Source organism: Lathamus discolor, chromosome W (genome assembly GCF_037157495.1).
Source record: "Lathamus discolor isolate bLatDis1 chromosome W, bLatDis1.hap1, whole genome shotgun sequence".
Lineage (NCBI taxonomy): Eukaryota > Metazoa > Chordata > Aves > Psittaciformes > Psittacidae > Lathamus > Lathamus discolor.
In genome coordinates this window covers 17,732,536-17,876,714 of record NC_088908.1, presented here as the reverse complement: position 1 = coordinate 17,876,714, position 144,179 = coordinate 17,732,536, and positions in this window count along the sequence as shown.

The following is a 144,179-nucleotide window of genomic DNA, read 5'->3' as shown; positions in this document are numbered from 1 at the left end:
GACGAAGGGCCAGCAGGGAAACTCCTGCAGGGCATCTTCAGCACACAGTGAGCTTTGCAACTCTGCAAAACACATTGCTGTAACTCCTCCTTCTCCTGCCTGGAAGACCAATTGATTCCAACATCTCTGTGCCCACTCTCTGCTGAGCAGCATCAGAGAGAGTAGAGCAGGAATGTTTAGACTGGGCTAAAACAGCAGAAGAGCCTTGCAAAAAAGCTCCTCCTGATCATGTTTAGCACACAGTGAGCTTTAAACTGTGACACAAACATTGCTGTCACTCTTCACTCTTTCTCCTAAAAGACCATTTCAATCCAAGAACTCCGTTGCCAGCACTCTGCTGAGCAGCAGAGTGAGCAGGAATGTCTGCAATCTGTAAGGCAGTGGAAGAGACAGGCCTGAAGGCTGCTCTTGTGCTTCTTCAACACACTGAGCTTTACAACTGTGACACACACACTGTTGTCACTCCTCATTGTAGCTCCTAAGAGTGCATTTGAATCCAGCGTTTCTGGTCTCCACTCTCGTTTCCAGTGCAGCAGAGGCAGGTGAGCACGAGCGCTTGGAATCCGCTCCCAGTTCCGAAGGGCAGGGAGGGAAAGTCCTTGCAGATTATCTTCAGCGCACAGCGAGCTTTGCAACTCTGAAACACACATTGCTGTCACTCCTCACTTCATCTCCTAATAATCCGTTTGAATCCATGGTCTCTCCCGCCCTCTCTCGTTTGAACAGCAGCAGTGACAGGTGAACACGATCTCTTGGCCTCTGCTCCCACAGCCGAAGAGCCCGGAGTGAAAGCTCCGGCAGGGCATCTTCAGCACGCAGTCAGCTTTGCAACTGTGACACATATATTGCTCTCGCTCCGCACTTTCCTACCTCAAAGTCCAATTGAATCCAAAACTCTGTGCCCTTTCTCTGCTGGGCAGAAGCAGAGTAGAGCAGGAACCTTTAGCCAATGCTAAAAGAGCAGAAGAGACAGTCCAGAAAGTTCCCACTGATCATCTTCAGCGCACAGCGAGCTTTGCAACTCTGCAACACACATTGCTGTCACTCCTCCCTTTTTGCCTGAAAGACCAGCTGAATCCACCATCTCTGTGCCCGCTCTCTGCTGAGCAGCAACAGAGATAGTAGAGCAGGAATTTTTAGACCTGCCTAAAACAGCAGAAGAGCCTTGAAAAAAATCTCCTGCTTGATCATGTTTTGCACACAGTGAGCTTTAAACTGTGACACAAACATTGCTGTCACTCCTCACTTTATCTCCTAAAAGTGCATTTGAATCCAAAGTTTCTGGTGCGCTCTCTCGTTTGGAGAGGAGTTGTGACAGGGGAGGAGCAGCGCTTGGACTCTAATCCCACAGACGAAGGGCCAGCAGGGAAACTCCTGCAGGGCATCTTCAGCACACAATGAGCTTTGCAACTCTGCAAAACACATTGCTGTAACTCCTCCTTTTCCTGCCTGGAAGACCTATTGATTCCAACATCTCTGTGCCCACTCTCTGCTGAGCAGCATCAGAGAGAGTAGAGCAGGAATGTTTAGACTGGGCTAAAACAGCAGAAGAGCCTTGCAAAAAAGCTCCTCCTGATCATGTTTAGCACACAGTGAGCTTTAAACTGTGACACAAACATTGCTGTCACTCTTCACTCTTTCTCCTAAAAGACCATTTCAATCCAAGAACTCCGTTGCCAGCACTCTGCTGAGCAGCAGAGTGAGCAGGAATGTCTGCAATCTGTAAGGCAGTGGAAGAGACAGGCCTGAAGGCTGCTCTTGTGCTTCTTCAGCACACTGAGCTTTACAACTGTGACACACACACTGTTGTCACTCCTCATTGTAGCTCCTAAAAGTGCATTTGAATCCAGCGTTTCTGGTCTCCACTCTCGTTTCAAGAGCAGAAGAGGCAGGTGAGCACGAGCGCTTGGAATCCGCTCCCAGTTCCGAAGGGCAGGGAGGGAAAGTCCTTGCAGATCATCTTCAGCGCACAGTGAGCTTTGCAACTCTGAAACACACATTGCTGTCACTCCTCACTTCATCTCCTAATAATCCGTTTGAATCCATGGTCTCTCCCGCCCTCTCTCGTTTGAACAGCAGCAGTGACAGGTGAACACGATCTCTTGGCCTCTGCTCCCACAGCCGAAGAGCCCGGAGTGAAAGCTCCGGCAGGGCATCTTCAGCACGCAGTCAGCTTTGCAACTGTGACACATATATTGCTCTCGCTCCGCACTTTCCTACCTCAAAGTCCAATTGAATCCAAAACTCTGTGCCCTTTCTCTGCTGGGCAGAAGCAGAGTAGATCAGGAACCTTTAGCCAATGCTAAAAGAGCAGAAGAGACAGTCCAGAAAGTTCCCACTGATCATCTTCAGCGCACAGCGAGCTTTGCAACTCTGCAACACACATTGCTGTCACTCCTCCCTTTTTGCCTGAAAGACCAGCTGAATCCACCATCTCTGTGCCCGCTCTCTGCTGAGCAGCAACAGAGATAGTAGAGCAGGAATTTTTAGACCTGCCTAAAACAGCAGAAGAGCCTTGAAAAAAATCTCCTGCTTGATCATGTTTTGCACACAGTGAGCTTTAAACTGTGACACAAACATTGCTGTCACTCCTCACTTTATCTCCTAAAAGTGCATTTGAATCCAAAGTTTCTGGAGCGCTCTCTCGTTTCGAGAGGAGTTGTGACAGGGGAGGAGCAGCGCTTGGACTCTAATACCACAGACGAAGGGCCAGCAGGGAAACTCCTGCAGGGCATCTTCAGCACACAGTGAGCTTTGCAACTCTGCAAAACACATTGCTGTAACTCCTCCTTCTCCTGCCTGGAAGACCAATTGATTCCAACATCTCTGTGCCCACTCTCTGCTGAGCAGCATCAGAGAGAGTAGAGCAGGAATGTTTAGACTGGGCTAAAACAGCAGAAGAGCCTTGCAAAATAGCTCCTCCTGATCATGTTTAGCACACAGTGAGCTTTAAACTGTGACACAAACATTGCTGTCACTCTTCACTCTTTCTCCTAAAAGACCATTTCAATCCAAGAACTCCGTTGCCAGCACTCTGCTGAGCAGCAGAGTGAGCAGGAATGTCTGCAATCTGTAAGGCAGTGGAAGAGACAGGCTGAAGGCTGCTCTTGTGCTTCTTCAACACACTGAGCTTTACAACTTTGACACACACACTGTTGTCACTCCTCATTGTAGCTCCTAAAAGTGCATTTGAATCCAGCGTTTCTGGTCTCCACTCTCGTTTCCAGTGCAGCAGAGGCAGGTGAGCACGAGCGCTTGGAATCCGCTCCCAGTTCCGAAGGGCAGGGAGGGAAAGTCCTTGCAGATCATCTTCAGCGCACAGTGAGCTTTGCAACTCTGAAACACACATTGCTGTCACTCCTCACTTTATCTCCTAAAAGTGCATTTCAAGCCAACGTTTCTGGTGCGCTCTCTCGCTTCGAGAGCAGTTGTGACAGGGGAGGACGAGCGCTTGGATTCTAATTTCACAGCCGAAGGGCCAGCATGGAAACTACTGCTGGGCATCTTCAGCACACATTGTGATTCGCAACTCTGAAACACATATTGCTGTCACCTCTCACTTTCCTACCTGAAAGTCCAATTGAATAATACATCTCCTGTGCTTGCTCTTTGTGAGCAGTAGCAGAATATAGCACTTACGTTTGGACTCTGCTGAAACAGCAGAAGAGACAGTCCAGAAAGTTCCCACTGATCATCTTCAGCACACAGTGAGCTTTGCAACTCTGCAACACACATTGCTGTCACTCCCCCCTTTCCTGCCTGAAAGACCAACTGAATCCACCATCTCTGTGCCCGCTCTCTGCTGAGCAACAACAGAGAGAGCAGAGCAGGAATGTTTGGACTGGGCTAAAACAGCAGAAGAGCCTTGCAAAAAATCTCCTGCTTGATCATGTTTTGCACTCAGTGAGCTTTAAACTGTGACACAAACATTGCTGTCACTCCTCACTTTATCTCCTAAAAGTGCATTTGAATCCAAAGTTTATGGTGCGCTCTCTCGTTTCGAGAGCAGATGTCACAGGGGAGGACGAGTGTTTGGACTCTAATTTCACAGACGAATTGCCAGCATGGAAACTCCTGCAGGGCATCTTCAGCACCCAGTGAGCTTTGCAACTCTGAAACACAAATAGCTGTCACCTCTCACTTTCCTACCTCGAAGTCCAATTGAATCCTACATCTCCTGTGCTTGCTCTTTGTGAGCAGTAGCAGAATATAGCACTTACGTTTGGACTCTGAAGAAACAGCAGAAGAGACAGTCCAGAAAGTTCCCACTGATCATCTTCAGCGAACAGCGAGCTTTGCAACTCTGCAACACACATTGCTGTCACTTCTTTTCCTGCCTGAAAGACCAATTGATTCCAACATCTCTGTGCCCACTCTCTGCTGAGCAGCAACAGAGAGAGTAGAGCAGTAATGTTTAGCCTGGGCTAAAACAGCAGAAGAGCCTTGCAAAAAATCTCCTGCTTGATCATGTTTTGCACACAGTGAGCTTTAAACTGTGACACAAACATTGCTGTCACTCCTCACTTTATCTCCTAAAAGTGCATTTGAATCCAAAGTTTCTGGTACGCACTCTCGTTTGGAGAGGAGTTGTGACAGGGGAGGAGCAGCGCTTGGACTCTAATCCCACAGACGAAGGGCCAGCAGGGAAACTCCTGCAGGGCATCTTCAGCACATAGTGAGCTTTGCAACTCTGCAAAACACATTGCTGTAACTCCTCCTTTTCCTGCCTGAAAGACCAATTGATTCCAACATCTCTGTGCCCACTCTCTGCTGAGCAGCAACAGAGAGAGTAGAGCAGGAATGTTTAGACTGGGCTAAAACAGCAGAAGAGCCTTGCAAAAAAGCTCCTCCTGATCATGTTTAGCACACAGTGAGCTTTAAACTGTGACACAAACATTGCTGTCACTCTTCACTCTTTCTCCTAAAAGACCATTTCAATCCAAGAACTCCGTTGCCAGCACTCTGCTGAGCAGCAGAGTGAGCAGGAATGTCTGCAATCTGTAAGGCAGTGGAAGAGACAGGCCTGAAGGCTGCTCTTGTGCTTCTTCAACACACTGAGCTTTACAACTGTGACACACACACTGTTGTCACTCCTCATTGTAGCTCCTAAAAGTGCATTTGAATCCAGCGTTTCTGGTCTCCACTCTCGTTTCAAGAGCAGCAGAGGAAGGTGAGCACGAGCGCTTGGAATCCGCTCCCAGTTCCGAAGGGCAGGGAGGGAAAGTCCTTGCAGATCATCTTCAGCGCACAGTGAGCTTTGCAACTCTGAAACACACATTGCTGTCACTCCTCACTTTATCTCCTAAAAGTGCATTTCAAGCCAACGTTTCTGGTGCGCTCTCTCGCTTCGAGAGCAGTTGTGACAGGGGAGGACGAGCGCTTGGATTCTAATTTCACAGCCGAAGGGCCAGCATGGAAACTACTGCTGGGCATCTTCAGCACACATTGTGATTCGCAACTCTGAAACACATATTGCTGTCACCTCTCACTTTCCTACCTGAAAGTCCAATTGAATAATACATCTCCTGTGCTTGCTCTTTGTGAGCAGTAGCAGAATATAGCACTTACGTTTGGACTCTGCTGAAACAGCAGAAGAGACAGTCCAGAAAGTTCCCACTGATCATCTTCAGCACACAGTGAGCTTTGCAACTCTGCAACACACATTGCTGTCACTCCCCCCTTTCCTGCCTGAAAGACCAACTGAATCCACCATCTCTGTGCCCGCTCTCTGCTGAGCAACAACAGAGAGAGCAGAGCAGGAATGTTTGGACTGGGCTAAAACAGCAGAAGAGCCTTGCAAAAAATCTCCTGCTTGATCATGTTTTGCACTCAGTGAGCTTTAAACTGTGACACAAACATTGCTGTCACTCCTCACTTTATCTCCTAAAAGTGCATTTGAATCCAAAGTTTATGGTGCGCTCTCTCGTTTCGAGAGCAGATGTCACAGGGGAGGACGAGTGTTTGGACTCTAATTTCACAGACGAATTGCCAGCATGGAAACTCCTGCAGGGCATCTTCAGCACCCAGTGAGCTTTGCAACTCTGAAACACAAATAGCTGTCACCTCTCACTTTCCTACCTCGAAGTCCAATTGAATCCTACATCTCCTGTGCTTGCTCTTTGTGAGCAGTAGCAGAATATAGCACTTACGTTTGGACTCTGAAGAAACAGCAGAAGAGACAGTCCAGAAAGTTCCCACTGATCATCTTCAGCGAACAGCGAGCTTTGCAACTCTGCAACACACATTGCTGTCACTTCTTTTCCTGCCTGAAAGACCAATTGATTCCAACATCTCTGTGCCCACTCTCTGCTGAGCAGCAACAGAGAGTTGAGCAGGAATATTTAGCCTGGGCTAAAACAGCAGAAGAGCCTTGCAAAAAATCTCCTGCTTGATCATGTTTTGCACACAGTGAGCTTTAAACTGTGACACAAACATTGCTGTCACTCCTCACTTTATCTCCTAAAAGTGCATTTGAATCCAAAGTTTCTGGTGCGCTCTCACGTTTCGAGAGGAGTTGTGACAGGGGAGGAGCAGCGCTTGGACTCTAATCCCACAGACGAAGGGCCAGCAGGGAAACTCCTGCAGGGCATCTTCAGCACACAGTGAGCTTTGCAACTCTGCAAAACACATTGCTGTAACTCCTCCTTTTCCTGCCTGGAAGACCTATTGATTCCAACATCTCTGTGCCCACTCTCTGCTGAGCAGCAACAGAGAGAGTAGAGCAGGAATGTTTAGACTGGGCTAAAACAGCAGAAGAGCCTTGCAAAAAAGCTCCTCCTGATCATGTTTAGCACACAGTGAGCTTTAAACTGTGACACAAACATTGCTGTCACTCTTCACTCTTTCTCCTAAAAGACCATTTCAATCCAAGAACTCCGTTGCCAGCACTCTGCTGAGCAGCAGAGTGAGCAGGAATGTCTGCAATCTGTAAGGCAGTGGAAGAGACAGGCCTGAAGGCTGCTCTTGTGCTTCTTCAACACACTGAGCTTTACAACTGTGACACACACACTGTTGTCACTCCTCATTGTAGCTCCTAAAAGTGCATTTGAATCCAGCGTTTCTGGTCTCCACTCTCGTTTCAAGAGCAGCAGAGGAAGGTGAGCACGAGCGCTTGGAATCCGCTCCCAGTTCCGAAGGGCAGGGAGGGAAAGTCCTTGCAGATCATCTTCAGCGCACAGTGAGCTTTGCAACTCTGAAACACACATTGCTGTCACTCCTCACTTTATCTCCTAAAAGTGCATTTCAAGCCAACGTTTCTGGTGCGCTCTCTCGCTTCGAGAGCAGTTGTGACAGGGGAGGACGAGCGCTTGGATTCTAATTTCACAGCCGAAGGGCCAGCATGGAAACTACTGCTGGGCATCTTCAGCACACATTGTGATTCGCAACTCTGAAACACATATTGCTGTCACCTCTCACTTTCCTACCTCAAAGTCCAATTGAATCCTACATCTCCTGTGCTTGCTCTTTGTGAGCAGTAGCAGAATATAGCACTTACGTTTGGACTCTGGTGAAACAGCAGAAGAGACAGTCCAGAAAGTTCCCACTGATCATCTTCAGCACACAGTGAGCTTTGCAACTCTGCAACACACATTGCTGTCTCTTCTTTTCCTGCCTGAAAGACCAATTGATTCCAACATCTCTGTGCCCACTCTCTGCTGAGCAGCAACAGAGAGTTGAGCTGGAATATTTAGCCTGGGCTAAAACAGCAGAAGAGCCTTGCAAAAAATCTCCTGCTTGATCATGTTTTGCACACAGTGAGCTTTAAACTGTGACACAAACATTGCTGTCACTCCTCACTTTATCTCCTAAAAGTGCATTTGAATCCAAAGTTTCTGGTACGCACTCTCGTTTGGAGAGGAGTTGTGACAGGGGAGGAGCAGCGCTTGGATTCTAATCCCACAGACGAAGGGCCAGCAGGGAAACTCCTGCAGGGCATCTTCAGCACACAGTGAGCTTTGCAACTCTGCAAAACACATTGCTGTAACTCCTCCTTCTCCTGCCTGGAAGACCAATTGATTCCAACATCTCTGTGCCCACTCTCTGCTGAGCAGCATCAGAGAGAGTAGAGCAGGAATGTTTAGACTGGGCTAAAACAGCAGAAGAGCCTTGCAAAAAAGCTCCTCCTGATCATGTTTAGCACACAGTGAGCTTTAAACTGTGACACAAACATTGCTGTCACTCTTCACTCTTTCTCCTAAAAGACCATTTCAATCCGAGAACTCCGTTGCCAGCACTCTGCTGAGCAGCAGAGTGAGCAGGAATGTCTGCAATCTGTAAGGCAGTGGAAGAGACAGGCTGAAGGCTGCTCTTGTGCTTCTTCAACACACTGAGCTTTACAACTTTGACACACACACTGTTGTCACTCCTCATTGTAGCTCCTAAAAGTGCATTTGTGTAGAGAGCTTAACAACTGAATGGCTAAGTAACAAAGGGCATGATACTGTGCAGCTGGTGGAAATGTAGGCCCCCAGGGCACAGCAATCTCGTGGTTAATGTTTACCCTGATTTGCTTAAGAAACAGGATATGCATCTTGCTGAGATAAGAGCAAGGGTATCTTGCTGGAATAGCACAATGGTCTTGCTTGGGCAAGTTGGGACATGTCGAGACATGTTGAAACAAGAAGTGGTCACAGTTACCTGGAGACCCCTGCATCGACACAGGCTGACCAATGATTTTGCTGTATCTTATCAGACAATGTAACTAACCCTGCAAGCTATAAAAGTGGATGTGTCTTGCTAAATAAACGAGGCTTGCTGACCATGAGAGCATGAGGCTTGTCTCCCGCGACTCCAACAACATCTTGCTAAATAAACGAGACTTGCTGACCATGAGAGCATGAGGCTTGTCTCCCGCGACTCCAACAACTGGCGCCCGAACAGGGACACTTCCCTTTGCCTGAAGGAGTTGCGTTGGGTGCAGGTCTCGATTTAAAGACGGCTTCTGCAGAACGGGAGTGCTACATCGGTGGGCTGCTCGTCTCCTGCTTTGTCCCAGAGTGCTGCATCGGCAGGCTCTGCTGCTACGCGCTGCCGACGCCTGGAGGGTGCAACGGATCCGGTAAATATGGACAGGCAAGCGGCGTATGATCTTTTTACTGCCTTCCTCCGTCGTCGGGGGGTAAAAGGCTTAGATTTTGATAAGGACCTCCCTGCCCTTCTTTCCCATGCTCGGTCCCTCGGTATTTTTAGTGACCCCCACTCTATTCACCAATTATCGGAATGGCGCCGCTACGGCGATAAATTATGGGACCTTACGATAGACGATGATAAAATTGCTAAAAAATTATCCAAATTATGGCGCTTGATACATAACGAACTCTTGATGGTACAGGCAGAGAAACGTGCGGCCGAAAGTGCCCGTCTGGCACAAAATCAAAATCGTCACTATGATCCTTCTGCCCCTAATCCGCCGACCGTTTCGACAGTCGAGATACCCCCCCCCCCCCCTCCCCCCTCGGATACCCCCCCCCCCCTCCTCCTCCCCCTCTTCCCTCTCCCCCGTCTGCCTCTATTATGGAAAACGGACCATCTGAGTCTCCTCCAAACTCCCTTCCTTTGTCTCCTAATGCCACGGAGCCGTTCCCCGGAGCCCTTTCGGACCTCGCGGAGGCTATGGCAAGTCAGAGACGGGAAGTTTGGGCTGCTCTGGCACGCCACGGAGTCGAAAACGGAGACAGGGTCCTTGCCGACGCGGCACAAGACCATGTTGCTACTTCTATGGCCTTTCCTGTTATTTTCCACCCTCGACCAGGCGGCGGTCATAGGGTAGATATCACTCAAATGGATTGGAAAATATTGGCACAACTCCGAGCTACAGTCTCTCAATTCGGGGTTACTAGTGAACCGGCCAAGCAGATGCTTGATTACTTATTTAATTCAATGATTCTCCTGCCTGTAGACATCAAGGGTATCGCTCGTTTAATTTATACCCCTCATCAGAAACTTACATTTGATGCAAGATGGGGGGAGGAAGCGGCTGCTTCAGTAGCATTACCTCGTGCCCAAGGAGACCCCCTTTTTGGAATTACAATGAATGAATTACTAGGAAACGGTGATTATACTCGAACAGATGCCCAGGCTGGTATAGGAGTAGAAAAATTAAGAGAGGTCATGCGGGTGGCAAAAAGGGCAATGGACAAAATTCGGGAGCCGGGGGGGCCCCCTATGTATATGAACATTAAACAAGGCCGAGAGGAACCCCTTGGGTCATTCATTGACAAATTGATGCAAGCCCTTTCTAAAGCTGGTGTTGCGGAGCACATGCAGGACGCACTCCTAAAGCAGTGTGTTATACAAAATGGTAATCAAGTCACACGCTCCCTTATCGCTACTGCTCCTGGCAACTGGGTAATTCAAGACCTCTTAGATAAAGCAAATACTCTCCCCTTAAGCAGTCAAATTTTTGTAGTGGAAGCCCTTAACAAAATTGGTGAAGGCCTTAACGCCCAGTCTAAAGTTCAAAGCCAAGTTTTGGCAGCCCTTGCACCTCTTCAGGCGGCAGTTGCGCAGACTCGCCCAGCAGCTCCAGCCACCCGAATGAAGTGTTTTCGATGCGGAAAATTAGGCCACATTCGTCGCGACTGTCAGGCCCCTGGTGTTTGGACCCAAGTGGATCCCTGCTCGCTGGACTCGAGCTGCTCAATCGAATGGACAGCCCAGAACTCCGTCGTCGTCATCGTCTGCAGCTGATCCTTCGTCCGTTGCTGGAACCACTTGAAAGACATTTTGGGATTCGCTTTTCCTATTCGACTCAAGAAGAGGCAGAACTCCATTTGTTTTGGGAACTTATGAGAACATTTGATCGGATTTTGTCTCCTACTCGTTATTGTTTAGCGTGTTTACAAGATTATCATAGGGCTTGGATCAAAATTAAGTGTGGAAATTGTCACCAAAAGGTTTGGGTGTCCCAAAGCCAATTACAGGCACATGGTGCTTGTGTAAACTGTACCTGGAATCCCCATCATAATTACAATCCTTATAGAGCACTGCTGGCGGAGGCAGGTATAACTCCTCCCATAAATCTACCCTTAACGTATCTATTAGTCGAGAATCGGGAAGATCTGGAACAACGATATTTGAAATATCGGGTTCAGGAGATTCTCTCCCAGATTCAAACCACACTAGCCACAGTGCCTCTAGAGATTAAGTGCGGTAAAGATGTGGGTATTCCGCTTTTGTGGCAAGTTAAACCTGAAGATTGGGATCGTGCTTGTCGCCGTTTCCGGCCTCAACACAGGAGCTTGGGACACTCTAAACAAAATAGAGGAACGAAAAAACATGTGGGTCACTTGGGCTGAAAAAGTTAACCAAAGTAGTTTATGCCTTGCTCTTGCTAAAGCTTCTGACCCCTTTAGAACCTGTTTGATAGGCGTCCCAGCCAATTTTACCTTTCAGCTCAATATAAGAAAAAATGTCTCTGAAATCCAAGAATTTCACCTGCTTGGTTCTGCGCCTGCACAATATTGTTTTCACTTTGACTCTTGGAAGGACCCTTTTGGGCTTCCACATAACACAGTAAATGTTTCCTCAAATAGGCCTGGCTTGTTACCCTAATAGAAAAAATTGTTTTGGTGGTGGTTGTAATATTATTAGCAGTATTGCTTTTGCCGTGTATTATGCAGTGTTTACAAAAAATGATATCGAACGCTTTTAATCATAAAATGGCTATGCTTGCTGTTAAAGAAAACAGGGGAAGTGTAGAGAGCTTAACAACTGAATGGCTAAGTAACAAAGGGCATGATACCGTGCAGCTGGTGGAAATGTAGGCCCCCAGGGCACAGCAATCTCGTGGTTAATGTTTACCCTGATTTGCTTAAGAAACAGGATATGCATCTTGCTGAGATAAGAGCAAGGGTATCTTGCTGGAATAGCACAATGGTCTTGCTTGGGCAAGTTGGGACATGTCGAGACATGTTGAAACAAGAAGTGGTCACAGTTACCTGGAGACCCCTGCATCCACACAGGCTGACCAATGATTTTGCTGTATCTTATCAGACAATGTAACTAACCCTGCAAGCTATAAAAGTGGATGTGTCTAGCTAAATAAACGAGGCTTGCTGACCATGAGAGCATGAGGCTTGTCTCCCGCGACTCCAACACATTTGAATCCAGCGTTTCTGGTCCCCACTCTCGTTTCAAGAGCAGCAGAGGTAGGTGAGCACGAGCGCTTGGAATCCGCTCCCAGTTCCGAAGGGCAGGGAGGGAAAGTCCTTGCAGATCATCTTCAGCGCACAGTGAGCTTTGCAACTCTGAAACACACATTGCTGTCACTCCTCACTTCATCTCCTAATAATCCGTTTGAATCCATGGTCTCTCCCGCCCTCTCTCGTTTGAACAGCAGCAGTGACAGGTGAACACGATCTCTTGGCCTCTGCTCCCACAGCCGAAGAGCCCGGAGTGAAAGCTCCGGCAGGGCATCTTCAGCACGCAGTCAGCTTTGCAACTGTGACACATATATTGCTCTCGCTCCGCACTTTCCTACCTCAAAGTCCAATTGAATCCAAAATATCTGTGCCCTTTCTCTGCTGGGCAGAAGCAGAGTAGAGCAGGAACCTTTAGCCAATGCTAAAAGAGCAGAAGAGACAGTCCAGAAAGTTCCCACTGATCATCTTCAGCGCACAGCGAGCTTTGCAACTCTGCAACACACATTGCTGTCACTCCTCCCTTTTTGCCTGAAAGACCAGCTGAATCCACCATCTCTGTGCCCGCTCTCTGCTGAGCAGCAACAGAGAGAGTAGAGCAGGAATTTTTAGACCTGCCTAAAACAGCAGAAGAGCCTTGAAAAAAATCTCCTGCTTGATCATGTTTTGCACACAGTGAGCTTTAAACTGTGACACAAACATTGCTGTCACTCCTCACTTTATCTCCTAAAAGGGCATTTGAATCCAAAGTTTCTGGTACGCACTCTCGTTTGGAGAGGAGTTGTGACAGGGGAGGAGCAGCGCTTGGACTCTAATCCCACAGACGAAGGGCCAGCAGGGAAACTCCTGCAGGGCATCTTCAGCGCACAGTGAGCTTTGCAACTCTGCAAAACACATTGCTGTAACTCCTCCTTTTCCTGCCTGGAAGACCTATTGATTCCAACATCTCTGTGCCCACTCTCTGCTGAGCAGCAACAGAGCGAGTAGAGCAGGAATGTTTAGACTGGGCTAAAACAGCAGAAGAGCCTTGCAAAAAAGCTCCTCCTGATCATGTTTAGCACACAGTGAGCTTTAAACTGTGACACAAACATTGCTGTCACTCTTCACTCTTTCTCCTAAAAGACCATTTCAATCCGAGAACTCCGTTGCCAGCACTCTGCTGAGCAGCAGAGTGAGCAGGAATGTCTGCAATCTGTAAGGCAGTGGAAGAGACAGGCCTGAAGGCTGCTCTTGTGCTTCTTCAACACACTGAGCTTTACAACTTTGACACACACACTGTTGTCACTCCTCATTGTAGCTCCTAAAAGTGCATTTGAATCCAGCGTTTCTGGTCTCCACTCTCGTTTCCAGTGCAGCAGAGGCAGGTGAGCACGAGCGCTTGGAATCCGCTCCCAGTTCCGAAGGGCAGGGAGGGAAAGTCCTTGCAGATTATCTTCAGCGCACAGTGAGCTTTGCAACTCTGAAACACACATTGCTGTCACTTCTCACTTTATCTCCTAAAAGTGCATTTCAAGCCAACGTTTCTGGTGCGCTCTCTCGCTTCGAGAGCAGTTGTGACAGGGGAGGACGAGCGCTTGGATTCTAATTTCACAGCCGAAGGGCCAGCATGGAAACTACTGCTGGGCATCTTCAGCACACATTGAGATTCACAACTCTGAAACACATATTGCTGTCGCCTCTCACTTTCCTACCTGAAAGTCCAATTGAATAATACATCTCCTGTGCTTGCTCTTTGTGAGCAGTAGCAGAATATAGCACTTACGTTTGGACTCTGCTGAAACAGCAGAAGAGACAGTCCAGAAAGTTCCCACTGATCATCTTCAGCACACAGTGAGCTTTGCAACTCTGCAACACACATTGCTGTCTCTTCTTTTCCTGCCTGAAAGACCAATTGATTCCAACACCTCTGTGCCCGCTCTCTGCTGAGCAGCAACAGAGAGAGTAGAGCAGGAATGTTTAGCCTGGGCTAAAACAGCAGAAGAGCCTTGCAAAAAATCTCCTGCTTGATCATGTTTTGCACACAGTGAGTTTTGAAGCTGTGACACAAACATTGCTGTCACTCCTCACTTTATCTCCTAAAAGTGCATTTGAATCCAAAGTTTCTGGTGCGCTCTCACGTTTGGAGAGGAGTTGTGACAGGGGAGGAGCAGCGCTTGGACTCTAATCCCACAGACGAAGGGCCAGCAGGGAAACTCCTGCAGGGCATCTTCAGCACACAGTGAGCTTTACAATTCTGCAACACACATTGCTGTAACTCCTTTTCCTGCCTGAAAGACCAATTGATTCCAACATCTCTGTGCCCACTCTCTGCTGAGCAGCAACAGAGAGAGTAGAGCAGGAATGTTTAGACTGGGCTAAAACAGCAGAAGAGCCTTGCAAAAAAGCTCCTCCTGATCATGTTTAGCACACAGTGAGCTTTAAACTGTGACACAAACATTGCTGTCACTCTTCACTCTTTCTCCTAAAAGACCATTTCAATCCAAGAACTCCGTTGCCAGCACTCTGCTGAGCAGCAGAGTGAGCAGGAATGTCTGCAATCTGTAAGGCAGTGGAAGAGACAGGCTGAAGGCTGCTCTTGTGCTTCTTCAGCACACTGAGCTTTACAACTGTGACACACACACTGTTGTCACTCCTCATTGTAGCTCCTAAAAGTGCATTTGAATCCAGCGTTTCTGGTCTCCACTCTCGTTTCAAGAGCAGCAGAGGAAGGTGAGCACGAGCGCTTGGAATCCGCTCCCAGTTCCGAAGGGCAGGGAGGGAAAGTCCTTGCAGATCATCTTCAGCGCACAGTGAGCTTTGCAACTCTGAAACACACATTGCTGTCACTCCTCACTTCATCTCCTAATAATCCGTTTGAATCCATGGTCTCTCCCGCCCTCTCTCGTTTGAACAGCAGCAGTGACAGGTGAACACGATCTCTTGGCCTCTGCTCCCACAGCCGAAGAGCCCGGAGTGAAAGCTCCGGCAGGGCATCTTCAGCACGCAGTCAGCTTTGCAACTGTGACACATATATTGCTCTCGCTCCGCACTTTCCTACCTCAAAGTCCAATTGAATCCAAAATCTCTGTGCCCTTTCTCTGCTGGGCAGAAGCAGAGAGAGTAGAGCAGGAACCTTTAGCCAATGCTAAAAGAGCAGAAGAGACAGTCCAGAAAGTTCCCACTGATCATCTTCAGCGCACAGCGAGCTTTGCAACTCTGCAACACACATTGCTGTCACTCCTCCCTTTTTGCCTGAAAGACCAGCTGAATCCACCATCTCTGTGCCCGCTCTCTGCTGAGCAGCAACAGAGAGAGTAGAGCAGGAATTTTTAGACCTGCCTAAAACAGCAGAAGAGCCTTGAAAAAAATCTCCTGCTTGATCATGTTTTGCACACAGTGAGCTTTAAACTGTGACACAAACATTGCTGTCACTCCTCACTTTATCTCCTAAAAGTGCATTTGAATCCAAAGTTTCTGGTGCGCTCTCTCGTTTGGAGAGGAGTTGTGACAGGGGAGGAGCAGCGCTTGGACTCTAATCCCACAGACGAAGGGCCAGCAGGGAAACTCCTGCAGGGCATCTTCAGCACACAGTGAGCTTTACAATTCTGCAACACACATTGCTGTCACTCCTCCTTTTCTTGCCTGAAAGACCAATTGATTCCAACATCTCTGTGCCCACTCTCTGCTGAGCAGCAACAGAGAGAGTAGAGCAGGAATGTTTAGACTGGGCTAAAACAGCAGAAGAGCCTTGCAAAAAAGCTCCTCCTGATCATGTTTAGCACACAGTGAGCTTTAAACTGTGACACAAACATTGCTGTCACTCTTCACTCTTTCTCCTAAAAGACCATTTCAATCCAAGAACTCCGTTGCCAGCACTCTGCTGATCAGCAGAGTGAGCAGGGATGTCTGCAATCTGTAAGGCAGTGGAAGAGACAGGCCTGAAGGCTGCTCTTGTGCTTCTTCAACACACTGAGCTTTACAACTGTGACACACACACTGTTGTCACTCCTCATTGTAGCTCCTAAAAGTGCATTTGAATCCAGCGTTTCTGGTCTCCACTCTCGTTTCCAGTGCAGCAGAGGCAGGTGAGCACGAGCGCTTGGAATCCGCTCCCAGTTCCGAAGGGCAGGGAGGGAAAGTCCTTGCAGATCATCTTCAGCGCACAGTGAGCTTTGCAACTCTGAAACACACATTGCTGTCACTCCTCACTTTATCTCCTAAAAGTGCATTTCAAGCCAACGTTTCTGGTGCGCTCTCTCGCTTCGAGAGCAGTTGTGACAGGGGAGGACGAGCGCTTGGATTCTAATTTCACAGCCGAAGGGCCAGCATGGACACTACTGCTGGGCATCTTCAGCACACATTGAGATTCGCAACTCTGAAACACATATTGCTGTCACCTCTCACTTTCCTACCTGAAAGTCCAATTGAATAATACATCTCCTGTGCTTGCTCTTTGTGAGCAGTAGCAGAATATAGCACTTACGTTTGGACTCTGCTGAAACAGCAGAAGAGACAGTCCAGAAAGTTCCCACTGATCATCTTCAGCACACAGTGAGCTTTGCAACTCTGCAACACACATTCCTGTCTCTTCTTTTCCTGCCTGAAAGACCAGCTGAATCCACCATCTCTGTGCCCGCTCTCTGCTGAGCAGCAACAGAGAGAGTAGAGCAGGAATGTTTAGCCTGGGCTAAAACAGCAGAAGAGCCTTGCAAAAAATCTCCTGCTTGATCATGTTTTGCACACAGTGAGCTTTAAACTGTGACACAAACATTGCTGTCACTCCTCACTTTATCTCCTAAAAGTGCATTTGAATCCAAAGTCTCTGGTGCGCTCTCTCGTTTGGAGAGGAGTTGTGACAGGGGAGGAGCAGCGCTTGGACTCTAATCCCACAGACGAAGGGCCAGCAGGGAAACTCCTGCAGGGCATCTTCAGCGCACACTGAGCTTTACAATTCTGAAACACACATTGCTGTCACTCCTCCTTTTCTTGCCTGAAAGACCAATTGATTCCCACATCACTGTGCCCACTCTCTGCTGAGCAGCAACAGAGAGAGTAGAGCAGGAATGTTTAGACTGGGCTAAAACAGCAGAAGAGCCTTGCAAAAAAGCTCCTCCTGATCATGTTTAGCACACAGTGAGCTTTAAACTGTGACACAAACATTGCTGTCACTCTTCACTCTTTCTCCTAAAAGACCATTTCAATCCAAGAACTCCGTTGCCAGCACTCTGCTGATCAGCAGAGTGAGCAGGGATGTCTGCAATCTGTAAGGCAGTGGAAGAGACAGGCCTGAAGGCTGCTCTTGTGCTTCTTCAACACACTGAGCTTTACAACTGTGACACACACACTGTTGTCACTCCTCATTGTAGCTCCTAAAAGTGCATTTGAATCCAGCGTTTCTGGTCTCCACTCTCGTTTCCAGTGCAGCAGAGGCAGGTGAGCACGAGCGCTTGGAATCCGCTCCCAGTTCCGAAGGGCAGGGAGGGAAAGTCCTTGCAGATCATCTTCAGCGCACAGTGAGCTTTGCAAATCTGAAACACACATTGCTGTCACTCCTCACTTCATCTCCTAATAATCCGTTTGAATCCATGGTCTCTCCCGCCCTCTCTCGTTTGAACAGCAGCAGTGACAGGTGAACACGATCTCTTGGCCTCTGCTCCCACAGCCGAAGAGCCCGGAGTGAAAGCTCCGGCAGGGCATCTTCAGCACGCAGTCAGCTTTGCAACTGTGACACATATATTGCTCTCGCTCCGCACTTTCCTACCTCAAAGTCCAATTGAATCCAAAATCTCTGTGCCCTTTCTCTGCTGGGCAGAAGCAGAGAGAGTAGAGCAGGAACCTTTAGCCAATGCTAAAAGAGCAGAAGAGACAGTCCAGAAAGTTCCCACTGATCATCTTCAGCGCACAGCGAGCTTTGCAACTCTGCAACACACATTGCTGTCACTCCTCCCTTTTTGCCTGAAAGACCAGCTGAATTCACCATCTCTGTGCCCGCTCTCTGCTGAGCAGCAACAGAGAGAGTAGAGCAGGAATTTTTAGACCTGCCTAAAACAGCAGAAGAGCCTTGAAAAAAATCTCCTGCTTGATCATGTTTTGCACACAGTGAGCTTTAAACTGTGACACAAACATTGCTGTCACTCCTCACTTTATCTCCTAAAAGTGCATTTGAATCCAAAGTTTCTGGTGCGCTCTCTCGTTTGGAGAGGAGTTGTGACAGGGGAGGAGCAGCGCTTGGACTCTAATCCCACAGACGAAGGGCCAGCAGGGAAACTCCTGCAGGGCATCTTCAGCACACAGTGAGCTTTACAATTCTGCAACACACATTGCTGTCACTCCTCCTTTTCCTGCCTGAAAGTCCAATTGATTCCCACATCACTGTGCCCACTCTCTGCTGAGCAGCAACAGAGAGAGTAGAGCAGGAATGTTTAGACTGGGCTAAAACAGCAGAAGAGCCTTGCAAAAAAGCTCCTCCTGATCATGTTTAGCACACAGTGAGCTTTAAACTGTGACACAAACATTGCTGTCACTCTTCACTCTTTCTCCTAAAAGACCATTTCAATCCAAGAACTCCGTTGCCAGCACTCTGCTGAGCAGCAGAGTGAGCAGGAATGTCTGCAATCTGTAAGGCAGTGGAAGAGACAGGCCTGAAGGCTGCTCTTGTGCTTCTTCAACACACTGAGCTTTACAACTGTGACACACACACTGTTGTCACTCCTCATTGTAGCTCCTAAAAGTGCATTTGAATCCAGCGTTTCTGGTCTCCACTCTCGTTTCAAGAGCAGCAGAGGAAGGTGAGCACGAGCGCTTGGAATCCGCTCCCAGTTCCGAAGGGCAGGGAGGGAAAGTCCTGGCAGATCATCTTCAGCGCACAGTGAGCTTTGCAACTCTGAAACACACATTGCTGTCACTCCTCACTTCATCTCCTAATAATCCGTTTGAATCCATGGTCTCTCCCGCCCTCTCTCGTTTGAACAGCAGCAGTGACAGGTGAACACGATCTCTTGGCCTCTGCTCCCACAGCCGAAGAGCCCGGAGTGAAAGCTCCGGCAGGGCATCTTCAGCACGCAGTCAGCTTTGCAACTGTGACACATATATTGCTCTCGCTCCGCACTTTCCTACCTCAAAGTCCAATTGAATCCAAAATCTCTGTGCCCTTTCTCTGCTGGGCAGAAGCAGAGAGAGTAGAGCAGGAACCTTTAGCCAATGCTAAAAGAGCAGAAGAGACAGTCCAGAAAGTTCCCACTGATCATCTTCAGCGCACAGCGAGCTTTGCAACTCTGCAACACACATTGCTGTCACTCCTCCCTTTTTGCCTGAAAGACCAGCTGAATCCACCATCTCTGTGCCCACTCTCTGCTGAGCAGCAACAGAGAGAGTAGAGCAGGAATTTTTAGACCTGCCTAAAACAGCAGAAGAGCCTTGAAAAAAATCTCCTGCTTGATCATGTTTTGCACACAGTGATCTTTAAACTGTGACACAAACATTGCTGTCCCTCCTCACTTTATCTCCTAAAAGTGCATTTGAATCCAACGTTTCTGGTGCGCTCTCTCGTTTCGAGAGGACTTGTGACAGGTGTGGACGAGCGCTTGGACTCTAATCCCACAGCCGAAGGGCCAGCATGGAAACTCCTGCTGGGCATCTTCAGCACACATTGAGATTCGCAACTCTGAAACACACATTGCTGTCACCTCTCACTTTCCTACCTGAAAGTCCAATTGAATAATACATCTCCTGTGCTTGCTCTTTGTGAGCAGTAGCAGAATATAGCACTTACGTTTGCACTCTGCTGAAACAGCAGAAGAGACAGTCCAGAAAGTTCCCACTGATCATCTTCAGCACACAGTGAGCTTTGCAACTCTGCAACACACATTGCTGTCACTTCTTTTCCTGCCTGAAAGACCAATTGATTCCAACATCTCTGTGCCCACTCTCTGCTGAGCAGCAACAGAGAGAGTAGAGCAGGAATGTTTAGCCTGGGCTAAAACAGCAGAAGAGCCTTGAAAAAAAGCTCCTGCTAATCATGTTTAGCACACAGTGATCTTTAAACTGTGACACAAACATTGCTGTTACTCCTCACTTTATCTCCTAAAAGTGCATTTCAAGCCAACGTTTCTGGTGCGCTCTCTCGTTTCGAGAGGACTTGTGACAGGGGTGGACGAGCGCTTGGATTCTAATTTCACAGCCGAAGGGCCAGCATGGAAACTCCTGCTGGGCATCTTCAGCACACATCGAGATTCGCAACTCTGAAACACATATAGCTGTCACCTCTCACTTTCCTACCTGAAAGTCCAATTGTATTATACATCTCCTGTGCTTGCTCTTTGTGAGCAGTAGCAGAATATAGCACTTACGTTTGGACTCTGCTGAAACAGCAGAAGAGACAGTCCAGAAAGTTCCCACTGATCATCTTCAGCACACAGTGAGCTTTGCAACTCTGCCACACACATTGCTGTCACTTCTTTTCCTGCCTGAAAGACCAATTGATTCCAACATCTCTGTGCCCACTCTCTGCTGAGCAGCAACAGAGAGAGTAGAGCAGGAATGTTTAGCCTGGGCTAAAACAGCAGAAGAGCCTTGCAAAAAATCTCCTGCTTGATCATGTTCCAGCATGATCAGCATCCATCACATCACAAGACCGGTCTGACAACCTCATCCACTCATTACATGTGTCACAAAATTGTCATTTTTGCATTAAATATTAGCTCATTTTTAACACTGCAATTGCATCAGCATTTTCACATGGGGTCAGTTGTAAAACCTGGCTCAAGGTTTTCTTCAAAATGGTTAAGTGTTATTTTGGGGGTGGGGAAAGTTTGTACACAATGAAAAAAACAGCTCTATGCAAGCTTCAAATAAGACTTTTCTTGTCCTGCAGACTAAAATTTTTGGAGTTTAAAATACTGCCATTTCTTGGAATAGCACCTGGAATAAGGTTTAACCACCTGAACAAGCTTTACTTGAAAAAAAAAGGCAGTTTATTAGTTCTGTTCTTCAGAGGAATATAAGTCCTGTATTATCAGCATCAGGGATTATTTAAAAATGGGGAAAGCAAATTAAAATCTAATTCTGTTCTTACCATTTCCTGACCTCTTGCACTTTTCCTATCCTGGAGTGCAAGATGTTGCAAAAGACTGGAGTGATGGGACATACAATGGGATGGGGTCTCCACACCAGGTGGGGAACATGCCTTCAAGTGGCTTCACTGCCTCTGACAACAGACTTGCAGCTTCCATTTCTGCTTGTTTTCACTTCCTTGTCTGCACATGCTGGGGAGGAATCTGGGAGTTCCCAGAGCCAGAGAAAAAGGGTTTTCATTTTTCCCCCCCTCACCTCAAATTAGCCTTTGCATGAATTACAACTTTTTTCATTGCATTTTATAAAATACTTTCCATAAAATAGAAGAGAAAATCCAAGCTCTTGTTATTTAAATATAGCCATTGAGCATAAGGAAAACCGAGCACTACGAAGGGACCAAGCTCAAGATCGGAGCGTCCCAATAAGTAGGAAGTCAAGTAAGGGATCTAGGAGACCGGCGTGGTTAAACAAGGAGCTGCTGGGCAAACTCAAGTGGAAAAGGAGAATCTATGGATTATGGAAGGAGGGGCTGGCCGCTTGGGAGGAATATAGGACAGTTGTTAGAGGATGTAGGGAGGCAATTAGGACAGCTAAGGCCTCCTTGGAACTCAATCTTGCTAGTCGGGTTAAAGACAATAGAAAGGGCTTCTTCAAATACATAGCAAATAAAACTAACACAAGAGGCAATATAGGCCCACTGCTGAACGAAGTGGGTACCCTGGAGACAGAGGATATAAAGAAGGCAGAGGTGCTGAATGCCTTCTTTGCCTCTGTCTTTACTCCTGCAGACTCTCCCCGAGGGCCCCGGATTTCTATAGCCCCAGAAGGAGTCAGGACAAAGGAGGAGTTTGCTTTGGTAGATGAGGATTGGGTTAGGGATCAGCTATGCAATCTGGACATCTGTAAATCGATGGGTCCGGATGGAATGCACCCACGGGTGCTGAGGGAGCTGGCGGAGGTCATTGCTAGGCCACTTTCCATCATCTTTGGTAAGTCGTGGGAAACGGGCGAGGTGCCTGAGGATTGGCGGATGGCAAAGGTCACACCAATCTATAAGAAGGGCAAGAAGGAGGACCCGGGTAATTATAGACCGGTCAGCCTTACCTCCATCCCTGGAAAGGTGATGGAACAACTTATTCTTGACTCCATCACTAGGCATATCAAGGATGAGGGGGTCATTAAGAACAGCCAACATGGTTTTATGAGGGGGAAGTCATGTATGACCAACCTTATAGCCTTCTATGAGGAAGTGACTAGGTGGAGGGATGATGGTAGAGCGGTAGATGTAGTTTTTCTTGATTTCAGTAAGGCATTTGATACTGTCTCCCACAGCATCCTCATAGATAAGCTAAGGAAGTGTGGGCTTGACGATCAAGTAGTGAGGTGGATCGAGAACTGGTTGAAAGGAAGAAGGCAGAGAGTTGTGGTCAATGGCGCAGAATCTAGCTGGAGGTCTGTGACTAGTGGAGTTCCTCAGGGGTCGGTGCTGGGACCGGTGCTGTTTAATATTTTCATCAATGACCTGGATGAGGGAACTGAGTGCACCCTCAGCAAGTTTGCTGATGACACAAAACTGGGAGGAGTGGCTGACACACCAGAGGACTGTGCTGCCATTCAGCGAGACCTGGACAGGCTGGAGAGTTGGGCGGGGAGAAACTGGATGAAATTTAACAAGGGCAAGTGTAGAGTCTTGCATCTGGGGAAGAACAACCCCATGTACCAGTACAGGTTGGGGGTTGACCTGCTGGAAAGTAGTGAAGGGGAAAGGGACCTGGGGGTCCTGGTGGATAGGAGGATGACCATGAGCCAGCAATGTGCTCTTGTGGCCAAGAAGGCAAATGGCATCTTAGGGTGCATTAGAAAGGGAGTGGTTAGTAGGTCAAGAGAGGTTCTCCTCCCCCTCTACTCAGCCTTGGTGAGGCCGCATCTGGAATATTGCGTCCAGTTCTGGGCCCCTCTGTTCAAGAAGGACAGGGAATTGCTTGAAGGAGTCCAGCGCAGAGCCACAAAGATGATTAAGGGAGTGGAACATCTCCCTTATGAGGAGAGGCTGAGGGAGCTGGGTCTCTTTAGCTTGGAGAAGAGGAGACTGAGGGGTGACCTCATCAATGTTTACAAATATGTATAGGGTAGGTGTCAGGATGATGGAGCTAGGCTTTTTTCAGTGATATCCAGTGATAGGACAAGGGGCAATGGGTGTAAACTGGAGCATAGGAAGTTCCACGTTAACATCAGGAAGAACTTCTTTACTGTAAGAGTGACAGAGCACTGGAACAGGTTGCCCAGGGGGGTTGTGGAGTCTCCTACACTGGAGATATTCAAGGCCCGCCTGGACAAGTTCCTGTGTGATGTACTGTAGGTTACCCTGCTCTTGCAGGGGGGTTGGACTAGATGATCTTTTTAGGTCCCTTCCAACCCTTGGGATTCTGTGATTCTGTGATTCTGTGACTTGGCAAATTAACTCATTCCTATAAGACCTGTCGTTATCAGACACAGCATCATTAAATATAAGAAGCCTAACACCAAACTTTAGCAGGAGAATAATTAATACCCAGCTCCTGGCACACTTTCCCTGGTGCTTCTGTTTTACCCTGTACTTTCTGATATGGCCAAATCATGCAAATTACAACCATTCATAAACTTGTTGTGGTTTAAGCCCAGGCTGTAACTCAGAACCATGCAGCCGCACGCTCACTCCCCCACTTTTTCCTCCCCTTGCTCCCAGACAGATGGGGAGGAGAATTGAAAGAATGTGATTCCCACGGGTTGAGATAAGAACAGTCCAGTAACTAAGGTATAATACAAGGTTACCTTAACGCTTGCTGTGTAATGCCAGCCCAGTTTCATTATCAATGATTCTAATGTATTGCAAGTCATTACCATGAAGTACAGTGAAACAAGAACCTTAGCCCAAGGCCCACCAGGTGATAAACACTAAATCAGCAAATACTGGCTGCAAGTAAGGTATGACATGCTGAAACTCTGATATCAAGAGCAAAAACTCTGAGAGCAAATAAATCAACATTGTGATGAGTGACACAATACTAAAAGTACTGAATGACCAGCTGAATCCACCATCTCTGTGCCCACTCTCTGCTGAGCAGCAACAGAGAGAGTATAGCAGGAATGTTTAGACTGGGCTAAAACAGCAGAAGAGCCTTGCAAAAAAGCTCCTGCTTGATCATGTTTTGCACACAGTGAGCTTTAAACTGTGACACAAACATTGCTGTCACTCCTCACTTTATCTCCTAAAAGTGCATTTGAAACCATCGTTTCTGGTGCGCTCTCTCGTTTCGAGAGGAGTTGTGACAGGGGAGGACGAGCGCTTGGACTCTAATCCCACAGCCGAAGGGCCAGCAGGGAAACTCCTGATGGGCATCTTCAGCACACAGTGAGCTTTGCAACTCGGAAACACACATTGCTGTCACCTCTCACTTTCCTACCTGAAAGTCCAATTGAATCCTACATCTCCTGTGCTTTGCTCCTTGTGAGCAGTAGCTGAATATAGCACTTACGTTTCACATTGCGGGTAGTGTGTGACATGGCGTGGGAACTGCTTCAAAGAAGCAAAGGAGCCAAGGAGGATTTGCGGATAGAGATAATAAAGGAATACACTGAGGCAGATAAATTAACACACCCAAAACAAGAAAAACAAGAAACCTGTAGGAGGAAATTTAATAAAAAGGAGATTTTATGTTGACAATCTTCCTTAAAGCAAAATTAAACCAGCAATAAACTTGACCCCTTAAGAGTGGAAGTTCTTCTGTTGTTTTGGTTTTTTTATAAAATAAGAAGTTGCTAATATTTCATCTGCTGTACAAAAGCTGTGAAATAAAGAGGACTTTTCAGAATGTGCTAGCCCATCCTGAGTTTGCTGGAGACGTATTTAAGGTGTCAGAGATCAGTGGCACAGGTTTTATAGAAGAGTGACTTTGTAGATCTTCAGCAAAAGCATGCAGCCCTGATTACCAGACTTTGAAATATAACAGAGGGATTTTTGTACAGATACCTTTAAGTGGATTTTTTCCTAAGTATTTACTGAATTTGCAAGCTTTGATCTTATCTCAGAATTCCATCCCCTGCACTAGGGATTGTTGGCACAGGGTATGATGGTGATTAAAAGATCTCTCTGCATCACGTGGGGCAAAGTAAATAAGAAATGACAGTGCCTCTTGCCCGAGACTCGTTCCTAACTTGGCTAACTTGTCCTTCAGACACTGTACTGGGGCCACAGTTAAATTTCCCTGATGTTGTCATGAAGAGATCTGCCAGCATCTTGTCCCTGAAAGTCTGCTCAGTCAAGATTTACTGGATCAAAATTTTGCCTGTTGCATTATTTGATTTAAATATATGGTTTGGAGAGATGTCCTGGATCTGGGTTAGCCGGAAGAACATTCAGCATAATCCATTTACCCACCGTGAGCACCAGGAGCCATGGCAGTGGCGTTGGCCATCAAAGAGCCAAGTGGCAGCCAGTTCGGATGTAGCTGACGAAGCAGGGAGCAGGGGAAGGTTATCAGGGTGACGGACAGTGCCTCAGAGAGTGGAAACAGGCAGGATGACAAGTTATTTGAGAAAAAGTAGTCTTTCTTTGTATTTAGAGCTCTTTACAACACTTCCTTTTGGAAATGATTCCCTGCCTGCCCTTTTCAGCCAGGGCTTTAAGCACTGAAATGACAAATCTCGAGGAACCTGTCCAGCTCTCCCAGAAAATCCGTGAGTTGCAATCACTTGTCACTGTGTTCTTCAGAGTTAGACCTCATTGCCAGCAGTGGCAGAGACATGCACAGGTTACAGAAGAAGCCTTGGTGGGTCAGGATGCATTTGTCCATTGCTGCCACTTGAGCAGAGCATTAGAACTTCTTTATAGGTACTCTATGCATTGTACCAGGGTCTTTGCACAATTTAAAGCAAAGTTTGAACAGATTATCATCCACGGCCCCTCCAGACCTTTGAAAACGATTTTGTGCCTGGAACGGCATCAAGTTTTGAATCTTGTCGCCTCTAGAGCAGTCAACAGTATTACCACAAAAATAAGTAATCAAAATAAAAGAACAGAGATTTGTGCACACTAAATGCCATAAACAAATTTCCAGGATGTGGCAAACACATTTCAAATTAAATACAATAAACAAATTTCTAGGCTGTGGCAATCTACATGCGCAAAACCTAGAAGCATAACTACACATTGGGAACATGAGTGCTTTCTCCTCTTTGGACTAGATTTCTGGATCGCTTGGTCAATGTTTCCAAGAGACAGGTTTCTGTAAGGTCTTATCTGCTCTAACTTGCCCAGGAAAAGCACGGGCTCCACGACAAGACGTAAGCAGCATATTATGACCTTGCAAAGGAACTATGACCAGGATTGTTCAGTGCTTGTCCTGGTTTTGAGCAGCAGCAGTCATTTTTCTCCTTCTTAGGAGCTAGTACAGTGCTGTGTTTTGATCTTTTGGCCTTGGAGCAGTGGTGATAACGCCGATGTTTTCAGTTGCTGCTCGAATGTTTGGTCTGGCCAAGGACTTTCTGAGCCTCATGCTCTGCCAGGGAGGAGGGGAGGCTGGGAGGAAGCAGAGACAGGACACCTGACCCAAGCTAGCCAAAGAGGTATTCCATACCACAGCACGTCATGCCCAGGATGTAACTTGGAGTTACCCGGAAGGGTGGGGACGGCAGGGTTGGAGGAGGTATCGGTCGGTGCTTGGCTGGGGGGAGTGGGGTGAGTTATTGGTCGGCTGGTGTTGAGGTGTTGTATTCTTTCCTCTTGTTATTTCCTTTAGCACCATTATTACTGGTGGTAGCAGCAGTGATTTGTGTTATACCTTAGTTACTGAACTGTTCTTATCTCAACCCGTGGGAGTTGCATTCTTTTCGATTCTCCTCTCCGTCCCTCCAGGAGCAGGGGGAGGGCAAGAAGTGGGGGGAGTGAGTGGACGAGGTTTGTGGTTGGGTTTAAACCACGACAGTTCTTTTTGGCGCCCAACGTGGGGCACAAAGGGTTGAGATAACGACGGAGATGATCAGATTAATAGTCGTCACAGTGCTGATTTATTGGCTCTCAAAGTTGTTTCTCTTGCTCTCAGCGCTTCAGAATGTAGTACATTACATAGAGCCGGTATTCCCTGTGTTCGTGTTTATCAAGTGTGGGGCTTGGGCTAAGGTTTTTGTTTCACTGTACTTTATGGCAATGGCTTGTAATACGGGTGGGCTCCAGCAGCAGGGAGAGATGGACGTGGCCGTGGACTTGTACCTGGCCGTCCCGCTGCTCTTCACCGTCCTGGCCCTTGTCCTCGCCTCCGTCTTCGTGAGGCTGCGGGGAGCTGAGGGGGAGCGGCCCCGGGAGCCGGCGGCGGCCGAAGCGGCCCGGGAGAGCGGCCCCGGGGACCAGGCGGCGGCGGGAGCGGGGCCGGAGCCCGGGAGGAAGGCGGCTGCTGAGCAGCGGGAGGAGGCGGCCGAGGAGCCGAGCCCCGCGGAGGAGCCGAGCCCAGCGGAGGAGCCCAGCCCCGCAGCGGCCGAGAGCGTCCCCCGGCAGCCGCCCGCCGAGCCCCAGGAGGATGCAGGAGCCCAGGCAGCATTTCCCAGCACGGCAGAGGAGGAAGAGCTGCACCCGGGAAAAGAGAAGCTGGTGGTGGGAGAGCCGGCAAGCACGGCAGCTACACCAGCCCCAGGGACAAGTACAGCAGCATCGTTGGAGAGTTCTGAAGGGTTTGAATGGCCTGTGGGTACCCTTGGGACCTGCCTGCTGATTGTGATGGGGATCAGCATGTTGGCACACACACAGAGGGTGTTCTACCCACGGCCATTTTGTCTGATCTCAGAAGTCAAGCAGAGTCGGGTTTGCTTCTTGTCTGGGGTTAGACAACAATATGGGAGGAACAAGAGATATTCCCCAAGGCTGGACAGCCATGAGTGGCAGAGTGTGTGGGACAGTATGAGCGAGTATCTGGTCCACTGGGCCCCTCCAGTGCTTTGGAAGCGTCGGAGATGGAAGGCGGCTCTATGGAGTCCCCAGCAACAAGCTGCAGAAACTGCTGAAGGGGACAGTGAATTATTTCGAGCCTGGTGGGCCATGACACTTCAGGCCATCAGGGCAGAGATGCAACATAGAGATGGACTCATGATCGAGGGGTGGACTTAGCAATGGGCACTATTGCCCAGGTTATTCACGAGTGTGAACACTGCACACAGCCTCTCCTGCTCTGAGAGACTGTAACAAGAGATGGAGCCTGACATCATGGACCGAATGGACTCAGCAGCTTTATAGGTCCATGCACTAAGAAATGATGTTTTTCTCTGTGTATATGTAGATGTATATATATATGTAAGAGTGATGGCATATTGAAGATGTGGGATCTGAGCATGACATGAATGGTATGGAATAAGGGGTGGATAATGTCCTGGTTTTGAGCAGCAGCAGTCATTTTTCTCCTTCTTAGGAGCTAGTACAGTGCTGTGTTTTGATCTTTTGGCCTTGGAGCAGTGGTGATAACGCCGATGTTTTCAGTTGCTGCTCGAATGTTTGGTCTGGCCAAGGACTTTCTGAGCCTCATGCTCTGCCAGGGAGGAGGGGAGGCTGGGAGGAAGCAGAGACAGGACACCTGACCCAAGCTAGCCAAAGAGGTATTCCATACCACAGCACGTCATGCCCAGGATGTAACTTGGAGTTACCCGGAAGGGTGGGGACGGCAGGGTTGGAGGAGGTATCGGTCGGTGCTTGGCTGGGGGGAGTGGGGTGAGTTATTGGTCGGCTGGTGTTGAGGTGTTGTATTCTTTCCTCTTGTTATTTCCTTTAGCACCATTATTACTGGTGGTAGCAGCAGTGATTTGTGTTATACCTTAGTTACTGAACTGTTCTTATCTCAACCCGTGGGAGTTGCATTCTTTTCGATTCTCCTCTCCGTCCCTCCAGGAGCAGGGGGAGGGCAAGAAGTGGGGGGAGTGAGTGGACGAGGTTTGTGGTTGGGTTTAAACCACGACAGTTCTTCAAATGGAATCAGCCAGTCCCAGGAAAAGTGGGTCTCTGGGACATTACAGTGATGTGCTCCATCCTTTGGATTAGTACGAAGCTCCAGCCTTCATCTATGCAGTGCTGAGTTACTGGAGATGCCAGCCTATTGCTCTGCTTGTGTGCCTTTACAATCTTGATATCAATATAATAGCACCGGTGTAAAACTGTAGGGAAGCAGCATGGGGTAAGTTTGTGATATAAAGCTACAACTCCCGGTCACTGTCTTTCCAAGGGAATTGATTCTGAGAAAACTCCAGGAACAAACTGGCAATACCGTCCAAGTTGATTTTCCCTTCCTCTGTCAGGATTTTCCCATTAAAAGCAAATAAATTTTGTCTTTCTTTGGCAAGTGGTAAGCAAAAGAAAGCGTAACTTATATCAAATACGGCAAACCATTTCTGATTCTTATGCAATTTGGTCAAAAATCTCACTAATTAACTGGTACTGTGTGAACATTTTCTGAAATTTTGTGGATTACTCTGAGACCTTGAATCTGTCTGCAACTTTTCCGATCATTATTCTCTACTGTCCAGATAGGAGTGTTACATTCCAATTCACATTCAATAAATAATCTATATTTTAAAATTTATCAAAGATTTTTTGTTTCCTTTTGATCTTCTAATTTTGAGGGATATTGTTTTATTCTAATTGGGCAGGTACCCCCTTTACTTTAACAGATAAAGCAGTTTTCGCCTTACCTGGAACTTCAGGTGCCCATAGTCCCAGATATAACTGATTAAAGATTTCTTCTGTTTCAGGGAGGTCATCCTGTTAGCTTTAATGCTGAATTAAAGATAAACTCAAAACTGCAATTATTTGATTGTTTTTAACTCTAAATTCCATTTTGCCTTCTTTAAATTTTGCTTCTCGACCTAATAAAGATTTTCGAGAGTATGGCGTGCCTAAAAATTTGCGCACTCGTATTTGTTTTCCCAATTTGTACTTTAAAGGTTTCAGAAAGAATGCCTCCCTTTTCTTTTCTTTTTTTTTCTCTCTTTTTCTTGGTGGCCAGTAGCTCCCACGTGTGTAATTCATTCTTTTCTTTCCGGTTTAATAGCAAATAAGTTGCTCCTGTATCCATTAAATTCAACTTTATTTCCTCTAGTCCTTTATCTTAATTTAATCAGTGGATCTCCTAGTGTAGATTCCCCAGGTCCCGTTCAGTCTAGTTCCAATTCAGTCACTGGAGCTCCCCATGTCCCTTCCTCCAGGGCAGCCTCACTTCCAAAGTTCAAACTCTCCATACCAAGAATACCAATCCAGTTCCTCAGAAGAGCACTCTCTTCCACCTCCGTCCGCCATTCCTCCTCCACCAGTTTCAATGCAAGTGCCACATCTTGCATCTGGGGAAGAACAACCCCATGTACCAGTACAGGTTGGGGGGTGACCTGCTGGAAAGTAGTGAAGGGGAAAGGGACCGGGGGTCCTGGTGGATAGGAGGATGACCATGAGCCAGCAATGTGCTCTTGTGGCCAAGAAGGCAAATGGCATCTTAGGGTGCATTAGAAAGGGAGTGGTTAGTAGGTCAAGAGAGGTTCTCCTCCCCCTCTACTCAGCCTTGGTGAGGCCGCATCTGGAATATTGCGTCCAGTTCTGGGCCCCTCTGTTCAAGAAGGACAGGGAATTGCTTGAAGGAGTCCAGCGCAGAGCCACAAAGATGATTAAGGGAGTGGAACATCTCCCTTATGAGGAGAGGCTGAGGGAGCTGGGTCTCTTTAGCTTGCAAAAGAGGAGACTGAGGGGTGACCTCATCAATGTTTACAAATATGTAAAGGGTAGGTGTCAGGATGATGGAGCTAGGCTTTTTTCAGTGATATCCAGTGATAGGACAAGGGGCAATGGGTGTAAACTGGAACATAGGAAGTTCCACGTTAACATCAGGAAGAACTTCTTTACTGTAAGAGTGACAGAGCACTGGAACAGGTTGCCCAGGGGGGTTGTGGAGTCTCCTACACTGGAGATATTCAAGGCCCGCCTGGACAAGTTCCTGTGTGATGTACTGTAGGTTACCCTGCTCTTGCAGGGGGGTTGGACTAGATGATCTTTTTAGGTCTCTTCCAACCCTTGGGATTCTGTGATTCTGTGATTCTGTGATCCGTGGCTATAGCACGGCTGAGCTTTTTTTCTACCTGTTCCCAATTCCTATACTCACTTCATGCTTCCTCCTTCACTCCGGTTCACATTTATTCAGCAAAACCTCAGTCATAGAATCATAGAATAGTTATGGTTGGGAAGGACCTCAAGATCATCTAGTTCCAACCCCCCCGGCATGGGCAGGGTCACCTCACACTAAACCATCCCACACAAGGCCTCATCCAACCTGGCCTTGAACACTGCCAGGGATGGAGCAAATTTTTTTTTTTTTTTTTTTTTGCACACTACTGGAATCTATACTGTGGGTTTTAAATACTAAGAGGTGGGAAGAAAAATGTAGTGGCTCTGTTCTTCCCCAAATAAGTGATGGCAAATGACTGTACAATGAGCTCCTGAGCTTGTATGTGCAGAGAGGAATTTAGCCTTGCAGAAAAGCTCCTGCTGATCATGTTTAGCTCACAGTGAGCTTTAAACTGCGACACAAACATTGCTGTCACTCCTCACTTTATCTCCTAAAAGTGCATTTGAAACCATCGTTTCTGGTGCGCTCATTCATTTCGAGGGGAATTGTGACAGGGGAGGACGAGCTCTTGGACTCTAATCCCAAAGGTGAAAGGCCAGCAGGGAAAATCCTGCTGGGCATCTTCAGCACACAGTGAGCTTTGCAACTCTGAAACACACATTGCTGTCACCTCTCGCTTTCCTACCTGAAAGTCTAATTGAATCCTACATCTCCTGTTCTTGGTTTGTGAGCAGTAGCAGAATATAGCACTTACGTTTGGACTCTGCTGAAACAGCAGAAGAGACAGTCCAGAAAGTTCCCACTGATCATCAGCGCACAGCGAGCTTTGCAACTCTGCAACACACACTGCTGTCACTCCTCCCTTTCCTGCCTGAAAGACGAACTGATTCCACCATCTCTGTGCCCGCTCTCTGCTTAGCAGCAACAGAGAGAGTATAGCAGGAATGTTTAGACAGGGCTATAACAGCAGAAGAGCCTTGCAAAAAAGCTCCTGCTGATCATGTTTAGCACACAGTGAGTTTTGAAGCTGTGACACAAACATTGCTGTCACTCCTCACTTTATCTCCTAAAAGTGCATTTGAAACCATCGTTTCTGCTGCGCTCTCTCGTTTCGAGTGGAGTTGTGACAGGGGAGGACGAGCGCTTGGACTCTAATCCCACAGCCGAAGGGCCAGCAGGGAAACTCCTGCTGGGCATCTTCAGCACACAGTGAGCTTTGCAACTCTGAAACACATATTGCTGTCACCTCTCACTTTCCTACCTGAAAGTCCAATTGAATCCTACATCTCCTGTGCTTGCTCCTTGTGAGCAGTAGCAGAATATAGCCCATACGTTTGCACTCTGCTGAAACAGCAGAAGAGAAAGTTTAGAAAGTTCCCACTGATCATCTTCAGAACACAGAGAGCTTTGCAACTCTGCAACACACATTGCTGTCCCTCCTCCTTTTCCTGCCTGAAAGACCAAAAGATTCCACCATCTCTATGCCTGCTCTCTGCTGAGCAGCAACAGGGAGAGAAGAGCAATAATGTTTAGACTGGGCTAAAACAGCAGAAGAGCCTTGCAAAAAAGCTCCTGCTGATCATGTTTAGCACACAGTGAGCTTTGAGGCTGTGACACAAACATTACTGTCACTCCTCACTTTATCTCCTAAAAGTGCATTTGAGTCCAACGTTTTTGGTGCCCTCTCTCGTTTCAAGAGCAGATGTGACAGGGGAGGACGAGCGCTTGGACTCTAATCCCACAGCCGAAGGGCTAGCAGGGAGTCTCCTGCTGGGCATCTTCAGCACACAGTGAGCTTTGCAACTCTGAAACACACATTGCTGTCACCTCTCACTTTCCTACCTGAAAGTCCAATTGAATCCTTCTTCTCCTGTGCTTGCTCTTTGTGAGCAGTAGCAGAATATAGCACTTACGTTCAGATTCTGCTGAAACAGCAGAAGAGACAGTCCAGAAAGTTCCCACAGATCATCTTCAGCGCACAGCGAGCTTTGCAGCTCTGCAGCACACATTGCTGTCACTCCTCCCTTTCCTGCCTGAAAGACCAATTGATTCCACCATCTCTGTGCCCGCACTCTATTGAGCAGCAACAGGGAGAGTATAGCAGGAATGTTTAGACTAGGCTAAAACAGCAGAAGAGCCTTGCAAAAAAGCTCCAGCTTTTCATGTTTGGCGCACAGTGAGCTTTACACTGCGAAACAAACATTGCTGCCACTCACTTTATCTCCTAAAAGTGCATTTGACTCCATCTTTTCGGGTGCGCACTCTTGTTTCCAGAGGAGTTGTGACAGGGGAGGACGAGCGCGTGGACTCTAATCCCACAGCCGAAGGGCGTGCAGGGAAAGTCCTGCTGGGCATCTTCAGCACACAGTGAGCTTTGCAACTCGGAAACACACATTGCTGTCACCTCTGACTTTCCTAGTTGAAAGTCCAATTGAATCCTACATCTCCTGTGCTTGCTCCTTGTGAGCAGTAGCAGAATATAGCCCATACGTTTGCACTCTGCTGAAACAGCAGAAGAGACAGTCCTGAAAGTTCCCACTGATCATCTTCAGCGCACAGCGAGCTTTGCAACTGTGCAACACACATTGCTGTCACTCCTCCCTTTCCTGCCTGAAAGACCAACTGAATCCACCATCTCTGTGCCCGCTCTCTGCTGAGCAGCAACAGGGAGAGTATAGCAGGAATGTTTAGACTGGGCTAAAACAGCAGAAGAGCCTTGCAAAAAAGCTCCTGCTTTTCATGTTTAGCGCACATTGATCATTAAACTGCGACACAAACATTGCTGTCACTCACTTTATCTCCTAAAAGTGCATTTGACTCCATCGTTTCTGGTGCGCACTCTTGTTTCCAGAGGAGTTGTGACAGGGGAGGACGAGCGCTTGGACTCTAATCCCACAGCCGAAGGGCGTGCAGGGAAAGTCCTGCTGGGCATCTTCAGCACACAGTGAGCTTTGCAGCTCTGAAACACATATAGCTGTCACCTCTCCCTTTCCTAGTTGAAAGTCCAATTGAATCCTACATCTCTTGTGCTGCAATTTGTGAGCTGTAGCAGAATATAGCCCATACGTTTGCACTCAGCTGAAACAGCAGAAGAGAAAGTTTAGAAAGTTCCCACTGATCATCTTCAGAACACAGAGAGCTTTGCAACTCTGCAACACACATTGCTGTCACTCCTCCTTTTCCTTCCTGAAAGACCAAAAGATTCCACCATCTCTGTGCCTGCTCTCTGCTGAGCAGCAACACGGAGAGTATAGCAGGAATGTTTAGAATGGGCTAAAACAGCAGAAGAGCCTTGCAAAAAAGCTCCTGCTGATCATGTTTAGCACACAGTGAGCTTTGAGGCTGTGACACAAACATTGCTGTCACTCCTCACTTTATCTCCTAAAAGTGCATTTGAGTCCAACGTTTTTGGTGCCCTCTCTCGTTTCAAGAGCAGATGTGACAGGGGAGGACGAGCGCGTGGACTCTAATCCCACAGCCGAAGGGCCAGCAGGGAAACTCCTGATGGGCATCTTCAGCACACAGGGATCTTTGCAACCCTGAACACATATAGCTGTCACCTCTCACTTTCCGACCTGAAAGTCCAATTGAATCCTACTTCTCCTGTGCTTTTCTCCTTGTGAGCAGTAGCAGAATATAGCCCATACGTTTGCACTCTGCTGAAACAGCAGAAGAGACAGTCCTGAAAGTTCCCACTGATCATCATCAACGCACAGCGAGCTTTGCAACTCTGCAACACACATTGCTGTCACTCCTCCCTTTCCTGCCTGAATGACCAACTGAATCCACCATCTCTGTGCCCGCCCTCTGCTGAGCAGCTACAGGGAGAGTATAGCAGGAATGTTTAGACTGTGCAAAAACAGCAGAAGAGCCTTGCAAAAAAGCTCCTGCTGATCATGATTAGCACACAGTGAGCTTTGAAGCTGTGACACAAACAATGCTGTCACTCCTCACTTTATCTCCTAAAAGTGCATTTGAAACCATCGTTTCTGCTGCGCTCTCTCGTTTCGAGTGGAGTTGTGACAGGGGAGGACGAGCGCTTGGACTCTAATCCCACAGCCGAAGGGCGTGCAGGGAAACTCCTGCTGGCCATATTCAGCACACAGTGATCTTTGCAACCCTGAACACATATAGCTGTCACCTCTCCCTTTCCTACCTGAAAGTCCAATTGAATCCTACATCTCTTGTGCTGCAATTTGTGAGCTGTAGCAGAATATAGCCCATACGTTTGCACTCAGCTGAAACAGCAGAAGAGAAAGTTTAGAAAGTTCCCACTGATCATCTTCAGAACACAGAGAGCTTTGCAACTCTGCAACACACATTGCTGTCACTCCTCCTTTTCCTTCCTGAAAGACCAAAAGATTCCACCATCTCTGTGCCTGCTCTCTGCTGAGCAGCAACACGGAGAGTATAGCAGGAATGTTTAGAATGGGCTAAAACAGCAGAAGAGCCTTGCAAAAAAGCTCCTGCTGATCATGATTAGCACACAGTGAGCTTTGAAGCTGTGACACAAACAATGCTGTCACTCCTCACTTTATCTCCTAAAAGTGCATTTGAAACCATCGTTTCTGCTGCGCTCTCTCGTTTCGAGAGGAGTTGTGACAGGGGAGGACGAGCGCTTGGACTCTAATCCCACAGCCGAAGGGCGTGCAGGGAAACTCCTGCTGGCCATCTTCAGCACACAGTGATCTTTGCAAGCCTGAACACATTTAGCTGTCACCTCTCCCTTTCCTACCTGAAAGTCCAATTGAATCCTACATCTCCTGTGCTGCAATTTGTGAGCTGTAGCAGAATATAGCCCATACGTTTGCACTCTGCTGAAACAGCAGAAGAGAAAGTTTAGAAAGTTCCCACTGATCATCTTCAGAACACAGAGAGCTTTCCAAGTCTGCAACACACATTGCTGTCACTCCTCCTTTTCCTTCCTGAAAGACCAAAAGATTCCACCATCTCTGTGCCTGCTCTCTGCTGAGCAGCAACAGAGAGAGTAGAGCAGGAATGTTTAGACTGGGCTAAAACAGCAGAAGAGCCTTGCAAAAAAGCTCCTGCTGATCATGTTTAGCACACAGTGAGCTTTGAGGCTGTGACACAAACATTGCTGTCACTCCTCACTTTATCTCCTAAAAGTGCATTTGAGTCCAACGTTTTTGGTGCCCTCTCTCGTTTCAAGAGCAGATGTGACAGGGGAGGACGAGCGCTTGGACTCTAATCCCACAGCCGAAGGGCCAGCAGGGAAACTCCTGATGGGCATCTTCAGCACACATTGAGCTTTGCTACTCTGAAACACACATTGCTGTCACCTCTCACTTTCCTACCTGAAAGTCCAATTGAATCCTACATCTCCTGTGCTTTGCTCCTTGTAAGCAGTAGCTGAATATAGCACTTACGTTTGGACTCTGCTGAAACAGCAGAAGAGACAGTCCAGAAATTTCCCATTGCTCATCTTCAGTGCACAGCGAGCTTTGCAACACTGCAACACACATTGCTGTCACACCTCCCTTTCCTGCCTGAAAGACCAACTGAAACCACCATCTCTGTGCCAGCTCTCTGCTGAGCAGCAACAGGGAGAGTATAGCAGGAATGTTTAGACTGGGCTAAAACAGCAGAAGAGCCTTGCAAAAAAGCTCCTGCTGATCATGTTTAGCGCACAGTGAGCATTGAAGCTGTGACACAAACATTGCTGTCACTCCTCACTTTATCTTCTATAAGTGCATTTGAAACCATCGTTTCTTGTGCGCTCTCTCGTATCGAGAGGAGTTGTGACAGGGGAGGACGAGCGCGTGGACTCTAATCCCACAGCCGAAGGGCGAGCAGGGAAACTCCTGCTGGGCATCTTCAGCACACAGTGAGCTTTGCAACTCTGAAATATATATTGATGTCACCTCTCACTTTCCTACCGGAAAGTCCAGTTGAATCCCACATCTCCTGTTCTTGCTTTGTGAGCAGTAGCAGAATATAGCACTTACGTTTGGACTCTGCTGAAACAGCAGAAGAGACAGTCCAGAAAGATCCCACTGATCATCTTCAGCTCACAGCGAGCTTTGCAACTCTGCAGCACACATTGCTGTCACTCCTCCCTTTCCTGCCTGAAAGACGAACTGATTCCACCATCTCTGTGCCCGCTCTCTGCTGAGCAGCAGCAGAGAGAGTAGAGCAGGAATGTTTAGACTGGGCTAAAACCGCAGAAGAGCCTTGCAAAAAAGCTCCTGCTGATCATGTTTAGCACACAGTGAGCTTTGAAGCTGTGACAAAAACACTGCTGTCTCTCCTCACTTTATCTCCTAAAAGTGCATTTGAGTCCAACGTTTTTGGTGCCCTCTCTCGTTTCAAGACCAGATGTGACAGGGAAGGACGAGGGCTTGGACTCTAATCCGACAGCCGAAGGGCCAGCAGGGGAATTCCTGCTGGGCATCCTCAGCACACATTGAGCTTTGCTACTCTGAAACACACATTGCTGTCACCTCTAACTTTCCTACCTGAATGTCCAATTGAATCCTACATCACCTGTGCTTGCTCTTAGTGAGCAGTAGCAGAATATAGCACTTACGTTTGGACTCTGCTGAAACAGCAGAAGAGACAGTCCTGAAAGTTCCCACTGATCATCTTCAGCGCACAGCGAGCTTTGCAACTCTGCAACACGCATTGCTTTCACTCCTACCTTTTCTGCCTGAAAGACCAACTGAATCCACATTCTCTGTGCTCGCTCTCTGCTGAGCAGCAACAGAGAGAGTATAGCAGGAATGTTTAGACTGGGCTAAAACAGCAGAAGAGCCTTGCAAAAAAGCTCCTGCTGATCATGTTTAGCACACAGTGAGCTTTGAAGCTGTGACACAAACATTGCAGTCACTCCTCACTTTATTTCCTAAAAGTGCATTTGAGTCCAACGTTTTTGTTGCCCTCTCTCGTTTAAAGAGCAGATGTGACAGGGGAGGACGAGCGCTTGGACTCTAATCCCACAGCCGAAGGGCCAGCAGGGAAACTCCTGCTGGGCATCCTCAGCACACAGTGAGCTTTGCAACTCTGAAACACGCATTGCTGTCACCTCTCACTTTCCTACCTGAAAGTCCAATTGAATCCTACTTCTCCTGTGCTTTGGTCCTTATGAGCAGTAGCAGAATATAGCCCATACGTTTGCACTCTGCTGAAACAGCAGAAGAGACAGTCCTGAAAGTTCCCACTGATCATCTTCAGCGCACAGCGAGCTTTGCAACTCTGCAACACACATTGCTGTCACTCCTCCTTTTCCTTCCTGAAAGACCAAAAGATTCCACCATCTCTGTGCCTGCTCTCTGCTGAGCAGCAACACGGAGAGTATAGCAGGAATGTTTAGAATGGGCTAAAACAGCAGAAGAGCCTTGCAAAAAAGCTCCTGCTGATCATGATTAGCACACAGTGAGCTTTGAAGCTGTGACACAAACAATGCTGTCACTCCTCACTTTATCTCCTAAAAGTGCATTTGAAACCATCGTTTCTGCTGCGCTCTCTCGTTTCGAGAGGAGTTGTGACAGGGGAGGACGAGCGCTTGGACTCTAATCCCACAGCCGAAGGGCGTGCAGGGAAACTCCTGCTGGCCATCTTCAGCACACAGTGATCTTTGCAACCCTGAACACATTTAGCTGTCACCTCTCCCTTTCCTACCTGAAAGTCCAATTGAATCCTACATCTCCTGTGCTGCAATTTGTGAGCTGTAGCAGAATATAGCCCATACGTTTGCACTCTGCTGAAACAGCAGAAGAGAAAGTTTAGAAAGTTCCCACTGATCATCTTCAGAACACAGAGAGCTTTCCAAGTCTGCAACACACATTGCTGTCACTCCTCCTTTTCCTTCCTGAAAGACCAAAAGATTCCACCATCTCTGTGCCTGCTCTCTGCTGAGCAGCAACAGAGAGAGTAGAGCAGGAATGTTTAGACTGGGCTAAAACAGCAGAAGAGCCTTGCAAAAAAGCTCCTGCTGATCATGTTTAGCACACAGTGAGCTTTGAGGCTGTGACACAAACATTGCTGTCACTCCTCACTTTATCTCCTAAAAGTGCATTTGAGTCCAACGTTTTTGGTGCCCTCTCTCGTTTCAAGAGCAGATGTGACAGGGGAGGACGAGCGCTTGGACTCTAATCCCACAGCCGAAGGGCCAGCAGGGAAACTCCTGATGGGCATCTTCAGCACACATTGAGCTTTGCTACTCTGAAACACACATTGCTGTCACCTCTCACTTTCCTACCTGAAAGTCCAATTGAATCCTACATCTCCTGTGCTTTGCTCCTTGTAAGCAGTAGCTGAATATAGCACTTACGTTTGGACTCTGCTGAAACAGCAGAAGAGACAGTCCAGAAATTTCCCATTGCTCATCTTCAGTGCACAGCGAGCTTTGCAACACTGCAACACACATTGCTGTCACACCTCCCTTTCCTGCCTGAAAGACCAACTGAAACCACCATCTCTGTGCCAGCTCTCTGCTGAGCAGCAACAGGGAGAGTATAGCAGGAATGTTTAGACTGGGCTAAAACAGCAGAAGAGCCTTGCAAAAAAGCTCCTGCTGATCATGTTTAGCGCACAGTGAGCATTGAAGCTGTGACACAAACATTGCTGTCACTCCTCACTTTATCTTCTATAAGTGCATTTGAAACCATCGTTTCTTGTGCGCTCTCTCGTATCGAGAGGAGTTGTGACAGGGGAGGACGAGCGCGTGGACTCTAATCCCACAGCCGAAGGGCGAGCAGGGAAACTCCTGCTGGGCATCTTCAGCACACAGTGAGCTTTGCAACTCTGAAATATATATTGATGTCACCTCTCACTTTCCTACCGGAAAGTCCAGTTGAATCCCACATCTCCTGTTCTTGCTTTGTGAGCAGTAGCAGAATATAGCACTTACGTTTGGACTCTGCTGAAACAGCAGAAGAGACAGTCCAGAAAGATCCCACTGATCATCTTCAGCTCACAGCGAGCTTTGCAACTCTGCAGCACACATTGCTGTCACTCCTCCCTTTCCTGCCTGAAAGACGAACTGATTCCACCATCTCTGTGCCCGCTCTCTGCTGAGCAGCAGCAGAGAGAGTAGAGCAGGAATGTTTAGACTGGGCTAAAACCGCAGAAGAGCCTTGCAAAAAAGCTCCTGCTGATCATGTTTAGCACACAGTGAGCTTTGAAGCTGTGACAAAAACACTGCTGTCTCTCCTCACTTTATCTCCTAAAAGTGCATTTGAGTCCAACGTTTTTGGTGCCCTCTCTCGTTTCAAGACCAGATGTGACAGGGAAGGACGAGGGCTTGGACTCTAATCCGACAGCCGAAGGGCCAGCAGGGGAATTCCTGCTGGGCATCCTCAGCACACATTGAGCTTTGCTACTCTGAAACACACATTGCTGTCACCTCTAACTTTCCTACCTGAATGTCCAATTGAATCCTACATCACCTGTGCTTGCTCTTAGTGAGCAGTAGCAGAATATAGCACTTACGTTTGGACTCTGCTGAAACAGCAGAAGAGACAGTCCTGAAAGTTCCCACTGATCATCTTCAGCGCACAGCGAGCTTTGCAACTCTGCAACACGCATTGCTTTCACTCCTACCTTTTCTGCCTGAAAGACCAACTGAATCCACATTCTCTGTGCTCGCTCTCTGCTGAGCAGCAACAGAGAGAGTATAGCAGGAATGTTTAGACTGGGCTAAAACAGCAGAAGAGCCTTGCAAAAAAGCTCCTGCTGATCATGTTTAGCACACAGTGAGCTTTGAAGCTGTGACACAAACATTGCAGTCACTCCTCACTTTATTTCCTAAAAGTGCATTTGAGTCCAACGTTTTTGTTGCCCTCTCTCGTTTAAAGAGCAGATGTGACAGGGGAGGACGAGCGCTTGGACTCTAATCCCACAGCCGAAGGGCCAGCAGGGAAACTCCTGCTGGGCATCCTCAGCACACAGTGAGCTTTGCAACTCTGAAACACGCATTGCTGTCACCTCTCACTTTCCTACCTGAAAGTCCAATTGAATCCTACTTCTCCTGTGCTTTGGTCCTTATGAGCAGTAGCAGAATATAGCCCATACGTTTGCACTCTGCTGAAACAGCAGAAGAGACAGTCCAGAAAGTTCCCACTGATCATCTTCAGCGCACAGCGAGCTTTGCAACTCTGCAACACACATTGCTGTCACTCCTCCCTTTCCTGCCTGAATGACCAACTGATTCCACCATCTCTGTGTCCGCTCTCTGCTGAGCATCAACAGAGAGAGTATAGCTGGAATGTTTAGACTGGGCTAAAACAGCAGAAGAGCCTTGCAAAAAAGCTCCTGCTGATCATGTTTAGCACACAGTGAGTTTTGAAGCTGTGACACAAACATTGCTGTCACTCCTCACTTTATCTCCTGAAAGTGCATTTGAAACCATCGTTTCTGGTGCGCTCTCTCGTTTCGGGAGGAGTTGTGACAGGGGAGGACGAGCGCTTGGACTCTAATCCCACAGCCAAAGGGCGTGCAGGGAAAATCCTGCTGGGCATCTTCAGCACACATTGAGCTTTGCAACTCGGAAACACACATTGCTGTCACCTCTCACTTTCCTACCTGAAAGTCCAATTGAATCCTACATCTCCTGTGCTTGCTCCTTGTGAGCAGTAGCAGAATATAGCACTAACGTTCAGATTCTGCTGAAACAGCAGAAGAGACAGTCCAGAAAGTTAACATTGATCATCTTCAGCGCACAGCGAGCTTTGCAGCTCTGCAGCACACATTGCTGTCACTCCTCCCTTTCCTGCCTGAAAGACCAATTGATTCCACCATCTCTGTGCCCGCACTCTATTGAGCAGCAACAGGGAGAGTATAGCAGGAATGTTTAGACTGGGCTAAAACAGCAGAAGAGCCTTGCAAAAAAGCTCCAGCTTTTCATGTTTAGCGCACAGTGAGCTTTAAACTGCGACACAAACATTGCTGCCACTCACTTTATCTCCGAAAAGTGCATTTGAATCTATCGTTTCTGGGGCGCTCTCTCGTTTCGAGTGGAGTTGTGACAGGGGAGGAAGAGCGCTTGGACTCTAATCCCACAGCCGAAGGGCGTGCAGGGAAGCTCCTGCTGGCCATCTTCAGCACACAGTGATCTTTGCAACCCTGAACACATATAGCTGTCACCTCTCCCTTTCCTACCTGAAAGTCCAATTGAATCCTACATCTCCTGTGCTGCAATTTGTGAGCAGTAGCAGAATATAGCCCATAAGTTTGCACTCTGCTGAAACAGCAGAAGAGACAGTCCTGAAAGTTCCCACTGATCATCTTCAGCGCACAGCGAGCTTTGCAACTCTGCAGCACACATTGCTGTCACTCCTCCCTTTCCTGCCTGAAAGACCAACTGAATCCACCATCTCTGTGCCCGCTCTCTGCTGAGCAGCAACAGGGAGAGTATAGCAGGAATGTTTAGCCTAGGCTAAAACAGCAGAAGAGCCTTGCAAAAAAGCTCCTGCTGATCATGATTAGCACACAGTGAGCTTTGAAACTGTGACACAAGCATTGCTGTCACTCCTCACTTTATCTCCTAAAAGTGCATTTGAAACCATCGTTTCTGGTGCGCTCTCTCGTTTCGAGAGGAGTTGTGACAGGGGAGGACGAGCGCTTGGACTCTAATCCCACAGCCGAAGGGCCAGCAGGGAAACTCCTGCTGGGCATCTTCAGCACACATTGAGCTTTGCTACTCTGAAACTCACATTGCTGTCACCTCTCACTTTCCTACCTGAAAGTCCAATTGAATCCTACATCTCCTGTGCTTTGCTCCTTGTAAGCAGTAGCTGAATATAGCACTTACGTTTGGACTCTGCTGAAACAGCAGAAGAGACAGTCCTGAAAGTTCCTACTGATCATCTTCAGCGCACAGCGAGCTTTGCAACACTGCAACACACATTGCTGTCACACCTCCCTTTCCTGCCTGAAAGACCAACTGAAACCACCATCTCTGTGCCAGCTCTCTGCTGAGCAGCAACAGGGAGAGTATAGCAGGAATGTTTAGACTGGGGTAAAACAGCAGAAGAGCCTTGCAAAAAAGCTCCTGCTGATCATGTTTAGCACACAGTGAGCTTTAAACTGTGCCACAGAATCACAGAATCACAGAATCCCAAGGGTTGGAAGGGACCTAAAATGATCATCTAGTCCAACCCCCCTGCAAGAGCAGGGTAACCTACAGTACATCACACAGGAACTTGTCCAGGCGGGCCTTGAATATCTCCAGTGTAGGAGACTCCACAACCCCCCTGGGCAACCTGTTCCAGTGCTCTGTCACTCTTACAGTAAAGAAGTTCTTCCTGATGTTAACGTGGAACTTCCTATGTTCCAGTTTACACCCATTGCCCCTTGTCCTATCACTGGATATCACTGAAAAAAGCCTAGCTCCATCATCCTGACACCTACCCTTTACATATTTGTAAACACTGATGAGGTCACCCCTCAGTCTCCTCTTTTGCAAGCTAAAGAGACCCAGCTCCCTCAGCCTCTCCTCATAAGGGAGATGTTCCACTCCCTTAATCATCTTTGTGGCTCTGCGCTGGACTCCTTCAAGCAATTCCCTGTCCTTCTTGAACAGAGGGGCCCAGAACTGGACGCAATATTCCAGATGCGGCCTCACCAAGGCTGAGTAGAGGGGGAGGAGAACCTCTCTTGACCTACTAACCACTCCCTTTCTAATGCACCCTAAGATGCCATTTGCCTTCTTGGCCACAAGAGCACATTGCTGGCTCATGGTCATCCTCCTATCCACCAGGACCCCCAGGTCCCTTTCCCCTTCACTACTTTCCAGCAGGTCAACCCCCAACCTGTACTGGTACATGGGGTTGTTCTTCCCCAGATGCAAGACTCTACACTTGCCCTTGTTAAATTTCATCAAGTTTCTCCCCGCCCAACTCTCCAGCCTGTCCAGGTCTCGCTGAATGGCAGCACAGTCCTCTGGTGTGTCAGCCACTCCTCCCAGTTTTGTGTCATCAGCAAACTTGCTGAGGGTGCACTCAGTTCCCTCATCCAGGTCATTGATGAAAATATTAAACAGCACCGGTCCCAGCACCGACCCCTGAGGAACTCCACTAGTCACAGACCTCCAGCTAGATTCTGCGCCATTGACCACAACTCTCTGCCTTCTTCCTTTCAACCAGTTCTCGATCCACCTCACTACTTGATCGTCAAGCCCACACTTCCTTAGCTTATCTATGAGGATGCTGTGGGAGACAGTATCAAATGCCTTACTGAAATCAAGAAAAACTACATCTACCGCTCTACCATCATCCCTCCACCTAGTCACTTCCTCATAGAAGGCTATAAGGTTGGTCATACATGACTTCCCCCTCATAAAACCATGTTGGCTGTTCTTAATGACCCCCTCATCCTTGATATGCCTAGTGATGGAGTCAAGAATAAGTTGTTCCATCATCTTTCCAGGGATGGAGGTAAGGCTGACCGGTCTATAATTACCCGGGTCCTCCTTCTTGCCCTTCTTATAGATTGGTGTGACCTTTGCCATCCGCCAATCCTCAGGCACCTCGCCCATTTCCCACGACTTACCAAAGATGATGGAAAGTGGCCTAGCAATGACCTCCGCCAGCTCCCTCAGCACCCGTGGGTGCATTCCATCCGGACCCATCGATTTACAGATGTCCAGTTTGCATAGCTGATCCCTAACCCAATCCTCATCTACCAAAGCAAACTCCTCCTTTGTCCTGACTCCTTCTGGGGCTATAGAAATCCGGGGCCCTCGGGGAGAGTCTGCAGGAGTAAAGACAGAGGCAAAGAAGGCATTCAGCACCTCTGCCTTCTTTATATCCTCTGTCTCCAGGGTACCCACTTCGTTCAGCAATGGGCCTATATTGCCTCTTGTTTTAGTTTTATTTGCTATGTATTTGAAGAAGCCCTTTCTATTGTCTTTAACCCGACTAGCAAGATTGAGTTCCAAGGAGGCCTTAGCTGTCCTAATTGCCTCCCTACATCCTCTAACAACTGTCCTATATTCCTCCCAAGCGGCCAGCCCCTCCTTCCATAATCCATAGATTCTCCTTTTCCACTTGAGTTTGCCCAGCAGCTCCTTGTTTAACCACGCCGGTCTCCTAGATCCCTTACTTGACTTCCTACTCATTGGGACGCTCCGATCCTGAGCTTGGAAGAAGCGGTCCTTGAATGCTAACCAACTATCTTGAGCCCCTTTACCGCCTAGTACACTTTCCCATGAGACTTCCCTTAGCAGTTGACTGAAGAGGCCAAAGTTGGCCCTTCGGAAATCCAGAACTGTGGCTTTGCTAGGTATTCTATTCCTCCCACACAGGATCCTAAACTCCACCATCTCATGGTCACTGCAGCCAAGGCTGCCATTGACCGTCACCACTTCGACCAAACCCTCCTTGTTGGCGAGTACTAAATCTAGCAGCGCTGCTCCCCTAGTTGGTACGTCCACCATTTGCATTAAGAAATTATCATCAATGCACTCGAGGAACCTCCTAGACTGTGAATGACTGGCTGTGTGAGTCTTCCAGCAAATATCGGGGTAATTAAAGTCCCCCACGACGACTAAGGCATGTAGTCGCGAGGCTACTTCCAGTTGCCTGTAGAAAGCCTCATCAACTCCTTCGTCCTGATCAGGAGGTCTGTAATAGACCCCCACAACTGTATCACCCGTGCCAGTCAGCCCCTTGATTCGTACCCACAGACATTCCACTTGCTCCTCATCCGACCCCGGACAGAACTCAATACATTCTAGTTGCTCTCTCACGTAAAGAGCAACTCCACCACCTCGCTTCGCTGACCTATCTTTCCTAAAAAGGACATAGCCATCCATGACCACATTCCAGTCATGTGAACTGTCCCACCATGTCTCTGTAATCGCCACTAGATCATAACCTTTAGCCCGCACACAGACTTCTAACTCCTCCTGTTTATTCCCCATGCTGCGTGCATTGGTGTACAGGCATTTCAGGGAGCCAGTCCTAGTACCCTTTTTCCCCTGCGGGACAGGGTCTAAAGAGCTATCCTTTCCCACAAGTGAAACAAGAGATTGATAGTCCTCCTTAGCCCGCCATCCTTCAATCCCTAGCATGTTCCTCTTGGGCTTGTCCCCAACAGGCCCAGTTAAATCCCCTCCCCACTTCATAACTAGTTTAAAGCCCTGTCAATAAGCCCTGCTAACTCCTGCCCCAAAACCCTTTTTCTTCTCTGGGACTGGTGTATCCCGCCTGTCACCAGCAAACCAGGTGTCCCATACAGCAGCCCGTGACAGAAAAACCCAAACCCCTGCCTTTGGCACCAGTCACGTAGCCATACATTAACCTGCAGAGTCTTCTTATATATCCCTTCACCCTCGCTTGCAACAGGTATGGAGGCAAACACCACTTGCGCTCCAGACCCTTTAACCAGCCTTCCCAGGGCCCTGTAGTCTCTCTTCATTGCCCTTACGTTCCTCGTAATAATTTCGTCACTGCCAACCTGAAAAACCAGCAGTGGGTAGTAGTCAGACGGCTGCACCAGTTCAGAGAGCTTCTTTTTAACATCTCTAATCCGAGCCCCAGGCAGGCAGCAGACCTCCCTGTGGGGTGGATCCGGTCGACAAATGGGCCCTTCTGTTCCCCTCAGAAGGGAGTCACCCACCACAATTACTCTTTTTTCTTCTTGGTTGGGGAAGTTCTGAGGCATGGGGGTGAGTGACACAAACATTGCTGTCACTCAATTTATCTCCTAAAAGTGCATTTGACTCCATCGTTTCTGGTGCGCACTCTTGTTTCCAGAGGAGTTGTGACAGGGGAGGACGAGCGCGTGGACTCTAATCCCACAGCCGAAGGGCCATCAGGGAAACTCCTGCTGGGCATCTTCAGCACACAGTGAGCTTTGCAACTCTGAAACACACATTGCTGTCACCTCTCACTTTCCTACCTGAAAGTCCAATTGAATCCTACATCTCCTGTGCTTGCTCCTTGTGAGCAGTAGCAGAATATAGCACTTACGTTTGGACTCTGCTGAAACAGCAGAAGAGACAGTCCAGAAAGTTCCCACTGATCATCAGCGCACAGCGAGCTTTGCAACTCTGCAACACACATTGCTGTCACTCCTCCCTTTCCTGCCTGAAAGACGAACTGATTCCACCATCTCTGTGCCCGCTCTCTGCTTAGCAGCAACAGAGAGAGTATAGCAGGAATGTTTAGACAGGGCTATAACAGCAGAAGAGCCTTGCAAAAAAGCTCCTGCTGATCATGTTTAGCACACAGTGAGTTTTGAAGCTGTGACACAAACATAGCTGTCACTCCTCACTTTATCTCCTAAAAGTGCATTTGAGTCCAACGTTTCTGGTGCGCTCTGTCGTTTCGAGAGGAGTTGCGACAGGGGAAGACGAGCGCTTGGACTCTAATCCCACAGCCGAAGGGCGTGCAGGGAAACTCCTGCTGGCCATCTTCAGCACACAGTGATCTTTGCAACCCTGAACACATATAGCTGTCACCTCTCACTTTCCTACCTGAAAGTCCAATTGAATCCTACTTCTCCTGTGCTTTGCTCCTTGTGAGCAGTAGCAGAATATAGCCCATACGTTTGCACTCTGCTGAAACAGCAGAAGAGACAGTCCTGAAAGTTCCCACTGATCATCTTCAGCGCACAGCGAGCTTTGCAACTCTGCAGCACACATTGCTGTCACTCCTCCCTTTCCTGCCTGAAAGACCAACTGATTCCACCATCACTGAGCCCGCACTCTATTGAGCAGCAACAGGGAGAGTATAGCAGGAATGTTTAGACTGGGCTAAAACAGCAGAAGAGCCTTGCAAAAAAGCTCCTGCTTTTCATGTTTAGCGCACATTGATCATTAAACTGCGACACAAACATTGCTGTCATTCACTTTATCTCCTAAAAGTGCATTTGAAACCATCGTTTCTGGTGCGCTCTCTCGTTTCGAGTGGAGTTGTGACAGGGGAGGACGAGCGCTTGGACTCTAATCCCACAGCCGAAGGGCGTGCAGGGAAACTCCTGCTGGGCATCTTCAGCACACAGTGAGCTTTGCAGCTCTGAAACACATATAGCTGTCACCTCTCACTATCCTACCTGAAAGTCCAATTGAATACTACATCTCCTGTTCTTGCTCCTTGTGAGCAGTAGCAGAATATAGCACTTACGCTTGGACTCTGCTGAAACAGCAGAAGAGACAGTCCAGAAAGTTCCCACTGATCATCAGCGCACAGCGAGCTTTGCAACTCTGCAACACACATTGCTGTCACTCCTCCCTTTCCTGCCTGAAAGACGAACTGATTCCACCATCTCTGTGCCCGCTCTCTGCTTAGCAGCAACAGAGAGAGTATAGCAGGAATGTTTAGACAGGGCTATAACAGCAGAAGAGCCTTGCAAAAAAGCTCCTGCTGATCATGTTTAGCACACAGTGAGTTTTGAAGCTGTGACAAAAACATAGCTGTCACTCCTCACTTTATCTCCTAAAAGTGCATTTGAGTCCAACGTTTCTGGTGCGCTCTGTCGTTTCGAGAGGAGTTGCGACAGGGGAGGACGAGCGCTTGGACTCTAATCCCACAGCAGAAGGGCGAGCAGGGAAACTCCTGCTGGGCATCTTCAGCACACAGTGATCTTTGCAACCCTGAACACATATAGCTGTCACCTCTCCCTTTCCTACGTGAAAGTCCAATTGAATCCTACATCTCCTGTGCTGCAATTTGTGAGCAGTAGCAGAATATAGCCCATACGTTTGCACTCTGCTGAAACAGCAGAAGAGAAAGTTTAGAAAGTTCCCACTGATCATCTTCAGAACACAGAGAGCTTTGCAACTCTGCAACACACATTGCTGTCACTCCTCCTTTTCCTGCCTGAAAGACCAAAAGATTCCACCATCTCTGTGCCTGCTCTCTGCTGAGCAGCAACAGGGAGAGAAGAGCAATAATGTTTAGACTGGGCTAAAACAGCAGAAGAGCCTTGCAAAAAAGCTCCTGCTGATCATGTTTAGCACACAGTGAGCTTTGAGGCTGTGACACAAACATTGCTGTCACTCCTCACTTTATCTCCTAAAAGTGCATTTGAGTCCAACGTTTTTGGTGCCCTCTCTCGTTTCAAGAGCAGATGTGACAGGGGAGGACGAGCGCTTGGACTCTAATCCCACAGCCGAAGGGCCAGCAGGGAAACTCCTGATGGGCATCTTCAGCACACAGTGAGCTTTGCAACTCGGAAACACACATTGCTGTCACCTCTCACTTTCCTACCTGAAAGTCCAATTGAATCCTACTTCTCCTGTGCTTTGGTCCTTATGAGCAGTAGCAGAATATAGCCCATACGTTTGCACTCTGCTGAAACAGCAGAAGAGACAGTCCTGAAAGTTCCCACTGATCATCTTCAGCGCACAGCGAGCTTTGCAACTCTGCAACACACATTGCTGTCACTCCTCCCTTTCCTGCCTGAATGACCAACTGATTCCACCATCTCTGTGTCCGCTCTCTGCTGAGCATCAACAGAGAGAGTATAGCTGGAATGTTTAGACTGGGCTAAAACAGCAGAAGAGCCTTGCAAAAAAGCTCCTGCTGATCATGTTTAGCACACAGTGAGTTTTGAAGCTGTGACACAAACATTGCTGTCACTCCTCACTTTATCTCCTGAAAGTGCATTTGAAACCATCGTTTCTGGTGCGCTCTCTCGTTTCGGGAGGAGTTGTGACAGGGGAGGACGAGCGCTTGGACTCTAATCCCACAGCCAAAGGGCGTGCAGGGAAAATCCTGCTGGGCATCTTCAGCACACATTGAGCTTTGCAACTCGGAAACACACATTGCTGTCACCTCTCACTTTCCTACCTGAAAGTCCAATTGAATCCTACATCTCCTGTGCTTGCTCCTTGTGAGCAGTAGCAGAATATAGCACTAACGTTCAGATTCTGCTGAAACAGCAGAAGAGACAGTCCAGAAAGTTAACATTGATCATCTTCAGCGCACAGCGAGCTTTGCAGCTCTGCAGCACACATTGCTGTCACTCCTCCCTTTCCTGCCTGAAAGACCAATTGATTCCACCATCTCTGTGCCCGCACTCTATTGAGCAGCAACAGGGAGAGTATAGCAGGAATGTTTAGACTGGGCTAAAACAGCAGAAGAGCCTTGCAAAAAAGCTCCAGCTTTTCATGTTTAGCGCACAGTGAGCTTTAAACTGCGACACAAACATTGCTGCCACTCACTTTATCTCCGAAAAGTGCATTTGAATCTATCGTTTCTGGGGCGCTCTCTCGTTTCGAGTGGAGTTGTGACAGGGGAGGAAGAGCGCTTGGACTCTAATCCCACAGCCGAAGGGCGTGCAGGGAAGCTCCTGCTGGCCATCTTCAGCACACAGTGATCTTTGCAACCCTGAACACATATAGCTGTCACCTCTCCCTTTCCTACCTGAAAGTCCAATTGAATCCTACATCTCCTGTGCTGCAATTTGTGAGCAGTAGCAGAATATAGCCCATAAGTTTGCACTCTGCTGAAACAGCAGAAGAGACAGTCCTGAAAGTTCCCACTGATCATCTTCAGCGCACAGCGAGCTTTGCAACTCTGCAGCACACATTGCTGTCACTCCTCCCTTTCCTGCCTGAAAGACCAACTGAATCCACCATCTCTGTGCCCGCTCTCTGCTGAGCAGCAACAGGGAGAGTATAGCAGGAATGTTTAGCCTAGGCTAAAACAGCAGAAGAGCCTTGCAAAAAAGCTCCTGCTGATCATGATTAGCACACAGTGAGCTTTGAAACTGTGACACAAGCATTGCTGTCACTCCTCACTTTATCTCCTAAAAGTGCATTTGAAACCATCGTTTCTGGTGCGCTCTCTCGTTTCGAGAGGAGTTGTGACAGGGGAGGACGAGCGCTTGGACTCTAATCCCACAGCCGAAGGGCCAGCAGGGAAACTCCTGCTGGGCATCTTCAGCACACATTGAGCTTTGCTACTCTGAAACTCACATTGCTGTCACCTCTCACTTTCCTACCTGAAAGTCCAATTGAATCCTACATCTCCTGTGCTTTGCTCCTTGTAAGCAGTAGCTGAATATAGCACTTACGTTTGGACTCTGCTGAAACAGCAGAAGAGACAGTCCTGAAAGTTCCTACTGATCATCTTCAGCGCACAGCGAGCTTTGCAACACTGCAACACACATTGCTGTCACACCTCCCTTTCCTGCCTGAAAGACCAACTGAAACCACCATCTCTGTGCCAGCTCTCTGCTGAGCAGCAACAGGGAGAGTATAGCAGGAATGTTTAGACTGGGGTAAAACAGCAGAAGAGCCTTGCAAAAAAGCTCCTGCTGATCATGTTTAGCACACAGTGAGCTTTAAACTGTGCCACAGAATCACAGAATCACAGAATCCCAAGGGTTGGAAGGGACCTAAAATGATCATCTAGTCCAACCCCCCTGCAAGAGCAGGGTAACCTACAGTACATCACACAGGAACTTGTCCAGGCGGGCCTTGAATATCTCCAGTGTAGGAGACTCCACAACCCCCCTGGGCAACCTGTTCCAGTGCTCTGTCACTCTTACAGTAAAGAAGTTCTTCCTGATGTTAACGTGGAACTTCCTATGTTCCAGTTTACACCCATTGCCCCTTGTCCTATCACTGGATATCACTGAAAAAAGCCTAGCTCCATCATCCTGACACCTACCCTTTACATATTTGTAAACACTGATGAGGTCACCCCTCAGTCTCCTCTTTTGCAAGCTAAAGAGACCCAGCTCCCTCAGCCTCTCCTCATAAGGGAGATGTTCCACTCCCTTAATCATCTTTGTGGCTCTGCGCTGGACTCCTTCAAGCAATTCCCTGTCCTTCTTGAACAGAGGGGCCCAGAACTGGACGCAATATTCCAGATGCGGCCTCACCAAGGCTGAGTAGAGGGGGAGGAGAACCTCTCTTGACCTACTAACCACTCCCTTTCTAATGCACCCTAAGATGCCATTTGCCTTCTTGGCCACAAGAGCACATTGCTGGCTCATGGTCATCCTCCTATCCACCAGGACCCCCAGGTCCCTTTCCCCTTCACTACTTTCCAGCAGGTCAACCCCCAACCTGTACTGGTACATGGGGTTGTTCTTCCCCAGATGCAAGACTCTACACTTGCCCTTGTTAAATTTCATCAAGTTTCTCCCCGCCCAACTCTCCAGCCTGTCCAGGTCTCGCTGAATGGCAGCACAGTCCTCTGGTGTGTCAGCCACTCCTCCCAGTTTTGTGTCATCAGCAAACTTGCTGAGGGTGCACTCAGTTCCCTCATCCAGGTCATTGATGAAAATATTAAACAGCACCGGTCCCAGCACCGACCCCTGAGGAACTCCACTAGTCACAGACCTCCAGCTAGATTCTGCGCCATTGACCACAACTCTCTGCCTTCTTCCTTTCAACCAGTTCTCGATCCACCTCACTACTTGATCGTCAAGCCCACACTTCCTTAGCTTATCTATGAGGATGCTGTGGGAGACAGTATCAAATGCCTTACTGAAATCAAGAAAAACTACATCTACCGCTCTACCATCATCCCTCCACCTAGTCACTTCCTCATAGAAGGCTATAAGGTTGGTCATACATGACTTCCCCCTCATAAAACCATGTTGGCTGTTCTTAATGACCCCCTCATCCTTGATATGCCTAGTGATGGAGTCAAGAATAAGTTGTTCCATCATCTTTCCAGGGATGGAGGTAAGGCTGACCGGTCTATAATTACCCGGGTCCTCCTTCTTGCCCTTCTTATAGATTGGTGTGACCTTTGCCATCCGCCAATCCTCAGGCACCTCGCCCATTTCCCACGACTTACCAAAGATGATGGAAAGTGGCCTAGCAATGACCTCCGCCAGCTCCCTCAGCACCCGTGGGTGCATTCCATCCGGACCCATCGATTTACAGATGTCCAGTTTGCATAGCTGATCCCTAACCCAATCCTCATCTACCAAAGCAAACTCCTCCTTTGTCCTGACTCCTTCTGGGGCTATAGAAATCCGGGGCCCTCGGGGAGAGTCTGCAGGAGTAAAGACAGAGGCAAAGAAGGCATTCAGCACCTCTGCCTTCTTTATATCCTCTGTCTCCAGGGTACCCACTTCGTTCAGCAATGGGCCTATATTGCCTCTTGTTTTAGTTTTATTTGCTATGTATTTGAAGAAGCCCTTTCTATTGTCTTTAACCCGACTAGCAAGATTGAGTTCCAAGGAGGCCTTAGCTGTCCTAATTGCCTCCCTACATCCTCTAACAACTGTCCTATATTCCTCCCAAGCGGCCAGCCCCTCCTTCCATAATCCATAGATTCTCCTTTTCCACTTGAGTTTGCCCAGCAGCTCCTTGTTTAACCACGCCGGTCTCCTAGATCCCTTACTTGACTTCCTACTCATTGGGACGCTCCGATCCTGAGCTTGGAAGAAGCGGTCCTTGAATGCTAACCAACTATCTTGAGCCCCTTTACCGCCTAGTACACTTTCCCATGAGACTTCCCTTAGCAGTTGACTGAAGAGGCCAAAGTTGGCCCTTCGGAAATCCAGAACTGTGGCTTTGCTAGGTATTCTATTCCTCCCACACAGGATCCTAAACTCCACCATCTCATGGTCACTGCAGCCAAGGCTGCCATTGACCGTCACCACTTCGACCAAACCCTCCTTGTTGGCGAGTACTAAATCTAGCAGCGCTGCTCCCCTAGTTGGTACGTCCACCATTTGCATTAAGAAATTATCATCAATGCACTCGAGGAACCTCCTAGACTGTGAATGACTGGCTGTGTGAGTCTTCCAGCAAATATCGGGGTAATTAAAGTCCCCCACGACGACTAAGGCATGTAGTCGCGAGGCTACTTCCAGTTGCCTGTAGAAAGCCTCATCAACTCCTTCGTCCTGATCAGGAGGTCTGTAATAGACCCCCACAACTGTATCACCCGTGCCAGTCAGCCCCTTGATTCGTACCCACAGACATTCCACTTGCTCCTCATCCGACCCCGGACAGAACTCAATACATTCTAGTTGCTCTCTCACGTAAAGAGCAACTCCACCACCTCGCTTCGCTGACCTATCTTTCCTAAAAAGGACATAGCCATCCATGACCACATTCCAGTCATGTGAACTGTCCCACCATGTCTCTGTAATCGCCACTAGATCATAACCTTTAGCCCGCACACAGACTTCTAACTCCTCCTGTTTATTCCCCATGCTGCGTGCATTGGTGTACAGGCATTTCAGGGAGCCAGTCCTAGTACCCTTTTTCCCCTGCGGGACAGGGTCTAAAGAGCTATCCTTTCCCACAAGTGAAACAAGAGATTGATAGTCCTCCTTAGCCCGCCATCCTTCAATCCCTAGCATGTTCCTCTTGGGCTTGTCCCCAACAGGCCCAGTTAAATCCCCTCCCCACTTCATAACTAGTTTAAAGCCCTGTCAATAAGCCCTGCTAACTCCTGCCCCAAAACCCTTTTTCTTCTCTGGGACTGGTGTATCCCGCCTGTCACCAGCAAACCAGGTGTCCCATACAGCAGCCCGTGACAGAAAAACCCAAACCCCTGCCTTTGGCACCAGTCACGTAGCCATACATTAACCTGCAGAGTCTTCTTATATATCCCTTCACCCTCGCTTGCAACAGGTATGGAGGCAAACACCACTTGCGCTCCAGACCCTTTAACCAGCCTTCCCAGGGCCCTGTAGTCTCTCTTCATTGCCCTTACGTTCCTCGTAATAATTTCGTCACTGCCAACCTGAAAAACCAGCAGTGGGTAGTAGTCAGACGGCTGCACCAGTTCAGAGAGCTTCTTTTTAACATCTCTAATCCGAGCCCCAGGCAGGCAGCAGACCTCCCTGTGGGGTGGATCCGGTCGACAAATGGGCCCTTCTGTTCCCCTCAGAAGGGAGTCACCCACCACAATTACTCTTTTTTCTTCTTGGTTGGGGAAGTTCTGAGGCATGGGGGTGAGTGACACAAACATTGCTGTCACTCAATTTATCTCCTAAAAGTGCATTTGACTCCATCGTTTCTGGTGCGCACTCTTGTTTCCAGAGGAGTTGTGACAGGGGAGGACGAGCGCGTGGACTCTAATCCCACAGCCGAAGGGCCATCAGGGAAACTCCTGCTGGGCATCTTCAGCACACAGTGAGCTTTGCAACTCTGAAACACACATTGCTGTCACCTCTCACTTTCCTACCTGAAAGTCCAATTGAATCCTACATCTCCTGTGCTTGCTCCTTGTGAGCAGTAGCAGAATATAGCACTTACGTTTGGACTCTGCTGAAACAGCAGAAGAGACAGTCCAGAAAGTTCCCACTGATCATCAGCGCACAGCGAGCTTTGCAACTCTGCAACACACATTGCTGTCACTCCTCCCTTTCCTGCCTGAAAGACGAACTGATTCCACCATCTCTGTGCCCGCTCTCTGCTTAGCAGCAACAGAGAGAGTATAGCAGGAATGTTTAGACAGGGCTATAACAGCAGAAGAGCCTTGCAAAAAAGCTCCTGCTGATCATGTTTAGCACACAGTGAGTTTTGAAGCTGTGACACAAACATAGCTGTCACTCCTCACTTTATCTCCTAAAAGTGCATTTGAGTCCAACGTTTCTGGTGCGCTCTGTCGTTTCGAGAGGAGTTGCGACAGGGGAAGACGAGCGCTTGGACTCTAATCCCACAGCCGAAGGGCGTGCAGGGAAACTCCTGCTGGCCATCTTCAGCACACAGTGATCTTTGCAACCCTGAACACATATAGCTGTCACCTCTCACTTTCCTACCTGAAAGTCCAATTGAATCCTACTTCTCCTGTGCTTTGCTCCTTGTGAGCAGTAGCAGAATATAGCCCATACGTTTGCACTCTGCTGAAACAGCAGAAGAGACAGTCCTGAAAGTTCCCACTGATCATCTTCAGCGCACAGCGAGCTTTGCAACTCTGCAGCACACATTGCTGTCACTCCTCCCTTTCCTGCCTGAAAGACCAACTGATTCCACCATCACTGAGCCCGCACTCTATTGAGCAGCAACAGGGAGAGTATAGCAGGAATGTTTAGACTGGGCTAAAACAGCAGAAGAGCCTTGCAAAAAAGCTCCTGCTTTTCATGTTTAGCGCACATTGATCATTAAACTGCGACACAAACATTGCTGTCATTCACTTTATCTCCTAAAAGTGCATTTGAAACCATCGTTTCTGGTGCGCTCTCTCGTTTCGAGAGGAGTTGTGACAGGGGAGGACGAGCGCTTGGACTCTAATCCCACAGCTGAAGGGCGTGCAGGGAAACTCCTGCTGGGCATCTTCAGCACACAGTGAGCTTTGCAGCTCTGAAACACATATAGCTGTCACCTCTCACTATCCTACCTGAAAGTCCAATTGAATACTACATCTCCTGTTCTTGCTCCTTGTGAGCAGTAGCAGAATATAGCACTTACGCTTGGACTCTGCTGAAACAGCAGAAGAGACAGTCCAGAAAGTTCCCACTGATCATCAGCGCACAGCGAGCTTTGCAACTCTGCAACACACATTGCTGTCACTCCTCCCTTTCCTGCCTGAAAGACGAACTGATTCCACCATCTCGGTGCCCGCTCTCTGCTTAGCAGCAACAGAGAGAGTATAGCAGGAATGTTTAGACAGGGCTATAACAGCAGAAGAGCCTTGCAAAAAAGCTCCTGCTGATCATGATTAGCACACAGTGAGTTTTGAAGCTGTGACAAAAACATAGCTGTCACTCCTCACTTTATCTCCTAAAAGTGCATTTGAGTCCAACGTTTCTGGTGCGCTCTGTCGTTTCGAGAGGAGTTGCGACAGGGGAGGACGAGCGCTTGGACTCTAATCCCACAGCAGAAGGGCGAGCAGGGAAACTCCTGCTGGGCATCTTCAGCACACAGTGATCTTTGCAACCCTGAACACATATAGCTGTCACCTCTCCCTTTCCTACGTGAAAGTCCAATTGAATCCTACATCTCCTGTGCTGCAATTTGTGAGCAGTAGCAGAATATAGCCCATACGTTTGCACTCTGCTGAAACAGCAGAAGAGAAAGTTTAGAAAGTTCCCACTGATCATCTTCAGAACACAGAGAGCTTTGCAACTCTGCAACACACATTGCTGTCACTCCTCCTTTTCCTGCCTGAAAGACCAAAAGATTCCACCATCTCTGTGCCTGCTCTCTGCTGAGCAGCAACAGGGAGAGAAGAGCAATAATGTTTAGACTGGGCTAAAACAGCAGAAGAGCCTTGCAAAAAAGCTCCTGCTGATCATGTTTAGCACACAGTGAGCTTTGAGGCTGTGACACAAACATTGCTGTCACTCCTCACTTTATCTCCTAAAAGTGCATTTGAGTCCAACGTTTTTGGTGCCCTCTCTCGTTTCAAGAGCAGATGTGACAGGGGAGGACGAGCGCTTGGACTCTAATCCCACAGCCGAAGGGCCAGCAGGGAAACTCCTGATGGGCATCTTCAGCACACAGTGAGCTTTGCAACTCGGAAACACACATTGCTGTCACCTCTCACTTTCCTACATGAAAGTCCAATTGAATCCTACTTCTCCTGTGCTTTGCTCCTTGTGAGCAGTAGCAGAATATAGCCCATACGTTTGCACTCTGCTGAAACAGCAGAAGAGACAGTCCTGAAAGTTCCCACTGATCATCTTCAGCGCACAGCGAGCTTTGCAACTCTGCAACACACATTGCTGTCACTCCTCCCTTTCCTACCTGAAAGACCAACTGATTCCACCATCTCTGTGTCCGCTCTCTGCTGAGCATCAACAGAGAGAGTATAGCTGGAATGTTTAGACTGGGCTAAAACAGCAGAAGAGCCATGCAAAAAAGCTCCTGCTGATCATGTTTAGCACACAGTGAGTTTTGAAGCTGTGACACAAACATTGCTGTCACTCCTCACTTTATCTCCTAAAAGTGCATTTGAAACCATCGTTTCCGGTGCGCTCTCTCGTTTCGAGAGGAGTTGTGACAGGGGAGGACGAGCGCTTGGACTCTAATCCCACAGCCGAAGGGCCATCAGGGAAACTCCTGCTGGGCATCTTCAGCACACATTGAGCTTTGCTACTCTGAAACACACATTGCTGTCACCTCTCACTTTCCTACCTGAAAGTCCAATTGAATCCTACATCTCCTGTGCTTGCTCCTTGTGAGCAGTAGCAGAATATAGCACTTACGTTCAGATTCTGCTGAAACAGCAGAAGAGACAGTCCAGAAAGTTAACACTGATCATCTTCAGCGCACAGCGAGCTTTGCAGCTCTGCAGCACACATTGCTGTCACTCCTCCCTTTCCTGCCTGAAAGACCAATTGATTCCACCATCTCTGTGCCCGCTCTCTGCTTAGCAGCAACAGGGAGAGTATAGCAGGAATGTTTAGACTGGGCTAAAACAGCAGAAGAGCCTTACAAAAAAGCTCCAGCTTTTCATGTTTAGCGCACAGTGAGCTTTAAACTGTGACACAAACATTGCTGCCACTCATTTTATCTCCTAAAAGTGCATTTGAATCTATCGTTTCTGGTGCGCTCTCTCGTTTCGAGAGGAGTTGTGACAGGGGAGGACGAGCGCTTGGACTCTAATCCCACAGCCGAAGAGCCAGCAGGGAAAGTCCTGCTGGGCATCTTCAGCACACAGTGAGCTTTGCAACTCTGAAACACGCATTGCTGTCACCTCTCACTTTCCTAGTTGAAAGTCCAATTGAATCATACATCTCCTGTGCTTGCTCCTTGTGAGCAGTAGCAGAATATAGCACTTACGTTTGGACTCTGCTGAAACAGCAGAAGAGACAGTCCTGAAAGTTCCCACTGATCATCTTCAGCGCACAGAGAGCTTTGCAACTCTGCAACACACATTGCTGTCACTCCTCCCTTTCCTGCCTGAATGACCAACTGAATCCACCATCTCTGTGCCCGCTCTCTGCTGAGCAGCAACAGGGAGAGTATAACAGGAATGTTTAGACAGGGCTATAACAGCAGAAGAGCCTTGCAAAAAAGCTCCTGCTGATCATGATTAGCACACAGTGAGCTTTGAAGCTGTGACACAAACATTGCTGTCACTCCTCACTTTATCTCCTAAAAGTGCATTTGAAACCTTCGTTTCTGCTGCGCTCTCTCGTTTCGAGTGGAGTTGTGACAGGGGAGGACGAGCGCTTGGACTCTAATCCCACAGCCGAAGGGCGTGCAGGGAAACTCTTGCTGGCCATCTTCAGCACACAGTGATCTTTGCAACCCTGAAAACATATAGCTGTCACCTCTCCCTTTCCTACCTGAAAGTCCAATTGAATCCTACATCTCCTGTGCTGCAATTTGTGAGCAGTAGCAGAATATAGCCCATACGTTTGCAGTCTGCTGAAACAGCAGAAGAGACAGTCCTGAAAGTTCCCACTGATCCTGTTCAGCGCACAGCGAGCTTTGTAACTCTGCAGCACATATTGCTGTCACTCCTCCCTTTCCTGCCTGAAAGACCAACTGAATCCACCATCTCTGTGCCCGCTCTCTGCTGAGAGCAACAGGGAGAGTATAGCAGGAATGTTCAGACTGGGCTAAAACAGCAGAAGAGCCTTGCAAAAAAGCTCCTGCTGATCATGATTAGCACACAGTGAGATTGGAAACTGTGACACAAGCATTGCTGTCACTCCTCACTTTATCTCCTAAAAGTGCATTTGAGTCCAACGTTTCTGGTGCGCTCTGTCGTTTCGAGAGGAGTTGCGACAGGGGAGGACGAGCGCTTGGACTCTAATCCCACAGCCGAAGGGCGTTCAGGGAAACTCCTGCTGGCCATCTTCAGCACACAGTGATCTTTGCAACCCTGAACACATATAGCTGTCACCTCTCCCTTTCCTACCTGAAAGTCCAATTGAATCCTACATCTCCTGTGCTGCAATTTGTGAGCAGTAGCAGAATATAGCCCATACGTTTGCACTCTGCTGAAACAGCAAAAGAGAAAGTTTAGAAAGTTCCCACTGATCATCTTCAGAACACAGAGAGCTTTGCAACTCTGCAACACACATTGCTGTCACTCCTCCTTTTCCTGCCTGAAAGACCAAAAGATTCCACCATCTCTGTGCCTGCTCTCTGCTGAGCAGCAACAGGGAGAGAAGAGCAATAATGTTTAGACTGGGCTAAAACAGCAGAAGAGCCTTGCAAAAAAGCTCCTGCTGATCATGTTTAGCACACAGTGAGCTTTGAGGCTGTGACACAAACATTGCTGTCAATCCTCACTTTATCTCCTAAAAGTGCATTTGAGTCCAACGTTTTTGGTGCCCTCTCTCGTTTCAAGAGCAGATGTGACAGGGGAGGACGAGCGCTTGGACTCTAATCCCACAGCCGAAGGGCCAGCAGGGAAACTCCTGATGGGCATCTTCAGCACACAGTGAGCTTTGCAACTCGGAAACACACATTGCTGTCACCTCTCACTTTCCTACCTGAAAGTCCAGTTGAATCCTACATCTCCTGTGCTTTGCTCCTTGTAAGCAGTAGCTGAATATAGCACTTACGTTTGGACACTGCTGAAACAGCAGAAGAGACAGTCCAGAAATTTCGCATTGCTCATCTTCAGTGCACAGCGAGCTTTGCAACTCTGCAACACACATTGCTGTCACTCCTCCCTTTCCTGCCTGAAAGACCAACTGAAACCACCATCTCTGTGCCAGCTCTCTGCTGAGCAGCAACAGGGAGAGTATAGCAGGAATGTTTAGACTGTGCTAAAACAGCAGAAGAGCATTGCAAAAAAGCTCCTGCTGATCATGTTTAGCACACAGTGAGCTTTAAACTGTGACACAAACATTGCTGTCACTCACTTTATCTCCTAGAAGTGCCTTTGACTCCATATTTTCTGGTGCGCACTCTTGTTTCCAGAGGAGTTGTGACAGGGGAGGACGAGCGCGTGGACTCTAATCCCACAGCCGAAGGGCCATCAGGGAAACTCCTGCTGGGCCTCTTCAGCACACAGTGAGCTTTGCAACTCTGAAACACACATGGCTGTCACCTCTCACTTTCCTACCTGAAAGTCCAATTGAATCCTACATCTCCTGTGCTTGCTCCTTGTGAGCAGTAGCAGAATATAGCACTTACGTTTGGAATCTGCTAAAACAGCAGAAGAGACAGTCCTGAAAGTTCCCACTGATCATCTTCAGCACACAGCGAGCTTTGCAACTCTGCAGCACACATTGCTGTCACTCCTCCCTTTCCGGCCTGAAAGACCAACTGATTCCACCATCTCTGAGCCCGCACTCTATTGAGCAGCAACAGGGAGAGTATAGCAGGAATGTTTAGACTGGGCTAAAACAGCAGAAGAGCCTTGCAAAAAAGCTCCTGCTTTTCATGTTTAGCGCACAGTGAGCATTTAAAAGCGACACAAACATTGCTGTCATTCACTTTATCTCCTAAAAGTGCATTTGAATCTATCGTTTCTGGTGCGCTCTCTCGTTTCGAGAGGAGTTGTGACAGGGGAGGACGAGCGCTTGGACTCTAATCCCACAGCCGAAGGGCCAGCAGGGAAACTCCTGCTGGGCATCTTCAGCACACAGTGAGCTTTGCTACTCTGAAACACACATTGCTGTCACCTCTCACTTTCCTATCTGAAAGTCCAATTGAATCCCACATCTCCTGTTCTTGCTTTGTGAGCAGTAGCAGAACATAGCACTTACGTTTGGACTCTGCTGAAACAGCAGAAGAGGCAGTCCAGAAAGATCCCACTGATCATCTTCAGCTCACAGCGAGCTTTGCAACTCTGCAACACACATTGCTGTCAGTCCTCCCTTTCCTGCCTGAAAGACGAACTGATTCCACCATCTCTGTGTCCGCTCTCTGCTGAGCAGCAACAGAGAGAGTAGAGCAGGAATGTTTAGACTGGGCTACAACCGCAGAAGAGCCTAGCAAAAAAGCTCCTGCTGATCATGTTTAGCACACAGTGAGCTTTGAAGCTGTGACAAAAACACTGCTGTCTCTCCTCACTTTATCTCCTAAAAGTGCATTTGAGTCCAACGTTTTTCGTGCCCTCTCTCGTTTCAAGACCAGATGTGACAGGGAAGGACGAGGGCTTGGACTCTAATCCGACAGCCGAAGGGCCAGCAGGGGAATTCCTGCTGGACATCCTCAGCACACATTGAGCTTTGCTACTCTGAAACACACATTGCTGTCACCTCTAACTTTCCTACCTGAATGTCCAATTGAATCCTCCATCACCTGTGCTTGCCCTTAGTGAGCAGTAGCAGAATATAGCACTTTACGTTTGGACTCTGCTATAACAGCAGAATCACAGAATCACAGAATCCCAAGGGTTGGAAGGGACCTAAAAAGGTCATCTAGTCCAACCCCCCTGCAAGAGCAGGGTAACCTACAGTACATCACACAGGAACTTGTCCAGGCGGGCCTTGAATATCTCCAGTGTAGGAGACTCCACAACCCCCCTGGGCAACCTGTTCCAGTGCTCTGTCACTCTTACAGTAAAGAAGTTCTTCCTGATGTTAACGTGGAACTTCCTATGTTCCAGTTTACACCCATTGCCCCTTGTCCTATCACTGGATATCACTGAAAAAAGCCTAGCTCCATCATCCTGACACCTACCCTTCACATATTTGTAAACATTGATGAGGTCACCCCTCAGTCTCCTCTTTTGCAAGCTAAAGAGACCCAGCTCCCTCAGCCTCTCCTCATAAGGGAGATGTTCCACTCCCTTAATCATCTTTGTGGCTCTGCGCTGGACTCCTTCAAGCAATTCCCTGTCCTTCTTGAACAGAGGGGCCCAGAACTGGACGCAATATTCCAGAAGAGACAGTCCAGAAAGTTCCCACTGATCATCTTCAGCGCACAGCGAGCTTTGCAACTCTGAAACACACATTGCTGTCACCTCTCACTTTCCTACCTGAAAGTCCAATTGAATCCTACATCACCTGTGCTTGCTCTTAGTGAGCAGTAGCAGAATATAGCACTTTACGTTTGGACTCTGCTATAACAGCAGAAGAGACAGACCAGAAAGTTCCCACTGATCATCTTCAGCGCACAGTGAGCTTTGCAACTCTGCAACACACATTGCTTTCACTCCTACCTTTTCTGCCTGAAAGACCAACTGATTCCACATTCTCTGTGCCCGCTCTCTGCTGAGCAGCAACAGAGAGAGTATAGCAGGAATGTTTAGACTGGGCTAAAACAGCAGAAGAGCCTTGCAAAAAAGCTCCTGCTGATCATGTTTAGCACACAGTGAGCTTTGAAGCTGTGACACAAACATTGCTGTCACTCCTCACTTTATCTCCTAAAAGTGCATTTGATTCCAACGTTTTTGGTGCCCTCTCTCGTTTCAAGAGCAGATGTGACAGGGGAGGACGAGCGCTTGGACTCTAATCCCACAGCCGAAGGGCGTGCAGGGAAACTCCTGCTGGCCATCTTCAGCACACAGTGAGCTTTGCAACTCTGAAACACATATTGCTGTCACCTCTCACTTTCCTACCTGAAAGTCCAATTGAAACCTACATCACCTGTGCTTGCTCTTAGTGAGCAGTAGCAGAATATAGCCCATACGTTTGCACTCTGCTGAAACAGCAGAAGAGACAGTCCTGAAAGTTCCCACTGATCATCTTCAGCGCACAGCGAGCTTTGCAACTCTGCAACACACATTGCTGTCAGTCCTAACTTTCCTGCCTGAAAGACCAACTGATTCCACCATCTCTGAGCCCGCACTCTATTGAGCAGCAACAGGGAGAGTATAGCAGGAATGTTTAGACTGGGCTAAAACAGCTGAAGAGCCATGCAAAAAAGCTCCTGCTTTTCATGTTTAGCGCACAGTGAGCATTAAACTGCGACACAAACATTGCTGTCATTCACTTTATCTCCTAAAAGTGCATTTGACTCCATCGTTTCTGGTGCGCTCTCTCGTTTCGAGAGGAGTTCTGACAGGGGAGGACGAGTGCTTGGACTCTAATCCCACAGCCGAAGGGCGTGCAGGGAAAATCCTGCTGGGCATCTTCAGCACACAGTGAGCTTTGCAAATCTGAAACACATATAGCTGTCACCTCTCACATTCCTACCTGAAAGTCCAATTGAATCCTACTTCTCCTGTGCTTTGCTCCTTGTGAGCAGTAGCAGAATATAGCACTTAAGTTTGCACTCTGCTGAAACAGCAGAAGAGACAGTCCTGAAAGTTCCCACTGATCATCTTCAGCGCACAGCGAGCTTTGCAACTCTGAAACACACATTGCTGTCACCTCACACTTCCCTACCTGAAAGTGCAATTGAATCCTACTTCTCCTGTGCTTTGCTCCTTGTGAGCAGTAGCCGAATATAGCCCATACGTTTGCACTCTGCTGAAACAGCAGAAGAGACAGTCCTTAAAGTTCCCACTGATCATCTTCAGCGCACAGCGAGCTTTGCAACTCTGCAACACACATTGCTGTCACTCCTCCCTTTTTGCCTGAAAGACCAGCTGAATCGACCATCTCTGTGCCCGCTCTCTGCTGAGCAGCAACAGAGAGAGTAGAGCAGGAATTTTTAGACCTGCCTAAAACAGCAGAAGAGCCTTGAAAAAAATCTCCTGCTTGATCATGTTTTGCACACAGTGAGCTTTAAACTGTGACACAAACATTGCTGTCACTCCTCACTTTATCTCCTAAAAGTGCATTTGAATCCGAAGTTTCTGGTACGCACTCTCGTTTGGAGAGGAGTTGTGACAGGGGAGGAGCAGCGCTTGGACTCTAATCCCACAGATGAAGGGCCAGCAGGGAAACTCCTGCAGGGCATCTTCAGCACACAGTGAGCTTTGCAACTCTGCAAAACACATTGCTGTCACTCCTCCTTTTCCTGCCTGGAAGACCAATTGATTCCAACATCTCTGTGCCCACTCTCTGCTGAGCAGCAACAGAGAGAAGGAATGTTTAGACTGGGCTAAAACAGCAGAAGAGCCTTGCAAAAAAGCTCCTCCTGATCATGTTTAGCACACAGTGAGCTTTAAACTGTGACACAAACATTGCTGTCACTCTTCACTCTTTCTCCTAAAAGACCATTTCAATCCCAGAACTCCGTTGCCAGCACTCTGCTGAGCAGCAGAGTGAGCAGGGATGTCTGCAATCTGTAAGGCAGTGGAAGAGACAGGCCTGAAGGCTGCTCTTGTGCTTCTTCAACACACTGAGCTTTACAACTTTGACACACACACTGTTGTCACTCCTCATTGTAGCTCCTAAAAGTGCATTTGAATCCAGCGTTTCTGGTCTCCACTCTCGTTTCCAGTGCAGCAGAGGCAGGTGAGCACGAGCGCTTGGAATCCGCTCCCAGTTCCGAAGGGCAGGGAGGGAAAGTCCTTGCAGATCATCTTCAGCGCACAGTGAGCTTTGCAACTCTGAAACACACATTGCTGTCACTCCTCACTTTATCTCCTAAAAGTCCATTTCAAGCCAACGTTTCTGGTGCGCTCTCTTGCTTCGAGAGCAGTTGTGACAGGGGAGGACGAGCGCTTGGATTCTAATTTCACCGCCGAAGGGCCAGCATGGAAACTACTGCTGGGCATCTTCAGCACACATTGAGATTCACAACTCTGAAACACATATTGCTGTCACCTCTCACTTTCCTACCTGAAAGTCCAATTGAATAATACATCTCCTGTGCTTGCTCTTTGTGAGCAGTAGCAGAATATAGCACTTACGTTTGGACTCTGCTGAAACAGCAGAAGAGACAGTCCAGAAAGTTCCCACTGATCATCTTCAGCACACAGTGAGCTTTGCAACTCTGCAACACACATTGCTGTCTCTTCTTTTCCTGCCTGAAAGACCAATTGATTCCAACACCTCTGTGCCCGCTCTCTGCTGAGCAGCAACAGAGAGAGTAGAGCAGGAATTTTTAGCCTGGGCTAAAACAGCAGAAGAGCCTTGCAAAAAATCTCCTGCTTGATCATGTTTTGCACACAGTGAGCTTTAAACTGTGACACAAACATTGATGTCACTCCTCACTTTATCTCCTAAAAGTGCATTTGAATCCAAAGTTTCTGGTGCGCCCTCACGTTTCGAGAGGAGTTGTGACAGGGGAGGAGCAGCGCTTGGACTCTAATCCCACAGACGAAGGGCCAGCAGGGAAACTCCTGCAGGGCATCTTCAGCACACAGTGAGCTTTGCAATTCTGCAACACACATTGCTGTAACTCCTTTTCCTGCCTGGAAGACCAATTGATTCCAACATCTCAGTGCCCACTCTCTGCTGAGCAGCAACAGAGAGAGTAGAGCAGGAATGTTTAGACTGGGCTAAAACAGCAGAAGAGCCTTGCAAAAAAGCTCCTCCTGATCATGTTTAGCACACAGTGAGCTTTAAACTGTGACACAAACATTGCTGTCACTCTTCACTCTTTCTCCTAAAACACCATTTCAATCCAAGAACTCCGTTGCCAGCACTCTGCTGAGCAGCAGAGTGAGCAGGAATGTCTGCAATCTGTAAGGCAGTGGAAGAGACAGGCCTGAAGGCTGCTCTTGTGCTTCTTCAACACACTGAGCTTTACAACTGTGACACACACACTGTTGTCACTCCTCATTGTAGCTCCTAAAAGTGCATTTGAATCCAGCATTTCTGGTCTCCACTCTCGTTTCAAGAGCAGCAGAGGAAGGTGAGCACGAGCGCTTGGAATCCGCTCCCAGTTCCGAAGGGCAGGGAGGGAAAGTCCTTGCAGATCATCTTCAGCGCACAGTGAGCTTTGCAACTCTGAAACACACATTGCTGTCACTCCTCACTTCATCTCCTAATAATCCGTTTGAATCCATGGTCTCTCCCGCCCTCTCTCGTTTGAACAGCAGCAGTGACAGGTGAACACGATCTCTTGGCCTCTGCTCCCACAGCCGAAGAGCCCGGAGTGAAAGCTCCGGCAGGGCATCTTCAGCACGCAGTCAGCTTTGCAACTGTGACACATATATTGCTCTCGCTCCGCACTTTCCTACCTCAAAGTCCAATTGAATCCAAAATCTCTGTGCCCTTTCTCTGCTGGGCAGAAGCAGAGAGAGTAGAGCAGGAACCTTTAGCCAATGCTAAAAGAGCAGAAGAGACAGTCCAGAAAGTTCCCACTGATCATCTTCAGCGCACAGCGAGCTTTGCAACTCTGCAACACACATTGCTGTCACTCCTCCCTTTTTGCCTGAAAGACCAGCTGAATCGACCATCTCTGTGCCCGCTCTCTGCTGAGCAGCAACAGAGAGAGTAGAGCAGGAATTTTTAGACCTGCCTAAAACAGCAGAAGAGCCTTGAAAAAAATCTCCTGCTTGATCATGTTTTGCACACAGTGAGCTTTAAACTGTGACACAAACATTGCTGTCACTCCTCACTTTATCTCCTAAAAGTGCATTTGAATCCGAAGTTTCTGGTACGCACTCTCGTTTGGAGAGGAGTTGTGACAGGGGAGGAGCAGCGCTTGGACTCTAATCCCACAGATGAAGGGCCAGCAGGGAAACTCCTGCAGGGTATCTTCAGCACACAGTGAGCTTTGCAACTCAGCAACACGCATTGCTGTCACTCCTCCCTTTCCTGCCTGAAAGAAAGACCAACTGAATCCACCATCTCTGTGCCCGCTCTCTACTGAGCAGCAACAGAGAGAGTAGAGCAGGAATGTTTAGCCTGGGCTAAAACAGCAGAAGAGCATTGCAAAAAAAGCTCCTGCTAATCATGTTTAGCACACAGTGATCTTTAAACTGTGACACAAACATTGCTGTCACTCCTCACTTTATCTCCTAAAAGTGCATTTGAAGCCAACGTTTCTGGTGCGCTCTCTCGTTTCACAGAATCACAGAATCACAGAATCCCAAGGGTTGGAAGGGACCTCAAAAGATCATCTAGTCCAACCCCCCTGCAAGAGCAGGGTAACCTACAGTACATCACACAGGAACTTGTCCAGGCGGGCCTTGAATATCTCCAGTGTAGGAGACTCCACAACCCCCCTGGGCAACCTGTTCCAGTGCTCTGTCACTCTTACAGTAAAGAAGTTCTTCCTGATGTTAACGTGGAACTTCCTATGTTCCAGTTTACACCCATTGCCCCTTGTCCTATCACTGGATATCACTGAAAAAAGCCTAGCTCCATCATCCTGACACCTACCCTTTACATATTTGTAAACATTGATGAGGTCACCCCTCAGTCTCCTCTTTTGCAAGCTAAAGAGACCCAGCTCCCTCAGCCTCTCCTCATAAGGGAGATGTTCCACTCCCTTAATCATCTTTGTGGCTCTGCGCTGGACTCCTTCAAGCAATTCCCTGTCCTTCTTGAACAGAGGGGCCCAGAACTGGACGCAATATTCCAGATGTGGCCTCACCAAGGCTGAGTAGAGGGGGAGGAGAACCTCTCTTGACCTACTAACCACTCCCTTTCTAATGCACCCTAAGATGCCATTTGCCTTCTTGGCCACAAGAGCACATTGCTGGCTCATGGTCATCCTCCTATCCACCAGGACCCCCAGGTCCCTTTCCCCTTCACTACTTTCCAGCAGGTCAACCCCCAACCTGTACTGGTACATGGGGTTGTTCTTCCCCAGATGCAAGACTCTACACTTGCCCTTGTTAAATTTCATCAAGTTTCTCCCCGCCCAACTCTCCAGCCTGTCCAGGTCTCGCTGAATGGCAGCACAGTCCTCTGGTGTGTCAGGCACTCCTCCCAGTTTTGTGTCATCAGTTTCGAGAGGAGTTGTGACAGGGGAGGAGCAGCGCTTGGACTCTAATCCCACAGACGAAGGGCCAGCAGGGAAACTCCTGCTGGGCATCTTCAGCACACAGTGAGCTTTGCAATTCTGCAACACACATTGCTGTCACTCCTCCTTTTCCTGCCTGAAAGACCAATTGATTCCAACATCTCTGCGCCCCCTCTCTGCTGAGCAGCAACAGAGAGAAGGAATGTTTAGACTGGGCTAAAACAGCAGAAGAGCCTTGCAAAAAAGCTCCTCCTGATCATGTTTAGCACACAGTGAGCTTTAAACTGTGACACAAACATTGCTGTCACTCTTCACTCTTTCTCCTAAAAGACCATTTCAATCCCAGAACTCCGTTGCCAGCACTCTGCTGAGCAGCAGAGTGAGCAGGAATGTCTGCAATCTGTAAGGCAGTGGAAGAGACAGGCCTGAAGGCTGCTCTTGTGCTTCTTCAACACACTGAGCTTTACAACTTTGACACACACACTGTTGTCACTCCTCATTGTAGCTCCTAAAAGTGCATTTGAATCCAGCGTTTCTGGTCTCCACTCTCGTTTCAAGAGCAGCAGAGGAAGGTGAGCACGAGCGCTTGGAATCCGCTCCCAGTTCCGAAGGGCAGGGAGGGAAAGTCCTTGCAGATCATCTTCAGCGCACAGTGAGCTTTGCAACTCTGAAACACACATTGCTGTCACTCCTCACTTCATCTCCTAATAATCCGTTTGAATCCATGGTCTCTCCCGCCCTCTCTCGTTTGAACAGCAGCAGTGACAGGTGAACACGATCTCTTGGCCTCTGCTCCCACAGCCGAAGAGCCCGGAGTGAAAGCTCCGGCAGGGCATCTTCAGCACGCGGTCAGCTTTGCAACTGTGACACATATATTGCTCTCGCTCCGCACTTTCCTACCTCAAAGTCCAATTGAATCCAAAATCTCTGTGCCCTTTATCTGCTGGGCAGAAGCAGAGAGAGTAGAGCAGGTACCTTTAGCCAATGCTAAAAGAGCAGAAGAGACAGTCCAGAAAGTTCCCACTGATCATCTTCAGCGCACAGCGAGCTTTGCAACTCTGCAACACACATTGCTGTCACTCCTCCCTTTTTGCCTGAAAGACCAATTGATTCCAACATCTCTGTGCCCACTCTCTGCTGAGCAGCAACAGAGAGAGTAGAGCAGGAATGTTTAGCCTGGGCTAAAACAGCAGAAGAGCCTTGCAAAATAGCTCCTGCTAATCATGTTTAGCACACAGTGAGCTTTGAAACTGTGACACAAACATTGCTGTCACTCCTCACTTTATCTCCTAAAAGTGCATTTGAATCCAAAGTCTCTGGTGCTCTCTCTCGTTTCGAGAGGAGTTGTGACAGGGGAGGAGGAGCGCTTGGACTCTAATCCAGCAGACGAAGGGCCAGCAGGGAAACTCCTGCAGGGCATCTTCAGCACACAGTGAGCTTTGCAACTCTGCAACACACATTGCTGTCACTCCTCCCTTTCCTGCCTGGAAGACCAATTGATTCCAACATCTCTGTGCCCACTCTCTGCTGAGCAGCAACAGAGAGAGTAGAGCAGGAATGTTTAGACTGGGCTAAAACAGCAGAAGAGCATTGCAAAAAAAGCTCCTCCTGATCATGTTTAGCACACAGTGAGCTTTAAACTGTGACACAAACAATTCTGTCACTCCTCACATTATCTCCTAAAAGTGCATTTGAATCCAACGTTTCTGGTGCGCTCTCTCCTTTCGAGAGGAGTTGTGACAGGGGTGGACGAGCGCTTGGACTCTAATCCCACAGCCGAAGGGCCAGCAGGGAAACTCCTGCTGGGCATCTTCAGCACACGGTGAGCTTTGCAACTCTGAAACACACATTGCTGTCACCTCTCACTTTCCTACCTGAAAGTCCAATTGAATCCTACTTCTCCTGTGCTTTGCTCCTTTTGAGCAGTAGCAGAATATAGCCCATACGTTTGCACTCTGCTGAAACAGCAGAAGAGACAGTCCAGGAAGTTCCCACTGATCATCTTCAGCGCACAGCGAGCTTTGCAACTCTGCAACACACATTGCTGTCACTCCTCCCTTTCCTGCCTGAAAGACCAATTGATTCCACCATCTCTGTGCCCGCACTCTATTGAGCAGCATCAGGGAGAGTATAGCAGGAATGTTTAGACTGGGCTAAAACAGCAGAAGAGCCCCGCAAAAAAGCTCCTGCTGATCATGTTTAGCGCACAGTGACCTTTAAACTGCGACACAAACATTGCTGCCACTCACTTTATCTCCTAAAAGTGCATTTGAAACCATTGTTTCTGGTGTGCTCTCTCGTTTCGAGAGGAGTTGTGACAGGGGAGGACGAGCGCTTGGACTCTAATCCCACAGCCGAAGGGGCAGCAGGGAAACTCCTGCTGGGCATCTTCAGCACACAGTGAGCTTTGCAACTCTGAAACACACATGGCTGTCACCTCTCACTTTCCTACCTGAAAGTCCAGTTGAATCCTACATCTCCTGTGCTTGCTCCTTGTGAGCAGTAGCAGAATATAGCACTTACGTTTGGAATCTGCTGAAACACCAGAAGAGACAGTTCAGAAAGTTCCCACTGATCATCAGCGCACAGCGAGCTTTGCAACTCTGCAACACACATTGCTGTCACTCCTCCCTTTCCTGCCTGAAAGACGAACTGATTCCACCATCTCTGTGCCCACTCTCTGCTGAGCAGCAACAGGGAGAGTATAGCAGGAATGTTTAGACTGGGCTAAAACAGCAGAAGAGCCTTGCAAAAAAAGCTCCTGCTGATCATGTTTAGCGCACAGTGAGCATTGAAGCTGTGACACAAACATTGCTGCCACTCCTCACTTAGCCTCCTAAAAGTGCATTTGAAACCATCGTTTCTGGTGCGCTCTCTCGTTTCAACAGCAGATGTGACAGGGGTGGACGAGCGCTTGGACTCTAATCCCACAGCCGAAGGGCCAGCAGGGAAACTCCTGCTGGGCATCTTCAGCACACAGTGAGCTTTGCAACTCTGAAACACACATTGCTGTCACCTCTCACTTTCCTACCTGAAAGTCCAATTGAATCCCTCTTCTCCTGTGCTTTGCTCCTTGTGAGCAGTAGCAGAATATAGCCCATAAGTTTGCACTCTACTGAAACAGCAGAAGAGACGGTCCAGAAAGATCCCACTGATCATCTTCAGCGCACAGCGAGCTTTACAACTCTGCAACACACATTGCTGTCAGTCCTAACTTTCCTGCCTGAAAGACGAACTGATTCCACCATCTCTGTGCCCGCTCTCTGCTGAGCAGCAACAGAGAGAGTATAGCAGGAATGTTTAGACTGGGCTAAAACAGCAGAAGAGCCTTGCAAAAAAGCTCCTGCTTGATCATGTTTTGCACACAGTGAGCTTTAAACTGTGACACAAACATTGCTGTCACTCCTCACTTTATCTCCTAAAAGTGCATTTGAAACCATCGTTTCTGGGGCGCTCTCTCGTTTCGAGAGGAGTTGTGACAGGGGAGGACGAGCGCTTGGACTCTAATCCCACAGCCGAAGGGCGAGCAGGGAAACTCCTGCTGGGCATCTTCAGCGCACAGGAGCTTTGCAACTCTGAAACACACATTGCTGTCACCTCTCACTTTCCTACCTGAAAGTCCAATTGAATCCTACATCTCCTGTGCTTTGCTCCTTGTGAGCAGTAGCTGAATATAGCACTTACGTTTCACATTGCGGGTAGTGTGTGACATGGCGTGGGAACTGCTTCAAAGAAGCAAAGGAGCCAAGGAGGATTTGCGGATAGAGATAATAAAGGAATACACTGAGGCAGATAAATTAACACACCCAAAACAAGAAAAACAAGAAACCTGTAGGAGGAAATTTAATAAAAAGGAGATTTTATGTTGACAATCTTCCTTAAAGCAAAATTAAACCAGCAATAAACGTGACCCCTTAAGAGTGGAAGTTCTTCTGTTGTTTTGGTTTTTTTATAAAATAAGAAGTTGCTAATATTTCATCTGCTGTACAAAAGCTGTGAAATAAAGAGGACTTTTCAGAATGTGCTAGCCCATCCTGAGTTTGCTGGAGACGTATTTAAGGTGTCAGAGATCAGTGGCACAGGTTTTATAGAAGAGTGACTTTGTAGATCTTCAGCAAAAGCATGCAGCCCTGATTACCAGACTTTGAAATATAACAGAGGGATTTTTGTACAGATACCTTTAAGTGGATTTTTTCCTAAGTATTTACTGAATTTGCAAGCTTTGATCTTATCTCAGAATTCCATCCCCTGCACTAGGGATTGTTGGCACAGGGTATGATGGTGATTAAAAGATCTCTCTGCATCACGTGGGGCAAAGTAAATAAGAAATGACAGTGCCTCTTGCCCGAGACTCGTTCCTAACTTGGCTAACTTGTCCTTCAGACACTGTACTGGGGCCACAGTTAAATTTCCCTGATGTTGTCATGAAGAGATCTGCCAGCATCTTGTCCCTGAAAGTCTGCTCAGTCAAGATTTACTGGATCAAAATTTTGCCTGTTGCATTATTTGATTTAAATATATGGTTTGGAGAGATGTCCTGGATCTGGGTTAGCCGGAAGAACATTCAGCATAATCCATTTACCCACCGTGAGCACCAGGAGCCATGGCAGTGGCGTTGGCCATCAAAGAGCCAAGTGGCAGCCAGTTCGGATGTAGCTGACGAAGCAGGGAGCAGGGGAAGGTTATCAGGGTGACGGACAGTGCCTCAGAGAGTGGAAACAGGCAGGATGACAAGTTATTTGAGAAAAAGTAGTCTTTCTTTGTATTTAGAGCTCTTTACAACACTTCCTTTTGGAAATGATTCCCTGCCTGCCCTTTTCAGCCAGGGCTTTAAGCACTGAAATGACAAATCTCGAGGAACCTGTCCAGCTCTCCCAGAAAATCCGTGAGTTGCAATCACTTGTCACTGTGTTCTTCAGAGTTAGACCTCATTGCCAGCAGTGGCAGAGACATGCACAGGTTACAGAAGAAGCCTTGGTGGGTCAGGATGCATTTGTCCATTGCTGCCACTGAGCAGAGCATTAGAACTTCTTTATAGGTACTCTATGCATTGTACCAGGGTCTTTGCACAATTTAAAGCAAAGTTTGAACAGATTATCATCCACGGCCCCTCCAGACCTTTGAAAACGATTTTGTGCCTGGAACGGCATCAAGTTTTGAATCTTGTCGCCTCTAGAGCAGTCAACAGTATTACCACAAAAATAAGTAATCAAAATAAAAGAACAGAGATTTGTGCACACTAAATGCCATAAACAAATTTCCAGGATGTGGCAAACACATTTCAAATTAAATACAATAAACAAATTTCTAGGCTGTGGCAATCTACATGCGCAAAACCTAGAAGCATAACTACACATTGGGAACATGAGTGCTTTCTCCTCTTTGGACTAGATTTCTGGATCGCTTGGTCAATGTTTCCAAGAGACAGGTTTCTGTAAGGTCTTATCTGCTCTAACTTGCCCAGGAAAAGCACGGGCTCCACGACAAGACGTAAGCAGCATATTATGACCTTGCAAAGGAACTATGACCAGGATTGTTCAGTGCTTGTCCTGGTTTTGAGCAGCAGCAGTCATTTTTCTCCTTCTTAGGAGCTAGTACAGTGCTGTGTTTTGATCTTTTGGCCTTGGAGCAGTGGTGATAACGCCGATGTTTTCAGTTGCTGCTCGAATGTTTGGTCTGGCCAAGGACTTTCTGAGCCTCATGCTCTGCCAGGGAGGAGGGGAGGCTGGGAGGAAGCAGAGACAGGACACCTGACCCAAGCTAGCCAAAGAGGTATTCCATACCACAGCACGTCATGCCCAGGATGTAACTTGGAGTTACCCGGAAGGGTGGGGACGGCAGGGTTGGAGGAGGTATCGGTCGGTGCTTGGCTGGGGGGAGTGGGGTGAGTTATTGGTCGGCTGGTGTTGAGGTGTTGTATTCTTTCCTCTTGTTATTTCCTTTAGCACCATTATTACTGGTGGTAGCAGCAGTGATTTGTGTTATACCTTAGTTACTGAACTGTTCTTATCTCAACCCGTGGGAGTTGCATTCTTTTCGATTCTCCTCTCCGTCCCTCCAGGAGCAGGGGGAGGGCAAGAAGTGGGGGGAGTGAGTGGACGAGGTTTGTGGTTGGGTTTAAACCACGACAGTTCTTTTTGGCGCCCAACGTGGGGCACAAAGGGTTGAGATAACGACGGAGATGATCAGATTAATAGTCGTCACAGTGCTGATTTATTGGCTCTCAAAGTTGTTTCTCTTGCTCTCAGCGCTTCAGAATGTAGTACATTACATAGAGCCGGTATTCCCTGTGTTCGTGTTTATCAAGTGTGGGGCTTGGGCTAAGGTTTTTGTTTCACTGTACTTTATGGCAATGGCTTGTAATACGGGTGGGCTCCAGCAGCAGGGAGAGATGGACGTGGCCGTGGACTTGTACCTGGCCGTCCCGCTGCTCTTCACCGTCCTGGCCCTTGTCCTCGCCTCCGTCTTCGTGAGGCTGCGGGGAGCTGAGGGGGAGCGGCCCCGGGAGCCGGTGGCGGCCGAAGCGGCCCGGGAGAGCGGCCCCGGGGACCAGGCGGCGGCGGGAGCGGGGCCGGAGCCCGGGAGGAAGGCGGCTGCTGAGCAGCGGGAGGAGGCGGCCGAGGAGCCGAGCCCCGCGGAGGAGCCGAGCCCAGCGGAGGAGCCCAGCCCCGCAGCGGCCGAGAGCGTCCCCCGGCAGCCGCCCGCCGAGCCCCAGGAGGATGCAGGAGCCCAGGCAGCATTTCCCAGCACGGCAGAGGAGGAAGAGCTGCACCCGGGAAAAGAGAAGCTGGTGGTGGGAGAGCCGGCAAGCACGGCAGCTACACCAGCCCCAGGGACAAGTACAGCAGCATCGTTGGAGAGTTCTGAAGGGTTTGAATGGCCTGTGGGTACCCTTGGGACCTGCCTGCTGATTGTGATGGGGATCAGCATGTTGGCACACACACAGAGGGTGTTCTACCCACGGCCATTTTGTCTGATCTCAGAAGTCAAGCAGAGTCGGGTTTGCTTCTTGTCTGGGGTTAGACAACAATATGGGAGGAACAAGAGATATTCCCCAAGGCTGGACAGCCATGAGTGGCAGAGTGTGTGGGACAGTATGAGCGAGTATCTGGTCCACTGGGCCCCTCCAGTGCTTTGGAAGCGTCGGAGATGGAAGGCGGCTCTATGGAGTCCCCAGCAACAAGCTGCAGAAACTGCTGAAGGGGACAGTGAATTATTTCGAGCCTGGTGGGCCATGACACTTCAGGCCATCAGGGCAGAGATGCAACATAGAGATGGACTCATGATCGAGGGGTGGACTTAGCAATGGGCACTATTGCCCAGGTTATTCACGAGTGTGAACACTGCACACAGCCTCTCCTGCTCTGAGAGACTGTAACAAGAGATGGAGCCTGACATCATGGACCGAATGGACTCAGCAGCTTTATAGGTCCATGCACTAAGAAATGATGTTTTTCTCTGTGTATATGTAGATGTATATATATATGTAAGAGTGATGGCATATTGAAGATGTGGGATCTGAGCATGACATGAATGGTATGGAATAAGGGGTGGATAATGTCCTGGTTTTGAGCAGCAGCAGTCATTTTTCTCCTTCTTAGGAGCTAGTACAGTGCTGTGTTTTGATCTTTTGGCCTTGGAGCAGTGGTGATAACGCCGATGTTTTCAGTTGCTGCTCGAATGTTTGGTCTGGCCAAGGACTTTCTGAGCCTCATGCTCTGCCAGGGAGGAGGGGAGGCTGGGAGGAAGCAGAGACAGGACACCTGACCCAAGCTAGCCAAAGAGGTATTCCATACCACAGCACGTCATGCCCAGGATGTAACTTGGAGTTACCCGGAAGGGTGGGGACGGCAGGGTTGGAGGAGGTATCGGTCGGTGCTTGGCTGGGGGGAGTGGGGTGAGTTATTGGTCGGCTGGTGTTGAGGTGTTGTATTCTTTCCTCTTGTTATTTCCTTTAGCACCATTATTACTGGTGGTAGCAGCAGTGATTTGTGTTATACCTTAGTTACTGAACTGTTCTTATCTCAACCCGTGGGAGTTGCATTCTTTTCGATTCTCCTCTCCGTCCCTCCAGGAGCAGGGGGAGGGCAAGAAGTGGGGGGAGTGAGTGGACGAGGTTTGTGGTTGGGTTTAAACCACGACAGTTCTTCAAATGGAATCAGCCAGTCCCAGGAAAAGTGGGTCTCTGGGACATTACAGTGATGTGCTCCATCCTTTGGATTAGTACGAAGCTCCAGCCTTCATCTATGCAGTGCTGAGTTACTGGAGATGCCAGCCTATTGCTCTGCTTGTGTGCCTTTACAATCTTGATATCAATATAATAGCACCGGTGTAAAACTGTAGGGAAGCAGCATGGGGTAAGTTTGTGATATAAAGCTACAACTCCCGGTCACTGTCTTTCCAAGGGAATTGATTCTGAGAAAACTCCAGGAACAAACTGGCAATACCGTCCAAGTTGATTTTCCCTTCCTCTGTCAGGATTTTCCCATTAAAAGCAAATAAATTTTGTCTTTCTTTGGCAAGTGGTAAGCAAAAGAAAGCGTAACTTATATCAAATACGGCAAACCATTTCTGATTCTTATGCAATTTGGTCAAAAATCTCACTAATTAACTGGTACTGTGTGAACATTTTCTGAAATTTTGTGGATTACTCTGAGACCTTGAATCTGTCTGCAACTTTTCCGATCATTATTCTCTACTGTCCAGATAGGAGTGTTACATTCCAATTCACATTCAATAAATAATCTATATTTTAAAATTTATCAAAGATTTTTTGTTTCCTTTTGATCTTCTAATTTTGAGGGATATTGTTTTATTCTAATTGGGCAGGTACCCCCTTTACTTTAACAGATAAAGCAGTTTTCGCCTTACCTGGAACTTCAGGTGCCCATAGTCCCAGATATAACTGATTAAAGATTTCTTCTGTTTCAGGGAGGTCATCCTGTTAGCTTTAATGCTGAATTAAAGATAAACTCAAAACTGCAATTATTTGATTGTTTTTAACTCTAAATTCCATTTTGCCTTCTTTAAATTTTGCTTCTCGACCTAATAAAGATTTTCGAGAGTATGGCGTGCCTAAAAATTTGCGCACTCGTATTTGTTTTCCCAATTTGTACTTTAAAGGTTTCAGAAAGAATGCCTCCCTTTTCTTTTCTTTTTTTTTCTCTCTTTTTCTTGGTGGCCAGTAGCTCCCACGTGTGTAATTCATTCTTTTCTTTCCGGTTTAATAGCAAATAAGTTGCTCCTGTATCCATTAAATTCAACTTTATTTCCTCTAGTCCTTTATCTTAATTTAATCAGTGGATCTCCTAGTGTAGATTCCCCAGGTCCCGTTCAGTCTAGTTCCAATTCAGTCACTGGAGCTCCCCATGTCCCTTCCTCCAGGGCAGCCTCACTTCCAAAGTTCAAACTCTCCATACCAAGAATACCAATCCAGTTCCTCAGAAGAGCACTCTCTTCCACCTCCGTCCGCCATTCCTCCTCCACCAGTTTCAATGCAAGTGCCACATCTTGCATCTGGGGAAGAACAACCCCATGTACCAGTACAGGTTGGGGGGTGACCTGCTGGAAAGTAGTGAAGGGGAAAGGGACCGGGGGTCCTGGTGGATAGGAGGATGACCATGAGCCAGCAATGTGCTCTTGTGGCCAAGAAGGCAAATGGCATCTTAGGGTGCATTAGAAAGGGAGTGGTTAGTAGGTCAAGAGAGGTTCTCCTCCCCCTCTACTCAGCCTTGGTGAGGCCGCATCTCGAATATTGCGTCCAGTTCTGGGCCCCTCTGTTCAAGAAGGACAGGGAATTGCTTGAAGGAGTCCAGCGCAGAGCCACAAAGATGATTAAGGGAGTGGAACATCTCCCTTATGAGGAGAGGCTGAGGGAGCTGGGTCTCTTTAGCTTGCAAAAGAGGAGACTGAGGGGTGACCTCATCAATGTTTACAAATATGTAAAGGGTAGGTGTCAGGATGATGGAGCTAGGCTTTTTTCAGTGATATCCAGTGATAGGACAAGGGGCAATGGGTGTAAACTGGAACATAGGAAGTTCCACGTTAACATCAGGAAGAACTTCTTTACTGTAAGAGTGACAGAGCACTGGAACAGGTTGCCCAGGGGGGTTGTGGAGTCTCCTACACTGGAGATATTCAAGGCCCGCCTGGACAAGTTCCTGTGTGATGTACTGTAGGTTACCCTGCTCTTGCAGGGGGGTTGGACTAGATGATCTTTTTAGGTCTCTTCCAACCCTTGGGATTCTGTGATTCTGTGATTCTGTGATCCGTGGCTATAGCACGGCTGAGCTTTTTTTCTACCTGTTCCCAATTCCTATACTCACTTCATGCTTCCTCCTTCACTCCGGTTCACATTTATTCAGCAAAACCTCAGTCATAGAATCATAGAATAGTTATGGTTGGGAAGGACCTCAAGATCATCTAGTTCCAACCCCCCCGGCATGGGCAGGGTCACCTCACACTAAACCATCCCACACAAGGCCTCATCCAACCTGGCCTTGAACACTGCCAGGGATGGAGCAAATTTTTTTTTTTTTTTTTTTTTTGCACACTACTGGAATCTATACTGTGGGTTTTAAATACTAAGAGGTGGGAAGAAAAATGTAGTGGCTCTGTTCTTCCCCAAATAAGTGATGGCAAATGACTGTACAATGAGCTCCTGAGCTTGTATGTGCAGAGAGGAATTTAGCCTTGCAGAAAAGCTCCTGCTGATCATGTTTAGCTCACAGTGAGCTTTAAACTGCGACACAAACATTGCTGTCACTCCTCACTTTATCTCCTAAAAGTGCATTTGAAACCATCGTTTCTGGTGCGCTCATTCATTTCGAGAGGAATTGTGACAGGGGAGGACGAGCTCTTGGACTCTAATCCCAAAGGTGAAAGGCCAGCAGGGAAAATCCTGCTGGGCATCTTCAGCACACAGTGAGCTTTGCAACTCTGAAACACACATTGCTGTCACCTCTCGCTTTCCTACCTGAAAGTCTAATTGAATCCTACATCTCCTGTTCTTGCTTTGTGAGCAGTAGCAGAATATAGCACTTACGTTTGGACTCTGCTGAAACAGAGGAAGAGACAGTCCAGAAAGATCCCACTGATCATCTTCAGTGCACAGCGAGCTTTACAACTCTGCAACACACATTGCGGTCAGTCCTAACTTTCCTGCCTGAAAGACGAACTGATTCCACCATCTCTGTGCCCGCTCTCTGCTGAGCAGCAACAGGGAGAGTATAGCAGGAATGTTTAGCCTAGGGCTAAAACAGCAGAAGAGCCTTGCAAAAAAGCTCCTGCTGATCATGTTTAGCACACAGTGAGCTTTGAGGCTGTGACACAAACACTGCTGTCACTCCTCACTTTATCTCCTAAAAGTGCATTTGAGTCCAACGTTTTTGGTGCCCTCTCTCGTTTCAAGAGCAGATGTGACAGGGGAGGACGAGCACTTGGACTCTAATCCCACAGCCGAAGGGGCAGCAGGGAAACTCCTGCTGGGCGTCCTCAGCACACAGTGAGCTTTGCAACTCTGAAACACACATTGCTGTCACCTCTCACTTTCCTACCTGAAAGTCCAATTGAATCCCTCTTCTCCTGTGCTTTGCTCCTTGTGAGCAGTAGCAGAATATAGCCCATAAGTTTGCACTCTGCTGAAACAGCAGAAGAGACAGTCCAAAAAGATCCCACTGATCATCTTCAGTGCACAGCGAGCTTTACAACTCTGCAACACACATTGCTGTCAGTCCTAACTTTCCTGCCTGAAAGACGAACTGATTCCACCATCTCTGTGCCCGCTCTCTGCTGAGCAGCAACAGGGAGACTATAGCAGGAATGTTTAGACTGGGCTAAAACAGCATAAGAGCCTTGCAAAAAAGCTCCTGCTGATCATGATTAGCACACAGTGAGCTTTGAAACTGTGACACAAACATTGCTGTCACTCCTCACTTTATCTCCTAAAAGTGCATTTGAAACCATCGTTTCTGGGGCGCTCTCTCATTTCGAGAGGAGTTGTGACAGGGGAGGACGAGCGCATGGAGTCTAATCCCACAGCTGAAGGGCCAGAAGGGAAAATCCTGCTGGGCATCTTCAGCACACAGTGAGCTTTGCAACTCTGAAACACACATTGCTGACAATTCTCACTTTCCTACCTGAAAGTCCAATTGAATCCTACATCTCCTGTTCTTGCTTTGAGAGCAGTAGCAGAATATAGCAGTTACGTTTGGACTCTGCTGAAACAGCAGAAAAGACAGTCCAGAAAGTTCCCACTGATCATCTTCAGTGCGCAGCGAGCTTTCCAACTCTGCAACACACATTGCTGTCACTCCTCCCTTTCCTGCCTGAAAGACCAACTGATTCCACCATCTCTGTGTCCGCTCTCTGCTGAGCAGCAACATGGAGAGTATAGCAGGAAGGCTTAGACTGGGCTAAAACAGCAGAAGAGCCATGCAAAAAAGCTCCTGCTTTTCATGTTTAGCGCACAGTGAGCTTTAAACTGCGACACAAACATTGCTGTCACTCACTTTATCTCCTAAAAGTGCATTTGAGTCCAACGTTTTCGGTACCCTCTCTCCTTTCAAGAGCAGATGTGACAGGGGAGGACGAGCGCTTGGACTCTAATTTCACAGCCGAAGGGCCAGCATGGAAACTCCTGCTGGGCATCTTCACCACACATTGAGATTCGCAACTCTGAAACACATATTGCTGTCGCCTCTCACTTTCCTACCTGAAAGTCCAATTGAATCCTACTTCTCCTGTGCTTGCTCTTTGTGAGCAGTAGCAGAATATAGCACTTACGTTTGGACTCTGCTGAAACAGCAGAAGAGACAGTCCTGAAAGTTCCCACTGATCATCTTCAGCGCACAGCGAGCTTTGCAACTCTGCAACACACATTGCTGTCACTTCTTTTCCTGCCTGAAAGACAAATTGATTCCAACATCTCTGTGCCCACTCTCTGCTGAGCAGCAACAGAGAGAGTAGAGCAGGAATGTTTAGCCTGGGCTAAAACAGCAGAAGAGCCTTGCAAAAATTCTCCTGCTTGATCATGTTTTGCACACAGTGAGCTTTAAACTGTGACACAAACGCTGTCACTCCTCACTTTATCTCCTAAAAGTGCATTTGAAGCCAACGTTTCTGGTGCGCTCTCTCGTTTCGAGAGGAGTTGTGAAAGGGAGGAGCAGCGCTTGGGCTCTAATCCCACAGAGGAAGGGCCAGCAGGGAAACTCCTGCAGGGCATCTTCAGCACACAGTGAGCTTTGCAATTCTGCAACACACATTGCTGTCACTCCTCCTTTTCCTGCCTGAAAGACCAATTGATTCCAACATCTCTGTGCCCCCTCTCTGCTGAGCAGCAACAGAGAGAAGGAATGTTTAGACTGGGCTAAAACAGCAGAAGAGCCTTGCAAAAAAGCTCCTCCTGATCATGTTTAGCACACAGTGAGCTTTAAACTGTGACACAAACATTGCTGTCACTCTTCACTCTTTCTCCTAAAAGACCATTTCAATCCAAGAACTCCGTTGCCAGCACTCTGCTGAGCAGCAGAGTGAGCAGGAATGTCTGCAATCTGTAAGGCAGTGGAAGAGACAGGCCTGAAGGCTGCTCTTGTGCTTCTTCAACACACTGAGCTTTACAACTTTGACACACACACTGTTGTCACTCCTCATTGTAGCTCCTAAAAGTGCATTTGAATCCAGCGTTTCTGGTCTCCACACTCGTTTCAAGAGCAGCAGAGGAAGGTGAGCACGAGCGCTTGGAATCCGCTCCCAGTTCCGAAGGGCAGGGAGGGAAAGTCCTTGCAGATCATCTTCAGCGCACAGTGAGCTTTGCAACTCTGAAACACACATTGCTGTCACTCCTCACTTCATCTCCTAATAATCCGTTTGAATCCATGGTCTCTCCCGCCCTCTCTCGTTTGAACAGCAGCAGTGACAGGTGAACACGATCTCTTGGCCTCTGCTCCCACAGCCGAAGAGCCCGGAGTGAAAGCTCCGGCAGGGCATCTTCAGCACGCAGTCAGCTTTGCAACTGTGACACATATATTGCTCTCGCTCCGCACTTTCCTACCTCAAAGTCCAATTGAATCCAAAATCTCTGTGCCCTTTCTCTGCTGGGCAGAAGCAGAGAGAGTAGAGCAGGAACCTTTAGCCAATGCTAAAAGAGCAGAAGAGACTGTCCAGAAAGTTCCCACTGTTCATCTTCAGCGCACAGCGAGCTTTGCAACTCTGCAACACACATTGCTGTCACTCCTCCCTTTTTTGCCTGAAAGACCAGCTGAATCCACCATCTCTGTGCCCGCTCTCTGCTGAGCAGCAACAGAGAGAGTAGAGCAGGAATTTTTAGACCTGCCTAAAACAGCAGAAGAGCCTTGAAAAAAATCTCCTGCTTGATCATGTTTTGCACACAGTGAGCTTTAAACTGTGACACAAACATTGCTGTCACTCCTCACTTAATCTCCTAAAAGTGCATTTGAATCCAACGTTTCTGGTGCGCTCTCTCGTTTCGAGAGGAGTTGTGACAGGGGTGGACGAGCGCTTGGACTCTAATCCCACAGCCGAAGGGCCAGCATGGAAAATCCTGCTGGGCATCTTCAGCACACAGTGAGCTTTGCAACTCTGAAACACATATTGCTGTCACCTCTCACTTTCCTACCTGAAAGTCCAATTGAATAATACATCTCCTGTGCTTGCTCTTTATGAGCAGTAGCAGAATATAGCACTTACGTTTGGACTCTGATGAAACAGCAGAAGAGACAGTCCAGAAAGTACCCACTGATCATCTTCAGCGCACAGCGAGCTTTGCAACTCAGCAACACGCATTGCTGTCACTCCTCCCTTTCCTGCCAGAAAGAAAGACCAACTGAATCCACCATCTCTGAGCCCGCTCTCTACTGAGCAGCAACAGAGTAGAGCAGGAATGTTTAGCCTGGGCTAAAACAGCAGAAGAGCATTGCAAAAAAAGCTCCTGCTAATCATGTTTAGCACACAGTGATCTTTAAACTGTGACACAAACATTGCTGTCACTCCTCACTTTATCTCCTAAAAGTGCATTTGAAGCCAACGTTTCTGGTGCGCTCTCTCGTTTCGAGAGGAGTTGTGAAAGGGAGGAGCAGCGCTTGGGCTCTAATCCCACAGAGGAAGGGCCAGCAGGGAAACTCCTGCAGGGCATCTTCAGCACACAGTGAGCTTTGCAATTCTGCAACACACATTGCTGTCACTCCTCCTTTTCCTGCCTGAAAGACCAATTGATTCCAACATCTCTGTGCCCCCTCTCTGCTGAGCAGCAACAGAGAGAAGGAATGTTTAGACTGGGCTAAAACAGCAGAAGAGCCTTGCAAAAAAGCTCCTCCTGATCATGTTTAGCACACAGTGAGCTTTAAACTGTGACACAAACATTGCTGTCACTCTTCACTCTTTCTCCTAAAAGACCATTTCAATCCAAGAACTCCGTTGCCAGCACTCTGCTGAGCAGCAGAGTGAGCAGGAATGTCTGCAATCTGTAAGGCAGTGGAAGAGACAGGCCTGAAGGCTGCTCTTGTGCTTCTTCAACACACTGAGCTTTACAACTGTGACACACACACTGTTGTCACTCCTCATTGTAGCTCCTAAAAGTGCATTTGAATCCAGCGTTTCTGGTCTCCACTCTCGTTTCAAGAGCAGCAGAGGAAGGTGAGCACGAGCGCTTGGAATCCGCTCCCAGTTCCGAAGGGCAGGGAGGGAAAGTCCTTGCAGATCATCTTCAGCGCACAGTGAGCTTTGCAACTCTGAAACACACATTGCTGTCACTCCTCACTTCATCTCCTAATAATCCGTTTGAATCCATGGTCTCTCCCGCCCTCTCTCGTTTGAACAGCAGCAGTGACAGGTGAACACGATCTCTTGGCCTCTGCTCCCACAGCCGAAGAGCCCGGAGTGAAAGCTCCGGCAGGGCATCTTCAGCACGCAGTCAGCTTTGCAACTGTGACACATATATTGCTCTCGCTCCGCACTTTCCTACCTCAAAGTCCAATTGAATCCAAAATCTCTGTGCCCTTTCTCTGCTGGGCAGAAGCAGAGAGAGTAGAGCAGGAACCTTAAGCCAATGCTAAAAGAGCAGAAGAGACAGTCCAGAAAGTTCCCACTGTTCATCTTCAGCGCACAGCGAGCTTTGCAACTCTGCAACACACATTGCTGTCACTCCTCCCTTTTTTGCCTGAAAGACCAGCTGAATCCACCATCTCTGTGCCCGCTCTCTGCTGAGCAGCAACAGAGAGAGTAGAGCAGGAATTTTTAGACCTGACTAAAACAGCAGAAGAGCCTTGAAAAAAATCTCCTGCGTGATCATGTTTTGCACACAGTGAGCTTTAAACTGTGACACAAACATTGCAGTCACTCCTCACTTAATCTCCTAAAAGTGCATTTGAATCCAACGTTTCTGGTGCGCTCTCTCGTTTCGAGAGGAGTTGTGACAGGGGTGGACGAGCGCTTGGACTCTAATCCCACAGCCGAAGGGCCAGCATGGAAAATCCTGCTGGGCATCTTCAGCACACAGTGAGCTTTGCAACTCTGAAACACACATTGCTGTCACCTCTCACTTTCCTACCTGAAAGTCCAATTGAATAATACATCTCCTGTGCTTGCTCTTTATGAGCAGTAGCAGAATATAGCACTTACATTTGGACTCTGATGAAACAGCAGAAGAGACAGTCCAGAAAGTACCCACTGATCATCTTCAGTGCACAGCGAGCTTTGCAACTCAGCAACACGCATTGCTGTCACTCCTCCCTTTCCTGCCTGAAAGAAAGACCAACTGAATCCACCATCTCTGTGCCCGCTCTCTACTGAGCAGCAACAGAGAGAGTAGAGCAGGAATGTTTAGCCTGGGTAAAACAGCAGAAGAGCATTGCAAAAAAAGGTCCTGCTAATCATGTTTAGCACACAGTGATCTTTAAACTGTGACACAAACATTGCTGTCACTCCTCACTTTATCTCCTAAAAGTGCGTTTGAAGCCAACGTTTCTGGTGCGCTCTCTCGTTTCGAGAGGAGTTGTGAAAGGGAGGAGCAGCGCTTGGGCTCTAATCCCACAGACGAAGGGCCAGCAGGGAAACTCCTGCAGGGCATCTTCAGCACACAGTGAGCTTTGCAATTCTGCAACACACATTGCTGTCACTCCTCCTTTTCCTGCCTGAAAGACCAATTGATTCCAACATCTCTGTGCCCCCTCTCTGCTGAGCAGCAACAGAGAGAAGGAATGTTTAGACTGGGCTAAAACAGCAGAAGAGCCTTGCAAAAAAGCTCCTCCTGATCATGCTTAGCACACAGTGAGCTTTAAACTGTGACACAAACATTGCTGTCACTCTTCACTCTTTCTCCTAAAAGACCATTTCAATCCAAGAACTCCGTTGCCAGCACTCTGCTGAGCAGCAGAGTGAGCAGGAATGTCTGCAATCTGTAAGGCAGTGGAAGAGACAGGCCTGAAGGCTGCTCTTGTGCTTCTTCAACACACTGAGCTTTACAACTTTGACACACACACTGTTGTCACTCCTCATTGTAGCTCCTAAAAGTGCATTTGAATCCAGCGTTTCTGGTCTCCACTCTCGTTTCAAGAGCAGCAGAGGAAGGTGAGCACGAGCGCTTGGAATCCGCTCCCAGTTCCGAAGGGCAGGGAGGGAAAGTCCTTGCAGATCATCTTCAGCGCACAGTGAGCTTTGCAACTCTGAAACACACATTGCTGTCACTCCTCACTTCATCTCCTAATAATCCGTTTGAATCCATGGTCTCTCCCGCCCTCTCTCGTTTGAACAGCAGCAGTGACAGGTGAACACGATCTCTTGGCCTCTGCTCCCACAGCCGAAGAGCCCGGAGTGAAAGCTCCGGCAGGGCATCTTCAGCACGCAGTCAGCTTTGCAACTGTGACACATATATTGCTCTCGCTCCGCACTTTCCTACCTCAAAGTCCAATTGAATCCAAAATCTCTGTGCCCTTTCTCTGCTGGGCAGAAGCAGAGAGAGTAGAGCAGGAACCTTTAGCCAATGCTAAAAGAGCAGAAGAGACTGTCCAGAAAGTTCCCAATGATCATCTTCAGTGCACAGCGAGCTTTGCAACTCTGCAACACACATTGCTGTCACTCCTCCCTTTTTGCCTGTAAGACCAATTGATTCCAACATCTCTGTGCCCACTCTCTGCTGAGCAGCAACAGAGAGTGTAGAGCAGTAATGATTATCCTGGGCTAAAACAGCAGAAGAGCCTTGCAAAAAATCTCCTGCTAATCATGTTTAGCACACAGTGATCTTTAAACTGTGACACAAACATTGCTGTCACTCCTCACTTTATCTCCTAAAAGTGCATTTGAAGCCAACGTTTCTGGTGCGCTCTCTCGTTTCGAGAGGAGTTGTGACAGGGGAGGAGGAGCGCTTGGACTCTAATCCCACAGCCGAAGGGCCAGCATGGAAACTCCTGCTGGGCATCTTCAGCACACAGTGAGCTTTGCAACACTGAAACACATATAGCTGTCACCTCTCACTTTCCTACCTGAAAGTCCAATTGAATCCTACTTCTCCTGTGCTTTGCTCCTTGTGAGCAGTAGCAGAATATAGCCCGTACGTTTGCACTCTGCTGAAACAGCAGAAGAGACAGTCCTGAAAGTTCCCACTGATCATCTTCAGCGCACAGCGAGTTTGCAACTCTGCAGCACACATGGCTGTCACTCCTCCCTTTCCTGCCTGAAAGACCAACTGATTCCACCATCTCTGAGCCCGCACTCTATTGAGCAGCAACAGGGAGTGTATAGCAGGAATGTTTAGACTGGACTAAAACAGCATAGGAACCTTTCAAAAAAGCTCCTGCTTTTCATGTTTAGCGCACAGTGAGCATTAAACTGAGACACAAACATTGCTGTCATTCACTTTATCTCCTAAAAGTGCATTTGAACCCATCGTTTCAGGTGCGCTCTCTCGTTTCGAGAGGAGTTGTGACAGGGGAGGACGAGCGCTTGGACTCTAATCCCACAGCCGAAGGGCGTGCGGGGAAACTCCTGCTGGCCATCTTCAGCACACAGTGATCTTTGCAACCCTGAACACATATAGCTGTCACCTCTCCCTTTCCTACCTGAAAGTCCAATTGAATCCTACTTCTCCTGTGCTTTCCTCCTTGTGAGCAGTAGCAGAATATAGCCCATACGTTTGCACTCTGCTGAAACAGCAGAAGAGACAGTCCAGAAAGTTAACACTGATCATCTTGAGCGCACAGCGAGCTTTGCAACTCTGCAACACACATTGCTGTCACTCCTCCTTTTCCTGCCTGAAAGACCAAAAGATTCCACCATCTCTGTGCCTGCTCTCTGCTGAGCAGCAACAGGGAGAGAAGAGCAATAATGTTTAGACTGAGCTAAAACAGCAGAAGAGCCTTGCAAAAAAGCTCCTGCTTTTCATGTTTAGCGCACAGTGAGCATTAAACTGCGACACAAACATTGCTGTCATTCACTTTATCTCCTAAAAGTGCATTTGAAACCATCGTTTCTGGTGCGCTCTCTCGTTTCGAGAGCACATGTGACAGGGGAGGACGAGCGCTTGGACTCTAATCCCACAGCCGAAGGGCTAGCAGGGAGACTCCTGCTGGGCATCTTCAGCACACAGTGAGCTTTGCAACTCTGAAACAGATATAGCTGTCACCTCTCACTTTCCTACCTGAAAGTCCAATTGAATCCTTCTTCTCCTGTGCTTGCTCTTTGTGAGCAATAGCAGAATATAGCACTTAGGTTCAGATTCTGCCGAAACAGCAGAAGAGACAGTCCAGAAAGTTAACACTGATCATCTTCAGCGCACAGCGAGCTTTGCAGCTCTGCAGCACACATTGCTGTCACTCCTCCCTTTCCTGCCTGAAAGACCAATTGATTCCACCATCTCTGTGCCCGCACTCTATTGAGCAGCAACAGGGAGTGTATAGCAGTAATGTTTAGACTAGGCTAAAACAGCAGAAGAGCCTGGCAAAAAAGCTCCAGCATTTCATGTTTAGCGCACAGTGAGCTTTACACTGCGACACAAACATTGCTGCCACTCACTTTATCTCCTTAAAGTGCATTTGAATCTTTCGTTTCTGGGGCGCTCTCTCGTTTCGAGAGGAGTTGTGACAGGGGAGGACGAGCGCTTAGACTCTAATCCCACAGCCGAAGGGCCATCAGGGAAACTCCTGCTGGGCATCTTCAGCACACAGTGAGCTTTGCAACTCTGAAACACACATTGCTGTCACCTCTCACTTTCCTACCTGAAAGTCCAATTGAATCCTACATCTCCTGTGCTTGCTCCTTGTGAGCAGTAGCAGAATATAGCACTTACGTTTGGACTCTGCTGAAACAGCAGAAGAGACAGTCCAGAAAGTTCCCACTGATCATCAGCGCACAGCGAGCTTTGCAACTCTGCAACACACACTGCTGTCACTCCTCCCTTTCCTGCCTGAAAGACGAACTGATTCCACCATCTCTGTGCCCGCTCTCTGCTTAGCAGCACCAGAGAGAGTATAGCAGGAATGTTTAGACAGGGCTATAACAGCAGAAGAGCCTTGCAAAAAAGCTCCTGCTGATCATGTTTAGCACACAGTGAGTTTTGAAGCTGTGACACAAACATAGCTGTCACTCCTCACTTTATCTCCTAAAAGTGCATTTGAGTCCAACATTTCTGGTGCGCTCTGTCGTTTCGAGAGGAGTTGCGACAGGGGAGGACGAGCGCTTGGACTCTAATCCCACAGCTGAAGGGCGTGCAGGGAAACTCCTGCTGGGCATCTTCAGGACACAGTGATCTTTGCAACCCTGAACACATATAGCTGTCACCTCTCCCTTTCCTACCTGAAAGTCCAATTGAATCCTACATCTCCTGTGCTGCAATTTGTGAGCAGTAGCAGAATACAGCCCATACGTTTGCACTCTGCTGAAACAGCAGATGAGAAAGTTTAGAAAGTTCCCACTGATCATCTTCAGCGCACAGCGAGATTTGCAACTCTGCAACACACATTGCTGTCACTCCTCCTTTTCCTGCCTGAAAGACCAAAAGATTCCACCATCTCTGTGCCTGCTCTCTGCTGAGCAGCAACAGGGAGAGAAGAGCAATAATGTTTAGACTGGGCTAAAACAGCAGAAGAGCCTTGCAAAAAAGCTCCTGCTGATCATGATTAGCACACAGTGAGCTTTGAACTGTGTCACAAACATTGCTTTCACTCACTTTATCTCCTAAAAGTGCATTTGACTCCATCGTTTCTGGTGCGCACTCTAGTTTCCAGAGGAGTTGTGACAGGGCAGGACGAGCGCGTGGACTCTAATCCCACAGCCGAAGGGCCATCAGGGAAACTCCTGCTGGGCATCTTCAGCACACAGTGAGCTTTGCAACTCTGAAACACACATTGCTGTCACCTCTCACTTTCCTACTTGAAAGTCCAATTGAATCCTACATCTCCTGTGCTTGCTCCTTGTGAGCAGTAGCAGAATATAGCACTTACGTTTGGACTCTGCTGAAACAGCAGAAGAGACAGTCCAGAAAATTCCCACTGATCATCTTCAGTGCACAGCGAGCTTTGCAACTCTGCAACACACATTGCTGTCACTCCTCCCTTTCCTGCCTGAAAGACGAACTGATTCCACCATCTCTGTGCCCGCTCTCTGCTTAGCAGCACCAGAGAGAGTATAGCAGGAATGTTTAGACAGGGCTATAACAGCAGAAGAGCCTTGCAAAAAAGCTCCTGCTGATCATGTTTAGCACACAGTGAGTTTTGAAGCTGTGACACAAGCATTGCTGTCACTCCTCACTTTATCTCCTAAAAGTGCATTTGAGTCCAACGTTTCTGGTGCGCTCTGTCGTTTCGAGAGGAGTTGCGACAGGGGAGGACGAGCGCTTGGACTCTAATCCCACAGCCGAAGGGCGTGCAGGGAAACTCCTGCTGGGCATCTTCAGCACACAGTGAGCTTTGCATCCCTGAAACACACATTGCTGTCACCTCTCACTTTCCTACCTGAAAGTCCAATTGAATCCTACATCTCCTGTTCTTGCTTTGTGAGCAGTAGCAGAATATAGCACTTACGTTTGGACTCTGCTGAAACAGCAGAAGAGACAGTCCAGAAAGTTCCCACTGATCCTGTTCAGCGCACAGCGAGCTTTGCAACTCTGCAGCACACATTGCTGTCACTCCTCCCTTTCCTGCCTGAAAGACCAACTGAATCCACCATCTCTGTGCCCGCTCTCTGCTGAGCAGCAACAGGGAGAGTATAGCAGGAATGTTTAGACTGGGCTAAAACAGCAGAAGAGCCTTGCAAAAAAGCTCCTGCTGATCATGATTAGCACACAGTGAGCTTGGAAACTGTGACACAAGCATTGCTGTCACTCCTCACTTTATCTCGTAAAAGTGCATTTGAAACCATCGTTTCTGGTGCGCTCTCTCGTTTCGAGAGGAGTTGTGACAGGGGAGGACGAGCGCTTGGACTCTAATCCCACAGCCGAAGGGCCAGCAGGGAAACTCCTGCTGGGCATCTTCAGCACACAGTGAGCTTTGCAACTCTGAAACACACATGGCTGTCACCTCTCACTTTCCTACCTGAAAGTCCAATTGAATCCTACATCTCCTGTGCTTGCTCTTTGAGGCAGAAGCAGAATACAGCACTTACGTTTGGACTCTGCTGAAAATGCAGAAGAGACAGTCCAGAAAGTTCCCATTGATCATCTTCAGCGCTCAGCGAGCTTTGCAACTCTGAAACACACATTGCTGTCACCTCTCACTTTCCTACCTGAAAGTCCAATTGAATCCTACATCTCCTGTGCTTGCTCCTTGTGAGCAGTAGCAGAATATAGCACTTACGTTTGCACTCTGCTGAAACAGCAGAAGAGACAGTCCTGAAAGTTCCCACTGATCATCTTCAGCGCACAGCGAGCTTTGCAACTCTGCAGCACACAATGCTGTCACTCCTCCCTTTCCTGCCTGAAAGACGAACTGATTCCACCATCTCTGTGCCCGCTCTCTGCTGAGCAGCAACAGAGAGAGTATAGCAGGAATGTTTAGACTGGGCTAAAACAGCAGAAGAGCCTTGCAGAAAAGCTCCTGCTGATCATGTTTAGCTCACAGTGAGCTTTAAACTGCGACACAAACATTGCTGTCACTCCTCACTTTATCTCCTAAAAGTGCATTTGAAACCATCGTTTCTGGTGCGCTCTCTCATTTCGAGAGGAATTGTGACAGGGGAGGACGAGCGCTTGCACTCTAATCCTACAGCCGAAGGGCCAGCAGGGAAACTCCTGATGGGCATCTTCAGCACACAGTGAGCTTTGCAACTCTGAAATATATATTGATGTCACCTCTCACTTTCCTACCGGAAAGTCCAATTGAATCCTACATCTCCTGTTCTTGCTTTGTGAGCAGTAGCAGAATATAGCACTTACGTTTGGACTCTGCTGAATCAGCAGAAGAGACAGTCCAGAAAGATCCCACTGATCATCTTCAGCGCACAGCGAGCTTTGCAACTCTGCAACACACATTGGTGGCAGTCCTCCCTTTCCTGCCTGAAAGAGGAACTGATTCCACAATCTCTGTGCCTGCTCTCTGCTGAGCAGCAACAGAGATAAGTAGAGCAGGAATGTTTAGACTGGTCTAAAACAGCAGAAGAGCCTTGCAAAAAAGCTCCTGCTGATCATGTTTAGCGCACAGTGAGCTTTGAAGCTGTGACACAAACACTGCTGTCACTCCTCACTTTATCTCCTAAAAGTGCGTTTGAGTCCAAAGTTTTTGGTGCCCTCTCTCGTTTCAAGAGCAGATGTGACAGGGGAGGACGAGCGCTTGGACTCTAATCCCACAGCCGAAGGGGCAGCAGGGAAAATCCTCCTGGGCATCTTCAGCACACAGTGAGCTTTGCAACTCTGAAACACACATTGCTGTCACCTCTCACTTTCCCCCCTGAAAGTCCAATTGAATCCCTCTTCTCCTGTGCTTTGCTCCTTGTGAGCAGTAGCAGAATATAGCCCATAAGTTTGCACTCTGCTGAAACAGATTAGCCCAGTCTAAACATTCCTGCTATACACTCCCTGTCGCTGCTCAATAGAGTGCGGGCTCAGAGATGGTGGAATCAGTTGGTGTTTCAGGCAGGAAAGGGAGGAGTGACAGCAATGTGTGCTGCAGAGTTGCAAACTCGCTGTGCGCTGAAGATGATCAGTGGGAACTTTCAGGACTGTCTCTTCTGCTGTTTCAGCAGAGTGCAAACGTATGGGCTATATTCTGCTACTGCTCACAAGGAGCAAAGCACAGGAGAAGTAGGATTCAATTGGACTTTCAGGTAGGAAAGTGAGAGGTGACAGCAATGTGTGTTTCCGAGTTGCAAAGCTCACTGTGTGCTGAAGATGCCCAGCAGGAGTTTCCCTGCTGGCCCTTCGGCTGTGGGATTAGAGTCCAAGCGCTCGTCCTCCCCTGTCACATCTGCTCTTGAAACGAGAGAGGGCACCAAAAACTTTGGACTCAAATGCACTTTTAGGAGATAAAGTGAGGAGTGACAGCAATGTTTGTGTCACAGCCTCAAAGCTCACTGTGTGCTAAACATGATCAGCAGGAGCTTTTTTTCAAGGCTCTTCTGCTGTTTTAGCTCAGTCTAAACATTATTGCTCTTCTCTCCCTGTTGCTGCTCAGCAGAGAGCAGGCACAGAGATGGTGGAATCTTTTGGTCTTTCAGGCAGGAGAAGGAGGAGTGACAGCAATGTGTGTTGCAGAGTTGCAAAGCTCTCTGTGTTCTGAAGATGATCAGTGGGAACTTTCTAAACTTTCTCTTCTGCTGTTTCAGCAGTGTGCAAACGTATGGGCTATATTCTGCTACTGCTCACAAGGAGCAAAGCACAGGAGAAGTAGGATTCAATTGGACTTTCAGGTAGGAAAGGGAGAGGTGACAGCTATATGTGTTCAGGGTTGCAAAGATCACTGTGTGCTGAAGATGGCCAGCAGGAGTTTCCCTGCACGCCCTTCGGCTGTGGGATTAGAGTCCAAGCGCTCGTCCTCCCCTGTCACAACTCCTCTCGAAACGAGAGAGCGCACCAGAAACGTTGGCTTCAAATGCACTTTTAGGAGATAAAGTGAGGCGTGACAGCAATGTTTGTGTCTCAGTTTAATGCTCACTGTGCGCTAAACATGAAAAGCAGGAGCTTTTTTGCCAAGCTCCTTTGCTGTTTTAGCCCAGTCTAAACATTCCAGCTATACTCTCCGTGTTGCTGCTAAGCAGAGAGCGGGCACAGAGATGGTAGTTTCAGCTGGTCTTTCAGGCAGGAAAGGGAGGAGTGACAGCAATGTGTGCTGCAGAGTTGCAAAGCTCGCTGTGCGCTGAAGATGATCAGTGGTAACTTTCTGGACTGTCTCTTCTGCTGTTTCAGCAGAGTGCAAACGTATGGGCTATATTCTGCTACTGCTCATCAGGACCAAAGCACAGGAGAAGTAGGATTCAATTGGACTTTCAGGTAGGAAAGTGAGAGGTGACAGCAATATGTGTTTCAGAGTTGCAAAGCTCACTGTGTGCTGAAGATGCCCTGCAGGAGTTTCCCTGTTGGCCCTTCGGCTGTGGGATTAGAATCCAAGCGCTCGTCCTCCCCTGTCACATCTGCTCTTGAAACGAGAGAGGGCAACAAAAACGTTGGACTCAAATACACTTTTAGGAGATAAAGTGAGGAGTGACTGCAATGTTTGTGTCACAGCTTCAAAGCTCACTGTGTGCTAAACATAATCAGCAAGAGCTTTTTTGCAAGGCTCTTCTGCTGTTTTAGCCCAGTCTAAACATTCCTGCTATACTCTCTCTGTTGCTGCTCATCAGAGAGCGGGCACAGAGAATGTGGATTCAGTTGGTCTTTCAGGCAGGAAAGGGAGGAGTGACAGCAATGTGTGTTGCAGAGTTGCAAAGCTCGCTGTGCGCTGAAGATGATCAATGGGAACGTTCTGGACTGTCTCTTCTGCTGTTTCAGCAGAGTGCAAAAGTATGGGCTATATTCTGCTACTGCTCATAAGGAGCAAAGCACAGGAGAAGTAGGATTCAATTGGACTTTCAGGTAGGAAAGTGAGAGGTGACAGCAATGTGTGTTTCAGATTTGCAAAGCTCACTGTGTGCTGAAGATGCCCATCAGGAGTTTCCCTGCTGGCCCTTCGGCTGTGGGATTAGAGTCCAAGCGCTCGTCCTCCCCTGTCACAACTCCTCTCGAAACGAGAGAGCGCACCAGAAACGATGGATTCAAATGCACTTTTAGGAGATAAAGTGAGGAGTGACAGCAATGTTTGTGTCACAGTTTAAAGCTCACTGTTTGCTAATCATGATCAGCAGGAGCTTTTTTGCAAGGCTCTTCTGCTGTTTTAGCCCAGTCTAAACATTCCTGCTATACTCTCCCCGTTGCTGCTCAGCAGAGAGCGGACACAGAGATGGTGGAATCAGTTGGTCTTTCAGGCAGGAAAGGGAGGAGTGACAGCAATGTGTGTTGCAGAGTTGCAAAGCTCGCTGTGCGCTGAAGATGATCAGTGGGAACTTTCTAGACTATCTCTTCTGCTGTTTCAGCAGAGTCCAAACGTAAGTGCTATATTCTGCTACTGCTCACAAAGAGCAAGCACAGGAGATGTAGGATTCAATAGGACTTTCAGGTAGGAAAGTGAGAGGTGGCAGCAATATGTGTTTCAGAGCTGCAAAGCTCACTGTGCGCTGAAGATGATCAGTGGGAACTTTCTGGACTGTCTCTTCTGCTGTTTCTGCAGAGTCCAAACGTAAGTGCTATATTCTGCTACTGCTCACAAAGCAAGAACAGGAGATGTATGATTCAATTGGACTTTCAGGTAGGAAAGTGAGAGGTGACAGCTATATGTGTTTCAGAGTTGCAAAGCTCACTGTGTGCTGAAGATGCCCACCAGGATTTTCCCTGCTGGCCTCTCAGCTGTGGGATTAGAGTCCATGCGCTCGTCCTCCCCTGTCACAACTCCTCTCGAAACGAGAGCGCGCACCAGAAACGATGGAGTCAAATGCACTTTTAGGAGATAAAGTGAGGTTTGACAGCAATGTTTGTGTCACAGTTTCAAAGCTCACTGTGAGCTAAACATGATGAGCAGGAGCTTTTCTGCAAGGCTCTTCTGCTGTTTTAGCCCAGTCTAAACATTCCTGCTATAGTCTCCCTGTTTCTGCTCAGCAGAGAGTGGGCACAGAGATGGTGGAATCAGTTCGTCTTTCAGGCAGGAAAGGGAGGACTGACAGCAATGTGTGTTGCAGAGTTGCAAAGCTCGCTGTGCGCTTAAGATGATCAGTGGGATCTTTCTGGACTGTCTCTTCTGCTGTTTCAGCAGAGTGCAAACTTATGGGCTATATTCTGCTACTGCTCACAAGGAGCAAAGCACAGGAGAAGAGGGATTCAATTGGACTTTCAGGCAGGAAAGTGAGAGGTGACAGCAATGTGTGTTTCACAGTTGCAAAGGTCACTGTGTGCTGAAGATGCCCAGCAGGAGTTTCCCTGCTGGCCCTTCGGCTGTGGGATTAGAGTCCAAGCGCTCGTCCTCCCCTGTCACATCTGCTCTTGAAACGAGAGAGGGCACCAAAAACTTTGGACTCAAATGCACTTTTAGGAGATAAAGTGAGGAGCGACAGCAGTGTTTGTGTCACAGCTTCAAAGCTCACTGTGTGCTAAACATGATCAGCAGGAGCTTTTTTGCAAGGCTCTTCTGCTGTTTTAGACCAGTCTAAACATTCCTGCTCTACTCTCTCTGTAGCTGCTCAGCAGAGAGCGGGCACAGAGATGGTGGAATCAGTTCCTCTTTCAGGCAGGAAAGGGAGGAGTGACAGCAATGTGTGCTACAGAGTTGCAAAGCTCGCTGAGCGCTGAAGATGATCAGTGGGAACTTTCTGGACTGCCTCTTCTGCTGTTTCAGCAGAGTCCAAACGTAAGTGCTATATTCTGCTACTGCTCACAAAGCAAGAACAGGAGATGTAGGATTCAATTGGACTTTCAGGTAGGAAAGTGAGAGGTGACAGCAATGTGTGTTTCAGAGTTGCAAAGCTCACTGTGTGCTGAAGATGCCCAGCAGGATTTTCCCTGCTGGCCCGCCAGCTGTGGGATTAGAGTCCATGCGCTCGTCCTCCCCTGTCACAACTCCTCTCGAAACGAGAGAGCGCACCAGAAACGATGGTTTTAAATGCACTTTTAGGAGATAAAGTGAGGAGTGACAGCAATGTTTGTGTCACAGTTTAAAGCTCATCTGCGCTAAACATGAAAAGCTTGAGCTTTTTTGCAAGGCTCTTCTGCTGTTTTAGCCCAGTCTAAACATTCCTGCTATACTCTCTCTGTTGCTGCTCAGCAGAGAGCGGGCACAGAGAATGTGGATTCAGTTGGTCTTTCAGGCAGGAAAGGGAGGAGTGACAGCAATGTGTGTTGCAGAGTTGCAAACCTCGCTGTGCGCTGAAGATGATCAGTGGGAACTTTCAGGACTGTCTCTTCTGCTCTTTCAGCAGAGTGCAAAAGTATGGGCTATATTCTGCTACTGCTCATAAGGAGCAAAGCACAGGAGATGTAGGATTCAATTGGACTTTCAGGTAGGAAAGTGAGAGGTGACAGCAATGTGTGTTTCAGAGTTGCAAAGCTCACTGTGTGCTGAAGAGGCCCAGCAGGAGTTTCCCTGCTAGCCCTTCGGCTGTGGGATTAGAGTCCAAGCGCTCGTCCTCCCCTGTCACATCTGCTCTTGAAACAAGAGAGGGCACCAAAAACGTTGGACTCAAATGCACTTTTAGGAGATAAAGTGAGGAGTGACAGCAATGTTTGTGTCACAGTTTAAAGCTCACTGTGAGCTAAACATGATCAGCAGGAGCTTTTCTGCAAGGCTCTTCTGCTGTTTTAGACCAGTCTAAACATTCCTGCTCTACTCTCTCTGTTGCTGCTCAGCAGAGAGCGGGCACAGAGATGGTGGAATCAGTTGGTCTTTCAGGCAGGAAAGGGAGGACTGACAGCAATGTGTTTTGCAGAGTTGCAAAGCTCGCTGTGCGCTGAAGATGATCAGTGGGATCTTTCTGGGCTGTCTCTTCTGCTGTTTCAGCAGAGTGCAAACGTATGGGCTATATTCTGCTACTGCTCACAAGGAGCAAAGCACAGGAGAAGAGGGATTCAATTGGACTTTCAGGGGGGAAAGTGAGAGGTGACAGCAATGTGTGTTTCAGAGTTGCAAAGGTCGCTGTGCGCTGAAGATGATCAATGGGAACTTTCTGGACTGTCTCTTATGCTGTTTCAGCAGAGTCCAAACGTAAGTGCTGTATTCTGCTTCTGCTCCAAAGAGCAAGCACAGGAGATGTAGTATTCAATTGGACTTTCAGGTAGGATAGTGAGAGGTGGCAGCTATATGTGTTTCAGAGCTGCAAAGCTCACTGTGTGCTGAAGATGCCCAGCAGGAGTTTCCCTGCGCGCCCTTCGGCTGTGGGATTAGAGTCCAAGCGCTCGTCCTCCCCTGTCACAACTCCTCTCGAAACGAGAGAGCGCACCAGAAACGATGGTTTCAAATGCACTTTTAGGAGATAAAGTGAATTACAGCAATGTTTGTGTCGCAGTTTAATGATGAATGTGCGCTAAACATAAAAAGCAGGAGCTTTTTTGCAAGGCTCTTCTGCTGTTTTAGCCCAGTCTAAACATTCCTGCAATACTCTCCCTGTTGCTGCTCAATAGAGTGCGGTCTCAGAGATGGTGGAATCAGTTGGTCTTTCAGGCAGGAAAGGGAGGAGTGACAGCAATGTGTGTTGCAGAGTTGCAAAGCTCGCTGTGCGCTGAACATGATCAGTGGGAACTTTCAGGACTGTCTCTTCTGCTGTTTCAGCAGAGTGCAAATGTATGGGCTATATTCTGCTACTGCTCACTAAGAGCAAGCACAGGTGATGTAGGATTCAATTGGACTTTCAGGTAGGAAAGTGAGAGGTGACAGCAATGTGTGTTTCAGAGTTGCAAAGCTCACTGTGTGCTGAAGATGCCCATCAGGAGTTTCCCTGCACGCCCTTCGGCTGTGGGATTAGAGTCCAAGCGCTCGTCCTCCCCTGTCACATCTGCTCTTGAAACGAGAGAGGGCACCAAAAACGTTGGACTCAAATGCACTTCTAGGAGATAAAGTGAGGAGTTACAGCAATGTTTGTGTCACAGCCTCAAAGCTCACTGTGTGCTAAACATGATCAGCAGGAGCTTTTTTGCAAGGCTCTTCTGCTGTTTTAGCCCAGTCTAAACATTCCTGCTATACTCTCCGTGTTGCTGCTCAGCAGAGAGCAGGCACAGAGATGGTGGAATCTTTTGGTCTTTCAGGCAGGAAAAGGAGGAGTGACAGCAATGTGTGTTGCAGAGTTGCAAAGCTCTCTGTGTTCTGAAGATGATCAGTGGGAACTTTCAGGACTGTCTTCTGCTGTTTCAGCAGAGTGCAAACGTATGGGCTATATTCTGCTACTGCTCACAAGGAGCAAAGCACAGGAGAAGTAGGATTCAATTGGACTTTCAGGTAGGAAAGTGAGAGGTGACAGATATATGTGTTCAGGGTTGCAAAGATCACTGTGTGCTGAAGATGCCCAGCAGGAGTTTCCCTGCACGCCCTTCGGCTGTGGGATTAGATTCCTAGCGCTGCTCCTCCCCTGTCACAACTCCTCTCCAAACGAGAGAGCGCACCAGAAACTTTGGATTCAAATGCACTTTTAGGAGATAAAGTGAGGAGTGACAGCAATGTTTGTGTCACAGTTTAAAGCTCACTGTGTGCTAAACATGATCAGGAGGAGCTTTTTTGCAAGGCTCTTCTGCTGTTTTAGCCCAGTCTAAACATTCCTGCTCTACTCTCTCTGTTGCTGCTCAGCAGAGAGTGGGCACAGAGATGTTGGAATCAATTGGTCTTCCAGGCAGGAAAAGGAGTTACAGCAATGTGTGTTGCAGAACACGATCTCTTGGCCTCTGCTCCCACAGCCGAAGAGCCCGGAGTGAAAGCTCCGGCAGGGCATCTTCAGCACGCAGTCAGCTTTGCAACTGTGACACATATATTGCTCTCGCTCCGCACTTTCCTACCTCAAAGTCCAATTGAATCCAAAATCTCTGTGCCCTTTCTCTGCTGGGCAGAAGCAGAGTAGAGCAGGAACCTTTGGCCAATGCTAAAAGAGCAGAAGAGACAGTCCAGAAAGTTCCCACTGATCATCTTCAGCGCACAGCGAGCTTTGCAACTCTGCAACACACATTGCTGTCACTCCTCCCTTTTTGCCTGAAAGACCAGCTGAATCCACCATCTCTGTGCCCGCTCTCTGCTGAGCAGCAACAGAGAGAGTAGAGCAGGAATTTTTAGACCTGCCTAAAACAGCAGAAGAGCCTTGAAAAAAAGCTCCTGCTTGATCATGTTTTGCACACAGTGAGCTTTAAACTGTGACACAAGCATTGCTGTCACTCCTCACTTTATCTCCTAAAAGTGCATTTGAATCCAAAGTTTCTGGTGCGCTCTCACGTTTCGAGAGGAGTTGTGACAGGGGAGGAGCAGCGCTTGGACTCTAATCCCACAGACGAAGGGCCAGCAGGGAAACTCCTGCAGGGCATCTTCAGCACACAGTGAGCTTTACAATTCTGCAACACACATTGCTGTCACTCCTCCTTTTCTTGCCTGAAAGTCCAATTGATTCCAACATCACTGTGCCCACTCTCTGCTGAGCAGCAACAGAGAGAGTAGAGCAGGAATGTTTAGACTGGGCTAAAACAGCAGAAGAGCCTTGCAAAAAAGCTCCTCCTGATCATGTTTAGCACACAGTGAGCTTTAAACTGTGACACAAACATTGCTGTCACTCTTCACTCTTTCTCCTAAAAGACCATTTCAATCCAAGAACTCCGTTGCCAGCACTCTGCTGAGCAGCAGAGTGAGCAGGAATGTCTGCAATCTGTAAGGCAGTGGAAGAGACAGGCCTGAAGGCTGCTCTTGTGCTTCTTCAACACACTGAGCTTTACAACTGTGACACACACACTGTTGTCACTCCTCATTGTAGCTCCTAAAAGTGCATTTGAATCCAGCGTTTCTGGTCTCCACTCTCGTTTCAAGAGCTGCAGAGGAAGGTGAGCACGAGCGCTTGGAATCCGCTCCCAGTTCCGAAGGGCAGGGAGGGAAAGTCCTTGCAGATCATCTTCAGCGCACAGTGAGCTTTGCAACTCTGAAACACACATTGCTGTCACTCCTCACTTCATCTCCTAATAATCCGTTTGAATCCATGGTCTCTCCCGCCCTCTCTCGTTTGAACAGCAGCAGTGACAGGTGAACACGATCTCTTGGCCTCTGCTCCCACAGCCGAAGAGCCCGGAGTGAAAGCTCCGGCAGGGCATCTTCAGCACGCAGTCAGCTTTGCAACTGTGACACATATATTGCTCTCGCTCCGCACTTTCCTACCTCAAAGTCCAATTGAATCCAAAATCTCTGTGCCCTTTCTCTGCTGGGCAGAAGCAGAGTAGAGCAGGAACCTTTGGCCAATGCTAAAAGAGCAGAAGAGACAGTCCAGAAAGTTCCCACTGATCATCTTCAGCGCACAGCGAGCTTTGCAACTCTGCAACACACATTGCTGTCACTCCTCCCTTTTTGCCTGAAAGACCAGCTGAATCCACCATCTCTGTGCCCGCTCTCTGCTGAGCAGCAACAGAGAGAGTAGAGCAGGAATTTTTAGACCTGCCTAAAACAGCAGAAGAGCCTTGAAAAAAATCTCCTGCTTGATCATGTTTTGCACACAGTGAGCTTTAAACTGTGACACAAACATTGCTGTCACTCCTCACTTTATCTCCTAAAAGTGCATTTCAAGCCAACGTTTCTGGTGCGCTCTCTCGCTTCGAGAGCAGTTGTGACAGGGGAGGACGAGCGCTTGGATTCTAATTTCACAGCCGAAGGGCCAGCATGGAAACTACTGCTGGGCATCTTCAGCACACATTGAGATTCACAACTCTGAAACACATATTGCTGTCACCTCTCACTTTCCTACCTGAAAGTCCAATTGAATAATACATCTCCTGTGCTTGCTCTTTGTGAGCAGTAGCAGAATATAGCACTTACGTTTGGACTCTGCTGAAACAGCAGAAGAGACAGTCCAGAAAGTTCCCACTGATCATCTTCAGCACACAGTGAGCTTTGCAACTCTGCAACACACATTGCTGTCTCTTCTTTTCCTGCCTGAAAGACCAATTGATTCCAACACCTCTGTGCCCGCTCTCTGCTGAGCAGCAACAGAGAGAGTAGAGCAGGAATGTTTAGCCTGGGCTAAAACAGCAGAAGAGCCTTGAAAAAAATCTCCTGCTTGATCATGTTTTGCACACAGTGAGCTTTAAACTGTGACACAAACATTGCTGTCACTCCTCACTTTATCTCCTAAAAGTGCATTTGAATCCAAAGTTTCTGGTGCGCTCTCTCGTTTCGAGAGGAGTTGTGACAGGGGAGGAGCAGCGCTTGGACTCTAATCCCACAGACGAAGGGCCAGCAGGGAAACTCCTGCAGGGCATCTTCAGCACACAGTGAGCTTTGCAATTCTGCAAAACACATTGCTGTCACTCCTCCTTTTCTTGCCTGAAAGACAAATTGATTCCAACATCTCTGTGCCCACTCTCTGCTGAGCAGCAACAGAGAGAAGGAATGTTTAGACTGGGCTAAAACAGCAGAAGAGCCTTGCAAAAAAGCTCCTCCTGATCATGTTTAGCACACAGTGAGCTTTAAACTGTGACACAAACATTGCTGTCACTCTTCACTCTTTCTCCTAAAAGACCATTTCAATCCAAGAACTCCGTTGCCAGCACTCTGCTGAGCAGCAGAGTGAGCAGGGATGTCTGCAATCTGTAAGGCAGTGGAAGAGACAGGCCTGAAGGCTGCCCTTGTGCTTCTTCAACACACTGAGCTTTACAACTTTGACACGCACACTGTGGTCACTCCTCATTGTAGCTCCTAAAAGTGCATTTGAATCCAGCGTTTCTGGTCTCCACTCTCGTTTCCAGTGCAGCAGAGGCAGGTGAGCACGAGCGCTTGGAATCCGCTCCCAGTTCCGAAGGGCAGGGAGGGAAAGTCCTTGCAGATCATCTTCAGCGCACAGTGAGCTTCACAACTCTGAAACACACATTGCTGTCACTCCTCACTTTATCCCCTAAAAGTGCATTTCAAGCCAACATTTCTGGTGCGCTCTCTCGCTTCGAGAGCAGTTGTGACAGGGGAGGACGAGCGCTTGGATTCTAATTTCACAGCCTAAGGGCCAGCATGGAAACTGCTGCTGGGCATCTTCAGCACACATTGAGATTCGCAACTCTGAAACACATATTGCTGTCACCTCTCACTTTCCTACCAGAAAGTCCAATTGAATAATACATCTCCTGTGCTTGCTCTTTGTGAGCAGTAGCAGAATATAGCACTTACGTTTGGACTCTGCTGAAACAGCAGAAGAGACAGTCCAGAAAGTTCCCACTGATCATCTTCAGCACACAGTGACCTTTGCAACTCTGCAACACACATTGCTGTCACTTCTTTTCCTGTCTGAAAGACCAATTGATTCCAACACCTCTGTGCCCGCTCTCTGCTGAGCAGCAACAGAGAGAGTAGAGCAGGAATGTTTAGCCTGGGCTAAAACAGCAGAAGAGCCTTGCAAAAAATCTCCTGCTTGATCATGTTTTGCACACAGTGAGCTTTAAACTGTGACACAAACATTGCTGTCACTCCTCACTTTATCTCCTAAAAGTGCATTTGAATCCAAAGTTTCTGGTGCGCTCTCTCGTTTGGAGAGGAGTTGTGACAGGGGAGGAGCAGCGCTTGGACTCTAATCCCACAGACGAAGGGCCAGCAGGGAAACGCCTGCAGGGCATCTTCAGCACACAGTGAGCTTTGCAACTCTGCAAAACACATTGCTGTAACTCCTCCTTTTCCTGCCTGGAAGACCAATTGATTCCAACATCTCTGTGCCCGCTCTCTGCTGAGCAGCAACAGAGAGAGTAGAGCAGGAATGTTTAGACTGGGCTAAAACAGCAGAAGAGCCTTGCAAAAAAGCTCCTCCTGATCATGTTTAGCACACAGTGAGCTTTAAACTGTGACACAAACATTGCTGTCACTCTTCACTCTTTCTCCTAAAAGACCATTTCAATCCAAGAACTCCGTTGCCAGCACTCTGCTGAGCAGCAGAGTGAGCAGGAATGTCTGCAATCTGTAAGGCAGTGGAAGAGACAGGCCTGAAGGCTGCTCTTGTGCTTCTTCAACACACTGAGCTTTACAACTGTGACACACACACTGTTGTCACTCCTCATTGTAGCTCCTAAAAGTGCATTTGAATCCAGCGTTTCTGGTCTCCACTCTCGTTTCAAGAGCAGCAGAGGAAGGTGAGCACGAGCGCTTGGAATCCGCTCCCAGTTCCGAAGGGCAGGGAGGGAAAGTCCTTGCAGATCATCTTCAGCGCACAGTGAGCTTTGCAACTCTGAAACACACATTGCTGTCACTCCTCACTTCATCTCCTAATAATCCGTTTGAATCCATGGTCTCTCCCGCCCTCTCTCGTTTGAACAGCAGCAGTGACAGGTGAACACGATCTCTTGGCCTCTGCTCCCACAGCCAAAGAGCCCGGAGTGAAAGCTCCGGCAGGGCATCTTCAGCACGCAGTCAGCTTTGCAACTGTGACACATATATTGCTCTCGCTCCGCACTTTCCTACCTCAAAGTCCAATTGAATCCAAAATCTCTGTGCCCTTTCTCTGCTGGGCAGAAGCAGAGTAGAGCAGGAACCTTTAGCCAATGCTAAAAGAGCAGAAGAGACAGTCCAGAAAGTTCCCACTGATCATCTTCAGCGCACAGCGAGCTTTGCAACTCTGCAACACACATTGCTGTCGCTCCTCCCTTTTTGCCTGAAAGACCAGCTGAATCCACCATCTCTGTGCCCGCTCTCTGCTGAGCAGCAACAGAGAGAGTAGAGCAGGAATTTTTAGACCTGCCTAAAACAGCAGAAGAACCTTGAAAAAAATCTCCTGCTTGATCATGTTTTGCACACAGTGAGCTTTAAACTGTGACACAAACATTGCTGTCACTCCTCACTTTATCTCCTAAAAGTGCATTTGAATCCAAAGTTTCTGGTGCGCTCTCTCGTTTGGAGAGGAGTTGTGACAGGGGAGGAGCAGCGCTTGGACTCTAATCCCACAGACGAAGGGCCAGCAGGGAAACTCCTGCAGGGCATCTTCAGCACACAGTGAGCTTTGCAATTCTGCAACACACATTGCTGTCACTCCTCCTTTTCTTGCCTGAAAGACAAATTGATTCCAACATCTCTGTGCCCACTCTCTGCTGAGCAGCAACAGAGAGAAGGAATGTTTAGACTGGGCTAAAACAGCAGAAGAGCCTTGCAAAAAAGCTCCTCCTGATCATGTTTAGCACACAGTGAGCTTTAAACTGTGACACAAACATTGCTGTCACTCTTCACTCTTTCTCCTAAAAGACCATTTCAATCCAAGAACTCCGTTGCCAGCACTCTGCTGAGCAGCAGAGTGAGCAGGGATGTCTGCAATCTGTAAGGCAGTGGAAGAGACAGGCCTGAAGGCTGCCCTTGTGCTTCTTCAACACACTGAGCTTTACAACTTTGACACGCACACTGTGGTCACTCCTCATTGTAGCTCCTAAAAGTGCATTTGAATCCAGCGTTTCTGGTCTCCACTCTCGTTTCCAGTGCAGCAGAGGCAGGTGAGCACGAGCGCTTGGAATCCGCTCCCAGTTCCGAAGGGCAGGGAGGGAAAGTCCTTGCAGATCATCTTCAGCGCACAGTGAGCTTCACAACTCTGAAACACACATTGCTGTCACTCCTCACTTTATCCCCTAAAAGTGCATTTCAAGCCAACGTTTCTGGTGCGCTCTCTCGCTTCGAGAGCAGTTGTGACAGGGGAGGACGAGCGCTTGGATTCTAATTTCACAGCCGAAGGGCCAGCATGGAAACTGCTGCTGGGCATCTTCAGCACACATTGAGATTCGCAACTCTGAAACACATATTGCTGTCACCTCTCACTTTCCTACCAGAAAGTCCAATTGAATAATACATCTCCTGTGCTTGCTCTTTGTGAGCAGTAGCAGAATATAGCACTTACGTTTGGACTCTGCTGAAACAGCAGAAGAGACAGTCCAGAAAGTTCCCACTGATCATCTTCAGCGCACAGTGACCTTTGCAACTCTGCAACACACATTGCTGTCACTTCTTTTCCTGTCTGAAAGACCAATTGATTCCAACACCTCTGTGCCCGCTCTCTGCTGAGCAGCAACAGAGAGAGTAGAGCAGGAATGTTTAGCCTGGGCTAAAACAGCAGAAGAGCCTTGCAAAAAATCTCCTGCTTGATCATGTTTTGCACACAGTGAGCTTTAAACTGTGACACAAACATTGCTGTCACTCCTCACTTTATCTCCTAAAAGTGCATTTGAATCCAAAGTTTCTGGTGCGCTCTCTCGTTTGGAGAGGAGTTGTGACAGGGGAGGAGCAGCGCTTGGACTCTAATCCCACAGACGAAGGGCCAGCAGGGAAACTCCTGCAGGGCATCTTCAGCACACAGTGAGCTTTGCAATTCTGCAACACACATTGCTGTCACTCCTCCCTTTTTGCCTGAAAGACCAGCTGAATCCACCATCTCTGTGCCCGCTCTCTGCTGAGCAGCAACAGAGAGAGTAGAGCAGGAATTTTTAGACCTGCCTAAAACAGCAGAAGAGCCTTGAAAAAAATCTCCTGCTTGATCATGTTTTGCACACAGTGAGCTTTAAACTGTGACACAAACATTGCTGTCACTCCTCACTTCATCTCCTAAAAGTGCATTTGAATCCAAAGTTTCTTGTGCGCTCTCTCGTTTCGAGAGGAGTTGTGACAGGGGAGGAGCAGCGCTTGGACTCTAATCCCACAGACGAAGGGCCAGCAGGGAAACTCCTGCAGGGCATCTTCAGCACACAGTGAGCTTTGCAACTCTGCAAAACACATTGCTGTAACTCCTCCTTCTCCTGCCTGGAAGACCAATTGATTCCAACATCTCTGTGCCCACTCTCTGCTGAGCAGCAACAGAGAGAGTAGAGCAGGAATGTTTAGACTGGGCTAAAACAGCAGAAGAGCCTTGCAAAAAAGCTCCTCCTGATCATGTTTAGCACACAGTGAGCTTTAAACTGTGACACAAACATTGCTGTCACTCTTCACTCTTTCTCCTAAAAGACCATTTCAATCCAAGAACTCCGTTGCCAGCACTCTGCTGAGCAGCAGAGTGAGCAGGAATGTCTGCAATCTGTAAGGCAGTGGAAGAGACAGGCCTGAAGGCTGCTCTTGTGCTTCTTCAACACACTGAGCTTTACAACTGTGACACACAAACTGTTGTCACTCCTCATTGTAGCTCCTAAAAGTGCATTTGAATCCAGCGTTTCTGGTCTCCCCTCTCGTTTCAAGAGCAGCAGAGGAAGGTGAGCACGAGCGCTTGGAATCCGCTCCCAGTTCCGAAGGGCAGGGAGGGAAAGCACTTGCAGATCATCTTCAGCGCACAGTGAGCTTTGCAACTCTGAAACACACATTGCTGTCACTCCTCACTTCATCTCCTAATAATCCGTTTGAATCCATGGTCTCTCCCGCCCTCTCTCGTTTGAACAGCAGCAGTGACAGGTGAACACGATCTCTTGGCCTCTGCTCCCACAGCCGAAGAGCCCGGAGTGAAAGCTCCGGCAGGGCATCTTCAGCACGCAGTCAGCTTTGCAACTGTGACACATATATTGCTCTCGCTCCGCACTTTCCTACCTCAAAGTCCAATTGAATCCAAAATCTCTGTGCCCTTTCTCTGCTGGGCAGAAGCAGAGTAGAGCAGGAACCTTTAGCCAATGCTAAAAGAGCAGAAGAGACAGTCCAGAAAGTTCCCACTGATCATCTTCAGCGCACAGCGAGCTTTGCAACTCTGCAACACACATTGCTGTCACTCCTCCCTTTTTGCCTGAAAGACCAGCTGAATCCACCATCTCTGTGCCCGCTCTCTGCTGAGCAGCAACAGAGATAGTAGAGCAGGAATTTTTAGACCTGCCTAAAACAGCAGAAGAGCCTTGAAAGAAATCTCCTGCTTGATCATGTTTTGCACACAGTGAGCTTTAAACTGTGACACAAACATTGCTGTCACTCCTCACTTTATCTCCTAAAAGTGCATTTGAATCCAAAGTTTCTGGTGCGCTCTCTCGTTTGGAGAGGAGTTGTGACAGGGGAGGAGCAGCGCTTGGACTCTAATACCACAGACGAAGGGCCAGCAGGGAAACTCCTGCAGGGCATCTTCAGCACACAGTGAGCTTTGCAATTCTGCAAAACACATTGCTGTAACTCCTCCTTCTCCTGCCTGGAAGACCAATTGATTCCAACATCTCTGTGCCCACTCTCTGCTGAGCAGCATCAGAGAGCAGGAATGTTTAGACTGGGCTAAAACAGCAGAAGAGCCTTGCAAAAAAGCTCCTCCTGATCATGTTTAGCACACAGTGAGCTTTAAACTGTGACACAAACATTGCTGTCACTCTTCACTCTTTCTCCTAAAAGACCATTTCAATCCAAGAACTCCGTTGCCAGCACTCTGCTGAGCAGCAGAGTGAGCAGGAATGTCTGCAATCTGTAAGGCAGTGGAAGAGACAGGCTGAAGGCTGCTCTTGTGCTTCTTCAACACACTGAGCTTTACAACTTTGACACACACACTGTTGTCACTCCTCATTGTAGCTCCTAAAAGTGCATTTGAATCCAGCGTTTCTGGTCTCCACTCTCGTTTCCAGTGCAGCAGAGGCAGGTGAGCACGAGCGCTTGGAATCCGCTCCCAGTTCCGAAGGGCAGGGAGGGAAAGTCCTTGCAGATCATCTTCAGCGCACAGCGAGCTTTGCAACTCTGCAACACACATTGCTGTCACTCCTCACTTCATCTCCTAATAATCCGTTTGAATCCATGGTCTCTCCCGCCCTCTCTCGTTTGAACAGCAGCAGTGACAGGTGAACACGATCTCTTGGCCTCTGCTCCCACAGCCGAAGAGCCCGGAGTGAAAGCTCCGGCAGGGCATCTTCAGCACGCAGTCAGCTTTGCAACTGTGACATATATATTGCTCTCGCTCCGCACTTTCCTACCTCAAAGTCCAATTGAATCCAAAATCTCTGTGCCCTTTCTCTGCTGGGCAGAAGCAGAGTAGAGCAGGAACCTTTAGCCAATGCTAAAAGAGCAGAAGAGACAGTCCAGAAAGTTCCCACTGATCATCTTCAGCGCACAGCGAGCTTTGCAACTCTGCAACACACATTGCTGTCACTCCTCCCTTTTTGCCTGAAAGACCAGCTGAATCCACCATCTCTGTGCCCGCTCTCTGCTGAGCAGCAACAGAGAGAGTAGAGCAGGAATTTTTAGACCTGCCTAAAACAGCAGAAGAGCCTTGAAAAAAATCTCCTGCTTGATCATGTTTTGCACACAGTGAGCTTTAAACTGTGACACAAACATTGCTGTCACTCCTCACTTTATCTCCTAAAAGTGCATTTGAATCCAAAGTTTCTGGTGCGCTCTCTCGTTTCGAGAGGAGTTGTGACAGGGGAGGAGCAGCGCTTGGACTCTAATACCACAGACGAAGGGCCAGCAGGGAAACGCCTGCAGGGCATCTTCAGCACACAGTGAGCTTTGCAACTCTGCAAAACACATTGCTGTAACTCCTCCTTCTCCTGCCTGGAAGACCAATTGATTCCAACATCTCTGTGCCCACTCTCTGCTGAGCAGCATCAGAGAGAGTAGAGCAGGAATGTTTAGACTGGGCTAAAACAGCAGAAGAGCCTTGCAAAAAAGCTCCTCCTGATCATGTTTAGCACACAGTGAGCTTTAAACTGTGACACAAACATTGCTGTCACTCTTCACTCTTTCTCCTAAAAGACCATTTCAATCCAAGAACTCCGTTGCCAGCACTCTGCTGAGCAGCAGAGTGAGCAGGAATGTCTGCAATCTGTAAGGCAGTGGAAGAGACAGGCTGAAGGCTGCTCTTGTGCTTCTTCAACACACTGAGCTTTACAACTTTGACACACACACTGTTGTCACTCCTCATTGTAGCTCCTAAAAGTGCATTTGAATCCAGCGTTTCTGGTCTCCACTCTCGTTTCCAGTGCAGCAGAGGCAGGTGAGCACGAGCGCTTGGAATCCGCTCCCAGTTCCGAAGGGCAGGGAGGGAAAGCACTTGCAGATCATCTTCAGCGCACAGTGAGCTTTGCAACTCTGAAACACACATTGCTGTCACTCCTCACTTCATCTCCTAATAATCCGTTTGAATCCATGGTCTCTCCCGCCCTCTCTCGTTTGAACAGCAGCAGTGACAGGTGAACACGATCTCTTGGCCTCTGCTCCCACAGCCGAAGAGCCCGGAGTGAAAGCTCCGGCAGGGCATCTTCAGCACGCAGTCAGCTTTGCAACTGTGACACATATATTGCTCTCGCTCCGCACTTTCCTACCTCAAAGTCCAATTGAATCCAAAATCTCTGTGCCCTTTCTCTGCTGGGCAGAAGCAGAGTAGAGCAGGAACCTTTAGCCAATGCTAAAAGAGCAGAAGAGACAGTCCAGAAAGTTCCCACTGATCATCTTCAGCGCACAGCGAGCTTTGCAACTCTGCAACACACATTGCTGTCACTCCTCCCTTTTTGCCTGAAAGACCAGCTGAATCCACCATCTCTGTGCCCGCTCTCTGCTGAGCAGCAACAGAGATAGTAGAGCAGGAATTTTTAGACCTGCCTAAAACAGCAGAAGAGCCTTGAAAAAAATCTCCTGCTTGATCATGTTTTGCACACAGTGAGCTTTAAACTGTGACACAAACATTGCTGTCACTCCTCACTTTATCTCCTAAAAGTGCATTTGAATCCAAAGTTTCTGGTGCGCTCTCTCGTTTCGAGAGGAGTTGTGACAGGGGAGGAGCAGCGCTTGGACTCTAATCCCACAGACGAAGGGCCAGCAGGAAAACGCCTGCAGGGCATCTTCAGCACACAGTGAGCTTTGCAACTCTGCAAAACACATTGCTGTAACTCCTCCTTCTCCTGCCTGGAAGACCAATTGATTCCAACATCTCTGTGCCCACTCTCTGCTGAGCAGCATCAGAGAGAGTAGAGCAGGAATGTTTAGACTGGGCTAAAACAGCAGAAGAGCCTTGCAAAAAAGCTCCTCCTGATCATGTTTAGCACACAGTGAGCTTTAAACTGTGACACAAACATTGCTGTCACTCTTCACTCTTTCTCCTAAAAGACCATTTCAATCCAAGAACTCCGTTGCCAGCACTCTGCTGAGCAGCAGAGTGAGCAGGAATGTCTGCAATCTGTAAGGCAGTGGAAGAGACAGGCCTGAAGGCTGCTCTTGTGCTTCTTCAACACACTGAGCTTTACAACTGTGACACACATACTGTTGTCACTCCTCATTGTAGCTCCTAAAAGTGCATTTGAATCCAGCGTTTCTGGTCTCCACTCTCGTTTCAAGAGCAGCAGAGGAAGGTGAGCACGAGCGCTTGGAATCCGCTCCCAGTTCCGAAGGGCAGGGAGGGAAAGTCCTTGCAGATCATCTTCAGCGCACAGTGAGCTTTGCAACTCTGAAACACACATTGCTGTCACTCCTCACTTCATCTCCTAATAATCCGTTTGAATCCATGGTCTCTCCCGCCCTCTCTCGTTTGAACAGCAGCAGTGACAGGTGAACACGATCTCTTGGCCTCTGCTCCCACAGCCGAAGAGCCCGGAGTGAAAGCTCCGGCAGGGCATCTTCAGCACGCAGTCAGCTTTGCAACTGTGACACATATATTGCTCTCGCTCCGCACTTTCCTACCTCAAAGTCCAATTGAATCCAAAATCTCTGTGCCCTTTCTCTGCTGGGCAGAAGCAGAGTAGAGCAGGAACCTTTAGCCAATGCTAAAAGAGCAGAAGAGACAGTCCAGAAAGTTCCCACTGATCATCTTCAGCGCACAGCGAGCTTTGCAACTCTGCAACACACATTGCTGTCACTCCTCCCTTTTTGCCTGAAAGACCAGCTGAATCCACCATCTCTGTGCCCGCTCTCTGCTGAGCAGCAACAGAGAGAGTAGAGCAGGAATTTTTAGACCTGCCTAAAGCAGCAGAAGAGCCTTGAAAAAAATCTCCTGCTTGATCATGTTTTGCACACAGTGAGCTTTAAACTGTGACACAAACATTGCTGTCACTCCTCACTTTATCTCCTAAAAGTGCATTTGAATCCAAAGTTTCTGGTGCGCTCTCTCGTTTGGAGAGGAGTTGTGACAGGGGAGGAGCAGCGCTTGGACTCTAATCCCACAGACGAAGGGCCAGCAGGGAAACTCCTGCAGGGCATCTTCAGCACACAGTGAGCTTTGCAATTCTGCAACACACATTGCTGTAACTCCTCCTTTTCCTGCCTGGAAGACCAATTGATTCCAACATCTCTGTGCCCACTCTCTGCTGAGCAGCAACAGAGAGCAGGAATGTTTAGACTGGGCTAAAACAGCAGAAGAGCCTTGCAAAAAAGCTCCTCCTGATCATGTTTAGCACACAGTGAGCTTTAAACTGTGACACAAACATTGCTGTCACTCTTCACTCTTTCTCCTAAAAGACCATTTCAATCCAAGAACTCCGTTGCCAGCACTCTGCTGAGCAGCAGAGTGAGCAGGAATGTCTGCAATCTGTAAGGCAGTGGAAGAGACAGGCCTGAAGGCTGCTCTTGTGCTTCTTCAACACACTGAGCTTTACAACTGTGACACACACACTGTTGTCACTCCTCATTGTAGCTCCTAAAAGTGCATTTGAATCCAGCGTTTCTGGTCTCCACTCTCGTTTCAAGAGCAGCAGAGGAAGGTGAGCACGAGCGCTTGGAATCCGCTCCCAGTTCCGAAGGGCAGGGAGGGAAAGTCCTTGCAGATCATCTTCAGCGCACAGTGAGCTTTGCAACTCTGAAACACACATTGCTGTCACTCCTCACTTCATCTCCTAATAATCCGTTTGAATCCATGGTCTCTCCCGCCCTCTCTCGTTTGAACAGCAGCAGTGACAGGTGAACACGATCTCTTGGCCTCTGCTCCCACAGCCGAAGAGCCCGGAGTGAAAGCTCCGGCAGGGCATCTTCAGCACGCAGTCAGCTTTGCAACTGTGACACATATATTGCTCTCGCTCCGCACTTTCCTACCTCAAAGTCCAATTGAATCCAAAATCTCTGTGCCCTTTCTCTGCTGGGCAGAAGCAGAGTAGAGCAGGAACCTTTAGCCAATGCTAAAAGTGCAGAAGAGACAGTCCAGAAAGTTCCCACTGATCATCTTCAGCGCACAGCGAGCTTTGCAACTCTGCAACACACATTGCTGTCACTCCTCCCTTTTTGCCTGAAAGACCAGCTGAATCCACCATCTCTGTGCCCGCTCTCTGCTGAGCAGCAACAGAGAGAGTAGAGCAGGAATTTTTAGACCTGCCTAAAGCAGCAGAAGAGCCTTGAAAAAAATCTCCTGCTTGATCATGTTTTGCACACAGTGAGCTTTAAACTGTGACACAAACATTGCTGTCACTCCTCACTTTATCTCCTAAAAGTGCATTTGAATCCAAAGTTTCTGGTGCGCTCTCTCGTTTCGAGAGGAGTTGTGACAGGGGAGGAGCAGCGCTTGGACTCTAATCCCACAGACGAAGGGCCAGCAGGGAAACTCCTGCAGGGCATCTTCAGCACACAGTGAGCTTTGCAATTCTGCAACACACATTGCTGTCACTCCTCCTTTTCTTGCCTGAAAGACAAATTGATTCCAACATCTCTGTGCCCACTCTCTGCTGAGCAGCAACAGAGAGAAGGAATGTTTAGACTGGGCTAAAACAGCAGAAGAGCCTTGCAAAAAAGCTCCTCCTGATCATGTTTAGCACACAGTGAGCTTTAAACTGTGACACAAACATTGCTGTCACTCTTCACTCTTTCTCCTAAAAGACCATTTCAATCCAAGAACTCCGTTGCCAGCACTCTGCTGAGCAGCAGAGTGAGCAGGGATGTCTGCAATCTGTAAGGCAGTGGAAGAGACAGGCCTGAAGGCTGCCCTTGTGCTTCTTCAACACACTGAGCTTTACAACTTTGACACGCACACTGTGGTCACTCCTCATTGTAGCTCCTAAAAGTGCATTTGAATCCAGCGTTTCTGGTCTCCACTCTCGTTTCCAGTGCAGCAGAGGCAGGTGAGCACGAGCGCTTGGAATCCGCTCCCAGTTCCGAAGGGCAGGGAGGGAAAGTCCTTGCAGATCATCTTCAGCGCACAGTGAGCTTCACAACTCTGAAACACACATTGCTGTCACTCCTCACTTTATCCCCTAAAAGTGCATTTCAAGCCAACGTTTCTGGTGCGCTCTCTCGCTTCGAGAGCAGTTGTGACAGGGGAGGACGAGCGCTTGGATTCTAATTTCACAGCCGAAGGGCCAGCATGGAAACTGCTGCTGGGCATCTTCAGCACACATTGAGATTCGCAACTCTGAAACACATATTGCTGTCACCTCTCACTTTCCTACCAGAAAGTCCAATTGAATAATACATCTCCTGTGCTTGCTCTTTGTGAGCAGTAGCAGAATATAGCACTTACGTTTGGACTCTGCTGAAACAGCAGAAGAGACAGTCCAGAAAGTTCCCACTGATCATCTTCAGCACACAGTGACCTTTGCAACTCTGCAACACACATTGCTGTCACTTCTTTTCCTGTCTGAAAGACCAATTGATTCCAACACCTCTGTGCCCGCTCTCTGCTGAGCAGCAACAGAGAGAGTAGAGCAGGAATGTTTAGCCTGGGCTAAAACAGCAGAAGAGCCTTGCAAAAAATCTCCTGCTTGATCATGTTTTGCACACAGTGAGCTTTAAACTGTGACACAAACATTGCTGTCACTCCTCACTTTATCTCCTAAAAGTGCATTTGAATCCAAAGTTTCTGGTGCGCTCTCTCGTTTGGAGAGGAGTTGTGACAGGGGAGGAGCAGCGCTTGGACTCTAATCCCACAGACGAAGGGCCAGCAGGGAAACTCCTGCAGGGCATCTTCAGCACACAGTGAGCTTTGCAATTCTGCAACACACATTGCTGTCACTCCTCCCTTTTTGCCTGAAAGACCAGCTGAATCCACCATCTCTGTGCCCGCTCTCTGCTGAGCAGCAACAGAGAGAGTAGAGCAGGAATTTTTAGACCTGCCTAAAACAGCAGAAGAGCCTTGAAAAAAATCTCCTGCTTGATCATGTTTTGCACACAGTGAGCTTTAAACTGTGACACAAACATTGCTGTCACTCCTCACTTCATCTCCTAAAAGTGCATTTGAATCCAAAGTTTCTTGTGCGCTCTCTCGTTTCGAGAGGAGTTGTGACAGGGGAGGAGCAGCGCTTGGACTCTAATCCCACAGACGAAGGGCCAGCAGGGAAACTCCTGCAGGGCATCTTCAGCACACAGTGAGCTTTGCAACTCTGCAAAACACATTGCTGTAACTCCTCCTTCTCCTGCCTGGAAGACCAATTGATTCCAACATCTCTGTGCCCACTCTCTGCTGAGCAGCAACAGAGAGAGTAGAGCAGGAATGTTTAGACTGGGCTAAAACAGCAGAAGAGCCTTGCAAAAAAGCTCCTCCTGATCATGTTTAGCACACAGTGAGCTTTAAACTGTGACACAAACATTGCTGTCACTCTTCACTCTTTCTCCTAAAAGACCATTTCAATCCAAGAACTCCGTTGCCAGCACTCTGCTGAGCAGCAGAGTGAGCAGGAATGTCTGCAATCTGTAAGGCAGTGGAAGAGACAGGCCTGAAGGCTGCTCTTGTGCTTCTTCAACACACTGAGCTTTACAACTGTGACACACAAACTGTTGTCACTCCTCATTGTAGCTCCTAAAAGTGCATTTGAATCCAGCGTTTCTGGTCTCCCCTCTCGTTTCAAGAGCAGCAGAGGAAGGTGAGCACGAGCGCTTGGAATCCGCTCCCAGTTCCGAAGGGCAGGGAGGGAAAGCACTTGCAGATCATCTTCAGCGCACAGTGAGCTTTGCAACTCTGAAACACACATTGCTGTCACTCCTCACTTCATCTCCTAATAATCCGTTTGAATCCATGGTCTCTCCCGCCCTCTCTCGTTTGAACAGCAGCAGTGACAGGTGAACACGATCTCTTGGCCTCTGCTCCCACAGCCGAAGAGCCCGGAGTGAAAGCTCCGGCAGGGCATCTTCAGCACGCAGTCAGCTTTGCAACTGTGACACATATATTGCTCTCGCTCCGCACTTTCCTACCTCAAAGTCCAATTGAATCCAAAATCTCTGTGCCCTTTCTCTGCTGGGCAGAAGCAGAGTAGAGCAGGAACCTTTAGCCAATGCTAAAAGAGCAGAAGAGACAGTCCAGAAAGTTCCCACTGATCATCTTCAGCGCACAGCGAGCTTTGCAACTCTGCAACACACATTGCTGTCACTCCTCCCTTTTTGCCTGAAAGACCAGCTGAATCCACCATCTCTGTGCCCGCTCTCTGCTGAGCAGCAACAGAGATAGTAGAGCAGGAATTTTTAGACCTGCCTAAAACAGCAGAAGAGCCTTGAAAAAAATCTCCTGCTTGATCATGTTTTGCACACAGTGAGCTTTAAACTGTGACACAAACATTGCTGTCACTCCTCACTTTATCTCCTAAAAGTGCATTTGAATCCAAAGTTTCTGGTGCGCTCTCTCGTTTGGAGAGGAGTTGTGACAGGGGAGGAGCAGCGCTTGGACTCTAATACCACAGACGAAGGGCCAGCAGGGAAACTCCTGCAGGGCATCTTCAGCACACAGTGAGCTTTGCAATTCTGCAAAACACATTGCTGTAACTCCTCCTTCTCCTGCCTGGAAGACCAATTGATTCCAACATCTCTGTGCCCACTCTCTGCTGAGCAGCATCAGAGAGCAGGAATGTTTAGACTGGGCTAAAACAGCAGAAGAGCCTTGCAAAAAAGCTCCTCCTGATCATGTTTAGCACACAGTGAGCTTTAAACTGTGACACAAACATTGCTGTCACTCTTCACTCTTTCTCCTAAAAGACCATTTCAATCCAAGAACTCCGTTGCCAGCACTCTGCTGAGCAGCAGAGTGAGCAGGAATGTCTGCAATCTGTAAGGCAGTGGAAGAGACAGGCTGAAGGCTGCTCTTGTGCTTCTTCAACACACTGAGCTTTACAACTGTGACACACACACTGTTGTCACTCCTCATTGTAGCTCCTAAAAGTGCATTTGAATCCAGCGTTTCTGGTCTCCACTCTCGTTTCAAGAGCAGCAGAGGAAGGTGAGCACGAGCGCTTGGAATCCGCTCCCAGTTCCGAAGGGCAGGGAGGGAAAGTCCTTGCAGATCATCTTCAGCGCACAGTGAGCTTTGCAACTCTGAAACACACATTGCTGTCACTCCTCACTTCATCTCCTAATAATCCGTTTGAATCCATGGTCTCTCCCGCCCTCTCTCGTTTGAACAGCAGCAGTGACAGGTGAACACGATCTCTTGGCCTCTGCTCCCACAGCCGAAGAGCCCGGAGTGAAAGCTCCGGCAGGGCATCTTCAGCACGCAGTCAGCTTTGCAACTGTGACACATATATTGCTCTCGCTCCGCACTTTCCTACCTCAAAGTCCAATTGAATCCAAAATCTCTGTGCCCTTTCTCTGCTGGGCAGAAGCAGAGTAGAGCAGGAACCTTTAGCCAATGCTAAAAGAGCAGAAGAGACAGTCCAGAAAGTTCCCACTGATCATCTTCAGCGCACAGCGAGCTTTGCAACTCTGCAACACACATTGCTGTCACTCCTCCCTTTTTGCCTGAAAGACCAGCTGAATCCACCATCTCTGTGCCCGCTCTCTGCTGAGCAGCAACAGAGAGAGTAGAGCAGGAATTTTTAGACCTGCCTAAAACAGCAGAAGAGCCTTGAAAAAAATCTCCTGCTTGATCATGTTTTGCACACAGTGAGCTTTAAACTGTGACACAAACATTGCTGTCACTCCTCACTTTATCTCCTAAAAGTGCATTTGAATCCAAAGTTTCTGGTGCGCTCTCTCGTTTCGAGAGGAGTTGTGACAGGGGAGGAGCAGCGCTTGGACTCTAATCCCACAGACGAAGGGCCAGCAGGGAAACTCCTGCAGGGCATCTTCAGCACACAGTGAGCTTTGCAATTCTGCAACACACATTGCTGTAACTCCTCCTTTTCCTGCCTGGAAGACCAATTGATTCCAACATCTCTGTGCCCACTCTCTGCTGAGCAGCAACAGAGAGCAGGAATGTTTAGACTGGGCTAAAACAGCAGAAGAGCCTTGCAAAAAAGCTCCTCCTGATCATGTTTAGCACACAGTGAGCTTTAAACTGTGACACAAACATTGCTGTCACTCTTCACTCTTTCTCCTAAAAGACCATTTCAATCCAAGAACTCCGTTGCCAGCACTCTGCTGAGCAGCAGAGTGAGCAGGAATGTCTGCAATCTGTAAGGCAGTGGAAGAGACAGGCCTGAAGGCTGCTCTTGTGCTTCTTCAACACACTGAGCTTTACAACTGTGACACACAAACTGTTGTCACTCCTCATTGTAGCTCCTAAAAGTGCATTTGAATCCAGCGTTTCTGGTCTCCCCTCTCGTTTCAAGAGCAGCAGAGGAAGGTGAGCACGAGCGCTTGGAATCCGCTCCCAGTTCCGAAGGGCAGGGAGGGAAAGCACTTGCAGATCATCTTCAGCGCACAGTGAGCTTTGCAACTCTGAAACACACATTGCTGTCACTCCTCACTTCATCTCCTAATAATCCGTTTGAATCCATGGTCTCTCCCGCCCTCTCTCGTTTGAACAGCAGCAGTGACAGGTGAACACGATCTCTTGGCCTCTGCTCCCACAGCCGAAGAGCCCGGAGTGAAAGCTCCGGCAGGGCATCTTCAGCACGCAGTCAGCTTTGCAACTGTGACACATATATTGCTCTCGCTCCGCACTTTCCTACCTCAAAGTCCAATTGAATCCAAAATCTCTGTGCCCTTTCTCTGCTGGGCAGAAGCAGAGTAGAGCAGGAACCTTTAGCCAATGCTAAAAGAGCAGAAGAGACAGTCCAGAAAGTTCCCACTGATCATCTTCAGCGCACAGCGAGCTTTGCAACTCTGCAACACACATTGCTGTCACTCCTCCCTTTTTGCCTGAAAGACCAGCTGAATCCACCATCTCTGTGCCCGCTCTCTGCTGAGCAGCAACAGAGATAGTAGAGCAGGAATTTTTAGACCTGCCTAAAACAGCAGAAGAGCCTTGAAAGAAATCTCCTGCTTGATCATGTTTTGCACACAGTGAGCTTTAAACTGTGACACAAACATTGCTGTCACTCCTCACTTTATCTCCTAAAAGTGCATTTGAATCCAAAGTTTCTGGTGCGCTCTCTCGTTTGGAGAGGAGTTGTGACAGGGGAGGAGCAGCGCTTGGACTCTAATCCCACAGACGAAGGGCCAGCAGGGAAACTCCTGCAGGGCATCTTCAGCACACAGTGAGCTTTGCAATTCTGCAAAACACATTGCTGTAACTCCTCCTTCTCCTGCCTGGAAGACCAATTGATTCCAACATCTCTGTGCCCACTCTCTGCTGAGCAGCATCAGAGAGAGTAGAGCAGGAATGTTTAGACTGGGCTAAAACAGCAGAAGAGCCTTGCAAAAAAGCTCCTCCTGATCATGTTTAGCACACAGTGAGCTTTAAACTGTGACACAAACATTGCTGTCACTCTTCACTCTTTCTCCTAAAAGACCATTTCAATCCAAGAACTCCGTTGCCAGCACTCTGCTGAGCAGCAGAGTGAGCAGGAATGTCTGCAATCTGTAAGGCAGTGGAAGAGACAGGCTGAAGGCTGCTCTTGTGCTTCTTCAACACACTGAGCTTTACAACTTTGACACACACACTGTTGTCACTCCTCATTGTAGCTCCTAAAAGTGCATTTGAATCCAGCGTTTCTGGTCTCCACTCTCGTTTCCAGTGCAGCAGAGGAAGGTGAGCACGAGCGCTTGGAATCCGCTCCCAGTTCCGAAGGGCAGGGAGGGAAAGTCCTTGCAGATCATCTTCAGCGCACAGTGAGCTTTGCAACTCTGAAACACACATTGCTGTCACTCCTCACTTCATCTCCTAATAATCCGTTTGAATCCATGGTCTCTCCCGCCCTCTCTCGTTTGAACAGCAGCAGTGACAGGTGAACACGATCTCTTGGCCTCTGCTCCCACAGCCGAAGAGCCCGGAGTGAAAGCTCCGGCAGGGCATCTTCAGCACGCAGTCAGCTTTGCAACTGTGACACATATATTGCTCTCGCTCCGCACTTTCCTACCTCAAAGTCCAATTGAATCCAAAATCTCTGTGCCCTTTCTCTGCTGGGCAGAAGCAGAGTAGAGCAGGAACCTTTAGCCAATGCTAAAAGAGCAGAAGAGACAGTCCAGAAAGTTCCCACTGATCATCTTCAGCGCACAGCGAGCTTTGCAACTCTGCAACACACATTGCTGTCACTCCTCCCTTTTTGCCTGAAAGACCAGCTGAATCCACCATCTCTGTGCCCGCTCTCTGCTGAGCAGCAACAGAGATAGTAGAGCAGGAATTTTTAGACCTGCCTAAAACAGCAGAAGAGCCTTGAAAAAAATCTCCTGCTTGATCATGTTTTGCACACAGTGAGCTTTAAACTGTGACACAAACATTGCTGTCACTCCTCACTTTATCTCCTAAAAGTGCATTTGAATCCAAAGTTTCTGGTGCGCTCTCTCGTTTCGAGAGGAGTTGTGACAGGGGAGGAGCAGCGCTTGGACTCTAATCCCACAGACGAAGGGCCAGCAGGGAAACTCCTGCAGGGCATCTTCAGCACACAGTGAGCTTTGCAACTCTGCAAAACACATTGCTGTAACTCCTCCTTCTCCTGCCTGGAAGACCAATTGATTCCAACATCTCTGTGCCCACTCTCTGCTGAGCAGCATCAGAGAGAGTAGAGCAGGAATGTTTAGACTGGGCTAAAACAGCAGAAGAGCCTTGCAAAAAAGCTCCTCCTGATCATGTTTAGCACACAGTGAGCTTTAAACTGTGACACAAACATTGCTGTCACTCTTCACTCTTTCTCCTAAAAGACCATTTCAATCCAAGAACTCCGTTGCCAGCACTCTGCTGAGCAGCAGAGTGAGCAGGAATGTCTGCAATCTGTAAGGCAGTGGAAGAGACAGGCTGAAGGCTGCTCTTGTGCTTCTTCAACACACTGAGCTTTACAACTTTGACACACACACTGTTGTCACTCCTCATTGTAGCTCCTAAAAGTGCATTTGAATCCAGCGTTTCTGGTCTCCACTCTCGTTTCCAGTGCAGCAGAGGCAGGTGAGCACGAGCGCTTGGAATCCGCTCCCAGTTCCGAAGGGCAGGGAGGGAAAGTCCTTGCAGATCATCTTCAGCGCACAGTGAGCTTTGCAACTCTGAAACACACATTGCTGTCACTCCTCACTTCATCTCCTAATAATCCGTTTGAATCCATGGTCTCTCCCGCCCTCTCTCGTTTGAACAGCAGCAGTGACAGGTGAACACGATCTCTTGGCCTCTGCTCCCACAGCCGAAGAGCCCGGAGTGAAAGCTCCGGCAGGGCATCTTCAGCACGCAGTCAGCTTTGCAACTGTGACACATATATTGCTCTCGCTCCGCACTTTCCTACCTCAAAGTCCAATTGAATCCAAAATCTCTGTGCCCTTTCTCTGCTGGGCAGAAGCAGAGTAGAGCAGGAACCTTTAGCCAATGCTAAAAGAGCAGAAGAGACAGTCCAGAAAGTTCCCACTGATCATCTTCAGCGCACAGCGAGCTTTGCAACTCTGCAACACACATTGCTGTCACTCCTCCCTTTTTGCCTGAAAGACCAGCTGAATCCACCATCTCTGTGCCCGCTCTCTGCTGAGCAGCAACAGAGAGAGTAGAGCAGGAATTTTTAGACCTGCCTAAAACAGCAGAAGAGCCTTGAAAAAAATCTCCTGCTTGATCATGTTTTGCACACAGTGAGCTTTAAACTGTGACACAAACATTGCTGTCACTCCTCACTTTATCTCCTAAAAGTGCATTTGAATCCAAAGTTTCTGGTGCGCTCTCTCGTTTGGAGAGGAGTTGTGACAGGGGAGGAGCAGCGCTTGGACTCTAATCCCACAGACGAAGGGCCAGCAGGGAAACGCCTGCAGGGCATCTTCAGCACACAGTGAGCTTTGCAACTCTGCAAAACACATTGCTGTAACTCCTCCTTCTCCTGCCTGGAAGACCAATTGATTCCAACATCTCTGTGCCCACTCTCTGCTGAGCAGCATCAGAGAGAGTAGAGCAGGAATGTTTAGACTGGGCTAAAACAGCAGAAGAGCCTTGCAAAAAAGCTCCTCCTGATCATGTTTAGCACACAGTGAGCTTTAAACTGTGACACAAACATTGCTGTCACTCTTCACTCTTTCTCCTAAAAGACCATTTCAATCCAAGAACTCCGTTGCCAGCACTCTGCTGAGCAGCAGAGTGAGCAGGAATGTCTGCAATCTGTAAGGCAGTGGAAGAGACAGGCCTGAAGGCTGCTCTTGTGCTTCTTCAACACACTGAGCTTTACAACTGTGACACACATACTGTTGTCACTCCTCATTGTAGCTCCTAAAAGTGCATTTGAATCCAGCGTTTCTGGTCTCCACTCTCGTTTCAAGAGCAGCAGAGGAAGGTGAGCACGAGCGCTTGGAATCCGCTCCCAGTTCCGAAGGGCAGGGAGGGAAAGTCCTTGCAGATCATCTTCAGCGCACAGTGAGCTTTGCAACTCTGAAACACACATTGCTGTCACTCCTCACTTCATCTCCTAATAATCTGTTTGAATCCATGGTCTCTCCCGCCCTCTCTCGTTTGAACAGCAGCAGTGACAGGTGAACACGATCTCTTGGCCTCTGCTCCCACAGCCGAAGAGCCCGGAGTGAAAGCTCCGGCAGGGCATCTTCAGCACGCAGTCAGCTTTGCAACTGTGACACATATATTGCTCTCGCTCCGCACTTTCCTACCTCAAAGTCCAATTGAATCCAAAATCTCTGTGCCCTTTCTCTGCTGGGCAGAAGCAGAGTAGAGCAGGAACCTTTAGCCAATGCTAAAAGAGCAGAAGAGACAGTCCAGAAAGTTCCCACTGATCATCTTCAGCGCACAGCGAGCTTTGCAACTCTGCAACACACATTGCTGTCACTCCTCCCTTTTTGCCTGAAAGACCAGCTGAATCCACCATCTCTGTGCCCGCTCTCTGCTGAGCAGCAACAGAGAGAGTAGAGCAGGAATTTTTAGACCTGCCTAAAACAGCAGAAGAGCCTTGAAAAAAATCTCCTGCTTGATCATGTTTTGCACACAGTGAGCTTTAAACTGTGACACAAACATTGCTGTCACTCCTCACTTTATCTCCTAAAAGTGCATTTGAATCCAAAGTTTCTTGTGCGCTCTCTCGTTTCGAGAGGAGTTGTGACAGGGGAGGAGCAGCGCTTGGACTCTAATACCACAGACGAAGGGCCAGCAGGGAAACTCCTGCAGGGCATCTTCAGCACACAGTGAGCTTTGCAACTCTGCAAAACACATTGCTGTAACTCCTCCTTCTCCTGCCTGGAAGACCAATTGATTCCAACATCTCTGTGCCCACTCTCTGCTGAGCAGCATCAGAGAGAGTAGAGCAGGAATGTTTAGACTGGGCTAAAACAGCAGAAGAGCCTTGCAAAAAAGCTCCTCCTGATCATGTTTAGCACACAGTGAGCTTTAAACTGTGACACAAACATTGCTGTCACTCTTCACTCTTTCTCCTAAAAGACCATTTCAATCCAAGAACTCCGTTGCCAGCACTCTGCTGAGCAGCAGAGTGAGCAGGAATGTCTGCAATCTGTAAGGCAGTGGAAGAGACAGGCTGAAGGCTGCTCTTGTGCTTCTTCAACACACTGAGCTTTACAACTTTGACACACACACTGTTGTCACTCCTCATTGTAGCTCCTAAAAGTGCATTTGAATCCAGCGTTTCTGGTCTCCACTCTCGTTTCCAGTGCAGCAGAGGCAGGTGAGCACGAGCGCTTGGAATCCGCTCCCAGTTCCGAAGGGCAGGGAGGGAAAGTCCTTGCAGATCATCTTCAGCGCACAGCGAGCTTTGCAACTCTGCAACACACATTGCTGTCACTCCTCACTTCATCTCCTAATAATCCGTTTGAATCCATGGTCTCTCCCGCCCTCTCTCGTTTGAACAGCAGCAGTGACAGGTGAACACGATCTCTTGGCCTCTGCTCCCACAGCCGAAGAGCCCGGAGTGAAAGCTCCGGCAGGGCATCTTCAGCACGCAGTCAGCTTTGCAACTGTGACATATATATTGCTCTCGCTCCGCACTTTCCTACCTCAAAGTCCAATTGAATCCAAAATCTCTGTGCCCTTTCTCTGCTGGGCAGAAGCAGAGTAGAGCAGGAACCTTTAGCCAATGCTAAAAGAGCAGAAGAGACAGTCCAGAAAGTTCCCACTGATCATCTTCAGCGCACAGCGAGCTTTGCAACTCTGCAACACACATTGCTGTCACTCCTCCCTTTTTGCCTGAAAGACCAGCTGAATCCACCATCTCTGTGCCCGCTCTCTGCTGAGCAGCAACAGAGAGAGTAGAGCAGGAATTTTTAGACCTGCCTAAAACAGCAGAAGAGCCTTGAAAAAAATCTCCTGCTTGATCATGTTTTGCACACAGTGAGCTTTAAACTGTGACACAAACATTGCTGTCACTCCTCACTTTATCTCCTAAAAGTGCATTTGAATCCAAAGTTTCTTGTGCGCTCTCTCGTTTCGAGAGGAGTTGTGACAGGGGAGGAGCAGCGCTTGGACTCTAATACCACAGACGAAGGGCCAGCAGGGAAACTCCTGCAGGGCATCTTCAGCACACAGTGAGCTTTGCAACTCTGCAAAACACATTGCTGTAACTCCTCCTTCTCCTGCCTGGAAGACCAATTGATTCCAACATCTCTGTGCCCACTCTCTGCTGAGCAGCATCAGAGAGAGTAGAGCAGGAATGTTTAGACTGGGCTAAAACAGCAGAAGAGCCTTGCAAAAAAGCTCCTCCTGATCATGTTTAGCACACAGTGAGCTTTAAACTGTGACACAAACATTGCTGTCACTCTTCACTCTTTCTCCTAAAAGACCATTTCAATCCAAGAACTCCGTTGCCAGCACTCTGCTGAGCAGCAGAGTGAGCAGGAATGTCTGCAATCTGTAAGGCAGTGGAAGAGACAGGCTGAAGGCTGCTCTTGTGCTTCTTCAACACACTGAGCTTTACAACTTTGACACACACACTGTTGTCACTCCTCATTGTAGCTCCTAAAAGTGCATTTGAATCCAGCGTTTCTGGTCTCCACTCTCGTTTCCAGTGCAGCAGAGGCAGGTGAGCACGAGCGCTTGGAATCCGCTCCCAGTTCCGAAGGGCAGGGAGGGAAAGTCCTTGCAGATCATCTTCAGCGCACAGCGAGCTTTGCAACTCTGCAACACACATTGCTGTCACTCCTCACTTCATCTCCTAATAATCCGTTTGAATCCATGGTCTCTCCCGCCCTCTCTCGTTTGAACAGCAGCAGTGACAGGTGAACACGATCTCTTGGCCTCTGCTCCCACAGCCGAAGAGCCCGGAGTGAAAGCTCCGGCAGGGCATCTTCAGCACGCAGTCAGCTTTGCAACTGTGACATATATATTGCTCTCGCTCCGCACTTTCCTACCTCAAAGTCCAATTGAATCCAAAATCTCTGTGCCCTTTCTCTGCTGGGCAGAAGCAGAGTAGAGCAGGAACCTTTAGCCAATGCTAAAAGAGCAGAAGAGACAGTCCAGAAAGTTCCCACTGATCATCTTCAGCGCACAGCGAGCTTTGCAACTCTGCAACACACATTGCTGTCACTCCTCCCTTTTTGCCTGAAAGACCAGCTGAATCCACCATCTCTGTGCCCGCTCTCTGCTGAGCAGCAACAGAGAGAGTAGAGCAGGAATTTTTAGACCTGCCTAAAACAGCAGAAGAGCCTTGAAAAAAATCTCCTGCTTGATCATGTTTTGCACACAGTGAGCTTTAAACTGTGACACAAACATTGCTGTCACTCCTCACTTTATCTCCTAAAAGTGCATTTGAATCCAAAGTTTCTGGTGCGCTCTCTCGTTTCGAGAGGAGTTGTGACAGGGGAGGAGCAGCGCTTGGACTCTAATACCACAGACGAAGGGCCAGCAGGGAAACGCCTGCAGGGCATCTTCAGCACACAGTGAGCTTTGCAACTCTGCAAAACACATTGCTGTAACTCCTCCTTCTCCTGCCTGGAAGACCAATTGATTCCAACATCTCTGTGCCCACTCTCTGCTGAGCAGCATCAGAGAGAGTAGAGCAGGAATGTTTAGACTGGGCTAAAACAGCAGAAGAGCCTTGCAAAAAAGCTCCTCCTGATCATGTTTAGCACACAGTGAGCTTTAAACTGTGACACAAACATTGCTGTCACTCTTCACTCTTTCTCCTAAAAGACCATTTCAATCCAAGAACTCCGTTGCCAGCACTCTGCTGAGCAGCAGAGTGAGCAGGAATGTCTGCAATCTGTAAGGCAGTGGAAGAGACAGGCTGAAGGCTGCTCTTGTGCTTCTTCAACACACTGAGCTTTACAACTTTGACACACACACTGTTGTCACTCCTCATTGTAGCTCCTAAAAGTGCATTTGAATCCAGCGTTTCTGGTCTCCACTCTCGTTTCCAGTGCAGCAGAGGCAGGTGAGCACGAGCGCTTGGAATCCGCTCCCAGTTCCGAAGGGCAGGGAGGGAAAGTCCTTGCAGATCATCTTCAGCGCACAGTGAGCTTTGCAACTCTGAAACACACATTGCTGTCACTCCTCACTTCATCTCCTAATAATCCGTTTGAATCCATGGTCTCTCCCGCCCTCTCTCGTTTGAACAGCAGCAGTGACAGGTGAACACGATCTCTTGGCCTCTGCTCCCACAGCCGAAGAGCCCGGAGTGAAAGCTCCGGCAGGGCATCTTCAGCACGCAGTCAGCTTTGCAACTGTGACATATATATTGCTCTCGCTCCGCACTTTCCTACCTCAAAGTCCAATTGAATCCAAAATCTCTGTGCCCTTTCTCTGCTGGGCAGAAGCAGAGTAGAGCAGGAACCTTTAGCCAATGCTAAAAGAGCAGAAGAGACAGTCCAGAAAGTTCCCACTGATCATCTTCAGCGCACAGCGAGCTTTGCAACTCTGCAACACACATTGCTGTCACTCCTCCCTTTTTGCCTGAAAGACCAGCTGAATCCACCATCTCTGTGCCCGCTCTCTGCTGAGCAGCAACAGAGAGAGTAGAGCAGGAATTTTTAGACCTGCCTAAAACAGCAGAAGAGCCTTGAAAAAAATCTCCTGCTTGATCATGTTTTGCACACAGTGAGCTTTAAACTGTGACACAAACATTGCTGTCACTCCTCACTTTATCTCCTAAAAGTGCATTTGAATCCAAAGTTTCTGGTGCGCTCTCTCGTTTCGAGAGGAGTTGTGACAGGGGAGGAGCAGCGCTTGGACTCTAATACCACAGACGAAGGGCCAGCAGGGAAACGCCTGCAGGGCATCTTCAGCACACAGTGAGCTTTGCAACTCTGCAAAACACATTGCTGTAACTCCTCCTTCTCCTGCCTGGAAGACCAATTGATTCCAACATCTCTGTGCCCACTCTCTGCTGAGCAGCATCAGAGAGAGTAGAGCAGGAATGTTTAGACTGGGCTAAAACAGCAGAAGAGCCTTGCAAAAAAGCTCCTCCTGATCATGTTTAGCACACAGTGAGCTTTAAACTGTGACACAAACATTGCTGTCACTCTTCACTCTTTCTCCTAAAAGACCATTTCAATCCAAGAACTCCGTTGCCAGCACTCTGCTGAGCAGCAGAGTGAGCAGGAATGTCTGCAATCTGTAAGGCAGTGGAAGAGACAGGCTGAAGGCTGCTCTTGTGCTTCTTCAACACACTGAGCTTTACAACTTTGACACACACACTGTTGTCACTCCTCATTGTAGCTCCTAAAAGTGCATTTGAATCCAGCGTTTCTGGTCTCCACTCTCGTTTCCAGTGCAGCAGAGGCAGGTGAGCACGAGCGCTTGGAATCCGCTCCCAGTTCCGAAGGGCAGGGAGGGAAAGTCCTTGCAGATCATCTTCAGCGCACAGTGAGCTTTGCAACTCTGAAACACACATTGCTGTCACTCCTCACTTCATCTCCTAATAATCCGTTTGAATCCATGGTCTCTCCCGCCCTCTCTCGTTTGAACAGCAGCAGTGACAGGTGAACACGATCTCTTGGCCTCTGCTCCCACAGCCGAAGAGCCCGGAGTGAAAGCTCCGGCAGGGCATCTTCAGCACGCAGTCAGCTTTGCAACTGTGACACATATATTGCTCTCGCTCCGCACTTTCCTACCTCAAAGTCCAATTGAATCCAAAATCTCTGTGCCCTTTCTCTGCTGGGCAGAAGCAGAGTAGAGCAGGAACCTTTAGCCAATGCTAAAAGAGCAGAAGAGACAGTCCAGAAAGTTCCCACTGATCATCTTCAGCGCACAGCGAGCTTTGCAACTCTGCAACACACATTGCTGTCACTCCTCCCTTTTTGCCTGAAAGACCAGCTGAATCCACCATCTCTGTGCCCGCTCTCTGCTGAGCAGCAACAGAGATAGTAGAGCAGGAATTTTTAGACCTGCCTAAAACAGCAGAAGAGCCTTGAAAAAAATCTCCTGCTTGATCATGTTTTGCACACAGTGAGCTTTAAACTGTGACACAAACATTGCTGTCACTCCTCACTTTATCTCCTAAAAGTGCATTTGAATCCAAAGTTTCTGGTGCGCTCTCTCGTTTCGAGAGGAGTTGTGACAGGGGAGGAGCAGCGCTTGGACTCTAATCCCACAGACGAAGGGCCAGCAGGAAAACGCCTGCAGGGCATCTTCAGCACACAGTGAGCTTTGCAACTCTGCAAAACACATTGCTGTAACTCCTCCTTCTCCTGCCTGGAAGACCAATTGATTCCAACATCTCTGTGCCCACTCTCTGCTGAGCAGCATCAGAGAGAGTAGAGCAGGAATGTTTAGACTGGGCTAAAACAGCAGAAGAGCCTTGCAAAAAAGCTCCTCCTGATCATGTTTAGCACACAGTGAGCTTTAAACTGTGACACAAACATTGCTGTCACTCTTCACTCTTTCTCCTAAAAGACCATTTCAATCCAAGAACTCCGTTGCCAGCACTCTGCTGAGCAGCAGAGTGAGCAGGAATGTCTGCAATCTGTAAGGCAGTGGAAGAGACAGGCCTGAAGGCTGCTCTTGTGCTTCTTCAACACACTGAGCTTTACAACTGTGACACACATACTGTTGTCACTCCTCATTGTAGCTCCTAAAAGTGCATTTGAATCCAGCGTTTCTGGTCTCCACTCTCGTTTCAAGAGCAGCAGAGGAAGGTGAGCACGAGCGCTTGGAATCCGCTCCCAGTTCCGAAGGGCAGGGAGGGAAAGTCCTTGCAGATCATCTTCAGCGCACAGTGAGCTTTGCAACTCTGAAACACACATTGCTGTCACTCCTCACTTCATCTCCTAATAATCCGTTTGAATCCATGGTCTCTCCCGCCCTCTCTCGTTTGAACAGCAGCAGTGACAGGTGAACACGATCTCTTGGCCTCTGCTCCCACAGCCGAAGAGCCCGGAGTGAAAGCTCCGGCAGGGCATCTTCAGCACGCAGTCAGCTTTGCAACTGTGACACATATATTGCTCTCGCTCCGCACTTTCCTACCTCAAAGTCCAATTGAATCCAAAATCTCTGTGCCCTTTCTCTGCTGGGCAGAAGCAGAGTAGAGCAGGAACCTTTAGCCAATGCTAAAAGAGCAGAAGAGACAGTCCAGAAAGTTCCCACTGATCATCTTCAGCGCACAGCGAGCTTTGCAACTCTGCAACACACATTGCTGTCACTCCTCCCTTTTTGCCTGAAAGACCAGCTGAATCCACCATCTCTGTGCCCGCTCTCTGCTGAGCAGCAACAGAGAGAGTAGAGCAGGAATTTTTAGACCTGCCTAAAACAGCAGAAGAGCCTTGAAAAAAATCTCCTGCTTGATCATGTTTTGCACACAGTGAGCTTTAAACTGTGACACAAACATTGCTGTCACTCCTCACTTTATCTCCTAAAAGTGCATTTGAATCCAAAGTTTCTGGTGCGCTCTCTCGTTTCGAGAGGAGTTGTGACAGGGGAGGAGCAGCGCTTGGACTCTAATCCCACAGACGGAGGGCCAGCAGGGAAACTCCTGCAGGGCATCTTCAGCACACAGTGAGCTTTGCAACTCTGCAAAACACATTGCTGTAACTCCTCCTTCTCCTGCCTGGAAGACCAATTGATTCCAACATCTCTGTGCCCACTCTCTGCTGAGCAGCATCAGAGAGAGTAGAGCAGGAATGTTTAGACTGGGCTAAAACAGCAGAAGAGCCTTGCAAAAAAGCTCCTCCTGATCATGTTTAGCACACAGTGAGCTTTAAACTGTGACACAAACATTGCTGTCACTCTTCACTCTTTCTCCTAAAAGACCATTTCAATCCAAGAACTCCGTTGCCAGCACTCTGCTGAGCAGCAGAGTGAGCAGGAATGTCTGCAATCTGTAAGGCAGTGGAAGAGACAGGCTGAAGGCTGCTCTTGTGCTTCTTCAACACACTGAGCTTTACAACTTTGACACACACACTGTTGTCACTCCTCATTGTAGCTCCTAAAAGTGCATTTGAATCCAGCGTTTCTGGTCTCCACTCTCGTTTCCAGTGCAGCAGAGGCAGGTGAGCACGAGCGCTTGGAATCCGCTCCCAGTTCCGAAGGGCAGGGAGGGAAAGTCCTTGCAGATCATCTTCAGCGCACAGTGAGCTTTGCAACTCTGAAACACACATTGCTGTCACTCCTCACTTCATCTCCTAATAATCCGTTTGAATCCATGGTCTCTCCCGCCCTCTCTCGTTTGAACAGCAGCAGTGACAGGTGAACACGATCTCTTGGCCTCTGCTCCCACAGCCGAAGAGCCCGGAGTGAAAGCTCCGGCAGGGCATCTTCAGCACGCAGTCAGCTTTGCAACTGTGACACATATATTGCTCTCGCTCCGCACTTTCCTACCTCAAAGTCCAATTGAATCCAAAATCTCTGTGCCCTTTCTCTGCTGGGCAGAAGCAGAGTAGAGCAGGAACCTTTAGCCAATGCTAAAAGAGCAGAAGAGACAGTCCAGAAAGTTCCCACTGATCATCTTCAGCGCACAGCGAGCTTTGCAACTCTGCAACACACATTGCTGTCACTCCTCCCTTTTTGCCTGAAAGACCAGCTGAATCCACCATCTCTGTGCCCGCTCTCTGCTGAGCAGCAACAGAGATAGTAGAGCAGGAATTTTTAGACCTGCCTAAAACAGCAGAAGAGCCTTGAAAAAAATCTCCTGCTTGATCATGTTTTGCACACAGTGAGCTTTAAACTGTGACACAAACATTGCTGTCACTCCTCACTTTATCTCCTAAAAGTGCATTTGAATCCAAAGTTTCTGGTGCGCTCTCTCGTTTCGAGAGGAGTTGTGACAGGGGAGGAGCAGCGCTTGGACTCTAATCCCACAGACGAAGGGCCAGCAGGAAAACGCCTGCAGGGCATCTTCAGCACACAGTGAGCTTTGCAACTCTGCAAAACACATTGCTGTAACTCCTCCTTCTCCTGCCTGGAAGACCAATTGATTCCAACATCTCTGTGCCCACTCTCTGCTGAGCAGCATCAGAGAGAGTAGAGCAGGAATGTTTAGACTGGGCTAAAACAGCAGAAGAGCCTTGCAAAAAAGCTCCTCCTGATCATGTTTAGCACACAGTGAGCTTTAAACTGTGACACAAACATTGCTGTCACTCTTCACTCTTTCTCCTAAAAGACCATTTCAATCCAAGAACTCCGTTGCCAGCACTCTGCTGAGCAGCAGAGTGAGCAGGAATGTCTGCAATCTGTAAGGCAGTGGAAGAGACAGGCCTGAAGGCTGCTCTTGTGCTTCTTCAACACACTGAGCTTTACAACTGTGACACACATACTGTTGTCACTCCTCATTGTAGCTCCTAAAAGTGCATTTGAATCCAGCGTTTCTGGTCTCCACTCTCGTTTCAAGAGCAGCAGAGGAAGGTGAGCACGAGCGCTTGGAATCCGCTCCCAGTTCCGAAGGGCAGGGAGGGAAAGTCCTTGCAGATCATCTTCAGCGCACAGTGAGCTTTGCAACTCTGAAACACACATTGCTGTCACTCCTCACTTCATCTCCTAATAATCCGTTTGAATCCATGGTCTCTCCCGCCCTCTCTCGTTTGAACAGCAGCAGTGACAGGTGAACACGATCTCTTGGCCTCTGCTCCCACAGCCGAAGAGCCCGGAGTGAAAGCTCCGGCAGGGCATCTTCAGCACGCAGTCAGCTTTGCAACTGTGACACATATATTGCTCTCGCTCCGCACTTTCCTACCTCAAAGTCCAATTGAATCCAAAATCTCTGTGCCCTTTCTCTGCTGGGCAGAAGCAGAGTAGAGCAGGAACCTTTAGCCAATGCTAAAAGTGCAGAAGAGACAGTCCAGAAAGTTCCCACTGATCATCTTCAGCGCACAGCGAGCTTTGCAACTCTGCAACACACATTGCTGTCACTCCTCCCTTTTTGCCTGAAAGACCAGCTGAATCCACCATCTCTGTGCCCGCTCTCTGCTGAGCAGCAACAGAGAGAGTAGAGCAGGAATTTTTAGACCTGCCTAAAGCAGCAGAAGAGCCTTGAAAAAAATCTCCTGCTTGATCATGTTTTGCACACAGTGAGCTTTAAACTGTGACACAAACATTGCTGTCACTCCTCACTTTATCTCCTAAAAGTGCATTTGAATCCAAAGTTTCTGGTGCGCTCTCTCGTTTGGAGAGGAGTTGTGACAGGGGAGGAGCAGCGCTTGGACTCTAATCCCACAGACGAAGGGCCAGCAGGGAAACTCCTGCAGGGCATCTTCAGCACACAGTGAGCTTTGCAATTCTGCAACACACATTGCTGTAACTCCTCCTTTTCCTGCCTGGAAGACCAATTGATTCCAACATCTCTGTGCCCACTCTCTGCTGAGCAGCAACAGAGAGCAGGAATGTTTAGACTGGGCTAAAACAGCAGAAGAGCCTTGCAAAAAAGCTCCTCCTGATCATGTTTAGCACACAGTGAGCTTTAAACTGTGACACAAACATTGCTGTCACTCTTCACTCTTTCTCCTAAAAGACCATTTCAATCCAAGAACTCCGTTGCCAGCACTCTGCTGAGCAGCAGAGTGAGCAGGAATGTCTGCAATCTGTAAGGCAGTGGAAGAGACAGGCCTGAAGGCTGCTCTTGTGCTTCTTCAACACACTGAGCTTTACAACTGTGACACACACACTGTTGTCACTCCTCATTGTAGCTCCTAAAAGTGCATTTGAATCCAGCGTTTCTGGTCTCCACTCTCGTTTCAAGAGCAGCAGAGGAAGGTGAGCACGAGCGCTTGGAATCCGCTCCCAGTTCCGAAGGGCAGGGAGGGAAAGTCCTTGCAGATCATCTTCAGCGCACAGTGAGCTTTGCAACTCTGAAACACACATTGCTGTCACTCCTCACTTCATCTCCTAATAATCCGTTTGAATCCATGGTCTCTCCCGCCCTCTCTCGTTTGAACAGCAGCAGTGACAGGTGAACACGATCTCTTGGCCTCTGCTCCCACAGCCGAAGAGCCCGGAGTGAAAGCTCCGGCAGGGCATCTTCAGCACGCAGTCAGCTTTGCAACTGTGACACATATATTGCTCTCGCTCCGCACTTTCCTACCTCAAAGTCCAATTGAATCCAAAATCTCTGTGCCCTTTCTCTGCTGGGCAGAAGCAGAGTAGAGCAGGAACCTTTAGCCAACGCTAAAAGTGCAGAAGAGACAGTCCAGAAAGTTCCCACTGATCATCTTCAGCGCACAGCGAGCTTTGCAACTCTGCAACACACATTGCTGTCACTCCTCCCTTTTTGCCTGAAAGACCAGCTGAATCCACCATCTCTGTGCCCGCTCTCTGCTGAGCAGCAACAGAGAGAGTAGAGCAGGAATTTTTAGACCTGCCTAAAGCAGCAGAAGAGCCTTGAAAAAAATCTCCTGCTTGATCATGTTTTGCACACAGTGAGCTTTAAACTGTGACACAAACATTGCTGTCACTCCTCACTTTATCTCCTAAAAGTGCATTTGAATCCAAAGTTTCTGGTGCGCTCTCTCGTTTCGAGAGGAGTTGTGACAGGGGAGGAGCAGCGCTTGGACTCTAATCCCACAGACGAAGGGCCAGCAGGGAAACTCCTGCAGGGCATCTTCAGCACACAGTGAGCTTTGCAATTCTGCAACACACATTGCTGTAACTCCTCCTTTTCCTGCCTGGAAGACCAATTGATTCCAACATCTCTGTGCCCACTCTCTGCTGAGCAGCAACAGAGAGCAGGAATGTTTAGACTGGGCTAAAACAGCAGAAGAGCCTTGCAAAAAAGCTCCTCCTGATCATGTTTAGCACACAGTGAGCTTTAAACTGTGACACAAACATTGCTGTCACTCTTCACTCTTTCTCCTAAAAGACCATTTCAATCCAAGAACTCCGTTGCCAGCACTCTGCTGAGCAGCAGAGTGAGCAGGAATGTCTGCAATCTGTAAGGCAGTGGAAGAGACAGGCCTGAAGGCTGCTCTTGTGCTTCTTCAACACACTGAGCTTTACAACTGTGACACACACACTGTTGTCACTCCTCATTGTAGCTCCTAAAAGTGCATTTGAATCCAGCGTTTCTGGTCTCCACTCTCGTTTCAAGAGCAGCAGAGGAAGGTGAGCACGAGCGCTTGGAATCCGCTCCCAGTTCCGAAGGGCAGGGAGGGAAAGTCCTTGCAGATCATCTTCAGCGCACAGTGAGCTTTGCAACTCTGAAACACACATTGCTGTCACTCCTCACTTCATCTCCTAATAATCCGTTTGAATCCATGGTCTCTCCCGCCCTCTCTCGTTTGAACAGCAGCAGTGACAGGTGAACACGATCTCTTGGCCTCTGCTCCCACAGCCGAAGAGCCCGGAGTGAAAGCTCCGGCAGGGCATCTTCAGCACGCAGTCAGCTTTGCAACTGTGACACATATATTGCTCTCGCTCCGCACTTTCCTACCTCAAAGTCCAATTGAATCCAAAATCTCTGTGCCCTTTCTCTGCTGGGCAGAAGCAGAGTAGAGCAGGAACCTTTAGCCAATGCTAAAAGAGCAGAAGAGACAGTCCAGAAAGTTCCCACTGATCATCTTCAGCGCACAGCGAGCTTTGCAACTCTGCAACACACATTGCTGTCACTCCTCCCTTTTTGCCTGAAAGACCAGCTGAATCCACCATCTCTGTGCCCGCTCTCTGCTGAGCAGCAACAGAGAGAGTAGAGCAGGAATTTTTAGACCTGCCTAAAACAGCAGAAGAGCCTTGAAAAAAATCTCCTGCTTGATCATGTTTTGCACACAGTGAGCTTTAAACTGTGACACAAACATTGCTGTCACTCCTCACTTTATCTCCTAAAAGTGCATTTGAATCCAAAGTTTCTGGTGCGCTCTCTCGTTTCGAGAGGAGTTGTGACAGGGGAGGAGCAGCGCTTGGACTCTAATCCCACAGACGAAGGGCCAGCAGGGAAACTCCTGCAGGGCATCTTCAGCACACAGTGAGCTTTGCAATTCTGCAACACACATTGCTGTAACTCCTCCTTTTCCTGCCTGGAAGACCAATTGATTCCAACATCTCTGTGCCCACTCTCTGCTGAGCAGCAACAGAGAGCAGGAATGTTTAGACTGGGCTAAAACAGCAGAAGAGCCTTGCAAAAAAGCTCCTCCTGATCATGTTTAGCACACAGTGAGCTTTAAACTGTGACACAAACATTGCTGTCACTCTTCACTCTTTCTCCTAAAAGACCATTTCAATCCAAGAACTCCGTTGCCAGCACTCTGCTGAGCAGCAGAGTGAGCAGGAATGTCTGCAATCTGTAAGGCAGTGGAAGAGACAGGCCTGAAGGCTGCTCTTGTGCTTCTTCAACACACTGAGCTTTACAACTGTGACACACACACTGTTGTCACTCCTCATTGTAGCTCCTAAAAGTGCATTTGAATCCAGCGTTTCTGGTCTCCACTCTCGTTTCAAGAGCAGCAGAGGAAGGTGAGCACGAGCGCTTGGAATCCGCTCCCAGTTCCGAAGGGCAGGGAGGGAAAGTCCTTGCAGATCATCTTCAGCGCACAGTGAGCTTTGCAACTCTGAAACACACATTGCTGTCACTCCTCACTTCATCTCCTAATAATCCGTTTGAATCCATGGTCTCTCCCGCCCTCTCTCGTTTGAACAGCAGCAGTGACAGGTGAACACGATCTCTTGGCCTCTGCTCCCACAGCCGAAGAGCCCGGAGTGAAAGCTCCGGCAGGGCATCTTCAGCACGCAGTCAGCTTTGCAACTGTGACACATATATTGCTCTCGCTCCGCACTTTCCTACCTCAAAGTCCAATTGAATCCAAAATCTCTGTGCCCTTTCTCTGCTGGGCAGAAGCAGAGTAGAGCAGGAACCTTTAGCCAATGCTAAAAGAGCAGAAGAGACAGTCCAGAAAGTTCCCACTGATCATCTTCAGCGCACAGCGAGCTTTGCAACTCTGCAACACACATTGCTGTCACTCCTCCCTTTTTGCCTGAAAGACCAGCTGAATCCACCATCTCTGTGCCCGCTCTCTGCTGAGCAGCAACAGAGAGAGTAGAGCAGGAATTTTTAGACCTGCCTAAAACAGCAGAAGAGCCTTGAAAAAAATCTCCTGCTTGATCATGTTTTGCACACAGTGAGCTTTAAACTGTGACACAAACATTGCTGTCACTCCTCACTTTATCTCCTAAAAGTGCATTTGAATCCAAAGTTTCTGGTGCGCTCTCTCGTTTCGAGAGGAGTTGTGACAGGGGAGGAGCAGCGCTTGGACTCTAATCCCACAGACGAAGGGCCAGCAGGGAAACTCCTGCAGGGCATCTTCAGCACACAGTGAGCTTTGCAACTCTGCAAAACACATTGCTGTAACTCCTCCTTCTCCTGCCTGGAAGACCAATTGATTCCAACATCTCTGTGCCCACTCTCTGCTGAGCAGCATCAGAGAGAGTAGAGCAGGAATGTTTAGACTGGGCTAAAACAGCAGAAGAGCCTTGCAAAAAAGCTCCTCCTGATCATGTTTAGCACACAGTGAGCTTTAAACTGTGACACAAACATTGCTGTCACTCTTCACTCTTTCTCCTAAAAGACCATTTCAATCCAAGAACTCCGTTGCCAGCACTCTGCTGAGCAGCAGAGTGAGCAGGAATGTCTGCAATCTGTAAGGCAGTGGAAGAGACAGGCTGAAGGCTGCTCTTGTGCTTCTTCAACACACTGAGCTTTACAACTTTGACACACACACTGTTGTCACTCCTCATTGTAGCTCCTAAAAGTGCATTTGAATCCAGCGTTTCTGGTCTCCACTCTCGTTTCCAGTGCAGCAGAGGCAGGTGAGCACGAGCGCTTGGAATCCGCTCCCAGTTCCGAAGGGCAGGGAGGGAAAGTCCTTGCAGATCATCTTCAGCGCACAGTGAGCTTTGCAACTCTGAAACACACATTGCTGTCACTCCTCACTTCATCTCCTAATAATCCGTTTGAATCCATGGTCTCTCCCGCCCTTTCTCGTTTGAACAGCGGCAGTGACAGGTGAACACGATCTCTTGGCCTCTGCTCCCACAGCCGAAGAGCCCGGAGTGAAAGCTCCGGCAGGGCATCTTCAGCACGCAGTCAGCTTTGCAACTGTGACACATATATTGCTCTCGCTCCGCACTTTCCTACCTCAAAGTCCAATTGAATCCAAAATCTCTGTGCCCTTTCTCTGCTGGGCAGAAGCAGAGTAGAGCAGGAACCTTTAGCCAATGCTAAAAGAGCAGAAGAGACAGTCCAGAAAGTTCCCACTGATCATCTTCAGCGCACAGCGAGCTTTGCAACTCTGCAACACACATTGCTGTCACTCCTCCCTTTTTGCCTGAAAGACCAGCTGAATCCACCATCTCTGTGCCCGCTCTCTGCTGAGCAGCAACAGAGATAGTAGAGCAGGAATTTTTAGACCTGCCTAAAACAGCAGAAGAGCCTTGAAAAAAATCTCCTGCTTGATCATGTTTTGCACACAGTGAGCTTTAAACTGTGACACAAACATTGCTGTCACTCCTCACTTTATCTCCTAAAAGTGCATTTGAATCCAAAGTTTCTGGTGCGCTCTCTCGTTTCGAGAGGAGTTGTGACAGGGGAGGAGCAGCGCTTGGACTCTAATCCCACAGACGAAGGGCCAGCAGGAAAACGCCTGCAGGGCATCTTCAGCACACAGTGAGCTTTGCAACTCTGCAAAACACATTGCTGTAACTCCTCCTTCTCCTGCCTGGAAGACCAATTGATTCCAACATCTCTGTGCCCACTCTCTGCTGAGCAGCATCAGAGAGAGTAGAGCAGGAATGTTTAGACTGGGCTAAAACAGCAGAAGAGCCTTGCAAAAAAGCTCCTCCTGATCATGTTTAGCACACAGTGAGCTTTAAACTGTGACACAAACATTGCTGTCACTCTTCACTCTTTCTCCTAAAAGACCATTTCAATCCAAGAACTCCGTTGCCAGCACTCTGCTGAGCAGCAGAGTGAGCAGGAATGTCTGCAATCTGTAAGGCAGTGGAAGAGACAGGCCTGAAGGCTGCTCTTGTGCTTCTTCAACACACTGAGCTTTACAACTGTGACACACATACTGTTGTCACTCCTCATTGTAGCTCCTAAAAGTGCATTTGAATCCAGCGTTTCTGGTCTCCACTCTCGTTTCAAGAGCAGCAGAGGAAGGTGAGCACGAGCGCTTGGAATCCGCTCCCAGTTCCGAAGGGCAGGGAGGGAAAGTCCTTGCAGATCATCTTCAGCGCACAGTGAGCTTTGCAACTCTGAAACACACATTGCTGTCACTCCTCACTTCATCTCCTAATAATCCGTTTGAATCCATGGTCTCTCCCGCCCTCTCTCGTTTGAACAGCAGCAGTGACAGGTGAACACGATCTCTTGGCCTCTGCTCCCACAGCCGAAGAGCCCGGAGTGAAAGCTCCGGCAGGGCATCTTCAGCACGCAGTCAGCTTTGCAACTGTGACACATATATTGCTCTCGCTCCGCACTTTCCTACCTCAAAGTCCAATTGAATCCAAAATCTCTGTGCCCTTTCTCTGCTGGGCAGAAGCAGAGTAGAGCAGGAACCTTTAGCCAATGCTAAAAGTGCAGAAGAGACAGTCCAGAAAGTTCCCACTGATCATCTTCAGCGCACAGCGAGCTTTGCAACTCTGCAACACACATTGCTGTCACTCCTCCCTTTTTGCCTGAAAGACCAGCTGAATCCACCATCTCTGTGCCCGCTCTCTGCTGAGCAGCAACAGAGAGAGTAGAGCAGGAATTTTTAGACCTGCCTAAAGCAGCAGAAGAGCCTTGAAAAAAATCTCCTGCTTGATCATGTTTTGCACACAGTGAGCTTTAAACTGTGACACAAACATTGCTGTCACTCCTCACTTTATCTCCTAAAAGTGCATTTGAATCCAAAGTTTCTGGTGCGCTCTCTCGTTTGGAGAGGAGTTGTGACAGGGGAGGAGCAGCGCTTGGACTCTAATCCCACAGACGAAGGGCCAGCAGGGAAACTCCTGCAGGGCATCTTCAGCACACAGTGAGCTTTGCAATTCTGCAACACACATTGCTGTAACTCCTCCTTTTCCTGCCTGGAAGACCAATTGATTCCAACATCTCTGTGCCCACTCTCTGCTGAGCAGCAACAGAGAGCAGGAATGTTTAGACTGGGCTAAAACAGCAGAAGAGCCTTGCAAAAAAGCTCCTCCTGATCATGTTTAGCACACAGTGAGCTTTAAACTGTGACACAAACATTGCTGTCACTCTTCACTCTTTCTCCTAAAAGACCATTTCAATCCAAGAACTCCGTTGCCAGCACTCTGCTGAGCAGCAGAGTGAGCAGGAATGTCTGCAATCTGTAAGGCAGTGGAAGAGACAGGCCTGAAGGCTGCTCTTGTGCTTCTTCAACACACTGAGCTTTACAACTGTGACACACACACTGTTGTCACTCCTCATTGTAGCTCCTAAAAGTGCATTTGAATCCAGCGTTTCTGGTCTCCACTCTCGTTTCAAGAGCAGCAGAGGAAGGTGAGCACGAGCGCTTGGAATCCGCTCCCAGTTCCGAAGGGCAGGGAGGGAAAGTCCTTGCAGATCATCTTCAGCGCACAGTGAGCTTTGCAACTCTGAAACACACATTGCTGTCACTCCTCACTTCATCTCCTAATAATCCGTTTGAATCCATGGTCTCTCCCGCCCTCTCTCGTTTGAACAGCAGCAGTGACAGGTGAACACGATCTCTTGGCCTCTGCTCCCACAGCCGAAGAGCCCGGAGTGAAAGCTCCGGCAGGGCATCTTCAGCACGCAGTCAGCTTTGCAACTGTGACACATATATTGCTCTCGCTCCGCACTTTCCTACCTCAAAGTCCAATTGAATCCAAAATCTCTGTGCCCTTTCTCTGCTGGGCAGAAGCAGAGTAGAGCAGGAACCTTTAGCCAATGCTAAAAGTGCAGAAGAGACAGTCCAGAAAGTTCCCACTGATCATCTTCAGCGCACAGCGAGCTTTGCAACTCTGCAACACACATTGCTGTCACTCCTCCCTTTTTGCCTGAAAGACCAGCTGAATCCACCATCTCTGTGCCCGCTCTCTGCTGAGCAGCAACAGAGAGAGTAGAGCAGGAATTTTTAGACCTGCCTAAAGCAGCAGAAGAGCCTTGAAAAAAATCTCCTGCTTGATCATGTTTTGCACACAGTGAGCTTTAAACTGTGACACAAACATTGCTGTCACTCCTCACTTTATCTCCTAAAAGTGCATTTGAATCCAAAGTTTCTGGTGCGCTCTCTCGTTTCGAGAGGAGTTGTGACAGGGGAGGAGCAGCGCTTGGACTCTAATCCCACAGACGAAGGGCCAGCAGGGAAACTCCTGCAGGGCATCTTCAGCACACAGTGAGCTTTGCAATTCTGCAACACACATTGCTGTAACTCCTCCTTTTCCTGCCTGGAAGACCAATTGATTCCAACATCTCTGTGCCCACTCTCTGCTGAGCAGCAACAGAGAGCAGGAATGTTTAGACTGGGCTAAAACAGCAGAAGAGCCTTGCAAAAAAGCTCCTCCTGATCATGTTTAGCACACAGTGAGCTTTAAACTGTGACACAAACATTGCTGTCACTCTTCACTCTTTCTCCTAAAAGACCATTTCAATCCAAGAACTCCGTTGCCAGCACTCTGCTGAGCAGCAGAGTGAGCAGGAATGTCTGCAATCTGTAAGGCAGTGGAAGAGACAGGCCTGAAGGCTGCTCTTGTGCTTCTTCAACACACTGAGCTTTACAACTGTGACACACATACTGTTGTCACTCCTCATTGTAGCTCCTAAAAGTGCATTTGAATCCAGCGTTTCTGGTCTCCACTCTCGTTTCAAGAGCAGCAGAGGAAGGTGAGCACGAGCGCTTGGAATCCGCTCCCAGTTCCGAAGGGCAGGGAGGGAAAGTCCTTGCAGATCATCTTCAGCGCACAGTGAGCTTTGCAACTCTGAAACACACATTGCTGTCACTCCTCACTTCATCTCCTAATAATCCGTTTGAATCCATGGTCTCTCCCGCCCTCTCTCGTTTGAACAGCAGCAGTGACAGGTGAACACGATCTCTTGGCCTCTGCTCCCACAGCCGAAGAGCCCGGAGTGAAAGCTCCGGCAGGGCATCTTCAGCACGCAGTCAGCTTTGCAACTGTGACACATATATTGCTCTCGCTCCGCACTTTCCTACCTCAAAGTCCAATTGAATCCAAAATCTCTGTGCCCTTTCTCTGCTGGGCAGAAGCAGAGTAGAGCAGGAACCTTTAGCCAATGCTAAAAGAGCAGAAGAGACAGTCCAGAAAGTTCCCACTGATCATCTTCAGCGCACAGCGAGCTTTGCAACTCTGCAACACACATTGCTGTCACTCCTCCCTTTTTGCCTGAAAGACCAGCTGAATCCACCATCTCTGTGCCCGCTCTCTGCTGAGCAGCAACAGAGAGAGTAGAGCAGGAATTTTTAGACCTGCCTAAAACAGCAGAAGAGCCTTGAAAAAAATCTCCTGCTTGATCATGTTTTGCACACAGTGAGCTTTAAACTGTGACACAAACATTGCTGTCACTCCTCACTTTATCTCCTAAAAGTGCATTTGAATCCAAAGTTTCTGGTGCGCTCTCTCGTTTCGAGAGGAGTTGTGACAGGGGAGGAGCAGCGCTTGGACTCTAATCCCACAGACGAAGGGCCAGCAGGGAAACTCCTGCAGGGCATCTTCAGCACACAGTGAGCTTTGCAATTCTGCAACACACATTGCTGTAACTCCTCCTTTTCCTGCCTGGAAGACCAATTGATTCCAACATCTCTGTGCCCACTCTCTGCTGAGCAGCAACAGAGAGCAGGAATGTTTAGACTGGGCTAAAACAGCAGAAGAGCCTTGCAAAAAAGCTCCTCCTGATCATGTTTAGCACACAGTGAGCTTTAAACTGTGACACAAACATTGCTGTCACTCTTCACTCTTTCTCCTAAAAGACCATTTCAATCCAAGAACTCCGTTGCCAGCACTCTGCTGAGCAGCAGAGTGAGCAGGAATGTCTGCAATCTGTAAGGCAGTGGAAGAGACAGGCCTGAAGGCTGCTCTTGTGCTTCTTCAACACACTGAGCTTTACAACTGTGACACACACACTGTTGTCACTCCTCATTGTAGCTCCTAAAAGTGCATTTGAATCCAGCGTTTCTGGTCTCCACTCTCGTTTCAAGAGCAGCAGAGGAAGGTGAGCACGAGCGCTTGGAATCCGCTCCCAGTTCCGAAGGGCAGGGAGGGAAAGTCCTTGCAGATCATCTTCAGCGCACAGTGAGCTTTGCAACTCTGAAACACACATTGCTGTCACTCCTCACTTCATCTCCTAATAATCCGTTTGAATCCATGGTCTCTCCCGCCCTCTCTCGTTTGAACAGCAGCAGTGACAGGTGAACACGATCTCTTGGCCTCTGCTCCCACAGCCGAAGAGCCCGGAGTGAAAGCTCCGGCAGGGCATCTTCAGCACGCAGTCAGCTTTGCAACTGTGACACATATATTGCTCTCGCTCCGCACTTTCCTACCTCAAAGTCCAATTGAATCCAAAATCTCTGTGCCCTTTCTCTGCTGGGCAGAAGCAGAGTAGAGCAGGAACCTTTAGCCAATGCTAAAAGAGCAGAAGAGACAGTCCAGAAAGTTCCCACTGATCATCTTCAGCGCACAGCGAGCTTTGCAACTCTGCAACACACATTGCTGTCACTCCTCCCTTTTTGCCTGAAAGACCAGCTGAATCCACCATCTCTGTGCCCGCTCTCTGCTGAGCAGCAACAGAGAGAGTAGAGCAGGAATTTTTAGACCTGCCTAAAACAGCAGAAGAGCCTTGAAAAAAATCTCCTGCTTGATCATGTTTTGCACACAGTGAGCTTTAAACTGTGACACAAACATTGCTGTCACTCCTCACTTTATCTCCTAAAAGTGCATTTGAATCCAAAGTTTCTGGTGCGCTCTCTCGTTTCGAGAGGAGTTGTGACAGGGGAGGAGCAGCGCTTGGACTCTAATCCCACAGACGAAGGGCCAGCAGGGAAACTCCTGCAGGGCATCTTCAGCACACAGTGAGCTTTGCAACTCTGCAAAACACATTGCTGTAACTCCTCCTTCTCCTGCCTGGAAGACCAATTGATTCCAACATCTCTGTGCCCACTCTCTGCTGAGCAGCATCAGAGAGAGTAGAGCAGGAATGTTTAGACTGGGCTAAAACAGCAGAAGAGCCTTGCAAAAAAGCTCCTCCTGATCATGTTTAGCACACAGTGAGCTTTAAACTGTGACACAAACATTGCTGTCACTCTTCACTCTTTCTCCTAAAAGACCATTTCAATCCAAGAACTCCGTTGCCAGCACTCTGCTGAGCAGCAGAGTGAGCAGGAATGTCTGCAATCTGTAAGGCAGTGGAAGAGACAGGCCTGAAGGCTGCTCTTGTGCTTCTTCAACACACTGAGCTTTACAACTTTGACACACACACTGTTGTCACTCCTCATTGTAGCTCCTAAAAGTGCATTTGAATCCAGCGTTTCTGGTCTCCACTCTCGTTTCCAGTGCAGCAGAGGCAGGTGAGCACGAGCGCTTGGAATCCGCTCCCAGTTCCGAAGGGCAGGGAGGGAAAGTCCTTGCAGATCATCTTCAGCGCACAGTGAGCTTTGCAACTCTGAAACACACATTGCTGTCACTCCTCACTTCATCTCCTAATAATCCGTTTGAATCCATGGTCTCTCCCGCCCTTTCTCGTTTGAACAGCGGCAGTGACAGGTGAACACGATCTCTTGGCCTCTGCTC